The sequence below is a fragment of the Polypterus senegalus genome, chromosome 4 (genome assembly GCF_016835505.1).
Source record: "Polypterus senegalus isolate Bchr_013 chromosome 4, ASM1683550v1, whole genome shotgun sequence".
Classification (NCBI taxonomy): Eukaryota; Metazoa; Chordata; class Cladistia; order Polypteriformes; family Polypteridae; genus Polypterus; species Polypterus senegalus.
The window spans coordinates 252112448-252220915 of NC_053157.1; the positions used below are offsets into that span (position 1 = coordinate 252112448).

The 108468-nt window shown below is 41.2% G+C and overlaps 1 protein-coding gene across 1 annotated transcript; it reads left to right on the forward strand.

Moving 5' to 3' along the window:
• Positions 1–8905: 8905 nt before the first annotated feature.
• Positions 8906–80677, forward strand: LOC120529046 (tripartite motif-containing protein 16-like). The gene is made up of 8 exons (XM_039753107.1): positions 8906–9013; positions 22680–23265; positions 55944–56039; positions 59491–59724; positions 63779–64009; positions 65862–65941; positions 75634–75749; positions 80079–80677. Exons 2-8 carry the CDS (start codon positions 22684–22686, stop codon positions 80675–80677), a joined length of 1938 nt encoding a protein of 645 aa, XP_039609041.1. The 5' UTR covers positions 8906–9013; positions 22680–22683.
• Positions 80678–108468: the final 27791 nt, after the last annotated feature.

The following is a 108468-nucleotide window of genomic DNA, read 5'->3' on the forward strand; positions in this document are numbered from 1 at the left end:
CAAATGTTTTAAATAGTCCTAAGAATACTATCATGTCTTATTTCCAAAACAATAAGTGACATATTAGCGATTCCAGAAGTGCCGTCTAACGGTAAGAGGGAGGACTGCACTTGAATTCTGATGTCTGCTTATGGCGGACAGGCCTCTCCACGTAACATACAGTATATATACAGTAACACAGCACGCCACTGGGTCGTCTACTTGTCACTCTGTTGTCACTTTCAGCAGCTCCTCTATCAGGTTCTCTGCAGTACGTCTCTCAGTAAACTCACAACAGCCCAGAAGGCAGGATGTCATCTTAAAGTTTCCAGTAAAGTGACAAGTGACAGACATGTATGAGCAGGTTATTCTGGATGTCCAGCAGTCAGTTGTTAGGGAAACTGCTGAAGCTTTATTGGCCCTGCCTTGCCACAATGCACGCTCTCTGTGTTATGTAGTCATGAAATAATTGTTTGGGATGAGGTTTTTCTACTGAGGAGAACAAACATGGGGTTTAAGGCTTAGACAGAAGTTTTAAATCCTTTGTCCTTCACAATGAAAATGGCTCAAAGCCACGGGCTATCATTTTAGGCATCTCCTCATCGTCACTTATCTGTCTGGATGCGGTCAATTATTTTGGAATAAATGTGCTTACTTTGGTTTGAGTGGCAGAAGGCTGTGATATACCTGCAGTTTTAGGCACGACACTGGATGCTGCAGCGGCTCAAAACAGGACACTTTTACAGGGCCAGTGGATGGCAGCTCTTCCAGTGGTAATGACGGCTGTGCGCTTCTTCGATGTCTGTGCAGGTTTGTTGTTGACTCTGCTCTGTTCTGACAGATATTTTCATTTTACAAATTCTGCACTTAGCTTTGCAGTCTCCAATATCATTAAAATGCAGCCAGATGCTGCTTCTTTTTCGCTTTTCGCTCATTTCTTCATTTTTTCCAAACGCGCTTGCACTTCAATCCGACTTCCCTTCACTCTGACGCCGTATGTACCTGGCCTGTACCACTACACTCACTGTCTTCGGAGCATCTTCCCCCCTTCCTTCTTTCACATAATGGTATGATTCTAGTCTGTCTTTGCTTGTGATTGGCCGCATTGTGTGCCCATCAAAATAATGTCCCGCCCCTGCCTTCCTGGATCCTCTGCGGCTGAAGATTTTCGGCTCTGCCTGACGGGAGTCGGCTCTTCTTCTTCACTACAAAGAATCGGCTCTTAGAGGCGAATGACCCATCACGACACGCGATCATTGACACAAATACCACAGAGCCGATAGTCCACATACTCGGTGTGATTCTACTACCATAAACAGTTGTAACAAACGAGTGTGTTTTAATGAATAGCTTCTTCTTTGATTTCCATTTTTGTTTCGCGCCCCACAGGTTGAGTAACCCTGTCCTAGGCCATTATGCACGATTGCAATATAGCAAAAGAATCCTTAAATTAAGATTAAGATTGAAATACTTGGTTGGGTTGAACGACCTTTTCACAACAAAATTGCTCTACCACTGAATAATTATGTAATGAAAGAAATATATTACTTTTATTTTACATTATTCAAGGTCCATTTTAATAAAGCTTTGATTAGGCCATAGGTATTTTAGTGCATTCCCTTAAACTAATTAAAAATATAATAGAAAGCAACTGCACTTGTAAATGCTTTTAAAACCCAAGGCTATAAAGCTATTAAAATAATCACTATTTCACTAAGTGTAAACAGACAACCTCTAGATAAGATCATCATTCTGGATTCAACGAATAACTAGCTTTTATACCAAAAATCTTTTGATAACATCTGCTTTGACATATTTATTTTATACACACACACACACATATATATATATATACAGTATATATATACAGTATATGTATATTGTGGATGCTAGAGGCGCTGTTGCCCCATTAAACCCACCAGACAGACGTCCAAGAAACACGTGTAAAAGCACCAAGAAGAATCTTTTAATTATTTTCTTCAGATATAGTGCACAAAGCACTGCACACTTTACAATTCTCCAACAATAATCAATAATCACAACAATACAATAAACAATCTTCCTCTCCACCCAGCAGCTCCGTCGCCCTACCACCCAACTCTGGCTCAGCTTGCTGGGTTTCCCAAAGTCCTTTAAATAGTTCATGACCCGGAAGTCTCCATGTCAAATGCCACATCTTCAGTCCTCAAATAGCCCAGAAGTACTGCAGGCTTCCGTCCTTGTGACTTTGAAGTATTTTCGGGTTGTAGTAATAATATAAATCCCCATGTTCTTTGTGAGCTCCCCCTGGCGGCACCCATGACCCCCAACAGGGCTGAGGAAATGGACTCCATGTCCCATGATGCCTTGAGGGAATCCAAGGAACCTTTGCCGTCCAGGGGAGCTGCCACCTAGGGTCCATTTTTCTTGCTCTGGGATGTCACGACCGGATTGAACAGCCGGCCGTCCAGTCACTATATATATATATATATATATATATATATATATTGTGGAATATGGCCGACCAGTCATTCCAGCCAATACCCCCAGGCCGCCAGGTGGAGCCCTTCCTGCAGCATGGAGGTGCCCCGAATGCCAGCAGGGAATTATAGACAATGGAATTTTTATCCACAGCCCTGCTGGATGCCACGGGGGCCGCTAGAAGGCACTGCAGGGAGGAGCAGCGACTATTTGCCCTACACCCCGGAAGTACGTCCGAGTCACATGGACAAGAGGAATGACGTGCTTCCGGGTTGAAGAAAAGGAGTTTATATCTGACCAGGACTATAAAAGGACTGTGGGAGATCCCAGGTGTTGAGTCGGTGGAAGGGTGGCAATGCGTCCGGGAGTGGAGGATTGTGATTATTGATTGTATTGATTATTTAATGAGTATTGTGGAGAGGAGGGTGCTTTGTGTACTATGTATTAATAAAAATTCATATATTTAGACTTTTACCTGGTGTCTGGAGTATAGTCTGAGGGTTCAAGAGGACGATAGTGCCCTCTATGCACCTAAAATCTGGAATAGCCTGCCGATAGGAATTCGCCAGGCAAATACAGTGGAGCAATTTAAAACACTGCTGAAAACACATTACTTTAACATGGCCTTTTTATAACTTCACTTTAACATAATCCTGATACTCTGTATGTTCAATTCTTCATAATAACTATTCATGGTGGCTCTAAAATCCGTACTGACCCCTACTCTCTCTTCTGTTTCTTTTTCCGGTTTCTTTGTGGTGGCGGCCTGCGCCACCACCACCTACTCAAAGCATCATGATGCTCCAACAATGATGGACTGAAAGCCAGAAGTCTACGTGACCATCATCATCAGGTCCTTCCATGAAAATATGATGATTTATGTTAGGTAGAATGCCCAGAGGGGACTGGGCGGTCTCTTGGTCTGGAACCCCTACAGATTTTATTTTTTTCTCCAGCTTTTGGAGTTTTTTGTTTTTCTGTCCACCCTGGCCATCGGACCTTACTCTTATTCTATGTTAATTAATGTTGACTTATGTTTATTTTTTATTGTGTCTTCTATTTTTCTATTCATTTTGTAAAGCACTTTGAGCTACATTTTTTTGTATGAATATGTGCTATATAAATAAATGTTGATTGATTGATTGATTGATCTATCTGTCACAATATATATATATATATATATATATATATATATATATATATATGTGTAGCAAAATACCCGCGCTTCGCAGCGGCGAAGTACTGCATTAAAATTTTTATTAAGAAGAAAATTAAACCTTTTTAAACTATGGGAAAATATCCCAATAATTATTTGTTAAGGATCTCTTTGTATACCATGTTGTCAGTTTGGCCCTCCGGTTGTAATATGACCAAGCTGTGTGATGAGCTGACTCTTGAGCATGTAACTTACAGTTGGCCATGTGAACAGTAATCTTGTCTCAAATCTCACAGCTTGGATTGCTGCTGTCATAATCAGTTTGAGTTTCATGGTTTGTTTCAATTACGACAGTATTTGTAGGACTTGTGTTGAAGTGACATTCGGCATCTGTCAAGCGTTGTAAGCACACAACCGGTTTCAGTGATAACTTCACATCCAGCTTTTGAGAGTTTAAACATTCATAAACATCAAAGTGTCCACTACTGAAATCGTCACCTGTGAATCTAAGATGTTTAAGAGGCATTGGCGGTTGTCGAAAGGTGTAAAATATTTGGCCATTTCGGTACACTTGAAAGCGACAACTGAACAATTCAGCGGCAGCCATCAACTCACATTCAGAACCACAGGTGAAGGGCTTAAGCATTTCACACTTCTAGTGCTCCTGTGTAGTCTAATTATCTCCTGTACCGTCATCAGTCCACACCTTGAACCTGTCCAGTCATTCAATACATAAGACACAATGGATATCAAGAGTGAGCCTGATATGGCCGTGCAATATGTAACAAAGAGAATGGAAAAGGTAGGTGCTATCTCTGGGCATGGAAACCACTCGGTAAGTGACAGTTCTTTGATCGATAGTGATCATCTCGATAGACATGGTAATGGGGGTTGGAATGATAAAGGAAATGGGTACCTGAACAATGTAAAGTTAGTGTAAAATACCTACACAATAACTATGATCATAATAAATGAACAATAAAACAGCGGAGAAGCCGTGGATTAAAAAAAAAGGCTGTATTTATAAGTAGGGAGATGTGAATCCCGTGGCGAAGCAAGGAAGAGAATGTAGAGACCGGAGCGACGGACAGTCTTATATAAGCAGGCAGCCAACAACGTGGGAGGCGTTGGGATGGGGGACCCAACGCCACCTCACACGGTGACCGAGGTGCAGGCTATGGACGTATATATGTACGTAAGTAGGATTCAGTTAGCGTTGGGAACCCGTGTACCAAATTTCTTGAAGATAGGCCCATAAGTAACAACGACTGTTAAAAAGTTTATTATGGCGGCCAACAGTGGCATCATACCACCGAAATAAGTATGTACATAGGTTTCGGTTAGTGCAGGGAAGCCGCCTACCAAATTTTGAGAAGATGGGGCCATGAATAAGAAAGTTCAATATGGCGGACGTTGTTGACCGTTATAACCATTACACGTAGAATTTCTAAATGAAACCTGCTTAACTTTTGTAAGTAAGCTGTAAGGAATGAGCCTGCCAAATTTCAGCCTTCTACCTATACAGGAAGTTGGAGAATTAGTGATGTTGGAAAATTCAATATGGCGGCAGACAGTGGTGTCATACCACCGAAATAAGTACGTACATTGGTTTCGGTTAGCTCAGGGAAGCCGCCTACCAAATTTCGTGACGATGGGGCCATAAATAAGAAAGTTCAACATGGCGGACATTGTTGACCGTTATGACCGTTACGCGTAGAATTTCGAAATGAAACCTGCTTAATTGTTGTAAGTAAGCTGTAAGGAATGGGCCTGTCAAATTTCAGCCTTCTACCTACACGGGAAGTTGGAGAATTAGTGACGTTTGGAAAGTTCAATATGGCGGCCGACAGTGGCGTCATACCATCGAAATAAGTAAGTACATCGGTTTCGGTTAGCGCAGGGAAGCCGCCTACCAAATTTCATGAAGATGGGGCCATAAATAAGAAAGTTCAACATGGCGGACTTGTTGATCGTTATCAATCGTTATGACCGTTACGTGTAGAATTTCGAAATGAATCCTGCTTAACTTTTGTAAGTAAGCTGTAAGGAATGAGCCTGCCAAATTTCAGCCTTCTACCTACACGGGAAGTCGGAGAATTAAGTGATGAGTGAGTCATTGAGTGAGTGAGTGAGTGAGTGAGTGAGTCAGTGAGGGCTTTGCCTTTTATTAGTATAGATAATCAAACATTCACCACCCAGTTTGGTCAGATTATTTCTAATTTCTCTGCCCAAACTTGTTGTTAAACTATTTCTTTCAGCTTGTATAGGAATAAGCTCTGTTTTTCATCCATTGGTCACAGGGTTTGCTGAATCTGGAGAAAAAGAACATCTATAGTTTTGAAGTTACATATTCTTTATGCTTATAATACTTTTTTTGAAATTCAGATTTTTCAATTCTTAACTCTTTAACTGACCACACTACAGGGTGTCCTTCTGTATTCAGTTAAACTTACAAGTTCAATAGGTCATCTTTATTTAGCACTGCATCTGATTGTAGAATTCAAAGACATTCCAGGCTCACTGACTAGGCACAGGCTGCATTACAAATACCAATCAAGTTATTCTTATGATCACTTTTGATTTTACTTGCTATTGATGTTTTAGATATTCACATGTATTACTAATACAATTAAATTTGGATATGATCCCCTACTGCTATGCTATTATGTTATTATGTGGGACGTCTCCCATCTTTTAGGGTTTTACTTTACATTATTGATTTGTCAGCTGACAGACAAAGAAGCACAGACTGTTAATAGGCACAAACTTACAAATAATGACATATACTATGTGGTGGGCAGCCAGGTCCCATGCCCGGCAGGGACGCCCGTTCTGCATATGTTCTGGGTGAGCAGCCATGGGCTCCTCAGTAGCTCCCCCGGGACGCTTGGTGGCAGCCTCCCTGGGTGACATTGGTGCCTCAGTTTCCCGCAGGGCTCCATGGGAGATGGAGTTCTCCACAACCCTGTGGGGATCTGGGGTGGCCACCAGGGGGTGCTGCATGGATCCTGGCGCCTTTATGGACACCTTTACAGCCCGACTTAGAAGTTCAATTAGCCACAGGTGATCAAGCACCTGGAGCACTTCCGGGTGGGTTATAAAAAGGGCCAGCAACCACCACTCTGGAGCCAGAATTGGGAGGAAGAGGATGAGGTTGCCTGAGAGGAGTGGTGGTGCCGTCTGAGGAAGAATTGGTTTGGGCTGTGTTGTGTTGAAGTGTTTTGGGACTGTGTTGAGCCTGTGGAACACAGGGAAGACGTGCCCCATGGCTGAAGAGAAAAATAAAACTTTGTTTATTGAACACGTGCCTCAGTGTGAATCTGTGCCGGGTCGGGGGCTTATATAGTGCCTTATTGACAACTGTAAGAGCATCTGCTACCCCAGACTCTGAATAACAGTCTTTTAAGTAATTTACTTGGCTAAGGCAGAAGTTCTTTAAACACATTCAGCACACTGGAGAAAGCAACTGTTCACAAACAAGCAGCCTTCACTCTTTGCAGTCATTTCTACGCACTTAGCAATTGCTTCATTCATTGCTTCATGCATCTTATAAAACTTATAATCTCCTAGAATTCTCCATGTGCCCTACAGAAGCCCCCCAAGTCAGACTCTTTTTCTCTCTTCATCTTCTCCTTCCTAGTCACATAAATGGCCACCTTCTCCTGACCCAATAAAACTTTTGCTAACCTCCTAAATTCATTTTTGCGGCACCACAGACCCAAACCTGATCATTAACACAGACCCCCAAACTCTTCCAAACCCCACCAAGTTCAGCTCAAAGAGGTTGACACCTCACCAATCCAATAAACAGCGAAGCTCAGTTTCTCTCTGCTGTCACAAAGGACTCGTCTCTGAAACGTTGGGTTAATTAAAGAGCCCCACAAAGCCATGTCCAGTTCTCCTTTGCAGATGGCCAGTTCTGTTATTCAATGGTGGTCTGTACAGACTGTTCCAAGTGGGTTGGCCCCCCCAGTGTATCCCTCAAGGGTATCTTCATATTTCAGACTGGTATCAGACTTGGACTCACACTTTTTCTACTGGAGCTCCTTCCCTTCTGCAGACTCAAATGGCAGATGTTTAGTCTCTTGGTGTCCTGCAGTTATCATCCATCATTTTCTTGTGTACTCAGCAACAAGAACCTGCTACAGATTATTACTTTAAATCTTCCTCCATCTTTCTCCTGTTGTCAGTGTAATATTATTGCCTCCAGATATAACATCCCTCTTACTAATGGAGGTGGGCGCCCCTCTCTGACATAAAGCATTTACAATAGGACTCTGATTTAACACTCCCGTATTTTACACTTCCACACATTTAACCTTTTTAAATGCTGATGATGACATAAAGAAGCTCTTGAAGAAACACATTTCTGAACATAGAAACAAGAGGCCCAAAGAATACTGAGAGCGATGTGGACGGTTTGGGTATAAAACAGTCATTACAAGAACAGTAGAAATACTTTCCGACAAGGTTTTGATTTCATTATGCTTTTTGAAAATCATATTTCTCTAAAATTCAGATTGTTGTCACACATGAGTGATAAAATGGGAATGGAGCTGCAGTGTCAATGGGGTCTATTTCGTTTTCAAATGCCAAGTTGTGTGCAGTGGTTTATCAACGGTGGAGTTGTCCTCAACAACATGGAGGTGTTCATGAATCAGAAATAAAAAGTGACAATAATAATTAATCATAACAAATGGTACAAAGTAGAACACTTCACACTGCATAACTATTAATGATAAAATATAAAATGTATTGAACCCTAAACACACTGAACCCAGACCTGTACTAACAGAGGCCTAAGAAACTCTTGACAATTTGGGACTCACTGAAAATAATAAACTGCAATACGAAAGGAAACACAAAAAGAATTTGCTCCAAAATGAAAGGTCATCAAAGGTTTAGATGGGATGGAGTTTGAATAACGTGATGGAATTCTGGGAGAACACAACAAAAGCAAATGACTGACGAGGTGCCGATGTGAATTTCTACTTACTGTAGTTTGAACAAAGTATGGCACTCATCCTGCTTTTATATCGTGTGAGCTCAGAAGAAATGGATTACGTCCTAATGGGAGACAATGGAGCAGTGAGGGTAAAGGGGCCAGCAATCTGAGTGTGTCTGTAATCCAAAGAAAGGCAGGCGTGTCAGTATTGTAATTGTGTCTGTTAATATCTGTTAATAAGGAACAGCCGATGGTAAAGTGATGATGACTCACCAGACAGCATTCCTGTCGGTTACTTTATTCACAAACCTGCACTTCCTGGTTACGGTGTGTTTGTAATGTAGAAGAGCAGCCGGAGAGCTGACTGACACACCGAGTCCTGCTGCAGTCTTAGGTTTGGCCTCACAACGTCTGCCGTATTATATTGAATAAAGTCATGTTGTCACTTCACAGGACATCAGGGACATAAACAGGTAAGGAGAGCAGAACTAAAAAACTGTGCAGAGTAACGTGTGATATTCTAGTCAAGCAGGACCCTGGAGGGGCGGCAGGTGACTTTCAGAATCTCGTATTTGACTGTTGGTAACAAAGACGTTAAATTATACTGAGCTGATGGAGCAGGACGGAGTTACCTGGCCTGGAGATCTTAAACAACATCGAGCACAGTTTCACACCTACAGTATGTGTGTGCTTTACAAATAGCAACAGAAAAATAAAAGTTACTAGAGAGGTAAAATGTAAAAACCCTTGCTTTGTCTGTTTAGTCGTGTTTAGTGTAAGTGTATTGTCACACATACAGAGCAGAGTGAAGTTCTAATTGCAGGTTTAGTCGCTGCTCTCGGCTGCCATGCTCTCTCTTTCTCTTTTTATTGTTTCTTGACAGTCCTGATAGCAGTGCATTGAGACTAAAGGCTAACGAGTCACTGAAAATGGAATTCTAAATCTCTAACGTCTCCAACATGCTGTTGACATCTCCATCAACTTTCATCTCATGATTTTCACTTTTTTTTACTGCTGAGTTTTTGTTTTCTTCATGTTTCATTTGCAGCGATTTCTGCTCATGCATTCTGTGCTGCTGCTTGTTAGGATTTGATTTTATTTTGATTTTTTTCTGAACCATTTCTGTATCTTTTTCAGGCCTTTTTCTTGGTTATTAGTGAATACTAATTAGTGAATGTATTGCTGAATACACTTCTGCCCTTTTAACTATTTATTTGTAACTTATTTAAAGTTGCTCCTTTATAAGTATTCACCTCTTGGCAGTTCTCACATTTTCTTGTTATATAATAGAAGATTTCATTTAGTTTTTTAGCAACAATCAACTGTATCACTGTAAAGTGGTCTAAATTACTTACAAATATAAAGCACCAAGTAACAGAGGAGTATTCACTCCCCTTCAAGTCAGTGTTTAGTAGATGGCAGCCATGACAGCCTGGAGTCTGTGCTCACGTCTCTCTCTCTCTCTCAGCTCTGTCATTTGTCCCCATTCATTTTTTCTTGTCAAACTACTGAAATCCTCACAGGTGTCATGTTGATGGTGATTGATCAGCCATTTTCAAGGCCATCTACAACTTCTCCATTGGACTGAGATATGAACGCTAAGTCCTGGCTGTAATTTAAAGTTTGGAAATTAAAATAAATATTTTTCAATAAAACTCAAAAAAGGATTAAAAGTAAATGCTGGAAAGGCAGATGTTATCATGAGCCATAAAGGAGGGGATGAGAGAATCTGAGCCATAGACCAAAATGTCGAGCTCAAACAAGTCCACCAAGTAACATATCTGGCCTGTGTGTTTGACACGAGAGGTGCTTGACAAACAGCCATCATGGAACTGAAGCCGAGCTGAGAAATGGAAGAAAGGTACAAATGGTCAGAGACTGTCAAGAAAACGTAACTGTAAGTTGTATAAGACAGGAGTCCAAGCAGTGCTGATGTATGAGGATGCAATCCGGCCCATCAAAAAGATGTAGGAGCTGCTCATCAGGACAGAAAGAAAAATAAATAAGAATGTCAGCAAGATGGCAGGAGAATCATGGAAAATAGGATGACATGGTGCGGACCCTCAGTTAGAAATGCATGCTGTTGGTGGATGAAAAGACATTTGAAGGATGGCAGATGGTTGGGTAGAGAGATTTGGTAACAAGTGTTGGGTATGAGGGCAAAGGATGCTGCGGTGAGGATCAATGGAGATCAGGATCTACATGGCTGACTGTTAACATCTGAGGAAAGGTTTCAAGTACAACAAGAACACAGCATTGCATACTTCGATTAAGTAGCTGTGATAAAATGTGGACTACACAGTTAAAAAGACATCCTGAGTGGAGATGCCTGGCAATTTTATCTGAAAAGAAATCACAGAAGTCAGGGTCTGTAAAGTAGGATGCCGTTTGATGAACTGGTCATCTTTTAGAGGTGTTTGGTTTATCACATTCTCACAAATGCTTACTGTAAGACTGAGGCTCCATCCATTTCACTGTTTCTACTAAACTATTGATGACTTTGGAATTCTCAAATCCCCCATATGTATGGCACAGATGGACAGGGTGCCCGTTACTGAAGCTTCTGTTCTGAGTCCAAAGTGAACACCGTGTGGTTGTAGCCCACCTCACTATTTAGTCAAACTGCTGTTCATTTTGCTCATTTGCTGACTACAGCAGTGCTTGAAGGGCCTGATAGTCCAATTTGTTCATTCACTTAATCTCGACAGAATTCTGAGAAGTCAGACCCCATGTGTCTTTGATATGTGACAATGAAGCCCCTCCTGAACACATCTACAGTGTGTTTCTGTGTTTTAAAGAATTACAAACTGATAGTTTTGTCACAGATTCCCAAAGTGTCCCATAATAATCACAGTACAGTAATCCCTCCTCGATCGCGGGGGTTGCGTTACAGAACCCCCGGTGATAGGTGAAAATCCGCGAAGTAGAAACCATATGTTTGTATGGTTATTTTTATATATTTTAAGCCCTTAGAAACTCTCCCACACTGTTTATAAATATTCTCTGCACAGTTATACAGTAAACCCTCGTTTATCGCGGTTAATCCACTCCAGACAAATAAATGAATTTCCACGAAGTAGGATTCTTTATTTATAAAACTAATATTTTCGCAGTTAGAGCATTGAAAACCTGTTTACGACCTTCTACATACGTTTTTTAACATTATTAGAGCCCTCTAGACATGAAATAACACCCTTTAGTCAAAAGTTAAAACTGTGCTCCATGACAAGACAGAGATGGCAGTTCTTTCAATTAAAAGAATGCAAACATATCTTCCTCTTCAAAGGAGTGTCGTCAGGAGCAGAGAATGTCAGAGAGAGAGAGAGAAATAAATAAGCAAAAATCAATAGGGCTGCTGGGCTTTTAAGTAAATGAAGCACCGGCGATAAAGCGCCGCAATGAAGGGATCAATGTGAAGGTAGTCTTTCAAGAATTTTTAGAGAAGCGTCCGTATCTTCTAAGCAAACAGCCTCTGTGCAAACAGCCCCTCTGTCAGGAGCAGAGAATGTCAGAGAGAGTGAGAGAGACAGAGAAAAGCAAACAATCAAAAATCAATACAGGCTGTGAGGAGTTTTATTTAATACGTAATACGTGCTCTGATTGGGTAGCTTCTCACCCATCCGCCAATAGCGTCCCTTGTATGAAATCAACTGGGCAAACAAACTGAGGAAGCATGTACCATAAATTAAAAGACCCATTGTCTGCAGAAATCCGCGAACCAGTGAAAAATCCGTGATATATATTTAGATATGCTTATATTTAAAATCCGTGATGGAGTGGAGCGAGGGATCACTGTACCTAAGAAGTCCCTGCTTGTCAGTTGAGGTGCAGCCGTGTGTTTCCTGTAAATCCCGTTTTTCTGGTCTTACTTGAGTGCAGTTCTCACAGATCATGTGGTTTCACCTACACGGTGCTCGCAGGCCCTGCACCAGTTCATCGCTCCTTGTATCTCAAGGCAGGCAGGTTCTAGTTGTTATTGGTCTTGTTTGGCCTTTTCACAATTCCGCCAAACATGCTGTGTGGCTGAAAGTCAATATTAGTTTTGTTTCAGCTAATTTCATGTCACTTGTAAAACGATCCTTTTAGTTTAAAGTTGATGTTTCCCAGTTTTCTTCTTTGTGGGCCTCAAAAGGGCTTTAAGCTGATTGCTCTACATGAGGGTCAAGCGGCTCGATAAGCTGACGTCACCTGGAAATGACTCGGGTGAAGCTGGGATTGAACTCTAAGCTTAGTGTCCATCTGCCAGTGAAGTGAACAGTTAAACAAGCGAGTTTCTCCAAGTCTGCTCTTCACCTCTCCATTTGTAACACTGTGTCCTTTTGACAGAGAAATCTCAACAGTCCACCGGTTTCATAACCCACTTTGGCAGTTCTGTGTGAGTGATGTGAGGAGCCCCCATTGTGAGAGCGGACACAGACAGATGTCATTAGCAGGCATTCAATAAGATGGCCACAAGCATCGCCTGACTCAGGACCAGACAAGCTCTCTGACTGTTCCATGTTCTTTTGTACTAACGTCAAACCTGAAGCAGTCTTACGTAGTTAAAATAACTTATATAGTACAGGTCACTTCTCTTAAGATAAAAATAATAATAAAACTAAATGGTGGTAATAAAAATCCTTGGTGGTTCTGAGGCTACAGGGGTGCAATGGCTAACCCAGCACTTGGACCTCTAAAGGTCACGTGAAAGGACCCCTCAGGGATTAATACAAGGCACCAAATATCAAATGGGTCAGCCCTGCATATGTGGAGCCTCTGGTGAGGCGCTCTGCTCCTTCTCAGCCACTCAGGTCTGCCATGAACAGCGTCTGGTGATGGCGCCTCTGTGGGGTATCAGGTCTCAGTCCAGACTCTCTTCCTGTGGAGTTCCAAGTTGGTGGACTGAGGTGCAAACCTCCATCTGACCTGCTGACTCCCTCAATGCATTTAAGAAGACCCGTCTGTGATGTGAACAGATTAAAGGGCCAAAAACAAGGAGCATACAAAATAACTATGTTCTATCATCTATATATATATATAATTCACTAAGGTAAGACGACCATGGAAAGCACACCGAAAGGGGTGTGGATTCACTAAGCCACCGACAAGTGAGACACCTAGTACCATAGGGCACATATGAGTCTCCGAGGCTCGCTACAGCGACTCCTTGTGGTCCCCAAGGTATCCAGCAGGGCTGTGTATACAAACTACAAAGTCTATGAGGCCCTGCTGAAACTCGGGGCACGTCCATGCTGTCGGGACAGCTCCTCCTTGTGGCCTAGGGGTGAGTGCCGGCAACTCTTGCCGGACATCCATCACAATATATTTATATATATGTGTGTATATGTATATGTATGTATGTATATATGTACTAGCCAACCCGCGGCGTACCATACGCCGCATAATCAGGCCGGTTTTTTTTAATGAATTTTAAGCACAGGGAGAAAATTAACATTTGAAAAATCGGTAATGTAATAAATCGGCAAGAAAAGCAACATTGTAACAATGCACGGAACGAACCAACACACAATCGTCCGTGACGTGGGGGGGGTGGGGTGTGTACAAAGTGCAGGAGCATCCAAGAAGACGCATGTTTGTCGCGACGCAATCAGTGGGAGCGTCAGGGCCGATCCTGGGTAGACGGCCGCCTTTGTGCGAATGTGGTTTCGCCGCCCTACGTACCTATTTTCTATTATGATATGACGGATATTACTATTACATGTACTACTTCAAACAGGATTAAGACGGTGTTATGGTTAGAGTCGGGATGTATAAATAAAATTTAATTTCAAACGATTAATTTTATAGAAAAAAACAGCCTAGATTAGAAAGCCGGTTTATTTAATCGTTCTAAGCGACAGGCAGCTCTGCACACAGTGACAGTCAATTCAGAGATCGCCGCAGCCCCGCTGTCTTTTGCCGCTTGTCTTGACTCGCAATCCCGTTGAGGAACGTACGCATCTCACATGAAATCTATCGCCTTCGCGACGCAACTATGAAACATGCAAGTTGAACGTTGACTAAGGGACTATACACATTTAGAGAGCGTGTCGTAAACACATGGTAAGCAATGGAACCGTTCAGACAGAGCGTGCGATGAGCCGGCGACCATCAAAGGTTTTGCGCCGCTCGCGAGCAAATCGCTATGTGTGTGGAGTCCCTAATAGGCATCAACTACAATACACGCCACACGCAACTTCGTCAAACTTTGCACACTGCAAACGCCGCCGCTGCTATGGTCGTCGGCCGCCCTCAGACTTTAAAATTCAAAGGCGGACAGCCGCCGGTCGCTGCCCGTCTCCTCAACGGCCGCCTTTGAGTTTGGCCGCCCACGTGCGGGGCACGTTTTTGCCCGTCGCCAGGATCGGCCCTGGGGAGCGTATGAGTCGCACTTAGTGGGAATTCCACGGTTTGCAGCCCGAATGGGCTCAACGGCTTACCCACGCCGGGTAGACACACGGTCAATGTCATGCATAATTATTTATTGATGGTTGAACACTTCTGGAAAGACACAGTTATCTACAAAGGGAGGGTTTGAGGATACAACAGAAAGTGAATGAAAAGATGGAACTGTAGACTTTTCATTGCTCTGTGCGGTTTCGGCTGCCTTTCTATATATAATCCACCAAGACACCTGACCACGGTAGTGGGGGTGTGAACAAAGTGCAGGAGCATCTAAGAAGACGCATGTTTGTCGCGGATGCGAATTGCTTTATGTAGCGTGTAAAACAGTTTGCCATGGAGCACGTGGTGGAGCGTCGTAACCGAAAACTGCTCACTTCATTGTGTTTTAACCTCAGTTGTAAAGGATTGTTTTAAGGATCCCATGGGATACCCCTCGCAAACCGTTTGACACGCTGCACCATAGAGTCTGGACGTATTCATGTAATCAGCGTATTGTTGAGCAGACTGTATAACAATGCCTCTGTGACTAAGAACAACGGACACCACGTCACCGAAGTTATCCCAATGTTGGCAAACAAAGCCAAGAGCCATGTCACGAAGTTTGAGAGCAACAGTTTCGTCAATGACATTTCTCCAAAAAAAACCCGACTGACAGAAACAAACAGTTACCTGAAGCAGGAATTTCCATAACATTCAAAGAATTGTTGTTTCCATGAAATACATTTGAAGCGGCAGCCATGGAGGGCAAAAGAATAGTCAACGTGGACCACAGCACAGACCAAAGCGAGTGAGTATGTGTTTGATGAGCTGTTTGATTTGGCGGTCAGTGGTCTGAGGTACGTTCCTGAGCACGTGGGAGGAGGGGTAGAGTTTCTGGGCGGGGCTTCGTTGTTCCTTTCGCATGGTTTTTCATGGTGGACGCGGTCGGGTGTCGAAACCGAAAAGAATAATGAAAAGTCAACGTGGCTTAGACGTGCATGTGGACTCCTAGCACAGACGAAAGGGGCTAACTGGGTGGTCGGTGAGTTTTTGCGTCCGGGCACATGGGCAGGCAGTGTGAATGCCTAGAGAGCGAGGGTAGACGCGGGCCGGTGAAAAAGGAGTGTTGGTGGGTAGGAAAACGTCTTCTGTGTTCCTGCAGGAGCATCTAAGAAGACGCATGTTTGTCGCGGATGCGAATTGCTGTATGTAGTGTGTAAAACAGTTTGCTATGGTGCAAGCGGTCATGCGTTGTAACTGAAAACTCGGTTTTTTAAAGACTGCTTACTTCATTGTGTTTTAACCTCAGTTGTAAAGGATTGTTTTAAAGATCCCATGAGATACACCTCATATGCTGCATATGGCGATTCACCTCCGCGAGAAACATGCCTCTATGAACAGTCAACGTAGCTCGGAGGTGCATGACATTAACCTGCCTTGCACCGCATGTGGCCTCCACGACAGACGAATATAAATGACGACACTTTTTCTGTGTCCTCGCGTCCGACTTGGTGGGCGTGGCCCTGCGAGTTGTCGTATCCAATGGAGTTGGTGGGCGTGGCTCCTATCTTCGTGCGCCATAGGTGTCTCACTTGTCGGTGGCTTAGTGAATCCACGCCCCTTCCGGCGTGCTTTTCATGGTTGTCTTGCCTTAGTGAATTATATATATGTATATATATTTATGTGTGTATATGTTTATGTAAATATGTATGTATGTATATGTACAGTAGAGCCATTAGAGCACCGACAGGTGAACACAATAGGACATCCTCAAACAGCACATACAATTGATGGTTCAGCTCTGCCAGGAAAAGTCATCACCAGTGACATTCCTCATTTTTCTGGAGTGGTTGACTTCATTTCCACAGTTTACTTCTTGCCATCAGTTCTATCTAGCTGCTCCAAAACTCCACATAATGTTTTTTTCCACTCTTCCATCTCTGCTCCATTGTGCTTGTCTGTCAGCATTCTATGGGTTGTAATACAGTACAGTGTATGGCTGTTGTTTTCATGTCTGAACTTTTAATACCTGGAAATGTTCACTTCATATTTATTCATTTCTCCAGGCAGCACTCTGCTACTGTGAACATGAGGTGATATGCCACGGAGTTCACTCAGTGAGTCAGTCTGGCCCAAATCAACCAGCCAGGCTTATTTCAGCCAGTTTCAGTTCAACAAAAGAGCATTGGGGCAAGCTGTGCTTTTTAATCGAAAATAAGTGTCATCTCATAAGCTATTGTCTAAAGTTGCTGTATTGCTTTTCACAATTCATTTTTGCTTCTTCAATATTACCGATCAATATAACATCAGCATAACTGCTTTTGCCTCCTCAGTTCATCTCTCAATCTCACCATCCCTTTACCTCACTCATGGTATTTCAACTCCTCCGCTTGAGGCAGTAACTCACCTCTCGTTCGGAGAGAACAGTTCACCCTTTCCTACTGAGGACCATGGCCTCAGATTTGGAGGTGCTGATCTTCATCCCTCACCATTCATGCTCAGTCACAAACCTTCCAAATGCATGTTGGAGTTTACAGCCTGATGAAGACAACAGAACCACATTGTCTACAAAAAGCAGTAATGTAATTTTGAGGCCACTGAACTAGATCCCCAACCCAGGCTATGCCTTGATATCCAGTCCATGAAAATCACATACAGGATTAGGAGTCAAAGTACAGTCTTGGTGGAGTCCCACTCAGACTGGAAATGGTGCTGATGTTTGTCAGAGTATGCGGATACAGCTCTCACTGTGATTACACAAAGACTGGATTACCCTTATTAGGGGCTCTGGTACCTCATACTCCCTCCAGCACGCCAACAGATTTACTCAAGGAAACACGGTCATACACCTTATCTAGGTCCTTAAAACACATGTAGACAGATTGCCGTACTCTCATGCCCCCTCCAGAATCCTTGGGAGGGTAAAGAGCTGGTCCACTTCCTGCCTAGATGAATTCACATTGCTCCTCATGGATCTGAGGTTCCATGATTGGGTAGAATCTCCTTTCTAGTACCCTAGCATAAAATTTCACAGGAAGGCTGGGGATTGTTGTACCTCAGTAGTTGGAGCACACTTTCCGGTTTCCCTTTTTAAAAATGGAGACCACCACCCTGGTCTAACCACTCCAGAGGCACAGCTCCTGATTACCACACAACTTTGAAAAGGCTTGTCAGTCCCTCAATGTCCTGACAATTCTGCATTTCTGGGCAGATCCACCCCGGGGTGTTGCATCTTCAGAGTTGCATCTTATGGCTCTGCCTTCTCTACGGAGGATGTGCCCATTGGGATCAGGAACTCCTCAAAGTGTTCCTTCCACTGCCAGACAACATCCTCAGTCCAGGTAAGCACTTCTCCACCCTTACTGAGAACAGTCTGGGTGAATCCCTGCCTTCCTTTTTTTGAATTGCATGATGGTTTGCTAGAACCTCTTTCAGCCCAATTGATAGTCACTTTCCATGATCTCTTTGAACTCCTCCCACAGCCATTTTTTTCCTTCCCTGGCCACTAAGGCCACTGTCCTTTTGGCCTATCTGTACCTCTCTGCTACTTCGGGTGTCCCCTGTGCTAACCATTAAGAGATGGCATCCTTTTTCAGCCTTATGGCATTTCTCACCTCTGATGTCCACCTTTTGGGTCTTTAGGTTGCCACTTTGAGATGCACCTATGGCTTTCAGGTCACAGCTCTTTGCAGCTGCTTCCACAGTGGAGGCTATGAACAAGGCCCTTTTGGATTGTATGTCCCCAGCCTTCCCAGTATGTGGGAAAATCTCTTTTGGAGGTTGAAGTTGAAAATGTTCTGGACAGGGGCCTCAACCAGACATTGACAGTCAACACTCATTGTTTGTTTGGGCTTTCCAGGCTTGTCCAGGTGCCTCCCTCACCATCAGACCAAGTCACCACCAGGTGGTAATCAGTTGAGAGCTCTGTCCCTCACTTCACCCAAGTGTCCAGAATATATGGCTACAAATCTGATGACAAGATTATAAAATTGATCATAGATCTTTAGCCTGAGGTGCCCTGGTACCAAGTACACTTATGAGCCACTTTATGACGAACATGGTGTTCATTATACACAAACCATGCCTAGCACGGATGTCCACTAATAAAACACCACTCGGGTTTAGATCAGGGTGACCATTTGTCCCAATCATGCCTCTCCAGGTGTCTCCATCATTTTCTACAAAGGCGATGAACTCATCCAGCAGAACTTTGAATTCCCAGCTGGGACCATTTCCAGGATACCCTTCAGGCCCTCCAAGAAGGCCGGCTACTCCAAACTGACATTTAGTTCATTGGCATATATGGCAGTCAAAGACCTCCCATCTGTGAACATCAGCCACAAAGAAGCAGCCATCTCTTTCTCCAGGAGAAACTCCAATACAGCATCGACCAGGCAGAGACACAATAAGATGCCCACTTTCACCTGAAGCATTTCATCTCTGTCATCTCCAGAGTAAAGGAGAGTCCAGCCTCTATCAAGGTGTTTGGTTCTAGAACCGTGAGTGGGAGGACATGAGCCCACCAACTACTGTATATCTAGTTGATAGCTCTCCACCTGACCCTCCAACTCCAGTTCCTTTCTATCAAGAGTCAGTTTGAGTGTCTGTGTTCTGGTCCACCAAGGCCTCTGTCTTTGACTGCTGCCCACATCGTATTCCACTGAGACCCCTTTCCTCCTGTAGGTGGTGGGCCCACAGGAGTTATTAGTCAGTTAGTTACCTTGTCATTTAAATGAATCTAATATGTTGACTACAATATGGGTAATCATTATAAGTTATCTGTTGAGAACAGCAAGAATTTAAAGTATAAATCATTTAAATTATCTGTTTGATATCATGGTACATTCTTTTTTTTCTCAGTTTAGCATATCTAATGTTTCTGCTTTCTGAGATCTGTAATTGTTTAAATTATACTGCTACTGTATGTTTCTTACAAAAGACAAACATTAAAAGCTATCCTGTCCATTGAAATATCCAATGAATTAATATTATTTATCGAAATGATGTAATTATTTCTTTTGTTCTTTTTTGTCAACTAATGGCCAAAGGAAAATACATAGTAATAAAAAAATGCATTATAAAGGTGTGTTGGTGTGCTAGTTATATAATCATCAAGTTATTAAAAGTACCACAACACAAAAGTTGAAAGCACTTTAAAGGAATCCACAGTGGATAAGGAGGACCTTGGATGTATGTGGGCTGTTGACAAATGGAGGGCTTGCTTGTGGGGTTGAAATTTCCTGTCTACACCATCATCAGGCTTTGGCCACTCTGTTGTCCTCCAAAGTGTCTGTTTGCTTAGACATATGAATGGCACCCTGGGCATTGCGACTGTACTGTTTTAACTACACTGCGGCTTATCATGCAGGGTCACAGAATCACATTGCTAACTGCCTCTTTTGCTTGTCCTCCCTGCTACTGCTGAGACCATTTCTGACAATGAACCAGAGTTTGTGGTGATTTAGTCTCTGGCTCTAGCTGCCCTGTCACTGAGGGAGTTTGCTTCTGACTCTGCATTTTACAGTGAACGAGCTGCCCTGCAAACTCCGATTACCAATGGTTAGCCATCTTCTCTTAATGCTGTTGATACAGTTACACGTCTACACGTATATTTCTGATTATGAGATGAATTCAGTGTACAAGATGTGTTCTGTGGCGCTCGTCTTATTGCTCCTTTCAATCAGCATCACCCATTGGTTGCATTCACTCATCTAGGTCACCAACGAAATGTTTAAACTTGACACTATGTGTGTCAAATATATTGGTGGCCAGGGGCCTCATGTATAAACAGTGCGTATGTACAAAAATGTTGTGTACGGCCATTTCCACGCTCACATAGTGATGTACAAAAACTAAACTTGACATAAAGCCATGCGCATTCTCATGCCAGCTCAAACCATAGCGTACGCAAGTTTTCAGGTAGGTATTGCAAATAGGTAGCACCCAGCATCAAAGCAGTGCTACTGTTCTTGGGTGGCTTCCCCTTATTTTTTTGATTTGTATCCCTGACGCAGCTTTATCAAATACACTGACATTAACCACTTATCATTTTTTAGTTTAAGGCATCTGATTGTAATCAAGCTGTAACCATATAATTGTTCACAGAATGGCCAAACTATTCCAAATAGTATAGCTGCTTTAGCATTGTTACTCTCACTGCACCACTCAGTATTTTAACCCACCGTATATGAGTGTGGAATCACAGCTCTTCAGCAGCTGATCGGAAAGCTCTACGGCTGTCTGTGTCAAGAGCGGAGGGAAATATCAGGGTACAGCATCTAGCACACGCTGCCTCAGCCATGCACACATTCTGTTTGAACTTTTCCCATATGGCAAACGCTTCAGAACCTTTCCCACACGAACCTCGCTGTTCAGAAACAGTTTCATCCCAATCACTATAAACACACTCAATCAGTCCATCAAGTGCTCCTTGTAGAACTGTTTGTACTTATAAGTACAATTACCTCACTGTAAACTTGCATTTCAGTTGTAATATGGCACAACCTGAGCCACTTATGCTTTCATATTGTATATTTTTCATTGTTTTGTATCATATTATTATTAATATTATTATTATTGTTGTTGTTTTTGTTGTTGCTATTTTACCATTTTATAGGAAAATAAGTTTATGGAGGATTTGCATATTGAATGTAATTGTACCATACAGTAACAATAAAAGAATTCAATTCAATTCAATAGAAAAGAGAGTGTATTTACAAATAATGACGACTGGCTTCTAAGTTGATTTAGATGTCCAAACTCTATCTTCTTGGAGCTCTTGATATCATTTTTTAGATGAAATGCAGTAAAGAATATATATTACATTATACAGATACATTTTTAACTTCATTTAAATAATGTATATTGTGATCAAATGTGTCGACACGGTGGACAGCGTTAGCGATGAACTAGCACCCCATTCAGGGATTGTTCCTGCCTCATGCTGTATGCTTGCTGGGACTGGCAAGACCCTGGATGGATAGATGGCCCAATAATTAAACATATACTATGAAGATATTTCAGTGTTCCTTAAAAGTTTTGAAGAATCAGCGTTCTAAGCTTACAGATGGCTTGACATTTATTAAAGAGCTTATTGTGTGGCGATTGGGCACTTGGGGAAATAAAAGGAAGGACAGGAATCGGGGGTTAGTACATCTGAAAGAGACAGCACTGCTACAATAAATTATTTAATCGAGGGTCGCGCAAGGGGAAGCAAGCATCAATTGCTTCTCCTCCTAACATTCCTATAACTTTGATAAGTTAGAGAAAGAACTTACTATGGGATGGACAATTTGTTTAATAAAGAGCACCAGCATAACAAGAATGAATAATCAGTTTAACAGCTCGCTGTCTTGGTGTGCTGAGGGCTGTCTGGCTCTCACAATACAAATCTGTTTATGGTGATTTATGTGTTGTGTTTTATTTTCATTTTATTCCATTTGTAAATGTGCACTGAGCTCTGAGTCTGTCTAATGTAGATTGTAGTATGCAATAAATAAATAAGAAATGGTGACATGAATTTAATCCCCCGTGACAGGTCATTTTTTCTGTAATTGTATGTCTTATGGTCACTTTGTGGTCTTCACTCTCTGAGCTCCTGCCTCACATTAACTGTTCATCCTCAATGTCTCCTCAGATCTTCTCTCTGTGAGCTCTCAACTTTCTCTTTACATCTCCTCCTCCTCGTCACTGACCACAGACAAACTTTCACTTGCATGTCCTCACAGATCACTTCCTTGTTTGTCTGATTGTTTCTCTCTGCCTGCCTCTCCACAGACTGATGATGGCTAAAGCCCAGCTGCGTGGATTACTTGATGAGTTCACCTGCTCAATTTGTCTGGACACCCTGACTGACCCTGTCACCATCCCCTGTGGTCACAATTTCTGTCTGAAATGCATCACCGACTACTGGGATCACAGACAAGAGTTCTTCTGTCCGCATTGTAGACAGAACTTCTGGGCAAGGCCTGCACTGCAAAGAAATACTTTGCTGAATGAAGTCATCAAGAAATTAAAAAAGACAGGACTCAGTGATCCTCCACCTAAGAATTATGCTGGCACTGGAGACGTGGAGTGTGACTTCTGTGCTGGGAAGAAGTTCAGAGTGGTGAAGTCCTGTCTGACCTGCATGGCCTCCTACTGTCAGACTCACCTGCAGCCTCATTATGAAGTAGCGGCCCTGAAGTTCCACAAACTGGTTGATCCTGATGGAAATCTGAAGGAGAAACTCTGTGTGAAACATCAGAAAAGTCTGGAGATGTTTTGCAGAACTGACAAGATGTGCATCTGCATGATGTGTGGAATGACTGAACATGATGGTCATGAAAAGGTCGAGCTGAAGACGGAAAGAGCAGGAAAACAGGTGAGTGGAGTTTAGAGTTTAATGGAAGCTAAATAAACAAAAGAGTTAAGTGATACATAAATGTAGTTTTTCAGAGAAATCTATTCTTTCCTTTGTGGAGTTTGAATTTGCTTGTATAGGACAGCAGGAAGATGGAGCCTGTCCTGGTGAGATGGGGTGGAAGACATGAAACAGTCCAGGATGAGATACACAGTGTGATCCATGGACAGTCGAATGAGCTGAGTGCTCTCATTAAAATGAGCGGAGGTTCATTGTGTTCTGATCACTTGTGTCTGGAGTACCTCAGGCCTCTCTAAGAGACACGTTACACTCACATGTCAGTTATTATTGATGTTTGGGATTAGATCTAAAATTCTTACACTACACATAAAGTTTTAAGTGGCTTTATGGTATAGATGTTCTCACTTGATTAAAAAGTTTGGTAACTCTGCACCTATTTAGTGATCAGACATAATTTAATGTAGTCAGCTCCTTGATAATTACACCGTATGATTGTGAGATGAATTTTGAACTTTAACAGTTTGGAAAGAACCCACAAGTTTAGCAGTTCTGCAAATATTTGCTAAATGTGTGTATTTCCACATTTATATGAAGATTAAAACTCATCTTTTACACTACATGATCATCGTATAGTGAGGTCAAATGATAGGCCCGCACATTCAGTTGTGATTAGGAAATATGGCCCAGGGGGTCTTAAAATTATTAGTAGCATATAAGAAATTTGGTAAACAACTGGAAATCATCATTCCTGTTTGTCTTGATAATAACTATGCTCTCCCAAAATCTCCTCCAGAGAGAAGAATTCCGAGAGTCCCAAAACTCTTTATATAAAGAAGAGCTTCTTGACTTCAGTATTAAACACACTTCCACTTAATTTCCAGTCATGTCCTCAAGTGTGTGATTCACCCTTAAGCCTAAAGGATGTTGCTGGTCTGCTTTATTGATGCCTTTGAGGATTTTAAATACCGTGATGAGGTCCCCACGCTGTCTCCTCTGCTCACACAACCAGGTTTAACTCCCTGAGTCTTTCACAGTTGGCCTTGTCCTCAAGTCCTGGGATGCCCATGGCTCCTCTCCTCTGCTTCTGTTTCACTTGAATATCAACACCTCAGAAGGGTCAACCACATTTTTAGAAGTCCTGTGTAGCTCATCACATAAACTGCTCCAAGGCCTCTTAATTGACTGACATTTCTTTATTTATGAAATCAAAGGATTCTAGTTTTCCAGGCCAGGCTATTTGAACATTTAGCAAGCAACATTTTAAGCAGTAGTGGTATTTATGTGCTGTTTGTCTGTTTATTAAATTTATTTGAATCACATACCTAATTGATGGACCACGGTGGAGAATCTGATTTTCACTCCTGGTCTCTTTATGTCATCCATTTTTTAGCTGTTTGTTCATTTCGGTCAATTCCACAGATGCCTCAAAGGTAAAGATCTGGTTTTAAATTTTCAGCAGTTGTTTAATTTAATATATTCACCCTAAAGTGTTTGAGTTTCTAATGGTTCTGTTCTGTTTGGATGAGGAAGGAGCTTTTGACTGAGTTGAATGAAGATATTTATGTACTGAAGTGTGCAGATTTGGGTTTGGACTCTGTGGTTATACACAGATTAAGTTACTGTACTGTAGTTCACAAGTCTTGGTTTGTGTAAATAAGATCCATTGTGACTCTTCCAGTTTAGACTGTGAAACCAGACAGGGATGTCCATTATCACCAATGCTGTTTGTAGTTGCTATTGAACCATTAACTGTTCATTTCCAGAAGAAGTGAATGATATAAGACTTCATATGGACAAGTGTTGAAATAAAATGTCTTCATGCTCACATGGTGCACTTTATTGCAGATCCACACCTGACAGTGTTCATCCTCAGAACAGCTCTTTTAAAATTCTGTAATGTTTCCATGTTTGCTGACTTTTCCTGCCTTATATACCCTGTTTTTAAACCTAACACTCCGTTCCTGGAATGTCTATCAGTTGGTCTCTTTTAGACTTTGACACATTTGCTTCAATAGAATTGACCCTGTGGTGTAGCGAACCCACAGCTCAAGTCAAAAAGGCCAGTTTTTAAATAAATAGTTGCTGCATTCGCGGCTTAGTGAGGGGGCGTGGTAGTGTGGCGGGAACGGTTCCTGGGTGATGCATGATGCGGACAGTCCTCACTTAAGTGCACAGGTGAGGAGTCATCCCCATCCGTAATAGATGCCGGGAGCTGCTAATTGCCACACCAGATCCTCGTCCCCATAATAAGTAGAAGCTTGAGGTGACTAGGAAGAGAGAAGGAAAGAGGAGAAGAGAGGAAAGAGAGAGAACGGGAGGTTAACGGAGAAGAAGGCTGGAGAAGTGGGGAGCTGGTGCGAGCTGAGCAATTGGGAGCAGCTGGAGTGATTGGCAGTGGAGTTGTAGTGGGGCTACATAGTAGTAATAGTGTTGCCTGTGTTCTTACCACGTGCGTCTTGTTTCCATCGTCCCGTTTACTGTTTTGTGTGTGTCAGTGAAGATGACGGAAGGAGACCGCAGCCCCAAACCTGGAAAACACCGGTTTTCAATCAATCAATTACATTCGTTACAGGACTATAAAAATAATCAGGAGGGAAGGAAGAGGAAGAAGGGAGAGGAGAGAGAAGGAGACTTTCATTTCACGACCACGAACCACCTGTACCTGCTGTGTTCCACATCGCGCATTTCCATCCAGTTTGTTTTTCATTCTGCCGGAGTCACTCCGATACCCTCATCATGAGAGACCCCGGGGTCGGATCATCATCCACTACGTGCCGAGGATACACAGTGAGGCTGTTGTTCCGGGAATTACAAACACTCGACATATCGGTTAACCAGTCATCTGCATTCAGGACAATTGTTACTCGGACTCAAGTTCACGACCGTTCATTTCCGTGTCTCATTAATTTTTTTGGTATTTGTGTTGTTTGTTATATGTTACAAGGGCAAGGGAGGGTTTTTTATATTCATGTAGGTGTTTGTCACGGTGTTGCTTTGGTGGAATGATATTTTAACTTGTTTAGCTATTCTGTTTCATTTAATACAATTTATCAGTTTAAGTTTACATATCTGCTTTTCTTTTGTGCTTATTTACAGCGTCGATTGTGGGGAAAAGTTTAATTTGTTAAAGGTACGGCTTGATTAGATTCAACCTTCGTAATTAACTCAGGCCACAGGTCTTGGAGGTGTAGCTGCTGGCCGGGTTAGAGGTCGGGTGTTACATAAGTGGTGCCCTCTCTGAGGAATCTTTATATAAAAAAAACATAGCTGTCTGCCTTTTAACAAAAAAAAACAAATAAAATTTTCCCCTCAGAATAACATCATGTCTGTAGTGCGTGCCGAGCTGGACGACACCATTGTTTCGCTGCGGTGTGAGGAGGCGTATCGGGTTTCTCCACTGAAGAGGGATATTATTAAACAACATCTAGACAAAATGCTCGTCGAGGGAATAATTGAACCGTCATTCTCCTCCTGGGCGTCCCCTGTAGTCCTAGTGAAGAAAACAGATGACACCTTTCGTTTCTGCGTGTACTACAGGGATGTGAACGCAAAGACAAACCTGGACGCATATCCCATGCCCCTGGTTCACGAAATACTCGAGTCACTGCATGGAGTGGCTGTGTTTAGTACTTAGGACCTCCGCAGTGGCTATTGACAGGTGCCGATGGATGAGGGGAATAAAAAGAAAACTGCCTTAATCACCCCTGAGGGTTTGTTCCAATTTAAAACAATGCCATTTGGCCTAAAGAACGCTGGTGCCACTTTCCAACGGCTCATGGAACAAGTGCTGAGGGGGTTAATCAGGAAAATCTGCTTTGTGTACATTGATGATGTTATTATTTACTCCCCTTCAATTGAACAGCATCTCCAGGACTTGGATACCATCTTCCATTGTCTCCAGCAAGCACACCTCACCCTGAACACAAGAAAGTGTACCTTTATTCAGCCCCAAATCCATTTCCTCTGGCATGTCGTGTCTGCAGAGGGGGTTGCTGTAGACCCAGAAAAGTTTAAAGCCATCCGAGACTACCCCACACCCACAGACTTAAAATCTTTACAGCATTTCTTGGGATTGGTGGGGTGGTACCATAAATACATCCCTCGGTTGGACGATAGAGCGGCTCCCTTAAACCTATTAAGAAAGAAGGATGTCCCGTGGGAAAGGACTAAAGAATGCCAGGATGCCGTTGAGCAACTGAAAGAACATCTACAAAAGCCACCTGTCCTGGCCCAGCCTGATCCACGGCTCCCTTTTCAAATACATACGGACACCAGCAACCTGGGGCTCCGGGCCGTGCTCATCCAAAAAAAGAACCAGGAAGAGCACGTCATTGCATATGCTTCACGAGCGCTGCACGGCGCCGAGCTCAATTACTCAACAGCAGAAAAGGAGTGTGGGCCGTGGAAAAATGGAAACATTTTCTAGAAGGGGTTGATTTTGAAGTGTACACAGACCATCATGCTCTGATCTGGGTGTTTAATCACCCGAAGACATCTTCCCGACTGACCAGGTGGGTGCTGCGCCTCCAGAATTTCACCTTCAAGGTGACATACCGGAAAGGTTGTAGCAACATCGTGCCTGACGCTCTATCTAGGGCATCAGAGTCCTTGGGGATGGTGTGCTTGGCAGAAGCAAAGAAGGTATTTACATCACTACCTAGTACTCTCTATGATCTAGCACAAGCTTCCTGCCCTTTTTGCCAAAATATTCGAAAGGAGCTGGATAACCAGCGCACTGACCGGGTACACTTTGTGGACCTCCAGGGAGTTCTTTATAGATCTGTTCCATCATCCTTGGGGGGCCTGCAACAACAACTTGTGGTCCCGGAGGCGCTCATCCCCGAGTTTTTTTACTTTTTACATGACAGCCCTTTAGGAGGTCATCTTGGCCAGATGAAAACCCTCCTGAAGATTCTGGGGGTGACGTGGTGGCCATTGGTCCAGACAGATGTTTGCCGCCACGTGAAGAACTGCCACACGTGTCAACAGTTGAAGAACCCACCTGGTAAACCATCAGGGATGTTGCAATCGACTATCGCAGTTGGACCAGGAGAGACTTTGAGGGTCGATCTGATGGGGCCATTCCCGTTGACCAGTTCATGAAAGACTGTCCTGATGGTGATAGTGGATTATTTCTCTAAGTGGGTGAAGCTATTTGCACTGACAGATGCCTGTGCCAGCAAGGTGAGCTCCACCCTGACGAATGAGATATTCACCTGCTGGGGGGTCCCGAAGAACATCATCTTAGATAGGGGTCCCTAGTTCACGAGTTGAGTCCTTGATGATCTCTATACAGCCTGGAGAGTGAAGAAAAATCTTACTACAGCATACCATCCCCAGGCCAACATGACTGAACGAGTGAACCGGACCCTGAAGCACATGATTGCCTCATATGTGAGTGAAAGCCATCAGGACTGGGATAAATGGCTCCCCAAGCTCCGGTTTGCCCTGAACACCGTGGTGCACGAGGCCATAGGTGAAACGCCTGCTTTGGTAGCACTAGGCAGACAGCTGAAGGTCCCGTTCGACCGACTCTTACCCGGAGCCCCTATTTCACAAATCACCCTCCACAATAACACTTTAAAATTAGAAGAATTTCGGTGGAGAATCCAACAGAGGTTGGTGGAAGCAATGTCCAGACATGCCCAGTTATATAATGCCTGGCGGAAGGAAGCGCACTTCAAGCCGGGAGACTTGGTCTGGACTAGAGCTCACCACCTCTCGGATGCCAGCAAGCGGTTCTCCACCAAGCTAGGGCCTAAATGGTTAGGTCCAGCAGTGATCGTGAGTCAAACCGGTCCAGTTAATTTCCAAATTTAAAGGGGTATCGGCACTAACTCCAAGATTGACACTATTCATTTGGCCAATATCAAGCCGTACTTCGGCCCTGTCCAAGGTTGAATGTAGTGGGGCTACATAGTAGTAATAGTGTTGTCTGTGTTCGTACCACGTGTGTCTTGTTTCTATTGTCCTGTTTACTGTTTTGTGTGTGTCAGTGAATGCTGTCCCCGTAAAGGGGGATGGATGATGGAAGGAGACCGCAGCCCCAAACCTGGAAAACACTGGTTTTCAATCAATCAGTTACATTCATTACAGGACTATAAAAACGATCAAGAGGGAACGAAGAGGAAGAAGGGAGAGAAGAGAGAGAAGGAGACTTTCATTTCACGACTACGAACCACCTGTACCTGCTGTATTCCACATCGAGCATTTCCACCCAGTTTGTTTTTCATTCCGCCAGACTCACTCCAACACCCTCATCACGAGAGACCCCGGGGTCGGATCATCATCCACCACGCACCAAATGATACACAGTGAGGCTGTTCCATTTTGTTCTGGGAATTACAAATACTCCATATATCGGTTAACCAGTCATCTGCATTCAGGACAATTGTTACGACCGTTCATTTCCGTGTCTTATTCATTTTTTTTTGGTATTTGTGTTGTTTGTTATATGTTACAAGGGCAAGGGAGGGTTTGTTATATTCATATAGGTGTTTGTCACAGTGTTGCTTTGGTGGAGGGATATTTATAACTTGTTTAGCTATTCTGTTTCATTTAATACAATTTATCAGTTTAAGTTTACATATCTGCTTTTCTTTTGTGCTTATTTACGCCATTGATTGTGGGGAAAAGTTTAATTTGTTAAAGGTACGGCTTGATTAGATTAAACCTCAGTAATTAATCCAGGCCACAGGTCTTGGAGGTGTAGCTGCCGGCTGGGTAAGGAGTCGGCTGTTACAGAGTCAACTGGCCGTTGACGATAGCGGGAGTCATGGAGGCTTTGGGCGTGTTGTGCCCCAGCATGAGCTCCCTGGCCGCTGGTGAAGAAACCCAAGTCTCGGACCAGCATTGAAGGGGCTGCATATGCTGGTAGGGCGACTCATATATTGCGGGGTCCGGAAGGGAGAAACAGGGGAGTTGCCGGGTTAAAGAAGGATGTACCGGATTTTGTGTTTTAAAAGACTGCTTCCAGCCATTTTTTTAACCACGTTGTTTTAAAGGATTTATTCATTGTGTTTTAAAACCTCCACTAGTTCACTCGTTTTTATTGGATTATTTATTTAATGACTCATTTTTGATTTTGGACACTTTGAGTTTTTTGATTTTAAAACAAGCACTTTGCACTTTTACATCATCCTCTTGCTTCATTGTTGTACATCACTGTCCAGCTCATCGGTGACATTACCGACGGTGTCGGGTTCTAGAGCTCCCAGAAGCTGAATGGGAGTATGGAGTAGAACCCGCATCATCACAGACCCACTTTGGGGTTTCTGTACACCTTTCAGTCCACACCTTCTGATCTCTTGATCCTAATAGATGGATGACCGTTACCCCTGAATTCTGTCCTGATTATTACACAATAAAGACTCTGGACAGGCGGCTTCTTCTCTCTTTGGTGTTTAGACTTTCTGTGTTAATAAACAGTCAGGAATTACACTGATGAACTCGTCTCTGCTTCATGGGGTTTCCCAGTTAATATTTGGATAATAAAGTCCACCATTACTATTATATCCTCTGTAAATTTGCATTTTTTCAAATTGTTAAAAACTTGAAGATATTTTTTAAGTTTTCAGAATTTCTTGTATTGTTCTTCTCGCTGCAGGCTCAGTTCATTGGAGACAAGCTGACATTTAAAATACAATTACAAACTTTACAAATTACAACATGTACACACATAACAATAAAGATTAGTTTAAACATCCATTAAACAAAGCAGCTTCAACTGAGTAACATAAAAAGATCAAATAGGACACCTGAGGCCAGTTAACAAAAGAGGAGAGGAAATCAGAAACAACAACGGTCAGCAAATCTGGAGGAAATAAACATCTGGAAGTTCAGTAGCCATTATGACCAGATGGATGTCAGACACGTCTGAAGACCTCAGCTTACTGGCTCTCCACCTCCTGGTGGTCCTTCTACCGTACACGACTGTGCTGGGCAGGCTAATCAGTCCTTTAACTCTTCAATTCTGAGGCTCCAGATATCTCAGGTGTCTTAGTCATGGGCTGCTAAACATCTTGGCAGTGGAGAAGTGGAACAGCAGAATATTGGAACAAGAAGAGAAAGAGAAAAGTGGGTGATTGGTGGGTGAGTTCATCAAAATTATATTGCTTACACTTTCATACAAATGACTAACAAACAGAGACATAATAAACACAACTAACAGTCAGCACTACCAGCTATGCCAGGCTAAAGTGGTGACTCATCAGCCTGAGAGTGAAGTGGCATCTCTTATATGAGAAGGTCATAGATAAAAGTTCGACCTCCCTCTGTTGTTTTATTAATCCTTGGACTCTTCAGAAGACTGAAATCGTGAAATCTTAATGTGCGCTGGGTGTGAATGTGCAGATTAGTTCAGATACGTACAGTAAGTGGGGCCTCAGCCATTTAAAGCTGGATATGCCTATTTGGTGGTCTGTAGCCCACTCTTAATTTTAGGCCTGTACCCCTGATACTCATTAGTCAAACCCATGCACACTCACTATAGATTCAGATTTGAAACAGTTGGTTATTAATGAAATTCTACGCCACCAACACACACTGTTGTTTCTAATTTTTGTGTATCCATTTCTGTTCTTGGCCTCCCTTGGCCTTAGTCAGGTTTCATCTCCTGCAGTCACCTTTTTATGTGTTCCTCCATATACAGTCATATGAAAAAGTTTGGGAAGCCATCTTAATTCTTTGGATTTATGTTTCTCATTGGCTGAGCTTTCAAAGTAGCAACTTCCTTTCAATATCTGACATGCCTTATGGAAACAGTAGGATTTCAGCTGTGACATTAAGTTTATTGGATTAACAGAAAATATGCAAAATGCATCATAACAAAATTTGACAGGTGCATAAATGCGGGCACCCAACAGAGATATGACATCAACAGTTGAGCCTCCTTTTGCTCCTTTGAGCCTCCAGACGCCTCCTATAGCCTTTGACAGTGGCGGTTTTAGGCATGGGCGACGGGGCAGCCGCCCGGGGCTGCATTTTTTCATGACACGTGGGGCACACGAACTTGGAGGAAAAAAAAATCATCTGTGCCGCTAAGCGTTTTTCTATTATCTATGATACCTGCGCCGCCCCTGCTGCTGAAGGAGCCGCACAGAAGCTGAGCGAGCGGAGAGGAGAGGGATGAGGGGCGGTGGGGGTTGGGGGGGAGGAGGCGCAGAGTACAGTTCACCTCTCCCAAATGAAGCGGACAAGGAGGGGGGCTAAACTATGTCAGTGACACCTGACTTTCTTACAAATAACGCACATTTCATTCAAAATATTTTAAACACAGACCAATAATTGGCACATTTTTATTTATTTATTTAATTGTGTGAAATGGCTAATAAAAATAGGTAATAAAAAATGATTATGATGTGGAGGTGAATTGGTTTAGTCTTGACTTCTGGTCATGAGTGACAGCGTTGGGGGATGATGGGAAATCTGTTGATTGCCGAAGCTGTCAGGTGCCCAATTTAGGAAAAAAAGAAAAGATGATGAGGAGAAACGGGCAAAAGATAAAGGTATGCAACAATATTCTCTCTGTATGATTAAGGTATTCATGTCATTGTGTTAATTAGTGGTATAACGTTAACTCTTACTTTGTTAGCCTTCTTGCTTATGATGTATGCTATGCTTACCTTGCTAAAAAAAAAAAAACACAGTAAAAGCCTAATATACAAACCATCACAGAAATTCTAATGGTTTCTATTAAATACCATTGTGAACCATTCACTTTTTTCCAGTGAAACTATTACAAAATTCCTTATTGTAGTGTATTTGGGCACTTTTCCAATAGAATTTACCATCCCACCCACCAATAGAATCCATCATATACCAGCAGACACTGTTATACTTACCATTAAAACCAATACAATTCCCATTATAACCATTAAATCCATTACATTTTCTGTTATTTTTGGGCAGGGTTCTATTGTTTTTTCAGCAGTGTATACAACACGAGATCTAATTCAATTTAACCATAAAATTATGCTTTGCAACAAAACTGTTGCAAGTACAGTTATTATTTATTTCCATTACATTATTTCCATAGTGGTGAAAAGATGGCAAGAAGTTGGCTGATATATTCCATGAAGAACAACAGCCTCTTTGGCTTCTGCTGCAAATTGTTTTCCAAGAGGAACATTCATTTAACAATTTCAGGAATGGCAAATTGGAAACATGCGAGCACTCACCTCACATCACATGAAAACAGTCCAGAACATCTCAATTGCATGAAAGCATGAAAGGAACTGGCAGTGAGGTTAAAAAGTGGACAAACTATTGATAAGCAGGAGGAGGCACTACTTGAGGCTGAGAGGGTGAGATGGAGAGCAGTGCTGACGCGTCTCACTGCTATTGTACAGTCACTGGTGGTTCGAAATTTGGCTCTAAGGGGACACACAGAAACTGTTCACACCATCAAATGGGAATTTTCTCAAAGAGGTCGAACTTATGGCCAAGTTTGATCCCATTATGAAAGATCACCTTAACCGTGTCGAAAGAGGAACAGCAAGTCACAGCAGCTACCTAGGGCATCATGTGCAGAATGAGCTGATTGATTTGTTAAGCAGCAAAATCATATCTGATATAGTGGATGACATCAAGAAGGCAAAGTTTTTTTCAATAATTCTGGACTGCACTCCAGATATAAGCCACATAGAACAGTTGTCAGTGGTCATTAGAGTGGTGTCACTGATGGAGAAGCCCCATATCAGGGAACATTTTATGGGATTTTTAAAGGCAGAGGAGTCCACAGGGCAGCACTTGGCATCTATGATCCTGACAAGACTTGAGGAGTTGGGAATTCCTTTGACGACTGCAGAGGACAATCATATGACAACGGGCAAACATGAAGGGCAAAATAAGGGAGTTCAAGCCAGGCTCTTAGAAAAGAATCCCAGAGCTCTGTTTGTGCCATGTGGGGCGCATACATTAAATTTAGTTGTGTGTGATGCTGCTAAGGGATCTGTGGATGCTATGAGCTATTTTGGTGTGCTGCAAAAGCTTTACACATTATTTTCAGCCTCCTCTCAAAGATGGTCCATTCTGAAGAACCATGTGAGCATCACCTTAAAGATGTGGGCAGAAACAAGGTGGGAGAGGAAGGTCAAGAGAGTTGAGCCCACGAGGTACCACGGAGCTGCCGTGAGAGAGGCTTTAATTGAGGTGAGAGACAACACCAAAGACCCTGCTATAAAGGCTGAGGCCCAGTCTTTGTCTGAGGAGGTGGGGTCGTACCGCTTCAGCATCTGCACGGTTGTTTGGTATGACATGCTATCTGCAATACAGCATGTCAGCAAACTCATAGTCTCCAAATATGCATGTCGACCTAGCTGTGAATCTTTTGAAGAAGACTGAGCAAGGTCTCCAGAGCTACAGGGCAAGTGGCTTTGTGACTGCACAGATGGCGGCCAAAGACATTTGTGAAGAAATGAATGTGGAAGCTGTTTTGAAACAAAAAGGCTGAGGTCCACAAAGCGCCACTTCTCATATGAATCACATGATGAGCCTTTCAGTGATGCCCTTAGGAAGTTGGAGATTGGATTCTTCAATGTTGTTCTTGATACAGCCCTGTCAGCCATCGCGGAGAGATTTACCACATTGGAAAATGTGGAAAACAAATTTGGGGTTTTGACAAATTTCCCTAGTCTTGCAGATGAGGAGCTGGCAGAGCAGTGCAATGCACTAGGTACCACACTGCACTTCGAAGGGCATTCTGATTTGGACAGTAGAGAGCTTTTGCAGGAAATCAAGAACTCCCTCACCTGCCATCAAAAACCATGAGCCTCCTTGAGCTTATCACTTTCATGCACGATAAGGATCTATCTGAGATCTACCCCAACTTTTGGACTGCTCTCAGGATTGCACTTACCCTGCCAGTGACTGTGACTCAAGCAGAGAGGAGCTTTTCCAAACTGAAGTTAATCAAGACATACCTGAGGTCAACCATGTCTCGGGAACGGCTCACTGGCCTTGCTGTCATAAGCATTAATCATTCAGAAGGGGAGCATATCTCATATGATGCCATTATTGATGACTTTGCATCTAGAAAGGCCAGAAATGTCAGATTTTAGTTTCAGTTTGTGTTTTCTGTTCTGCAGTGAAATAATTTAATTTTCTTTAGTGTGATTTATTCTATATTTTATTTGTATATTATTCTTAATAATTTAAAATATTTTTTCTTAAATAATATTGGTTTGTACAGAGTATAATTAAGTTATGAGCAGTTTATTTATTTATTTATTTATTTATTTTTTGCAAAAATTGGTCTGTTACGGAATGACGGAATTACTACAATAAAACGTGTGGTGTGTACAAAATGTTAAGTTTTTTCATGTTATTTATTTATTTTTTTTTTTGTGCGGGGGGCGACGGGAGGGAGTCTCACCCGGGGAGCAATTTAATGTAGAACCGCCACTGGCCTTTGATGAATGTGTCTGGATTCTGGATGGAGGTATATTTGACTATTCTTCCATAAAACATCTCTCCAGTTCAGTTCAATTTAATGGACAGCCTGCTTCAAATCATCCCATAGATTGTCGATGATATTCAAGTCAGGGACTGTGACGGCCATTCCAGAACATTGTACTTCTCCCTCTGCATGAATGCCTTTGTAGATTTTGAACTGTGTTTTAGGTCATTGTCTTGTTGGAATATACAACCCCTGTGTAACTTCAACTTTGTGACTGATGCTTGAACATTATCCTGAAGAATTTGTTGATATCGGGTTGAATTCATCCGACCCTCGACTTTAAAAAGGGCCCCAGTCCCTGAACTAGCCACACAGCCCCACAGCATGATGGAAATCTCCATCAAATTTGACAGTAGGTAGCAGGTGGTTTTCTTGGAATGCGGTGTTCTTCTTCCACCATGCAAAGCGCTTTTTGTTATGACAAAATAACTCCATTTTTGTGCCATCAGTCCAAAGCACTTTGTTCCCAAATGAATCTGGCTTGTCTAAATAAACATTGGCATACAGCAATTGACTCTGTTTGTGGCGTGAGTGCAGAAAGGGCTTCTTTCTCAACACCCTGCCATACAGATGTTCTTTGAGCAAATTGTGCTGAATTGTAGAACGATGTCCAGATACACCATCTGCAGAGAGATGTTCTTGCAGGTCTTTGGAGGTGATCTGTGGGTTGTCTGTCACCATTCTCACAATCCTGCTCATATGCCGCTCCTGTATTTTTCTTGGCCTGCCAGACCTGAGTTGGTTTAACAGAAACTGTGCCTGTGGCCTTCCATTTCCTGATTCCATTCCTTACAGTTGAAACTGACAGTTTAAACCTCTGAGATGGCTTTTTGTAGCCTTCCCCTAAACTATGAGACTGAACAATCATTGTTTTCAGATCTTTTGAGAGTTTCTTTGAGGATCCCATGCTGTCTGTTGCTCTTCAGAGGAGAGTCAAAGGGAAGGAAGCACAACTTGCAATTGACCACCTTGAATACCTTTTACCACTCATGATTGGACACTCATGTCTATGAAGTTCAAGGCTTAACAAGCTCATCCAACCAATTTGGTGTTGCAAGTAATCAGCATTGAGCAGTGACAGGCATTCAAATCAGCAAAATGACAAGGGGACCCACATTTGTGCTCAGCCAGTTTTTTACATTTGGTATAATTTCATACAACTAAATACTGCGTCACTGTGACGATGCGGGTTCAGCTCCATGCTCCCATCTGCTGTTAGGGAGCCCTTGAACCCAACACCGTCGATAATGTCACTGAACTAGACAGTGAGCCAATAATAGCAAGGGGATGGTACAAAAATGTGCAAAGTGCTTTTATTACAAGACAATCAAAACAGTGTTCAAAGTAAAGTGCAGTGCATTCAAATGTCTTTGTTAAATAAATAATCTAATAAGAGAAATGTGGAGATTAAAAATACACAAAAAAAATCCTTTAAAACGAGGTTAAAACGTTCTTTAGGAGGCAGTCTTTAAAAACAAATGACAAGCCAGGTGCTTCTTTTCTGTTAGCGTTAGCGTCTCACCTGCTTCTCCCATGCTGACCCTGCAACAGACGAGACGCTCTCAATGCAGCTGACTTTCTGCCTACTCCTCCTACTGTCAGTCGCCTTTCCGATCGTTGGCTCCGGTCGGCTCCCCCTGACAGCGACTTGGGAATTCCTCTCACGTGGAGGACACCAAATCCTGACTCCCGCTGCCATCCGCGGCCCCATGCAGAGAATCACCCGTCTCCCGGTCACTCCCGTACTTCCTGCAACAAACTCTGCGGGAGCGACAACTAGTGATCGGCCGCTCGATACTCAGGTTTTGACACTTTGTCGAGAGATCGAAGCACCGCTTCGAGACTTGCTTCAAATGCGCCCGTCACGTGATTTTGAGCACGCTAGCGTAATGACGTCATTGATATCTGCGCACTCAGCAGTCGATTTGGTCAGTCGCTAGTCTGCTAAAGTGCTTTGATTCAAAGCGTAAAAGCGGTTGTCTGTGCTATTCTGTATTGATAAAATACGCTAACCCGAGTTCAAATCCTACTTGGGGCTCCCATATGTTAAAATAAGGATTTTGTATAAAACAGTTAAGTAGTACTTGTCTGAAAGTTAACAAATATATTTTGGAGACATTATGAACGATTTACATGGGGCACTTTTTTCCTCGGTGTTGAATCGTGTCCACCAAGAATCTGTAACAAATGGATGAGCATATTTTGCGTAAGGTAGCACGTTTTATAACAATCCAGAATCTATTCTACATGTCGATCATATCAGAGAGGCTAAGAAACGCTTCACTAAAGCTGACGAGGTCATTACACCAGTATATGCGCAAGACACTCCTCATTAAACGTTTTTACTATTCAGTGATTCCCAGATCTGTTGCTGATTTGTATTATTGATTTCCAAAAAGCAATGTGAGTAAAAGCGTGTCCTGCATAACTAATCACAACTGTCTTTAAAACAGAATCAGCGCCATCAACAGTGTCTTCTGCAATTTTAGGAAAGCCTCGGGATTTCTACGTTAATGAGACAAAAAGCTGTAAAGAAACTTTGCGAATTCATCCAGAGGTGAACATAAAGATCACTCAAGTACTGAGAAGAAGGAGCAGCTGGATAAGCACATCTGGAGCCAAACTTTCAAAAAACATCTGACTTTGTCATGAACATCCCTCTAGTTGTGAATTCATCTTATCAAAGGCTGCGCGGGGTAAATAAGTAATCTTCCGAACTGCAGCACAACAGAGTAAATAATTGACGTAAATAGAATTACATAAACACTAAGCTTTTGTCGTTTCTGTATTCTTAAACCATCTTCCAGTCCCACAATCCCCCGCAGTCAATGTCACATTCAATGTCCCCTGCTCCTTAACCTGTCTTGTTACCCAAAGCATCAACACTCAGTTTCATTCAAGGCTTTACAGTCCTTCCTTTCATAGACATAAAATAAAACACATTTCCTCTACATGTCCAATAATAATAGTAAACTTGCAGGAACGAGACAAAACACAAGATGGGAATATTCATGACAAGAGCCTCGGCATCAGGATGAGAATGTGCCTTGTCACCCATTACGTGAGCTCGTCTGCCATCCCTCGGTTACACTGGCACACGTTACACTCGGGGGAAAATGCAATGGAGAATACCGACAATGTACACCTTCAGAAGTGGAATAAATCGACTGTATAAGTAGAACGTTTCAGATAAACGATGAATGTTGTTAATCATAAACAATGCAACATAACTATTACATGTGTTGTTACTTTTTATTTATACTCACCAAACGTTACAGATCTACATGGGAAATGAATATGAGTAATATGTTCATAATCATTCTCACTAAAATACACTGTCAAAATATATTAATGAGCAAATTGAGACAGATTGGCCTTTAGGAAATATAAAAAAGCGTGTGCGCTGTCATTTAGGACACAATGCATTGTTAACGTGACACACTCTACTGACGCGATGTCACGAAAAAAAAAGAAACAGCGCAGTCCATGAAACTCAAATCCTCCTTGATGTTTGACCTTATGATTAATTGTCAATATCAAATCAATAAAGTCATTTTAAGAAGATGACAAGTCTGCTATAGTCAGTTTAATCAACGCTCCTTTTAAAAAGTTTCCTTATACAGAATATAAAAAAGAATCTCAATGAAGCGGGACTCGCGAGTAGTAACGAATAATATGTGACACTGAGGAATTATAATTCCTAATAGCGGGAACAAGTAAAAACTACGACTTCCTAAAACGGACACTGTAAGTGTAGGCATTTCAATAAATTATTTAGGAGACTTGTGTGTGCATTTCAATATCGATTTAAGAACAACGTAGGCCACCTGTTGTATTATAAACGGTAGCTCAAGCAGCACTTAACAGTAAATAGTCTAACAGGACAATGACTGACTGAAACGAAGATGCTGCGCCACAACAATTAAGGTTCACACTGTCGCTCTGCATGTTTAGAAGGCGCTGGTTGGCTGAAACTGTTTATAGCGAATTGTCCCAAGTTGGAAGTGCCGTATAGCGATCAGACACGAAAAGACACATTTAGGCATAATGGACAGTAGTTTGTTTTTCTACAATACAAATTCAGAACGACACCAGGGTCTCCAAACACACAAATATGAAGTTTATTACGTTTTACAGTGAAAGTCTTTACACACACAATATAATTAGGGGCGTGTGCCCCATGGCCGTCTACGGTGGCCCAACCTTCCCTCGATAGCTCGATTCGCTCGCTATCCGTCCAAGCTTGTTAAATGGAGGAATAGAAAAAAACTTTCACAAGACGAGGATCAGCGACACGAACTTGAGCGACAACACCACTGAGCCACCTAATCCGGATAATTAACGAGCTCTGCACAACTGAACTACTACTACTGTTCTTACTGCGGCGGATGAAATATGTTGTTTGACATATCCACGTTAAAATGGTTTAATTGATACGAGAGTATCATTGTTGTATTCTCCTAATGAAGACGAAAAAATTATATTTATAGATGTATACTATATGACGTACGGTTTTGAACAAAATTAAGTGTTACATAAAAAGGTTGCACGATTTACCTAATCTTTTCATATATATATATAAAGTTAATATATGACAATATATCTTTGACACTATGTATCAGACAAAGGAAATCACAGCAATCCACAAGAACAATAATTAATTCTCAGCAACTACCTGAATTGTAGTTTAAGCATATCAACTGAAATGTGTAATGTCAATACGAATTACAAAATATAACTAGAGAGTTAAGTGTCAGATAGACTCTCAAAATATAGAGGTCAATGCCTTTCAGTGTGCTGAGGCTTCACAAAGATTCAGTAACCAGTGACCATGTCTGCTCGAAGCCCTGTCATGATCCAATCTCATTTCTACGCATGTCTGAGGCTTCAGTAGCCGCGTCATCATCTCAGTAGTACGCATGTCTGAGGCTTCGGAGACCCATTCAAAGCCCGTCATGACGCAATCTCAGTACTCTGCGCAAAGCTTCGACTCATTATTTGTTCAACGAGCTCCCGTTTGAAGTACATATGGCATCAACAGAGTTAAAAAACTCAACAGAATTCCCATTGAAATGAAAGTTTGTAGATGATCAATACATGTTAAATGATTGTGCCTGATAATACGTTGTGGAAAAAAAAATAAATTATAAATTATACATCATACAAACGCCGACTTGTTGAATGCATAATGCTGTAAAGAAGAGCTTTAGCAATACGGGTGACGACACATCTCTCACTATAATACTCTCATAAATATCCATTCTTCACCTCATGTAACGTTTTCATGCAACACTGAAGGTATGTCATATAGTATACATCTATATAGAATTGTTTTTGTCTTCAGTACATACATACATGCATACATTAAAAAACATACATTATACCATCTTCCTGAAAATAGTAGTGGTGCAGCGGTAGCGTTACCGCTTCATAATAAAGCATACGTGGGTTCGGGTCCCACATCCACCCCCTGTGAATTATGACCCAAAAGAGTCTGATTTTATGTATGTATTTTTTTTTTTATTAAACAGCAAATTCCAGCGTGGACCGGAAGCGAGCAAGGCGAGAACACTAGTAATGATATATCAAATGGAAACGTGCATCTTGTTTTATGTCTTTAACAAAAAAAAAAATATTTGAGTAACGATTTCAACTGTTTTTGTAGTTGTTGATGGCGGGTTTAGCAGTTTAAATTTTTAAATATTAAATTAATAAGGTGGAATGTGTTCTTACTTTGAGTGTTAATGTGTTAGTAACTGGGATTGCGCCTCTATTACTGGAAGATTGCTTAGGAATGATACAGACTGGACAACTGTGTTTTAGGAAATGTTTTATTATTGCACTGTGCTGTGACTAAAAAACTTTTTACTGATCGCCTGTCCGGACCTTGAAGATGTGTTCACGAGGGAGGGATGCTGCTGTTAAAAGCAAATGTTTTTTCAACAGCAGGTCCAGATGTGTTTATCCCGCTGCTTTTTGTTGCCTCAGCACTCAATCTTTAATGCCGACCTTGATATGTGCACTGCTCACCTTGGAGTGTCCCGTGTGTGTCTGTGTGCCGGTGACTGATCTGCGCCGCGTCTCTCAGCCTCTCTAATGTGCTCCGGATTGACACCTTTGAATGTTTGGTGCAGCAGAGCAAATTCAACCTGATCTACCACAGTGGCTTTGTTATCACCTTATTCCAGCGTTTCTCAACCTTTAAGTATTTGCGACCCGAGTTTTCATAACAGTTTTAATCGCCCCCCCCCCTCCATTTTTTTTAAATGTATGCATATTTGATTATACCTACTTAACTTTTATCGACATTTATCTAACTCTATACAGTATTTATTGTTCTATTATCAGAATGTAGTTTAAGTTAATTTGTTTTGGTTCCAACAGATGTTTTCTTTTTTTCACATCTTCGCCCCTTTTTGTTACTTCGCGCCCCACAGGTTGAGAACCACTGCCTTATTCAATTGAGGGGTTCATGGACGTCAGATGCCAATGAATAGAAATGGATAGTAGTACATTAAGATAGTTAGTGTCAAAAGAGGTGTGAATTTGATTGACGACTTTAAGCCCCGCCCCCAAATATGATGGATGACATTAAGCCCCGTCCCAAATACGATTTATGAAAATATGAAAAATATGAAAATATGATTTATGAAAATATGAAATATGATTTATGAACATATGAAAATATGAGCTATGAAAATATAATTTATGTAAATATGAAACTATAAAAGTATGAAAATGTATTTATAAACTTAGGACACGTGAGTTTATTTTATAAACATTAGGTTCAAAATTAATACTGTGAAATTAAATATACACTTATCTTGCAGTCATAGCTATGCTTATGTGTAACTTTCTGAAAATATTCACAGACCCGCGCTAAGATATAAACTCACGGCCACATTTTATAAGCACTAGATTCAAAACTAATATTATAAAATTAAATATACACTTATCCCGCGTGCAAAGCCACGCATATGTACGACTACATAAAAACGCTATAAAATATTCACACAACCGCTCTAAGTTATAAACTAATTGTAAGAAAATATACTGTAATAACCCTTCCCAGACGGGCAAGTGGTAGTAAATTATCAAATAAAAGAACTAATCAATGGTTTTTATTCACTTTCCTTCTTACTTCAACAAGCTGACAACCACAACGTACACAGGACAAAGAAAAACGCGCACCACTAAAAACCCTACTCCCATACAAGAAAATAAAATTTTCTAAAATCGATTTTCACTCCACCTCCAAGTTATAAGTTCACGACAAGAGTCTTTCCTTCATAGCCAACTCAAACCAAACTAAGCTCACGGCACACCCGTAAATAAAAACGATTTTCACTCCACCTCCAAGTTTTGAATTCACGACACGCGTCTTTATCTTTCATTCACCCCATAACTGAAATGATCTTCACCCCCTCAAACCAGACTAACTAAAAACGAACGCATATGCATGACTACATAAAAACGCTATAAAATATTCACACAACCGCTCTAAGTTGTAAACTAATAGTAAGAAAATAAATATACAAATTTCTAAAAACGTTATAAGCTGCATTAGAATCAAAAGCACGAAAATAAATGGCCACTCCAAATGCCTGAACGCCTCATTGTAAATTTCACCGGTTCAAAAAACTTAAGCTAAAAGACTCGTTTTTCAATTACGTACCTCCCCCCATCGGAATGCACCAAACATGATCGATCACGGCCTGTCTCTTAATTTAATTACCAGGGCCTTTCTGATTACCGGCTGTTTTAGGCATCAGCCAGACGTTACAGCAATTAGGTCCCCAAAGGGAGTCGGCGCCCTTCATGTTATCAATTAACTAAAGTCTTAATCTATTTTTTATATCATAAAGTAAAATACTTATTCTCACCCCGAATCAATGCGATTAAGAATATTTACACTCCTTCTGATTTTTACTAAAATTCTTAACACGCTTTTCAGCACTGTCTCTGCGAACACCCCACTAAAATTAAATATACAATTTTCTAAAAACGATAGGGACTCTCTGCTCTAAGTTATAAGTTAACGACACGCGTCTTTATTTGATAAGCACTAGATTCAAAACTAATATTAAATATACAGTACACTTATCCTGCATGCAAAGCCACGCATATGTGTGACTTTCTAAAAAAATGTTCACTCCTAAAGTTCTAAGTTATAAACTCACCATACAAGGCCTCATTTTATAAACATTAAGAAATTAAATACAGTATATACACGTCTTGCCGTTATACTGTAGCTATGTGTAACCTTCTGAAAATATTCACAGACCCGCGCTAAGATATAAACTCACGACACAAGAACTAATTTTATAAACACTTTTCATGCTTTTTAGTCATGTATAGTTCTGCGTAGCTGTAACTGTCTTAAAAACTCTATAAAGTGAAATATTCAATTACCCGCAAGTGTGCCTCCTTTTATAAATCCGGGGAAATAAATTTTCTTTCACCGCCATGAGAACACATTTGGCCGTTAATTTTAAATGGAAACAAACTTTCTTTCACAGAACATGGGTACCTCTGGTATTAAACTTCAGTTGATCAATAGCGAGAACCACGAAGCCCCCTGCAAGGCGAACACATTTGACCGCCAATTTTAAACGCTTGGGAAACAAACTTTAGTGTTAAAATATTTATTGTAACAATTCATGCTTTTTATTTAATGAAATCGGAAAATCATACGATTATTAAACCAACCCCACACCATTCAAAAGGGGTTTGAGAATATAAGTTGCCTTTAAAATTCATAAGACCCTGGTCTTTGTTAACACGTTAATCGTTTAAATGTCGAAGCCTTTTTACATACCTATGGTCTAAGAACAATATTATTAGACGAACTACTTCCTACTAACGATTCTCTCTTATATACCAAAATGCACAATGAACTTTAAAAGCTCGCGAGAAAAGTTATTAAAAACCTCCGCGTTGATCACAGCGGTTTCTCGCTGTCTATGGTACTTGATAAAAAGTTATTTATATGCCGAGTACAAACACAGCTCTTTCTGATAATGTATTTCAGCCGCTTTAATCGTGTAAATATCAAAATTGATCTAGTTTCATATGGTTTGCATGTATACCCATTTACATCAACTTTAAAATACACGTGGCTACCTAAGAAACGATCTCTCGGTAAAACATAACGTTTACATGATTTAAGCCCTTTCCAATTGATATCATTCATATTCAACTTGGCCCTATAATGCTGAAGTCACAAAAAATCACTAGAGACATGAAGCGAAATGTTAAAACAAAAAATGTACAGAACGTGTGCACCCCAACTGTAAAGCCACGCCCTTTTCTACATTACCGTGACGTGTCTCTCTGTTGTTGTGGTCAGGCTTTAGTAAATAACAATTTAACCCTAAATGCATTGTCATTTAGATTCAAGCTATTATCACTCCATCCTTTTGCTGGATTGTATGTTATGGTCACATTTTGGTGCCTAAGCTTTAACACTTTATTTACATTTAACCTTTCTTTAACATAGCATTTTCTGTCTCTAAGAAGATATGTCCTAAATGTTATGTTTAAAGTACACTATATTTTTGGTAGTAATTGTCATCTTAACTTTTCCTGCATTATCCTGATAATATCCCTAATTAGCACAATTCTGGCAAACCACCGAATAGATCTGAGAGAATGCCATATTCAGGTCAACAAGGTATTACAAAGTATTACAAATTATGGCCACTACAGCTGTAGTAACACTTTCAAATGCTACAGGATCCTGGTTGTAATTTTTGCCATGCATTAAGGGAAGCCCACATTAAAAAGTGTGGAATGTTAAAGGGATTAAACGAAAATTTGCAAAATGGCCCAGATTAAAATATGCATAAAATAACAATTTACCAATACAGCGGCCATTCTGCATTGATAACATTTAGCCAAAAAACAGATGAGGGATTTATAAAATGCATCAGAGTCTCTCTTAAATCTTGTTGACTGTAAATATGTCAGTTTGGGCACTTTTACCATGTTGACTTTTACTTTCCCTTTTAGTCTTTTCAAAAAGGATGCCCCGATTTTAATTAAAATTTTTGGAATTTTCCCTTACTTTCCTCATATTGTTTAATATTTTTAAGCACAAGTTTGGTACGCGGGTAACGAAACCTTCGTAACAAGTTATTAAAATCGGGCATGTTTAACATCTCAACAGACGAAAATTTTTTTTGAAAAAAATTTGGGATGTGGGATTAACGTTTAACATGACCTTAATTCAAATCAAATGCCAAAAGCGGCCTTCTTCAATCGAAGGTTAACAGAGTTTTAATTTCAATTTCTAAATCGTTTCAAATTCCCCCTTTACATTGAGCCGGTTTTTCCAAAAGCAATGCCATCCCCATTATATTCTCCACCAACAAATTTCTAAATTTGCCAAACATATTTTTTAGGGGTTCTGTTAAAGGCCGACCTAGGCGACCCGTGGCCCCGGCCTGCCCCCGGCCTGCATCAGGGGCCATTTGGCCTAGGTCCCCACCCGGGGTTTTAAAGGAACCCCCATATTGATTTCCCCTTAACTGCAACAGCTACACTCGGAAAGTATCATCGTTAGTTTTGAATTTAAAAACTGCCACACTTTTACCTTTCATGTACCTTGGCCGCACGACCGCTCCTTTCCGGAATGGCCCGGGAAATTCCCTTGGTTAAAGGGAAAATTTTTCCCTTTCATTCCACACCAAAATATGTCCTGCGAAATCGCCACCGCTTAGGAAATTTTTGGGCTGCAGGCATCCTTACCCGATTTCCTAACCGCCTAAACGGGTTTCCCGAGGGCAAACCCCCGAAAAAAAAGGGAAAACCCCCTTTAACACCCAACTGTTCCTTCTCAAACCCCTTACCTCACAGGCCGACCCCACGTCCCTTGAATCTCCTGCGCATTTTTCTTTTCCCATATCTTTCCACAATTCTGTCAGTGTTAATAAACAAAGAAATAATTATGATTGTGTTCCCGAGTTTGCAAACTTGGCCTTGGCCCGGCAAAATTTTAAAACCAGCTTCGCGGTCCAGCCCAAAACCCCAGATTTCTGAAATAAGCATGAAGGGAAGTTTCTTTCCCCTTAAATAATGCTCCAAGCTCAAAGCACCTTGTTCTTTTCCCCTTATGTTCTGTGTTTCGGCCATATGACCATTTTCAACCTTGACGCACCCCCCGGTTTTCCCCCCTTTGACACCCCTTTCAAGGTATGAAAACCTGCATTTGGAAGAATTTTAAGGGGGGAATTTTTATAAGATCTTTAAAGAGTCCTTTGAAAGCGGGTTTCTGAAAAAATTTTATGCCAAAAAATAACTCCTTAATTCTTCCCTTGCGTTGCAATCACAATTTATTTTTTTCCGGCCTTCATATATCCTTACAAGAATTCCTTTTAAATTGTCTTCTCTTTTCTGGAAACAACTCCAACCTTGCCAGGTACCTCTCCTTCAAATTTTCCATTAACAATGGTCTGAAAATGCTCCATGAATAAAAGCTCTTTAAGGAGGAAATATAAAAGACTTTTAATGTTAATTCAAGTTAAAAAGGGGCCATATTTAAGATAGCAAATTCCATCTAATAACATTTCTTCCGCGCAGAACGTAGCTTCCTCGCACCCTCGGGTCTTCTGCCTCGTGCAATAACACTGTTCGCGGTCACGCAGGAAGGGCCGCTAGCACGTTATTGGGTGGAGAAGTAGAAACTGATGGACAGCATGCATAACGATAGAACCGCTTAAAATTGGCACTTTTGTGATAGTTTGGACATAAATAAATGTGCATCACACCGTGTCTGAATATGAATTGAATAACGGAAGTTCAGCGTTTTCTTTTTATACATATATTTTAATTTCACGAAGCTTACAAATAGTCAATGATACTCCTGCTCAATGCAATTCTGACGACAATTTTGTCAAAGACAATTTTTCTCACCCTTGCAAATCACATTCGAACTGTACTACCTGACAGTAACATCATTTTACCAAACATTCTGCGAGTATCTTTCCACCGCTGGTCTACATAGTCCCGTTCTAAATGTACAACCGTAGGTTTGTAAACCAAAAGGTGCATATTCTTGAGGTGTAGTGCCAGAGCGTAATCTTTAATCTGATACACAGACTGGGATGGTTTTGTACTCATTGACTATTTGTGAAATTAGCCATTAGGTTCTGAAAGAAATGCACTCAATATGTATAAAAGAAAACATGCTGAACTCCGTTATTCAATGTCGATTTCAGGCCTAGCTGCCGTGTGGTGGGGCTTTTAATTATTTATTTATGTCACCACAAATCTATCTAAAAGGCGCCAGAAATGTTTTTTAAGATTTAAGATTATTTTCCTACTCTGTTGTTATGCATGAAGTTGCTCCATCAAGTGTTCTCACTTCCACACCAACCAGATTGCTTTGCTAAGGGCCACTTCCTCTCATGCAGGCGATCAGAAACCGCTGGATAAGTGTGCACCTTACATTTGAACAGAGGACATGAAGTAACCATGCAGAGGTGGAGGGAGAAGGATTTTCTGTTTCAGTGGAACAGCAGGGGAGAGGCAAATTGTTCCATTAACAGGAATGTGCTACAGATTGCTTGGTGGATGTGAAAAAGCTATGATATTGGCCGAATGAAGAAGCACTAACTGACCGCTCTGCAGTCTGGCAACCTGTGCTAGGAGCAAGTTGGAAGGCCGCAGTGTATGTCAGGCGAGGACATCAGCAGCAATGCATTGTATATGACTGGGAAGCAGCACCGTCATCAAGGCTGCTACTCACTTATACAGAGCAAACGTGTCCCTGCTTCATCATCCTAATTCACGATACTTTCTAACCCCTCTCTCAGGATGAACATGGATGCTGTCAAAGCTCGGAGGAAAAGGAGGCCGCCGCTTCCTCGAGAATCGACCGACACCGCCGAGAGTCAGCGGCAATGCCGTGAGATCAAGCTTCTTCTCCTTGGCACCAACAATTCAGGAAAAAGCACTATAGTGAAGCATATGAAGATAATCCACAATGGTAGCTTTAACTTAGAGGCCTGCATGGAGTACAAGCCCTTGACTCCCTGACAAGAATCATAAGAGCCCTGGCAACCCTCAAATTTGAGATTCACAACCCCGACAGCTATGAGCTGTTTGCACTGACTAGTCCTGCTGGAGCAAAGGGGTTCATGAAGAGGCCCGGCTTGACCCAGGTTTCAAGAGTGCTTTGTTGCCCAATGAATGCCACTTGAGGATAACACGGCTTACTATCTTAATGAACGGATCGCATTTCGCGGTTGACTATATCCCTAACCATTAAAGACATTCTCCAGTCCTGAGACATGACAACTGGATCAGAAAACATGTTTCCTTTAAAGAGCTGACATTCAAAATGGTAGACGTGGTGGACGGTGCTCTGAACGAAAAAGGGGTTCACGTTTTAAGGGGCCAGTGGCTATCACCTTAGCTGTATGCCATAATCAAACGTAAGTACAATGGCTTTCATTTGTATATCCTGGTGTCCACCAACTTCCTCCTGACAAACTCAGACTGCCTAGAGCAAAATCTAATGCATATTTAAGGCCCATGAAAGTTTAGGAGGCCTCACAGTGACATAAGGGTTTAAGGGGGGGGAACAAGGGCTTTCTATTTTTTTTTCCTTTGGGCTTTAAAACCCACATGGGTATCACCCCCGGGAAAACTTGAAAAATTCCCCTGGGCCCGATTTACTTTTCAATTGCTGCAATTTTTAAAAAGGGTTCAGGCAAAACGCGGGATCCCTTTTGGGCCCCCATTTGAACAAAATTAAGGGGGGAAGAAAAGGGCCTTTTCGGAACGAAAAAAAAGGCCCCGGGGTGAAGGTTTTGGGGGGGGGGGGGGGAAGGTTTCCCTCCCTCCTGAGGTGGGGGGGGGCCCGTGTGATTGGCGGGGATCGCCAACATCATGACCCCCCTCAAAAAGGTGCATCTGCTTCCCCGCGTACTTAAATCTGTTTCCCCCTACGGGGCGAAGCTGGAAGGCCCCTTTCCCGGGGCCTGGGTTTTCGGGTGGGAAGAACGGGAGGTTCGCCCGGGGGGGCGAGGCTAGCATGGGGGCTGAAGATTGTCCCGGATGGCTTACGAAGGGCGCAGGCCCAGGGGGGGGTTCAGTGGCCCGGCTGATGGAAATCCTGCTGGGTGGGTGCTGCTGCTAGCCAATGCGCTAAAGCTTTGACATTTCAGGTACAAGCGTTCCGGGGAATGCGGCTATAAATAAACTTTTTCCTTGAACGGGCAAAAATGGCTGGCAAATGAGCCTTTTGGGGGCAGTGACTGCGCCTGGTGCCGGGTCAGCGAGTCCTTTCTGGTGCAAGGGGTTTCTGACAAATCTTCTACAGGTGTGTGCGTAAGGGTGGGCTAGGCTTTCGGAAAGGGTTCCTGATTCTGATCCTGGGCTCGTTTCCCAGTACCCGGCCATTGTGAGGAAAAACCTTAGCAGGGCTTTAGCAGGTTAACGGTTGTCCGGGGGAAAAAAGGCCCTGGCGATCCGGGGGAATGCGGTGTGGGGCACGGGGTCGGGACTTTGAATGGCCGCAACCCCGCTTTCGGAGTGTGCAGGACCTTCCTGCGGAATCGACGTGGCCGGCAAACCGGCTCTGGGTGAACGGTTAATTTGGGGCATCGGCGTCATGTTGGGGCTCGGCGGGTAATGTGCGGGGGACTGCAGGTTAGAAAGCAAGGGGGAACGTGAGCATATGGCAGGGGCGTCTCTGGCTTTCCCCCGGTGAACTAAAATTTTCTGGCGTAAAGGGGAGGTTGGACGGTAGTTGGAGAATCGGAAATTCCCTGTTTTTTTAAAAATCCCAAACCGGAATGTGTTACTTTCCAAGTAAACGGGGCCATTTCTGGAACCTTTTTTCCGGCAAAAAACCCCAATGGGGAAATTAACAAGCGCGGATTAGGCGTTAACTAACCGTAAATTTTCCAATGTAAGGGGCATAACCGATTGGCTTTCCAAGACCTGTTACCATCGGTTTACGAGATTCAGGCCAGTGTCGCAAAATTTTGGAACAAAAAATTTGGAAAATCCTTCAAAAGAGAAAATAACATTTTTTAATTTTGAAAAGGGTTGTAAAAAATGCCAATGGTATAAAAAGGGAAACGGATAAAAACGAATTAAGTGAAATGCTTAAGTGGGTTGTCTAAAGGCCTGCCCCGGCAACAGGACCTGCGAGGCCGGCGGTGAACGGGTCCTTTTTGGGGCCTGATTCGGCTGGGGTGTGTTTTGGGGAGGGCCAGTGAACGTGTCGTGGAAGGGCAAATGTGCGAATTTTTCGAGAATGGAGGAACCGGTTCAAAGTGAAAGGTATCGACGGTATTATGGAAAACGTAACGATGAAACAATGTCGGTTTGATGAGCCTAATTTTGGCAAGAAAGTGCTTTTTAACGAAACCCTTGCTTAACGGAAAAACTGGTCTTTTTCGTTTTAACCGATTTTCATAGAGAATGATAAATAATATTATGTTTTTCAGGGCCTAAAAGGGGCGTTCAAACGATGTGGCAGACCGGGGTCTTTAAAACGGCAATCATCGCACGAATATTTGGGGATTTAATAAGGATTGGGTTAAATGGTTACAATACAGTGTGGCGTAATCCGTTCCTTCCTGGAACTTTGGTTTTAATGTGTTATACGAAATACAATGAATTTTTCCTTTGAAATTGATAATGTTTCAAAAAAAAATCCCCGTTAAAATATTTAATATTTCATTATAATTTTAAAGTTACAATTTTCTTAAATATCTTCTTTTTAAAAATTTTAAAAATTTATGTCGTCTATATTTGGCGGTTTAAAAAAAATTAACCTTTAACAAATTATAAGAAATTATTTTAATTCAAGTTTTTTGGAATAATTTATAAAATAAATCAGTGCTGTTTATTTTTTTTTTATATTTTAAAAATTTTTTTTTTTTATTTTTTTTTTTAAACCCTTTTTTAAAAACCCCCCATTTTTGGGGGTTAAAATTAAAAAATTTTTAATTTTTAAAGGCTTGGCGCGGTTCTTTTCACTTTCATGTCTCTAGTGATTTTTTGTGAGTTCAGCATTATAGGGCCAAGTTGAATATGAATGATATCAATTGGAAAGGGCTTAAATCATGTAAACGTTATGTTTTACCGAGAGATCGTTTCTTAGGTAGCCACGTGTATTTTAAAGTTGATGTAAATGGGTATACATGCAAACCATATGAAACTAGATCAATTTTGATATTTACACGATTAAAGCGGCTGAAATACAGTATCGGAAAGAGCTGTGTTGGTACTCGGCATATAAATAACTTTTAATCAAGTGCCATAGACAGCGAGAAACCGCTGTGCTCAACGCGGAGGTTTTTAATAACTTTTCTCGTGAGCTTTTAAAGTTCATTGTGCATTTTGGTATATAAGAGAGAATCGTTAGTAGGAAGTAGTTCGTCTAATAATATTGTTCTTAGACCATAGGTATGTAAAAAGGCTTCGACATTTAAACGATTAACGTGTTAACAAAGACCAGGGTCTTATGAATTTTAAAGGCAACTTATATTCTCAAACCCCTTTGAATGGTGTGGGGTTGGTTTAATAATCGTATGATTTTCCGATTTCATTAAATAAAAAGCATGAATTGTTACAATAAATATTTTAACACTAAAGTTTGTTTCCCAAGCGTTTAAAATTGGCGGTCAAATGTGTTCGCCTTGCAGGGGGCTTCGTGGTTCTCGCTATTGATCAACTGAAGTTTAATACCAGAGGTACCCATGTTCTGTGAAAGAAAGTTTGTTTCCATTTAAAATTAACGGCCAAATGTGTTCTCATGGCGGTGAAAGAAAATTTATTTCCCCGGATTTATAAAAGGAGGCACACTTCGGGTAATTGAATATTTCACTTTATAGAGTTTTTAAGACAGTTACAGCTACGCAGAACTATACATGACTAAAAAGCATGAAAAGTGTTTATAAAATTAGTTCTTGTGTCGTGAGTTTATATCTTACCGCGGGTCTGTGAATATTTTCAGAAAGTTTGCACATAAGCATAGTTATGACTGCAAGATAAGTGTATATTTAATTTCACAGTATTAATTTTGAACCTAATGTTTATAAAATAAACTCACGTGTCCTAAGTTTATAAATACATTTTCATACTTTTATAGTTTCATATTTACATAAATTATATTTTCATAGTTCATATTTTCATATTTCCATACATCATATTTGGGGCGGGGATTAATGCCATCCATCATATTTGGGGGCGGGGCTTAAAGTCATCAATCAAATTCACACCTCTTTTGACACTAACTATCTTAATGTACTACTGTGGATTAATGTAAATACGTGAGCTGCCATCCGCAATTAGACATCGCATTTCGAATCAGATTTTGGTGATTCCCGAACAGATCTCTTGTGCGATCCTTCCACAGTATCTCTTAAAATTATTTAGTTCAAATTGGTTATACAGATTGAGCCAGTTGAGCCATTGATGGCGACATTTCTTTGTAGCTAATTCGTTACTTTCGTGCTCCACAAAATATTGTGAAGTATTAATAAATGAAATATTTCAATACTTGATCGAATAATAACAGCTGATTTAAGGATTTCACCTTTTCTTTCTCAAATGTGCTTACGTATATCAAGGCAAAGTACAGGGATAAACCTTTATTTTCCGTCTACTCCATTTTAATTAAGTCAAACCAAAGAAAACATTTAAGGCTATTAAATGTGATCTCAAGAAAAGATGAAGGTTAATTCTAATACTAATAACAGGAGCGATTATAATGATACAGTGCAAAAGTAAATACTAATTGAAAGAGCCGGGAATCCATGAGTGAGGCGTCTTATTTTGTTTAACTCTTACTATCGTATAGTGCATTCTGCTTGTCGGCGTTAGTTATATATCTATATTTATATTTTTTAGACATCAGATACTAGAAGTTGCTGATGAACCCTTCTCTTCATTGTCAGTCTGTAGAAGCGAAAAAATAAAAGCAATAAAAGTTACAACAGACGTCATTGAAGTGGATCATGAGTTTGTGTAATGTTAATGAAAATGGCCAGGAGGGGTCACTAGAGAGGTGAGTGTCAAATGCTTCGAAGCTTCGATACGATTTCCGACACAATTGCTTCAAACGTTTTGATGCTTCGTGAGGCTTCACTCCGCCCATCACTAACAACAACTACTACGCCCTGGGTGTCGGCCTAACACCCAGGCTGTCTGCTCAGCTGCAGCGAGCCTATTCTCGCTCGCTCGCTCGCTCACTCTCTTGTACCGGCACACGCTCTCTCTCTCTCTCTCTTGCTTGCTCCCGTAACCTCCGTCTTTCTTTCTTTCACCTCTTTCTCTTTTTCTTCCTCCTCCCTAAAGTTAATCTCACCTGTGCACTTAGGTGACAAACGGCCACACCGCAGATCGCCCTGAGACGCTACAGCCACCACGCCCCCTCGCTAAGCCGCGAGTACGGTGATTATTCATTTAAAACAAAGCGGCCTTTGCTGGAAGAGCTGTGGACCCATTTCACTACAGTCACTAAAAATCTTTGTTCGGAAAACACCTCAGTACTCAGATGTTCCTAGGAAATGAAAGACATATCGCTGTTATCTTTTTTCTTGAAAGGAGAGTCAATTATTATGCAGGCTGAGAGGGGTTCACAGACTTTTTCATATGACTGTAACTGCCATTCTTTTGTTTTCTTTTTGATGACCTCGCATATTCAGATCTCCTGTTTAAAATGCATTGCCAATTTGATTTTGACGTACCCCCTGTAGTCCAAACATTTCAAAGTTACCTTTTACACTTTTATTAACTCACAGCCTGTTCCGCTTCATGGACTTTTAAGCCTGGTCTTTCATAAACGCACTTACTGCTACAAACTCATATGATTTGTGTTCTCTTTCACTCTCATTTGAGGTTTTCACTCTTTTGTAACTTACTCTTATTATTATAATCTTTTAATTTATTAGTCTTATGTTTTTAGTTTCCAGTTCTCTAGTTTGATTCTATATTTGTTTTTTGTTTTAGTATATTTTTTTACTTTGTTGACTTTCCTATTAATATCCAGCCCATCTTATCCCTTAGTCTTATTAATATCACTGCCTGTTTCTGATTATGAGTTTGTAAACCTCAACTTCTTAAGCTCCTTGTTAAAAGTCCACGACTGACCTCCTTGTTTGCCCTCCAATGACATCAGTGGATCCCACGCCAGGGGTGCAGCTGCCATCTGATTTAAACATCACCCTGATGCCCCTTAGCCCTGTGCCCCTCCATCTTAAACCCAATTTGAGCCTCATGTTAAACTCTCTGATCTCTCCAGTCCTCCCAGTAGTGTCTTGTGTCACAGACAGCACTTCTGATAAGACCACCGGGTGTCTTCTACTCCTAATCTTAGCTCCTCCATTTTCACTCTTTTCTTACACAATTGCCAGCCTGCTCTTACTTTTGTCACTTACTGTGACGTTGACAATGACAACTGGATCTGCAACTCTCTGTAAAACAGCCAAGCCACATGCCCTCCAGCCATAAAGCAGCCCACTGTGTGCGACTCGTTTGCTGTTCTTCATGTTTGAACTCTGAGTTAGTTAACTTTCACTTGTGTTATTATTTATTTCTCTGACCTTCACTTAGAATGTTTTCTTTAAATATTTCTATTAGTGACTCCTTTGATTTCTTGTCAGATTTCTCTGAGCTCATTAAACTCCTCTTCAGATTTCACTTTTACTGAACTCCTCAGACTCACTCGTGTCTTCTCAGCCTCAGTTATCTCACTTGACTCCATAAAATGACCAAACACTTGACAAAGTTCTCACAAGTCTCAACTCCACAATGGCCTTGTTGGTCCTACAATTGCAGTCCTTAGCCATCAAAGGTCTCCTGGGTTTGCAGGTTTCTTCAGATTTTATGTGTGAATAAAAATCCTGGTTGTCGATGTGATGTCCTCTAAATCTCAAGGACTGACTCGTATACAAGTGAGCATTCAGACTGTCTCCTTTATTTGTTGATCTCTTCAAGCCCAAACTCCATTTTGAATTGAAGTGTTAAATTAAACCTTTATTTGAATGTTTTTGTGACATTCATATTTGTTTAATTAAATCTCTGAGTGTCACCTACTGTATCAATATGAAGACCAGTGTGACAGAAACAGTAAGTTGTGTCATGGAATGTGAAACAAATGTGTTGTATAAATTTAATCACTCAAAACGACACCACGAGCTGAGAAAGTGGAAGAAAATTCTGATAAGACCCCCATGTGTCCTCTTGTGTGTCCAAACAGAAACAGCTGGGGGCGACACTGAGTGAAATTAGGAGGAGACTTGAACAGAAAGAGAAGAAACTGAAGGAGACGAGGAGGACAGTGGAGGAGATGAAGGTGAGTGGAATTAAGATGACACTTCATATCAAAGAGAGGAGAAAAACTAAAAGGGTTGTGAGAGTTTGTGGTGATGACGTGTGAGGACAGGGAGATGGAGAAGGAGAGAAGATGGTTTATTGTGTCCTTCATGGCGTTTCACTGCTGACAGCATTTCATGTTTTAGTCATTAGGAATTCAGACCACAAGACCCTCATGTCCTCGGGTTCCTCATTCCTCCACTTAAAGGTGACTTCACTCCCCCTAACAATAACTCATAATGAAGGTTGACACTGATGTTCTGAGTTGGATCAGTCAACACAGCATTCCCTAATGGACTTTCTCTGTTCATTCTGATATGTCGCAGCTTTATTGTACTCCATAAGTGAAGGTGTTAGTCTTCTGGACTGAGTCCCAATAACGCGCCCCTCCACCTGTTTACATGCTGATCTGCTGAAACGGCCCGATTGCTGCCACTCACCTTCCTAAACTAATGTAAGGACAGGCCAATATCAGCCCATGAAGAGTCCTGCTGTACGTTCAACTATTGATCTCATCAGCTCTAATCAGTCAAATGAATATATACAGTATACGTCAAAAAGACAATTATAAGGAAATTTCAGAAAAGAAGGAAAAAATAAACAATTAAAAAAGAAAGACACAAAGATGAAAATGACAATGACATTCAACACACAATAACCGCCATACACGTGAATAAAAATATAGAGAGTGAAATACACACCTCGAGCCCTTCTGAAGTTCACACAATACTCCAGAGTTCAAGTTGTCTGATTATAATTTGTAAATGAACTGTAGAAGATGGCCAATGAAAGAATCTGAAAATTAAAAAAGAAAATGTTATCCCAGTCAGTCCTGAGACTTTATAATAAATGGACTGCAGTGAGCTCACCGAGTCTGCTAGTTGGGATTAAATTCAAGATTCACGTCCGTGGAGACAATCGCTGACCTTCACCTATTTAGACAGGTCTTCAAAGATGGAGTTCCTTTTTATAGATGCTGCTCTGTTGAGCAAGTGTTCCTGTCTTTTTCCTCCAATTGTTGGATTTGGCTATGTATATACAAAATAGACAAGAACAGGGAATTCAGCCCAACAAAGCTCGCCAGACCTATCCACTTAATTCTTCTAAAATAACATCAACTTATCACTACTTAGTAGCTTGTTCCAAGTGTCTATGGTTCTTTGCATGAAGAAAAACTTACTAATATTTGTGCGAAATTTACCCTTAACAAGTTATCAGCTGTGACTCGTGTTCTTGATGAACTCATTTTAAAGTCAGAGTCTCGATCCACTGGACTAATTCCCATCATAATTTTAAACACTTCAATCATGTCACCTCTTAATCTTCTTTTCCTTAAACTGTATGGCTCAGCTCTTTTAATCTTTCCTCATAACTCCTCCACTGTAGCCCTGAATCAGCCCAGTTGCCCTTCTCAGGACCTTTTCTTGTGCTGCTATGTCCTTTTTCAAGCCTGAAGATCAAAACTGCACACGGGACTCCAGATGATGCCTCACCAGTGCATTTTAAAACTTGAGCAGAAAATCCTGTGACTTGTACTTCACACATCAAGGCGCTATATAACCTGACAGTCTGTTAGCCTTCTTAATGGCCTCTGAACACTGTCTGGCAGTTGATAGCTTAGAGTCCACTATGACTCTTAAATCCTTCTCATAAGGTGGACTCTCGATTTTCAGACCCCCTTTGTGTATTCAGATCTCACATTTTTACTTCCTATGTATAATTCTTTACATTTACTGACAATGAATTTCATCTGCCACAAATCTTCCCAAGCCTGTCTGCTATCCAAGTACCTCTGTAATGATATAACGGATTCCAAATTATCAGCCAATCCTCCTGTCTTGGTATTATCTGCAAACTTAACCAGCTTGTTACTTATATTCCTATCTAAATCATTTATAGATATTAACAATAGCAATGGCCCTAGCACTGACCCCTGCTGGTCACCACTCTTAACATCGGCCAGTTCTGATGAGGTTCATCACACCATCACCCTCTGCTTCCTGTGTCTGAGCCAATTCTGCACCCATCTAATAACATCACCCTGAACTCCCACTTCTTTTAACTTGATGGCCAACCTCTCATGTGGCACCTCATCAAATGCTTTCTGAAAGTCCAGATAAATAATATCATAAGCTCCACTTTGATCCACTTTTGTTGCCTCCTCATAGAATACCAACATGTTAGTAAAACACGACCTCCCTCTTCTGACCCCACACTGACTGTTCAGTTAAACTCCTGTCCTTGTCATGTGTTGCTCAATCTTATGTTTAATAAGTTCTTCTATTAATTTTGGTGTGATTCAGCTTACTGGCCTATCGTTGCTTGTATTTGCCCTGTCACCCTTTTTAAATAATGAAATAATATTTGCCGTTTTCCAGTTCTTCATGATTTCCCCATTACTTTCACTGTCTGTATTTTTTAATTCCCATATACTATTCTTGATGCACTTCACCTCCTCCTTGACTGTTCTTTTACTACTAATATACTATAAGAATCTCTTAGGGTCATTTTTCACCTTATCTGTTATATTCCTCTCCAGCTGTCTTTTAGCCTCCCTGATATCCTTCTTACTGGTTGCCCTCATGTTCTCATACCCCTTTCAATTCACAATGGAGTTTTTAGTCTTATCCGACTGTTTTTTCCTTTGCAGCTTTTTTATTAAATCTTCATGAACCCACTGTGTAGATTTTTAAAATTTCCCATAAATTCCATATTTTGGTATGTGCCTGTCATGCATTACATGTAAAACATTTTTAAACCTGTTCCACTGCTCCTCGACTGTCTCCACACTTAAAAGCTTATCCCAGTCCATTGTCCTTAGACTTTGCTGCATCTGCTCAAAATGTTTCCTATCAAAGTTAAACTTGACAGTTTTAGTCTTTGCACAATAACACCATATATATTTTATTTTCACACAGTTACCTTATAACAGACCAGCTTTAACAACAATACCCTTTCTTCTTCTTCTTCTTCTTCTTCTTCTTCTTCTTCTTCTTCTTCTTCTTCTTCTTCTTCTTCTTCTTCTTCTTCTTCTTCACCACCCCCTCTCATTCTCCACTCCAGATTAACATTGTCCTGCTCCACTCTCAAACACAGGATGACCAGGAGAGGCTCTTTTTAATGACCACCCTGTGTAACACAACCAGGGTCCTCACAGGACAATAGTGCTGTCCCCTGGCAACTTGTGCCAATAGCTCCCATAGATCCTACAGAGCCGCTTATTAAGACTGCATATCCCATACAGACCAGCAAGTGCCTTAAGAAGATGTTGCTATCCAGAGTACCAGGGGAATACTAGGTAGGGAATACTCCTAACCACCCTTCTCCTAATTCAAACTCTCCTCTACATTGTTAAAATACTAACAAAAGTGTCTTGTGACTTTTATTTTTAAACAGGTGACTCAATTCAATATTTTTCTCCTTTCCAACAGCTTTCTGTGGAAAGAGTGATGAGGGAACATGAGAAGAGCTTCACTGATCTGATTCACTGCGTTGAGGAAACCCACAAGAAATTAAAAGAGAAGATCAAAGAACAAGAAAAGAGAGAAACGGAGAAAGCTGAAGGAGTCATGAAGCAAATAAAGAAGGAGATCAAGGAGCTGAAGAGGAGAGAAGCTGAACTGAAGGACCTTTCAGAGACCAAGGACCATCTCCACTTCCTGCAGGTTAGAGCAACACTTCACAGGGAGTCTGATCAGACTGGGGTGTGTGGGACCTGAGAGACTTCAAAATCAAGAGAGCTGAGGAGTTTTTACAAATGGCAAGAACAGACCACTCAGACCAATTTCATATTTACCTACTATTTCCACAATTTTTGCAAAGATCTGAAAGCTCAGCCTTCACCAGCATGATAGGGAGGTAAATCTACAGTTGATTGTTTGACGAAGCAAATTTATACGACATTTATTCCAAATAAGCCTCATTTTAAATGACACCACCTGAGAAAAGAAAACACCAACTCCTTCATATCTTTAAACACGTCATGTCATCTCCTCATGTCTCTGTCCTTTGATGACCTTCAAATCCTTCAGCATTTCCTCACAGCTGAAACCCCACAGTCCAGTCTGGTCTCTCTTCTTCTTCTTGACTTTCTTTTCTGCTTTTTTTGTCATTTCTCTAACACACAATATTCCTAATGTGGTCTCACAAGTGTGTTCTACAGAGCAGATTACAGAACTGTGATGAGCGCACAAAAGGCTCCCAAGTGTTTTTAGTTGTGGACCTTCTATTATAAAATTATATCGAATAGTGTGTGTAAGTCTTTGGATTAATTTAATTGCCAAATGTCCCTCTTTGGACAAAAATAGTATCTATCTATCTATCTATCTATCTATCTATCTATCTATCTATCTATCTATCTATCTATCTATCTATCTATCTATCTATCTATCTATCTATCTATCTATCTATCTATCTATCTAATTAACTTCATCTCAGTACATTAAAGAGCGCAATGCCTTGTTTTGTCTGTTAAGTCAGTTCTTCACCTGCCTGTCTGTTGCCCTCTCAGTCCACTTATCTACAGTCTGATGCCTCACCTCTTACAGACTTCTGCGCTGTTTGAAAGTCCAGGCAGATGACATTTTTTGGTGCTTTAAATTGAAACATCCATCCATCCATCCTCTTCCGCTTATCCGAGGTCGGGTCGCGGGGGTAGCAGCTTAAGCAGAGAGGCCCAGACTTCCCTCTCCCCGGCCACTTCTTCCAGCTCTTCCGGGAGAATCCCAAGGAGTTCCCAGGCCAGCCGGGAGACATAGTCCCTCCAGCGTGTCCTGGGTCTTCCCCGGGGCCTCCTCCCGGTTGGACGTGCCGGAACACCTCACCAGGGAGGCGTCAGGAGGCATCCTGATCAGATGCCCGAGCCACCTCATCTGACTCCTCTCTCTACTCTGAGCCCCTCCCGGATGACTGAGCTTCTCACCCTATCTTTAAGGGAAAGCCCAGACACCCTGCGGAGGAAACTCATTTCAGCCGCTTGTATTCGCGATCTCGTTCTTTCGGTCACTACCCATAGCTCATGACCATAGGTGAGGGTAGGAGCGTAGATCGACTGGTAAATTGAGAGCTTTGCCTTACGGCTCAGCTCCTTTTTCACCACGACAGACCGATGCAGAGCCCGCATCACTGCGGATGCCGCACCGATCCGCCTGTCGATCTCACGCTCCATTCTTCCCTCACTCGTGAACAAGACCCCGAGATACTTGAACTCCTCCACTTGGGGAAGGATCTCTCCCCAACCCTGAGAGGGCACTCCACCCTTTTCCGGCTGAGGACCATGCTCTCGGATTTGGAGGTGCTGATTCTCATCCCAGCCGCTTCACACTCAGCTGCGAACCGATCCAGAGAGCTGAAGATCACGGCCTGATGAAGCAAACAGGACAACATCATCTGCAAAAAGCAGTGACCCAATCCTGAGTCCACCAAACCGGACCCCTTCAACACCCTGGCTGCGCTTAGAAATTCTGTCCATAAAAGTTATGAACAGAATCGGTGACAAAGGGCAGCCCTGGCGGAGTCCAACTCTCACTGGAAACGGGCTCGACTTACTGCGCAATGCGGACCAAGCTCTGACACCGGTTGTACAGAGACCGAACAGCTCTTATCAGGGGTCCGTACCCCATACTCCCGAGCACCCCCACAGGATTCCCGAGGGACACGGTCGAATGCCTTTTCCAAGTCCACAAAACACATGTAGACTGGTCGGGCAAACTCCCATGCACCCTCCAGGACTCTGCTAAGGGTGAAGAGCTGGTCCACTGTTCCGCGACCAGGATTAAAACCACACTGTTCCTCCTGAATCTGAGGTTCGACTATCCGACGGACCCTCCTCTCCAGAACCCCGAATAGACTTTTCCAGGGAGGCTGAGGAGTGTGATCCCTCTATAGTTGGAACACACCCTCCGTCCCCTTTTAAAGAGGGGACCACCACCCCGGTCTGCCAATCCAGAGGCACTGTCCCGATGTCCATGCGATGTTGCAGAGACGTGTCAACCAAGACAGTCCTACAACATCCAGAGCCTTAAGGAACTCGGGCGATCTCATCCACCCCGGGGCCCTGCCACCAAGGAGTTTTTTGACCACCTCGGTGACTTCAGTCCCAGAGATGGGAGAGCCCACCTCAGAGTCCCCAGGCTCTGCTTCCTCATTGGAAGGCATGTTAGTGGGATTGAGGAGGTCTTTGAAGTACTCCTCCCACCGACCCACAACGTCCGAAGTCGAGGTCAGCAGCGCACCATCCCCACCATATACGGTGTTGACACTGCACTGCTTCCCTCCTGAGACGCCGGACGGTGGACCAGAATCTCCTCGAAGCCGTCCGAAGTCGTTCTCCATGGCCTCTCAAACTCCTCCCATGCCCGAGTTTTGCCTCAGCAACAACCGAAGCCGCGTTCTGCTTGGTCTGCCGGTACCTATCAGCTGCCTCCAGAGACCCACAGGACAAAAAAGTCCTATAGGACTCCTTCTTCAGCTTGACGGCATCCCTCACCGCGGTGTCCACCAACGGGTTCGGGATTGCCGCCACGACAGGCACCGACCACCTTGCGGCCACAGCTCCGGTCAGCCCTCAACAATAGAGGCACGGAACATGGCCCATTCGGACTCAATGTCCCCACCTCCCTCGGGGCGTGGTTGAAGTTCTGCCGAGGTGGGAGTTGAAGCTACTTCTGACAGGGGACTCTGCCAGCCGTTCCCAGCAGACCCTCACAACACGTTTGGGCCTACCAGGTCTGACCGGCATCTTCCCCCACCATCGAAGCCAACTCACCACCAGGTGGTGATCAGTTGACAGCTCCGCCCCTCTCTTCACCCGAGTGTCCAAGACATATGGCCGCAAGTCCGACGACACGACCACAAAGTCGATCATCGACCTGAGGCCTAGGGTGTCCTGGTGCCAAGTGCACATATGAACACCCTTATGCTTGAACATGGTGTTCGTTTTGGACAATCCATGACGAGCACAGAAGTCCAATAACAAAACACCGCCGGTTCAGATCGGGGGGGCCATTCATCCCAATCACGCCCTTCCAGGTCTCACTGTCATTGCCCACGTGAGCATTGAAGTCTCCCAGCAAAACGAGGGAATCCCCAGAAGGTATGCCCTCTAGCAACCCCTCCAGAGACTCCAAAAAGGGTGGATACTCCAAACTGCTGTTCGCGATACGCACAAACAACAGTCAGGACCCTTCCCCACCCGAAGGCGGGAGGCCACCCTCTCGCCCACGGGGTAAACCCCAATGCACAGGCTCCAGTGGGGGCAATAAGTATGCCCACACCTGCTCGGCGCCTCTCACCGGGGGCAACTCCAAAGTGGTAGAGAGTCCAGCCCCTCTCAAGAAGATTGGTTCCAGAGTCCAAGCTGTGCGTCGAGGTGAGTCCGACTATATCTAGCTCAGGCTCCTTCCCCTTCAGAGAGGTGACATTCCACGTCCCAAGAGCCAGTTTCTGTAGCCGAGGATCAGACCGCCAAGGTCCCCGCCATCGGCCACCACCCAACTCACACTGCACCCAACCTCCTTGGCCCCTCTCATAGGTGGTGAGCCCATGGGGAGGAGGAGAATTGAAACATTCTACCATAAATAACAAATGAATGAATGAAAAGTAATCTGTCTATGTAAACCCATGACGACCGTCCACCACACTGATGTTTAGTTCAGAGGAGGTCCTTCTTATTAATTTTACTTTTTATTTCTCCTTTTCCCCTCTTCTCTCCTGATGCAGACTTTCTCATCTTGCTGTGTCTTTCCTGCTAATAGAGACTCGATAAGCTTCACTGTCATGGCTGATTTTTCTTCTGAGGGCCTGAGAAAGGAGCTGTCAGGTCTGAAAAAGAGCCTGGAGAAGATCAGCCAGTGGGACATCCTGGCAAGAACTCCATCAGGTGTGGCATCTGCTTTTTGGTGTTCATTGTTAGAGTCTATTAGGAGGACCAAAGTGACAATCACAGGGACAGTGAGATGCATGAAGAAGGCCTGCTCTTTTACATTTATCTCTAAGTCTTTATTTTTTAGAATTTTTTATAAAGTCCCTTACAGTGACTAGCTGAATGATATCACACTCTCATAGTTCTTGAATGTTTAAAGTAAATGTTAGATTTCTTATTAGCATAGTGAAACACCAGTTTTTTAAACAGTGTCAATGGTACAATGGTACATCTATCTGTTTTGAATATGTTGTACATTTATGAACCTCAGTGCACCAGACATGCCAATCCTTACATTCCTCTTTCTCTGTGTGTCGTGTTTCTTCTGTTTCTTGGACATTGCTGCCCTCTGGTGAACACTAGATGACATTATGCCTTGGCACGACGTCAGACAGTTTACACTGAACAACATTTTTTTTTTTAAAGTCTTGCTTCCTGAAAGGTTTTTGCTGATTGTGACAGGTACCCACTGGTTATGCACAAATATAGTTTTGGTTTTACTACATCACATACTCTGACATGGGTAGGTGGCCTCTACAGTTCACAGTGGCTTCTCCGGACCAAAATAGTGTTTTTATGAAGTATTTGTTATTCTATTTTTTTCTGTTTTTTCAGTAGTACATGGACATCAGAACAACTAGTGTCCATGTATATCAGTGTGATACGCTTCTCTGCTACTGATATTCATATAAAAACATAAAGAATAATCTGTGGGACAAACTGTATGACCTGGGCCTGCTCCGAGAACCGGACCTTCAGCCCCTGGTGTCGCCTGATGGCAGTGGATGAGGGAGAGGCGCATGGAGGCGATGCACGAGGAGGTGGAAACACGGAAAGCGAGTGGGAGTCTGTGCTAGGCTAAAAGCTAACCCTAGCCGGCCGGTGCTCCTGTCCATATTACTTTCTAATGTCTGCTCCCTGGACAATATATTGGACTACATTCGACTCCAGTGAACTACCCAGCGTGAGTTTAAAGACTGTTGCGCCATTCAGTTAGATGGGCTAGCTGTGTTTTGAGTGTGACCCGACATTTGCGCGATAGACATATGCGCGCCGACAAAATAGCGCCGATTAAAACGCGCCGTCAAAATCGCGAAACTTTCATTAAATGTGAATTACTAGTTTAAAGCATATATAATAATGTTTATTTTAGAAGTCAATATTATGAGACGTGGCATGCCATCAGCACGGCACGCAGATAGTCCTTAAGATCACACCCTGCATATGTAGGAAGAATTGCAGCAAGTGCGTCCCACTCTCTTGGCCTCTCTCGCGATTTTGTCATGGCGATTTTGTCGATGTGCATTTGTCGAAAACCAGTTAGTTGGTTTGTCGGTACTCACTTGTCCGTCGCGGTTTTGTCGGGGCGCATATGTCTATCGCTCTTTTGTCGGTGAACCGTTTTGAGCCAACAGAAATGCTACTCTGTGCGGTAAGACACGCAGCGGTGAACTATCTGCTTATATCAACACGAAATGGTGCAGCAACTCTGTGCTTGTTTCTAGCTACTGCTCACCACTAGTGGAGTTTGTGATTGTTAAATGTAGACCTTTCGCCTCGGGAATTCATCACCATCCAAATAATTGGAGTTTACATACCTCCCAGTGCTAATGCTAAGGAAGCACTCTGGGAACTGTACAACGCCATCACAGACATACAGAACACACACCTGGATGGACTGGTTATTGTCACTGGAGATTTCAATCATGTGAATCTCAAGTCAGTGCTCCCTAAATTCCATCAGGCTGTGGACTTTGCAACAAGAGGGATGAACACACTGGATCTTATTTTTTCAAACATTCCTGCCGCGTACAGGGTGGAGCCCTGCTCCCACTTCAGAAACTCAGATCACATCTCTGTCATGTTAATTCCAACATACAGACTGCTCGTCAGTTGCACCAAACTGGTTCTGAAGCAGGTGAGAACCTGGCCAGCAGAAGCCATCTCCGCTCTTCAGGACTGTTTGGGTGCACTGACTGGGATATGTTTAGAGAGGCTGCAACCAACAGCGACTGTACACATCATCAGTGACCTGCTACATCTCTAAGTGCCTCGATGATATTACTGTCTCCAAGTACATCACTGCACGCTCCAACCAGAAACCATGGATTACAAAGAAAGTATGTGTACTACTCAGGACCCGGGACTCTACCTTCAAGGAAGGTGATGAAATCACTCTGAGAACAGTGAGGGCCAAACTATCCCGCACCATCAGAGCAGCAAAGCGCGCACACACCCATAGAATCCATGGACATTTCCTACATGACAAAGATGCACGGAGCCTGTGGAAAGGCATCCAGGTTATCACTAAACAGGACAACACCACCCACCTGTGATGCCTCCCTTCCAGATGTGCTGAATAAATTCTATGCATGGTTTGAAGCACAGAACAACATGATGATGACAAAAACTACCTCTCCTCCTAGTGACCAAGCATTAAATCTGACTGTGGCCAATGTGAGAAATACTCTACGAACAGTCATCCCATGGAAGGCTGCAGGACCAGACAATATTCCTGGCAGAGTACTAAGGAAATGTGCAGACCATCTAGCAGACATTTTTACTGACATCTTCAACATCTCCAACCTGCCTCAAAGCCACCACCATAGTTCTCGTGTCCAACCTCCATGACTACCGTTCTGTTGCACTCACTCCCGTTATCATGAAGTGCTTCGAGAAGCATGAGGCACATCAAAACCCTGCTGCCTCCCTCACTGGACCCCCTGCAGTCTGTTTACCGCCGGAACCGTTCAACAGATGATGCAATAGCCACCATTCTCCATCTGGCTCTTGCTCATCTGGACAATAAGGACACATACGTTCAAATGCTGTTTATCGACTTCAGCTCAGCATTCAACACAATCATTGCTCAGCAGCTGACGGATTAGCTGAGCCTGCTGGGACTGAACATCTACCTCTGTAACTGGATTTTGGACTTCCTGACTGAGAGACCTCAGTCAGTCAGGATTGGAAACAACATCTCCAGAACCACCATACTGAACACTGGAGCCCCTCAAGGCTGTGTGTTCAGTCCATTACTGTTCACACTGCTGACTCATGACTGTGCAGTAACGCACAGCTCTAATCACATCATAAAATTTGCCGATGACACAACTGTGGTGGGTCTCATCAGCAATGACATACAGAGGTGCAGTGGTTAATGGACTGGTGTAAAGCCAATAACCAATCTCTGAATGTAGACAAAACAAAGGAGATGATTGTTGACTTTAGGAAGAATAAGAGTGACCATCTGACACTGAACATTGACGGCTCAACTGTGGAGGTCGTCAACAGCACCAAATTCCTGGGTGTCTACCTGGCAGAGAACCTCACCTGGTCCCACAACACCAGCTCTTCAGCCAAGAAAGCCCAGCAGCGGCTCTACTTCCTGCGTAGGCTGAGGAAAACCCATCTTCCATCAGCTGTTCTAACAACATTCTACAGAGGAACCATAGAGAGCATCCTGAGCAGCTGCATCACTGTCTGGTTTGGAAATTGTGCAGTCAGGGATTGCAAAGCCCTACAACAGATAGTGAAGACAACTGAGAAGATCATCTGTGTCTCTCTTCCCTCCATCATGGACATTTAAACCACACACTGCATCCTCAAAGCCACCAGCATTGCGAATGACTAACACACCCTTCACATTCACTGTTTACGCTCCTGTCATTGAGACAAAGGTACCGAAGCATTCAGGCCCTCACCACCAAAATTTGTAACAGTTGCTTCCTCCAAGCAGTCAGACTCCTGAACACTCATGGACCGATCTGATATCTGATATAAGTGTTCTGTTCTGCAGTGTTGCACATGTTTGAATATTTGACTCACATGCACCTTGTTATATATGATGTGTCTTTATGTTATGTGGATTCTTCGTTGTCCTGTGTTTTATTTAGCACCATGGTCCTAGAGGAACATTGTTTCGTTTCACTGTATGCTGTACTACTGTATATGGATGAAATGACAATAAATACTCTTGAATCTTGAATCTTGAACATAGGACTTCTGAGAAATAGACATTTATATGTTTACTGACAATAACGTATTTAGTCACATTTATGTTTCGTATAAGCTATTTAATTCAACAGAATTAAAACTGTTTTGCTCCTGATTTTCTTTCGCATTCAATGTCTGGTGCATCACATTGCATTGACAGATTCCACCTGCCCTGATATCGTTTCTCCATCGTAGCAATGTCCTGGTGAAACTGTGTTCGTCACTGACAGCACCGAGATTTGCAGGGAAGAAGTCCAAGTGTGAGTGGAGGAAATGAATCTTGAGTGACATGTTGCACTTCATTGTCTTGTATGCTTTGAGAAGTTTCTCAACCAGCTGAATGTAGTTTGGGGCTCTGCAATTGTCCAGAAAAGTGTCAACAATGTCTCTGAAGACTTTCCTGGCAATTTTTTCTGGCCCAACTAACTGATCTTCAAACTGTTTGTCACTCATAACATGTCTGATCTGGGGGCCAACAAAAATGCCCTCTTTGATCTTGGCTTCAGTTATTCTTGGGAACATCTGTATTAAATAACGAAAACCTTTGCCTTCCTTGTTCAGTGCTTTCACAAAGTTCTTTATGAGTCCCAGGTTTATGTGAAGAGGAGGCAAAAATATCTTTGCTGGGTTGACAAGCGATTCATGTGTCACATTTTTCTGTCCTTGAACTAACTTTTTAGAGAGTGGCCAGTTCTGTTGAGAATAGTGCGACCTTTATGACACGGCTGTTGTCTCATTCACAGATGAGACAACAGTACTTTGTATAGCCAAGCTGCAGTCCTAGTAACAGAGCAATGACTTTAAGATCTCCACAGATATTCCAGTTGTACCTGCGATACTCAGCGTGCTTCAGCAACAGTTTCATATTTTCATACATTTCTTTCATTTATGCTCCATAGCCAACAGGTACTGAAGGATAAACTTTGACAATGTGTAGTAGAACAGCTTTCAGGATTAACATTGACGAATCAATGAAGAGATGCCACCCAACCCACAACCCAAGGCAGAGAACAATCCTTCGACTGTCGACTTGTGCAAAAAATACGGTAATATCATAATGTCAGCCTCGAAACACAGAAACTTTAATACCTGGTGACAGCAAACACCATTCCAGCTCGGCTTTTGCTTTTGACAGACCCAAATCTCTGACCAAATTGTTCAATTCGGACTATGAAATGTGAATCACCTGATGTGCATGGTTCAAAATCCGGGTCGATGTCATTGTCAGTTCCCTGCATTGCAGTTTCTTCATCTGGTTTGTCTAAGGTCCAGTCCTCTGGTAGTTTAAGAATTGGAAGACTGTCATCATGTGGTATGGGTCTCATAGGAAATTCAATGGACTTCTTGTTTTTGGCGGAGAAACCAGACACATTAGTCAAACAGAAGTAACACTCTGTCACATGGCCCTTCTATTCTCACCATATCATTGGAACAGCAAAGGCATCGTCTTTCGCGTGACTCTAAGCACAGCAAATGTGAGGCATCCATTCCTTGTCTTGATCACCAATTTTGCATCCGAAATACAGATGATAAGCTTTCTTCACAAGAGCAGTCATCCAACATCTCTGAAGCGCAAGTGTATATTCGCCACAGATATAGCAGAATGTATCGCGGCTGTTACAACATTGATGAGACACCAAAACGTCTATAGTATCAAGCTTACTTACTGTTCTATTGCTACAGATACCATACTAATACTATACATACACACTGACTATCTATATTAAACAAATGAGCAGGATCGGTGTATGTAAGCTTCTGATCATGATGTCAATCTAAAATGGCTATGTACACCACAAAGTTTAGTGCAAGCTGTAGTATTATACTGTTTATTAGCACTTCTGTCTATTTGTGTCTCAGTAAATCAGCACTGCCAAGCTTCTACCTGTGGACATGTTGCAAAATACAGCACATTGTGTTTTTATCAACTGCTATTTATTCCAATGGAACAAGAACAACAACAGTTTTCCTGGAGACATCCATCCTGATTTCCTGAATATTTTACTAGAATGCGGTCAACTCATGTGTGACGTCATTCCCAACCCCAACATCCTCATTCCGAGATAAATGGAGAGCAGCATTAATTTTACTTGAAAATAAATTCTGCAACAAGAACATAGGGGTACAGTTGGAATTTGGTGGGCGTAGATTTCATACAAATGTTGGAAAGTATTTCTTTATGCAAAGAGCCAGCCATAGACACATGGAATAAATTACAAGTATTATGGTGGAGAACAGGACTTTTGGGACATTTAAATCTTGACTTATTTTGGACAGTTGAGGTGAATAGGATGGATGAGCTTATTGGAATAAATGGTCTACTCTCACAATTGTTTTAATGTTTTCAACTAATTTCAAACTGAAGTTAAGCAAACATTTACAGCTCATATTGAAGAAGTTTAACAATGGACATCCACCACTGATAAAACCACTCTGGTGTATGCAAGCCTCCTTTATAGCATGCTGAGACAGTGTCAAGCTCATTCAGACTTGCCCAGGATGTCAACTTCCACAGAACAGCTTCCAACCCGGCCTGATTCCATACCTGGACATGCCCAGGCTGCATAAACCATTTCAATTATGGGAGCGAAAATGTAAATATAAGAAAAAATCATGACAAAACTCTGAAACAGTACATGATGGGTAGATGTTGATGTGATATTCATAATCAGCACCCAAAAATCTATAAGAAACACCCAACAGTGTTCAAGAAGCAAAAACTTTGTTGTGCAGTGATTGGTTATGTACATAGAGTTACTTTTTCTGTTTACTCCCTTAAAAGTTACTTCTTCATTTGACATTAGAATTCCTTGCATTTGCTCTGCATAACAACCAACATAAAATAAGGAACAGAAAGTTGTGTTAAACTGGCAGGGACTGCTCAACATACAAATGAAGTGTTGTGAAGCTGAAAGCAGTGAAGACATAAATGAAATTGAATTGGGATTAACTTCAGTGCTTTGTGATATCATGAAATCTGAATGAGCTTCGGTTGTCTTCTCTGTCCTTTACATTCTGTCAGATGTTCTCCTCATTAAAAGTTCACGTTAATCCATTTTCCGCCATGCTTCCACAGGCTCCTGTGTTTTCTAAGTGTGATGTTGTATACTCAGACTCATTACACCCACTGACAATAAAGAGAGTTTCACACAGCGAGAGCATTTCTTCATATATTTTGGTGGAAAAGATCAGCAAATTAGAGAAGTGCATTAGAACCCTGACCACTTCAGGACCACCCAAACACTCCACTGAGTGCACATAACAAATTCACAAGTGAAACACATTAACAGACTTTACAAATTATAAACTACTAGCAGAATACCCGCGCTTCGCAGCGGAGAAGTTATGAAAAAAAGGTAACATTTTAAAAATAATGTAACGTGACTGTCAATGTAATTGTTGTAGGCTTATTTTAGTATTGAGAATGATGAGTATGATTGTAAATGTTATGTATGAGAAATACACATTTGTAGGACGTAAGGATCTCTTTGTAAACAACGCTTGCAGTTCTGCCCTCAGGCTGTAAAATGCCTGCTGAGCTTACTCTTGAACATGCAACGTACAGTCGGCCGTGTGAGAAGCAATCTTGCATCAAGTCAATGCCGATCTTTTTTTGAGACTGGCCCTGTGACTCATTTATTGTCATAGCGAAGCAGACCCTTACTGGAAATTGGAGGCATTTGGATTGGAATGGGAGGCCAGAGGGTATGAGAGGGATGCGAGGAATAAATCCAGTCTTCTCTGAGCCTGTTTCAGTGAAGACAGTTGCCTCAATGAGGTTCTTGTGTAGAGATTCGATCTAAAGCCTGGTGCCATTACAAAGTTTTGGTGGTTGTAAGTTTTGTAGTAAAGTGGTGGAGTAAACGTAAAGGCAGGAGTCACCAGCAGGCAGATGTGAAGCAAGGCGAACAATAACAGGCTTGAAGCGGGTGGAAGACGAATGTTCTCTTCGTTCCCTTGTACTAATTCATGTCTGAGAAGTAAGCTTTACTAAACCATGCAAAAGCATGCTTTGTTTTAGCAAACAGAAAAATATTTGTGCAAAGGACTCAAGGTCTGAGCATTCCACAGATGAGTCTGCCTTATCACGTTTTCCCTTAGCTTACATCTGAACGCAGTAACAAAAGGAGCCAAGAAATCAAGTTGCACAAGGCGTGCTGAAGGGGCTCAAGGATTGTGTATAATAAATGTGTTGACTGTTACATTTTATAATGATATTAAATCACGCATTCTAGGGGTATAAAACTGGACCCCACCCAACAGACGGGGTTCAGTAAAGCCCTGACGCTGTCATGTATATTTGATTGTTTGCTTTTCTGAAACTCTTCTCACTGTGAATCTAAAAGAAATAAAGCTGCTTTATAACCACACCTGCTGTCGGGTTGAAAACTTCGTCCACAAGCCATAGAGTAATGAAGAAGGGAGCAGTGAGCACGACGAACAGCTGAGGACAGTAAGGAAGCGAGTGAGGAGGCACATGAGCACGGGATGTCATTAATGTATATAGGCAGGGAGCCAACCACGTGGTAGGTGTGTTGAAAAAGGAAGGGGGACTGGGGGTGGCCCTTGTGTGTGAAATAAATCTTCTTTTAATGGAAATAAGGAATGAAACCGACAAAAGGAGAGGTCAGTTGCTTAACTTCCTTATGGCGTAATGGTGAGAACCGCCAAAAAGAAGACGTTATTTTCAAAAGTTCATTACAGGACACAACACGAAATGAAACATACTTAACTTTTGTAAGTACAGTGTAAAGGATGAGCACGGGAAAATTGGAAGTAGCAGAAATAGTAAGGAGGGGTTTCCCCAATCTATATATACAGTTTAAGTGGTACACCCGTTTCCCTCCTTGGGTGTTGTAATAGGACATGAATCATACCTAACTTTTATAAGTACACTGCAAGGAATGAGCATGCAAAATTTCAGCTTCCCACATATATGGAAAGTGCGAGAATTAGTGATGAGTCAGTGAGGGCTTTGCCTTTTATATGTGTAGATAGCAAAATACCCGCGCTTCGCAGCAGAGAAGTAGTGTGTTAAAGAAGTTATGAAAAAGAAAAGGAAACATTTTAAAAATAATATAACCAGCGGGAAAGCAAGGATGACTCCGTAATAAGGACGGTTGGGTGCACATAGAAGGGGTGCCTGCTAACCTAAAAGGGATATTCAGAGCTGACGGCTTTACTTGTCTGTTGTGGAGCGAGCGTCGGCCATGAATGTTACGCTAACGCCGAGTCACCTGGGTGAGACAGACTTCATTCTTCAATAAAGGAACTGTCGCCGAGCCGGTGAGACCGCTTCTTTACATGTAAATTAAGTAAACGTGTCCGTGGCGCACATCAGGATTGGTCGCTGGATTCACTGCAGACTTCCCAGGCCATGTGATTATAAACTTTTAAAAGAAAGTTCAGATAAAGGACTGGGGAATGTATGGGGATTGTGTGTGTCTGGGTGTCTAATTTATATGTGTATATAGTTGTAATATAGGTTAAGTACATGTGAATTTATTTGCGCTGTTTATAAATAAGAGATTCTTTCCGTTTCTTTACCTTGCTTTCTTTCTTTCCTGCTTTCTTGAATTGTTTCGTTTTTGGCAGCGTCTCTATTAAGTTGTGGATTTGTCTGCGAGTATTTAGCGACAGTGTGACGAAGTTGTTTCCGTCTAGCTGCATCAGAAAATGTACCATGACGTCTGACACGCCTCCTTTTTACTGTTTCCTCACAGCTTGGAGTGCTGCTGACGGATGGCCTTATATGGGCAGGGGGTCAATTACGTGGGAGGCGTGGGTATGGGGGACACAACTCCGCCTCACACGGCGACCGAGCTGCAGGCTATGGACATATATATGCACATAAGTAGGATTCAGTTATGACCATTACTCGTAGAATTGCGAAATGAAACCTGCTTAACTTTTGTAAGTAACCTGTAAGGAATGAGCCTGCCAAATTTCAGCCTTCTACCTACACGGGAAATTTGATTATTTTGATGCAAGTGTTCTGGAGATGAAGATCAATAACGCAAGTGAGGTAGCTGATGTGCCAGTGGTAGCCAGCGGTTCACCTGGGAAGACCGCCACTTACGATGAGAAGAGTTACAAATCAGATTGCGTCGCACTGCCACGCGAAGACAGGCCAGGCAGCTGGCTTGCCACACATTCTTACCAGCCATCGAGCTGCTCCTACACAGCCACCAGAGATATTGAACAGACACCAACAACAGCCACAGCAACAGATGTTTTACATTGATTTTCATGTGAAATCTCATGTGAAATTGAGTTGCCTGCAAAAAATATTCAGCCCTCAAAGAGTTAAGTCGTTAATGTAACAATCGAAGAGACATCTATGATTCTTCTCAGCAGAAAATTTCATTTTAAAACTAACATTTCAGACATCTCTCTGGGTAAAATCAAAGTAGTACGCACACACAACAATGAAGAGCTGGCCATGTTAACATCTGCAGAGTTCAAAAAAACTGACCTGGCTGGAGAAACTACTGGAACTGTGCAGGTGAGTTATGAGCTTCCAGACGTCTCCTTGTGGATTGTTGTGTTGTTGTTTTAGTAATTGTTGAAGTGATGATAAAGTGTCTCGTTATTACGCTAACTTTGAACACAGAAAGGGCAGTTCTTTGTGTGTGAATTATTTGCAAGGAGATCAGATCATGAAATTTTTAATCCCTGAATTTTAATTGCTGCTTTTAGGGTTATTTTATATAAGTGATCACTTCTTCAAACCATATATTAAAAAGGCTGAGAAAGCTGTGGCACCTAATGCTGTAATGTAACAACAGTTGCCTTGATAACAAAGGGCCTTCATTTACTAGACATTCATTCTAGAGCTCCTGCAACTGTATGCATTCAAAATAAACACGACGAGTAATCACAGAGACAACTCTCAATGCTGTGCTAAGTAATTTTATTTATTTCATAAAATAGAAATTAACTATTGATAAATACAAACAAGCAAACTATTGGATTACAACCTGACAATAGAATTAGGATGTTGTGACTCAGGTGGTTTGTTATTTCATTTCAAAATCTGTCTTTGATGCTCTTGTTCGATGCTGCATTGTGCAGCTTCCTTTTATTTTCTTTTTCATGTTGTAGACAAAAAGAGATCTACTCTGGAATTTGAAAATGTGAACAAACTTGTGTGCCTTAGCAACTGTTTAAGAAGGTTAAAATACATATAAGAGTGGCCTTGACCAATGTTACAGACATGTCCAAAATACTGTCTGTTGTTTATCATCATTTTGACAATAAATGAAATTTCTGAAATACTCTAAGAATTATTTCCAGTATATAACGATACTGAGATTATTATAATTATTGCTGATCTGATGATACCGTTCATAGGATATAATAATAAAATGGAATCACTTCACATTAAGTGTTCATAATTATTAGTTTTGTATGTAAATTATAGAATGACAATTACAGTTAAGTGCTTAACCACAGCATTACACAGTAAGTACAGGTAATAACCAGTTACTCTGTAATTATACTGGTAAATTCAATGGTACGTACATCGATTTTATGGACACCTAATCTAAAGTGATACCAATAAACTTTCTGAAATAATCAATGTAATGTGAGATTAATCACGATTAATTTCATTATCAAACTTGGATTAAACACAATTAAAAAATTATTCTACTAGCAGCCCTAATCTTAACATTCTCCATTCTTCTCGTTTCTTTGTATTTTCTGGTCGTGAAGCTTCAATCTTCACCCTACAACTTCCTGAACCTCGGAGCAGAGACAAGTTTTTACAATGTGAGTCTGTCAATTCATTGAATTTATCATCATTTCACTTTTAATATCTCAGGCCCTGTGAAAGTGTAGTCAGCAGAAAGAATTATGTGAGTGTGGTGTGACTGATGGGCTCAAAGTGATGGGGGTTCTGTGACTGGTGCATTATGGGATATTAAGAATCAGGAAGGAGAAGCACCAAAGCAGTCTGTTAGACTTCAGTCTCTTACGTGTCAAGTGAACTCATTGGAAATAAAAATGAAATCCTGCTGACTACGCCATATCCACCTCTAATGATAGTCTGACCTCCAGTGCCCTTTGTCCTTTTTCTATTGTTTATTTTTTTTTCTTTGCACTTCCTGCTGTTATCTCTTTCTGTATTCCAGTGTATCCTTTCTGATGCTTTCTGCTTCAGTCATTCTCTTATAATATTGATAATAATAATCCATATATATGTCATATGGCATTAAATGGAAGCAGCTCAGTGTGTTTCACATAAGAACCCCAATGTCCTCCACCATTAACATATACATAAATAGTATATGGATATATAGACACAGCAACAAGCATTGGATTAAAAATGAATTACAAATTTAAAGTGGACAAAGGTACTCAGCATCTGCTATTTTTTTCTCCATAGAGCAGAAACTTTGTTATTTATTCATGACTTAACACATTGTAGGGAATAAACCAAAAGAAGATGGCATGGGAAATTTGTAGACAACATTACATTTTAAAAGACATAATTGAATAAGAATCAGTCCACTATGAGAATTGCAGGGATCTTCAGTCACTCAGCCCTCACAAAGCTTTGCTGAGTCATTGTGTGCATCACACTGGACATGGATAAGAGAAAAGGAGGAAAGGAATAAGGTCACAGCCTAGCATGGTCAAGATAAAGGCTACAAGGCCATCTCCACAGAGCTTCATGTTCCTTTGGCCTCAATAACTAACATTAAGAAGTTAAAAGTCCATTGGACTGTAGCTAAACTCACTGAATGCTGCTGCACATGGAAAATGGATCCATACTTGAACTGAAGGACAGCTTCAGTGGTGGAGAAAAAACCAAGGCAAACATAAGGACAGATTCAGGCTGACCTCCAAGATCAAAGTACATCCGCTTCAAGTAGCTCCATCAATCACTTACTGAATGAAAGTGGGCTCTGTGGTGGAATACCCCACTTCTGAAAGACTGAAAAATAAAACAAATAACTGACTGGAGTTTTCTAAAACACAAGTTGACAAGTCACAGTGCTGCAGAAGGTCCTTTGGACTGAAGAAACAAAGCGAGAGCTTTACAGTAAGTCCCAGCAGCTCTGTGTCCACAGAAAACAAAATGAGTGATCAAAGAAAAAACACAAAACATGGAGGAGGCTCATTAATGTTAGGGGGGTGCTGTGCTGAATCTGTGCAGGGCACAATAAAATGAGAAGATCATCAAGACATTCTGGAGCAAACGTCACAAAGCTCTGTCTGAAGTGCAGATCATGGATCCACCAGAACATACAAGTAAGACCACTCAAATTTGGTGGAAATCACATTAAAATGTTCTGAAGTGGTCTGCTAAGAGCCCTAAAATGAATCCAAGTCAACAACAATGAGAAGAGCTGGAAGTTACAGTTGGGAGAAGTCCATCGAAGCTCAAAAAGAGTGGGCCGATTGGGCAGTGAGAGGAGTAGAAGTCTCATCCAGAAGTTCGTAGATTACATCACTGGTTTGGAGAACAATCATGGAAACTCCCTGATTACAGTGATGGGTGACTTTAATAACACAAACCTCACCATCGACCTTCCCAGATACAAACAGCTTGTTGAATGGCCCACCAGGGATGGTAAGACTTTAGATGACTGCTACTGCGCCATGAAGAACACATACCGGGCTTTACTTCGCGTGCCACTGGGTAATTCGGACTACGTTATGCTACAATTACTTACCCACTTATAAAGAAAGGCTAAAACCAGCTAAACCAGTAAAGACATCAATTAGTTCATGGACTGACGAGTCAGGTGAAGCATTACAAGACTGTCTGGACTGGACAGATTGAGACATTTTAAAACATTCATGAGCTGACTGACACTGTGACATCTTATATCAGCTTCTGTGAAGAGGTCTGCATTCCCAGTGAATCTATTGCGATTTAGAACAATGGAAAGCTACGGCTCACCAAAGATCTAAGGAATCTCAGTCAGATGAAAGAAAAAGCCCCTAAAACTGGTGATAAGGACACCTAGAAACTGGCAGGAATCAGCTAAACACGCAGTCAGATACGCTGAATGGAAACACAGAAATAAACTGGAGCTTCAGTGTGGAGCAGACAGTCGCTCCTCTGTGTGGAGAAGCCTTCAGTCTGTTACAAATTCCTAAAAGTCATCTCCCAATGCTCACTCAGACTCCTCATCCCTCTATGACAAACTTCACAAGTTCTGTGGCAGATTTGACCAACAAGCTGCTGAGTTCTTTCATCCTCTCGGCTCCTTCAGCTCTGAGGTGGTTTTATCAGCAGCCACTTCTTCACAAAGCCTCTCCCCTCTTCTGCCTTTTCTATGAAGGAAAACAACAACGTCAGGAAGTTGTTCGCAACACAGATGTGTAAGAAGTCAGCTGGCCCTGACTCTGTCTCACCTGACACAATCAAACCTGTGCAGGCTGCTCGCTCCTCTCTTCACAGACATCTTTAACTCGACTCTTGCTCTGCTTTAAATCTTCTGTTGCTGCTCCTAAAAGTGATAAATTAAGCTGCCTCACTGATCACAGGCCTGTTGCTCTTACATCAGTTTTAATGTAAATATTTGGACAGTTTCTTCTAAGCCATCTGAAGTCTGTCACTGCTATTGATCTCGACCATCTTCAGTTGCATATCGAGCACACAGATCTGTGGACGACGCCATCAACATGGGCCTTCACTGTGTGCTCGAGCGCAAGGACTGTAAAGGAACTTCTGCCAGAATCCTGTTTGTAGACGTCAGCTCAGCTTCTAACGCCATTGGGCCTGCGCTGTTGATAACTAAACTTTTACGCTCTGAACTGAAACCTTCCATCTGTGAATGGATTTACAGTTTTCTGATTAACTTGAAACAATATGTTTGTGTGGACTCCCACCTCTCAGACTGTCTCTTTATCAGCACAGGTGCCCCTCAATGCTTGGACAGCCCCCCTACTTTACTCCTTCTACCCCAATGACTGCAGGTCCACTGATCTTCAGTTAAATCATTAAGTTCACTGATGACACCACTGTTATTGGTCTAATTACTAACGGCAATGAAACACCTTCTAGAAAAGAGAGATCTCGTCTTGTGTCTTGGTGACCATCAACACCCTGCTGCTCAAGACCCCCGAGACAGTGGAAATGGCCATTGACTTTCACAAACAGCAGTCACAACCTCTAACACTAGAAATGAAGGATACAGCAGTCAATATGGTGGACTCCTTCAAAGTTCTGAGCACAACAATGACAAACACTCTCAGCTGGGACATGAACACCACCACATCACTAAGAAGGCACAGCGGCGATTGGACTTCTTACGGCAGATAAAGAAATTAAGTATTTCACAGCCAATCCTCGTTCATTCTCACAAAGCCATAATCGAAAGTGTAATCACATTCTCCATTGGTGTCTGGTTTGGCTCAACAACTGCACACTCAAAAAAAAAATGAGAGTGTGTGGTGAGGTCTGCTGTGCTCTTCATCTGTGCAGACCTGTAGACATCTCGTGTCATTAACCGTGTCATAAGGACCACCACAGACTCATCTCAGCAGCTCATCACTTCTTCACACAAACTCCCAAACGCTTCAGTCAATTGAAACTCAAACTAACAGACACCTCCAGAGTTTCTTAGCCAGAGCGACAGCCTCACCCAGCAGTGACTTAGCCGTCTTCTGTGTGTATTCATGTGTTCTGTAAGAGACTGTGTGTGTGTGTACAGTGTGAGGACATGTGTGTGTGACACGGCAATACACTCTACACACTCACACTCTCACCAGCACATCACTATTCACACATCTCCTTTATAATTGGATTATTCTACAACTTGGTTTGAAGTTTGTCTTTTTCACTTCATCTCTTTCTGTTGTTTGTCTGTGATGTTGTGTTCTGTTATAAGGAGCTCCAAATCTACCAAGTCAGAGTCCTGCACATGAAGTACTGGAGAATAAAAGGGATTCTGATTTATTGTCATTCCAGAATTTTATTTTAATTCCCCACAGATTCTGTCCAATCAGATGAGCTCTTTATTATTAGTATCTCGTTAGTGCAGCTCCTGATTGGTTCTTGTTAATTGTCTGTGTTATGCTCCGCCCCCAGTCCCGTTACACACTCCCAGATTTCCTCACTCGTTTTCTTTTCTCTCCTTTCAGACTTCTGTCCCCTCACACTGGACATCAACACGGCACACAGAGACCTCCATCTGTCTGAAGGGAACAAGAAGGTGACATGGGAGGGGACACGGACTAGATATCCTGATCATTCTGACAGATTTGAATGCTGGGAACAAGTTCTGTGCAGAGAGGCTCTGACTGGGACTCGCTGTTACTGGGAGGTGGAGTGCAGTGGAGACCTCATGATGATTGGAGTCACATATAAAGGACTGAGAAGGAAAATAAAGGGCAAAGATAGCCTCATTGGATGCAATGACAAGTCCTGGTATTTGAAGTGGTCTTATTTCCAGTACTCTGTGCATCACAATGAGAAGTGGACTGAATTCAGCGCCCCCTACAGCCCCAGAATAGGTGTGTATCTGGACTGGCCTGCTGGCTCTCTGTCATTTTATAGCGTCTCACACAGAATGACCCTCCTGCACAGGTTCAACACCTCCTTCACTGAGCCCCTCTATCCAGGGTTTAGGCTTGGTCCTGACTCCAGTGTAACAATCAGCCATCTGACACCATGTGACAGACTACTGACCAGTACTCGCTACCGGTCACTTGATGTCCCCACAAGCGCAGGTCCTCTTTGAGTTTGTAGCTTAGGGTGAAATTAATTTTACAGGATGGGTGTGTTGGAGGGGGCAGCACCTCTGTGATTGAATTTGTGGATGAGAATGTGGATGTGGGGGGTCTCCACTATTATTGGGTTTGAGTAGCCAATCAGATATGTGTGTGTCATAGTGAGGGGTGGTGACACGTCAGACCTACAAATACCAGTCTGACCAGCAGGGGTCACTATTGATTCACAGCCACATGTCCTTCAGGCTGACACCCCAACAACTACTGAGGCCCCCAACTACTGAAGGGTGGGACTGAAGTGCAGTGGCGCCCTCTAGTGGACACCCGCCATATTACACACATGGGAAAAGTCAGCAGTGAAGGGGGGAGAAGAGAATACAGTGCAGTGTAAAAGAAATAAGAATAAAGTAAAAACACAAGAACTTTAAATATGATATCTAAAACTAATTAAGATTTAAATGAATTAAGAGTAAAATAAGGGTGACACGATCACACAGTCACATGACCTTCAGAGCTGACAGCTGAGCTGACTCTTCTGTAGCCAAACTGCCCCCTCTAGTGGCCACTCTCAATATTAAATGAATGGCAAGGCTGAGGGGGAGGAAAGATTTGGGTTTGATCAAATGGATATTTAGTGGAGATTTCTGAATATTGTCATTACCTTCAAGGACAGTGCAGCTTTGTTAGGTTATGTAAGATTCTCTATGGGAAACGAACATTTATTTTAGTTAATCTTTTTAATAAAACTTAACAATAAGTTTTGTATTTACAATTTAGAAATCTAATGACTGTTTACATTTTGTATAATAAACTCCCAATGGTGTTTGGTGAATAAACAATAAGGATGACTGACATTTGTCAAATCTGCTCCTCTGTGACCTTCTGACTTGTCAACACATCTGGTCACATCTCCTGTGTTGTCTGATCTGAAGATATAACACTCCGTATTGATGATCCATTTCTTAATAGCGCTTGAAAAGTCAGAATATGCTTTTTAATTCTCAAGGCAATGAGGTGAGTAACAAATAATGTTGATTTGGATTGAATATTTGATTTGTAAGTCTAGCAGTGAAATCGATCATTTAGACCTGAGCAGTGCTCTCCATTCTACATCTGAGTGTCTGCGCTCTGTCATGTGTCCCGTGTGCCCCTGTGTGTCAGCTCTGCCAGCCGTGCCCTCGTATTCCCATTCCAGCCTGACCCCGACACACTACTGAGATGTTCAGTTACTAATAAAGATGGACTTTAAATGGTGAATTTGACACTCATGGACACCGCAAGATATTGAAGTGCATTTAGGACACATCAGTACTGAGCAGCCCACCACTACTTGTGACCCCCTGGAATTGGGATACGGTCAGTAAAAAGTGAAAGACTCTGAGGTCTGTGAACATCGTTGGAAGAAATGACTTTCACTGTGGACAATGTAGACGTTGTAAACTAGAAGACAAATGTACAGTTTGTGAGTATAAAATCTGTGGAGGTGAAGTGAGTTTGAAAGAATTCACCCCAAGTGTGTGGAAACTTCTGACGCAAACTGTTTATAACCCCAAATTAGAAGAAGATGGGATGGGATGGAAAAGGCAAATAAAAAAACAGAAAAGCAGAGATTCTTAAATGTACTTTGACTTTGATTTAATGGCAGACAGTATGAAGCCAAGATATTTCATGTTCTGTCTGCTCAACTTCATTTCATTTCTTATTATATATCCATTCCTGCATTTCAGGCCTGCAACAGATTCCAAAAACAGTTGAGACAGGGTGGGGAAAATTAGGGCCAGTAATGAGGTCAAATAATTAAATAATGATGGGATTTCAAACAGGGGATTGTAATCGTGATTTGTACCCACAAAAGGCTGAGTCTCTGATGAGCTAAGATGGGCAGAGGATCTCCAGTTTGTCAGCACACAAGTGAGAAAATGATTGAGATGTTTAAAAACAATGTTCATCAAAGAAAGAGTGGAAGGGATTTGCAAATCTCTCCCTCTTTGGTGTGTAATATTAAATGGTTCAGCAATTGGAGGAATTTCAGTGTGTAAAGCGCAAGGGCAGACCACCCACGATCTCCGACATCTCAGACCACAGGCACTGCATCAAGGAGCATCACTCATCAGTATCTGTCAGAACCTCATGAGATGACGAGGGATTACTTTGGCAAACCTTCGTCAAGCACTACAATACGGAGTTCATCCACAAATACCACTTCAATCTTCACTGTACAATAAAGAAGCTTCATGTTCACCGTGTCCAGAACTGGCATTGACTGCACTGGGCTCAGAGAAGTCTGAGATGGACCATCGCACAGTGGAAGTGTGTATTATGGTCAGATGAATCAGGACTCCAGATCTTTATTAGAAGAAATGAATGCCGTGTGCTCCTGACCATCCAGACGGTTATCAGCAACAAGTCCAAAAGCCTGCAGGGCCTGTCATGGTGTGGTGTTGTGTCAGTGCCCAGTTATACTTCTAAACACCTTTTATCCCTTTCCCTGAAGCTGTGGAAAACATCCTGGGTGGTCCCAGTGCTAAAGAAAGGGCATTCCAGTGACCCCAAGGACTGCAGACCAGTTGCTCTTACTTCATACATCATGAAGACCTTTGAGCGGCTGGTCCTAAAACAGCAGCACATCTGGATGGTCTGCAGTGTACCAATCAGACACATATCAGTGTGGAGGATACTGTCGGCTGTCTGATCCACAGTCCTACTCTAACTTGGACAAAGCCGGCACCACAGTCATGATCATGTTCTTGGGTATCTCCATGGCCTTTATCACCATTCAGCCTTATCGAATATTGAAAAGGCTCAAAATTATGCATCATGAGGCCCCCCTCAGTCTCCTGGACTAAGTGAACAACAGACGAGAGTTTGTGAGGTTCAAGGGTTGTGTGTCAGAACTGGTGGTTGTGAAGATGCAGGTTCTACACGATGCTCCCATCTAGGCTTCTGGGGAGCTCTCGAACCCGACACTGTCGGTAATGTCACCGATGAGCTAAACAGTGAAGACATCAACAATGAAGCAAGGGGATGGTGCAAAAAGTACAAAGTGCTTTTATTAAAAACCAAACCAAAAACAGTGTCCAAATAAAAAAAAGCGCAGCGTATCAAATAGTTCTTAAATAAATAATCTGTTAAAACAGGTGAACTATTGAGTTAAAATCCAATAAAAACATGCTTTTAAAATGAGGTTAAAATGATAATGGCTGGAAGCAATCTTGTCTTAAAACTCCGGCGCTTTCTTCTTTCTACTGGCGGCTCCTTCTCCCTTAACCTCCATTCCTGGTCTTTCCTTTTTTCTGACCCCCCTGTCCACCTCACACTTCTACTGTATATTACAGAGACGTGGATCAGGTTTGGCAATTAGCAACTCCCGGCAACAATTACGGATGCGCCCGGGAACTGCTCTGGCAACACTACTATGCCCTCTCTAAGCCGCGAGTGCGGTGATTATCTATTTAGAAACTGGCCTGTATTATCTGAGCTGTGGACCCACAATACCACAGTGGTGTGTAATACTAGAGCACCTTTGGGAAATGTTCTGCCTCCCTTCTTGTTCACCCTCTACAGAACAGACTTCCAGTACAATCCCAGTACTTGCAACCTGCAGAAATACTCAGAAGACTCCTTCATCATTGGCTGCATTAATAATGGAAATGAGTCGAAGTACAGTAGGCTTGTGAATGACTATGGCTTGTGGTGCAGAGAGAACCACCTGCTGATCGAGTATCAGAATAAGAAAAGAGTTGGTGGTGGACTTCCAGCAGGCCAAAGAGCATCTAAGACCACCCTCTCTTCAGTTGGTGGACATGTACGTGGTGCAGAGCAAAAGTACCTTGAGGTCCATATGAACAGTAAACTGGACTGGTCTGACCACACAGTGGTGCTGTACAAGAAGGGCCGGAGCAGACTGGACTTCCTGAGCGGACACAGGTATTCTGATGTGTGCAGCAAGCTGCTGGAAATCTTCTAAACTTCTAAAAGTTAGGAACAGCCTGTGTGTTGTTCTACGCTGTGGTCTCCTTTAAATGAAGCACAAGGCCTGAAGAAACCAATCAGAAAAGCTGCTCCATCACAGGGCAAACCCTGGGCACACTGGGTACTGTTGTGGAAAGAGGATGGGGGTAAAACTGGAGGTCATCAGGAAAAACACCCACCAGATGGGGCGCACTTTTAGCCACAGGCTCATTCCACCACAGTGGGGGTCTTTGCTGCCCACTGCAAAGCTTCATCCTGACATCCTGAAATAAATGCTGATATTCTAAGTTCATTTTGCTGTTTATGCACAATTTACATTGATTGATTGATTAATTTGTCTTGTGAGTCTGCATCTTTGATTTTTTTTGTTTCTGCTGCTGTATGCGTCCAAAGTTCCCCTTGGGATTCATAAAGTTTATGTAAATTAATTTAGATTCCCTCTTAAGATTTCTTGCATGATGTCCCAGTCAGTGTGCCCTCACTTTGAAGGGCAGCTTTGGGTCAGCGAGGACCAAACTGTCAACTTTCTTGAGTATCTAAATGAGTTCAGTCTTGTAAAAGTGAGAAGTTTAAATGAGACCATTAATCAGGAGCTTCTCACACATAACAAGTCAACATGGCAAAGCAGGCCTGGGTGTTCAGTCACTTGTTAAGAGTCCTCATTTCTCTTGGCACACTCGTGCCATTTTAATGATGCCAAGGCTTTAAGGATGACGTCCAGTACTGTGTGGAGTTGCGTTTGTGCTCAGGGGTCAAGGGAAGACCCTCATTGGTAGTGGAGTGAACTCATTGTCTTTCCGACGTGCTCCTTCTTCAGGTCTTTGGTCTGACGTTGTCTTCCTCAGCTCACTCCTAGGCTCTTTGATTCTTTTTGGCACAGAAGTTTCGGCACTGAAGTCCCCAACCCAGGATAACGACACAGAGCTAATACAACCCCCTAGAGTGTCACAGAAGTTTCAGAATGTCCAATTCCAATACCTATAAGGAGGATACAGGCTACTTTGATTTTGAATAAAACAGCAGATCAGCAAAAGATGATGGGGTCGGCTTTGTGGCTTCTTATGTTGAATGGACGGTGTTGTTGTGTCATCCACTAATATCCAGAGATGATCTGCTGGATGGCAGCGTGAATAATGTCCATAATGAGTTTCAGTTAGAACTATCATCTGCCAAGAGGAAATGTGGCTAATCAGATGTTTGCATATCGAGAAACTGCAGCAAGACTCAATAGCTAAAGAATCAGAGCAGACATTGACAAAAACCAAAGAGCTTAACAGAGTCATAATGAAAATCACCAGCAGTCACTGACTAGAAGATATGCCTTAAATGGCAATGTTAAAACTGCAAACAAACTAAAAATGGTGTTTCTCTGACTTGATCATCAATCCTATGAATACCACAGTGAAGTCCTTGGAGGGTTGAATCCTCAGACTCAGGCCATTTGCTCAAAACAGTACAATAATTTAATGGAGTAACGCCACAAAAACCTACACTTAAAACTTTTAACGTAGACAAAGCGAGATTTGTCACGAGCCAATAATCAGATGACGTACCGTCTCCAAAATCTAGATATTGAGCTATTAACTAAGGTCAAAATGAGAATAAGCCACACTTACAATCTAGCAATAAAAACAGTTTATTGTCAATTCATTATTAACACCAAATGCTCATGTATTAATAATCTCTAATGTACACGGCCTCCAAGAACTCAAAGTAAAAAGCAGAAAAAATATTTAAAGCAAACCAAAATGTCAAGAACGTTCACATTGTAACAGGCCTGGCTCATCTTGGATTAACTCTGCTGGTTATCAGATGAAACACAGAAAGCAAGCTGATGAAATGTCGGCCAACAGGAGCGCCACAGAACAATCCCACCACTCAGGTGAGTCCTTCTGAATGAAGACAGACCAGGGAGGGCAGCTGGCTTTGTTCACGTCTTACAAGTCTGTCCTTCTCAGAGTGCCATCCACTTTGTGCTCCAGTCCCAAACTCCAAATGTGCTACGGGGTGCAGTGGTGTTGCCGATCTGGAAGTGTCACTCTATACAGGGCTGATGAATGGTGCCATAAAAATCAACAAAAGTGACTGATCACAAATACCACATTACGTGTTTGTATGATCTTTGTGATGACATTACAGTTTCAGAACATGCTAACTGATAAATAACAGACTTATTCAGTGCATGGTCACAGATTTGAAATCAAAAACACATGAAGTTTGAAGTCTGCATGCCACGGCTGTCCTCAACTGTCCACTCAGGAGTGACTGACAGTTCTTTCCACCAATCAGCTTTCTTCTTTAGTTTTCAGTTAGTACCTGCCTTTTCTGTGCTGTCATTCCTGATTTTGTCCTTGTCACCTCTGCCACTGAGTGTATTTCATTGATGTCACTTCCTAATTTTGTGGTTTCCACTTTTTATATTTTTCAGTCAAGCTATACTCACACATGTGAGAACATCAATGAAATGAAATGGCACCTCCAGGTAGTTGGCACTGCACTGTGCATTTGATTTGACTTCTCCATTTTTTAATTGTTATATTGAACTTTTTCAGTTGTGTTCTGTGGTTGAAGTTGTTATCACTGTACAGTACTGTTGCTACCTCATTCTGTTGTCTGGTGTTGGTATTGTTCACCATCTTATGTCACAGCACTGGTACGGAGATGATCAGTCCCTGTGTGGCTGACATCCAGGCAGTACAGTTTCTGAGTCCTTCATGAAATCTTACGTGTTGTTGATGATGGCTGATACAGGAGGACCACTTTCAACATTCAGAACAGCTAAGAGGCTTACGACAAGTAGGCCAGTCATTTATGAATATGAAGGCCACTGGTGTCTGAAAAGCGTTAACCACATTTAGGACAACAATGAAGTTTTTTTATTGCATCTGTAAGTTGTTAAGAAGATTCTTGCTGTTTGTGAAATACGTGTTGTATTCCAGTGTGTTCATTCTAGTGTGAATTCATATGTGGCTCTGAGGTTACCTTACATCTACAATCTGTTTGCCACTTTCAGTGTTTTCTACACTATTCTTATGTACATATTAACAAATTTTAGTGATTGGAAATAATGGATATAACTAGATTATTAGAAATAAACTTGATACATTAGGATTAAAAGTTAAGATGGAAGTAAGGAATTTAGCGGTAACTATTGACTGTGACCTCAATTTAAATCACATATTAATCAGATTACTAGGACAGCATTTTTCCACTTAAGAAACATAGCAAAAGTTAGACCCCTTATAACATTGCAAGATGCTGAGAAATTAATCCACATTTTTGTTTTCATTCGACTCAATTACTGTAACGCACTCCTCTCAGGACAACCCAAAAAAGACATAAATCGTTTGCAATGAGTGCAGGATGGAGCTGCTAGAATCCTAACTAGGAAAAGAAAATCCAACCACATCTCTCCAGCTTTGATGTCACTACATGGGTTACCTGTGTCATTTAGAATTGACTTTAAAATTCTGCTTATAGTTTACAAAGCCTTAAATAATCTTCTCCATCTTATATTTCGGAATGCCTGACACCTTACACTCCAACTCGTAACCTTAGATCTTCAAATGAGTGTCTCCTTAGAACTCCAAGAGCTAAACTTAAAAGAAGTGGTGAGGCGGGCGGCCTTCTGCTGTTATGAACCTAAAATCTGGAATAGCCTGCAAATAGGAATTCACCAGGCTAATACAGTGCAGCACTTTGAAACACTGCTGAAAACACATTACTTTAACATGGCTTTCTCATAGCTTCGTCTTACTTTAATCCTGATCCTTTGTATATTCAATTAATTATCATTATTATTCCTATTCAAAATCCATACTAATCCCTGCTTTCTCTTCTGTTCTTTTTCCGGTTTTCTGGGGTGGTGACCTCTGCCACCACCACCTGATCAAAGCACCGAGATGTTCCTACATTGATTGATTAATAAGCAGAAGTCAACATGAGCGTCATCATCAAGTTCTTCCATGAGAACCCTGAATATCATGAGGACTGATTGAGGTCATTTATGTTAGGTAGAATGCCCAGATGGGGCTGGAAGGTCTCATTGCCTCTGAACCCCTGCAGATTTTATTTTTTTCTCCAGCCGTCTGTTTTTTTTTTTGTCTTTTTTCTCTTTCTTCATCATGTAAGCACTTTGAGCTGCATTATTTGCATGAAAATGTGCTATATAAATAAATGTTGTTGTAATTTAAACTGGAGTCCTTTACCTCATTCAGAAGATTTTCTTTCTTTTTTTTTTTTGCCTGAGGAGCCAATACAAAGATCATTTCTGGGACAGGCTTTACTCCATTATGACTTTGTGTGCGTCTCCGAAAACTTCTTCTGGAAGAGTACCCTTTACCACATTCAGAACAGGTGTACTGCTTCTCTTCAGTGTGGATCCTTCTGTGGCTCTTACGCGTGTTTTGACATGAGCACCCTTTGCCACATTCTGGACAGCAATTGCGTTTCTCTCCACATTGAATTCTCATGAGGTCTTTAAGAGTCCTGCTCTCTGAGAAAAGCTTGCTACATTCAGAACAGCTTTCCTTCTTATGAGAATGAGTTAATTTATGATTGTGAAGACAACGGTTATATGAGAATCGCATTCCACATTCAGTACAACTGTAAGGCTTCTCTCCAGTATGACTTTTCCTAGTGATTATAAAGAGGATTAGGGATGAGAATTGTTTGCCACACTCCAAGAAACTGTGAAGTTTCTTTCCAGTGTGAATTCTGATGTGACTCGGTAGGGTGCTGTGTTGTGAAAACTGCTCATCACATTCAGGACAATAAGGTTTCTTGCCAGTGTGAGTTCAGATGTGGGACAAAAGTGAACATAAATATAAGAATCATTTCCCTCATTCAGAACAGCCATAAGATTTTTCTTCATTATGGATTTTGACATGTGAATGAAGAATGTTCTGTCTTTCAAAACATTTGCCATATTCATATTCAGAACATACATACTGCTTTTTATCCCCAGAGTGAGTTTGTGCATGCCTTTTCAAACCGCTAATGTTGAAAAACCTTTTTCCACATTGAGAACAGCAATATGGCTTCTCTCCAGTATGAATTTGTGTGTGCCTTTCAGAACTGTGTTTGTCAGAAAACTGTTTGCCACATTCTGTACAACAATGAGGTTTTTCTCCAATGTGGATTCTTCTGTGTCTTTGAAGACTGCTTCTTGTTAAGAACGACTTACCACATGCATGACAACAATATGGTTTTTCTCCTGTGTGAATCTTCATATGCTTATTAACATCACTTTTCTGTGTGAATTGTTTGCCACATTCCAAATATTTTTTCCAGTATGAATTTGGATTTCTTTCACCACCTGCTGTCGGTCAGTTTTGATGGCTCCTGTCTGTGTTACTCCAGTAGCAAGGAAAGAACTGCACTGCAAAAAGGCTGCTGTCAGGTTCTCTGATTCTCTTGCCGATTTCTTCATACCTTTCTCTTTGTATTGAAGAGAGGGTTGACCAAATGAAGATGGAGAGAAGCTGCCATTCTTCTGTAAATCTGAAATAACACAAACATTTTAACTATTATTATAATTATTATTTTCCTGAATGTTTATCCAAGGTGACTTACAACATATGAGACAGAATCGATTAGATTTCTTTTGTTCTTCCAACTGGAGCATAGGCAGGTCACGTGACTTTCTTGTAGTCACATGGTGTCAATAGCAGAATTTGAACCTGCTACTTCAGGGTTTGATGTCCAAATTCCTAACCACTACCCGCTTTTTAAGATAAATGACACAGTACAAGTAAAGTGGTAACACACTGGTTGGAGTTACTTCATCAAACTGAGGTGCCATTTATGGTCTGGTCACTCCGTGTGTGTTCTACTGCTGTCTGTTCAATTTCTCCACCTTTCTCTCAAATGTGAAAGACAGGCCTGATCTGATCAATCGATCACAAATCAAAATCAGCCAATTTTCACTCTAAATGACTTGAACAACGAACATCAAATTAGCTGATCTTAACATTTGTTTTTGAATGATAAAAAGCATGCAAGACAAAGTTCCAACATTACAAAAATACAGAAACAAGTCATTGGCAGTCTAACAGTTTTATTGCCTTCCAACAAGAGATAGCAAATTTGTGGTTTATAATATATGTGCAAAAAGAAGTCAGTCATGGAGGATTCTCTGCTAACACTTTCAACAATACAAACCTTATTCAGCATCTGAGAAGTCAGCACAAAAGGAACTGGTGTGAAGAACGAGCTGTTCAAAGGCTGAGGCGACCATCAAGCTTAGTCTTAGTCTTAGTCTGACTCGGCCTCCAAAAATGGCAGCACTTAGAAAACTCAGCCGACAGCAAGAACGCCGAAGACTTACTGTGACAGCAAAAACAGTGGAATTCGTAAGCCTGGACAACCAGCAACTTTCAGTTCTGGAAGATGTCACCTTGTAGATCATTTAGATCCACGATTCCATCTGCCAGTGAGTGTTTGCTGACTGATTTATTCAACAGACTGCAATACCTCACAGAACGCCCTCCATATCACAGAATGCTCATAGGTTCAGTCACGGAACGCCCTTCAGCGCACAACACACCACACCCCCATGTAATGACGCGATTATCGGAACGCCCTTTCTTTTTTTTTTTTTTTTATCCTTATATAAACATACACTTTAATGTAGGAGCTTTGAAATAAAAATTTGCAACATGCAACAATACAGTCATTTCAGTATATTTTTTTTTTTTTATTAATTTTATTACAATCAATACATAGCAATCACATTTTACAAAAAAAAAGAAAAAAGAATTATGCTAAGAACAGATCGATCCCCACCCTTGAGAGAGAGAGCAAGCCAAACGGTGTAAAATTTAAGGCTTCTAAAAAATACCTAAATCAACAAATTCTCTGTGCTTTATAAACTTATTTCAAAATATTACTGATTAGATCCTGCCATGTTTTGAAAAAAGTTTGTACAGATCCTCTAACTGAGTATTTGATTTTTTCCAATTTTAAATAATATAACACATCAGTTTCCCACTGACTTAAAAGAGGAGAGTTTGGGTTCTTCCAGTTTATCAGAATAAGTCTGCGTGCCAAAAGTGTAGTGAATGCAATCACAATTTGTTTGTCCTTCTCCACTTTAAGACCCTCTGGAAGAACCCCAAACACAGCTGTTAATGGGTTAGGAGGGATTGTGAGTCCAAGGCTGTCTGAAAGGTCATTAGAATAATCCAGAATAATGTTAATTTGGAGCAGGCCCAGAACATGTGACCTAGTGAGGCTGGAGCTAATTTGCAGCGTTCGCAGGTTGGATCATGCCCTGGAAACATTTTGGAGAGTTTTAGTCGAGACAGATGTGCTCGATATATAATTTTGAGCTGTATAATTGTATGCTTTGCACATATGGAGCTCGAGTGAATTCTCTGCATTGCTACTTTCCACTCCTTTTCTGATATATTAATTGAGAGATCATTTTCCCAGTGTCCTCTTGGATCTTTGAAAGGAAGGGATTGTAAAAGGATTTTATATATTGTAGGAACGCCCTTTCCCAGCGTCACTCGTATCACGCCCTCTGCGAGACAGTGTTGACGAGCTCATTGTACAGTACGCTGGAGATGCTGTAGTTGTACAAATTACAACAGTTTTCGATTTGGTCAAACATAAATGACTTCCAGTCTCATACTTATGCTATCAAATCATTCTAAGCTCTTTCATGATTCTAACACTTCGCCGATATAAAGTACAGTTTCTTTTTTACTATTTTGAATGGTTGTTCATTACGTTTTCCCCTGAAGTGTTACATTATAGTAAAAGTAACAAATCTTACTACTATCCAGTGTTTCAAACGGAATGTGCCTCATGAAACTCATACCTAGAGATTTTCAATCTATAAATGTATTTTATATTCCCACTAGCAAATTATACACATGTGAAACAATAATAAAGCTTCATTATTTTTAGAAGGTTTTCAAAAACAGCGCTACATATAAAATTAGTTTTAAAACTGACAAGGAAACATTTTAGGAAACAGTCATTTATGTATTTATTGATTTGATCCATCAACGTTTTCATTACTAAAAGCTGCATGTGTGAAATACTGGATGTCACGTCCATATCAATTGAGCGGCATGTGACAGCCAGTAGATTTTATATAATTTTACATTTTTTAACAACTTTTCAGTTTGAGACAATCGTGATTGTTCTTAAACCTTTTTCGTGCAACATTTAAGTTGATTGCAAAGACCCAACTTATACCAACATAGACTCAAACTATATGTATTGTAAAATTTTGATAAATATCAAAAACTGTTACAACTACTAATAATAATAAATAGTGGATCAGTTACAGTGTGCTTTCAGCAGGGAATTATCCTGAGGTGATCTCATCATTAAACATACAGTATTTATTGTCTTCTGCATACAGTACAGTACAATGATATTGTAATTTACTGTACATGCCTCTCCAGAACAGTAATAATATAATAAAACACAACAAATATATAGAATACAATTTACAGTAACAACAACAACATTTATTTATATAGCACATTTTCATACAAAAAAATGTAGCTCAAAGTGCTTTACATAATGAAGAATAGAAAAATAAGAGACACAGTAAGAAAATAAAATAAGTCAACATTAATTAACATAGAATAAGAGTAAGGTCCAACGGCCAGGGTGGACAGAAAAACCAAAAAAAAAACTCCAGACGTCCGGAGAAATATATATTCAGGTATTTTACAACTATTTATACCTAGTCTTTGTCTTATGTTTCTTATTATTATTATTATTATGATTGGCTGTTCAGTAACTCTTTAACTAAACACTTTCTTTCATGCCATACTTAGCGCCATTGGTTCTTTACTATTTGCCAGAAGGTAAGATTAAGAAAAACCACTTGTGCAGGATGGCCAAGTGTGTAATAATCTTAGCAGAATGTCTTCAGGACAGAAGGCAGCTGGGTGCCAGTAATAGTTTGTGGCTTTCACCACCCTCGCGTGTGTGCCCTACCAGGATGTGATGCCGCCAGTGAAGATGGACTGCAGACAGCACCTGTGAGACGTCTCAGGAAGGCATTGGTGAACTTGGCAATAGGCAAACCGTGCTGTTCCCTCCTCAATTCATCAGTGATTGTTACTGTACGAAATTGAAACAAGCTCGCCATTTCCACAGCACCCCACAAAAACAAACCACAGCTTAATCCATTCTCTGAAGACTATGACCTGCTCCTTGATTTTTGGTTTGGCCATGAAAGGTCAGATTGTCCTGGGACTACTGAGTCAGCAGATAGACTTCTTGTCTGCAAGCCATTTAATCATTGGTGGTGATCAGGCCTATGATGGTGATGTCAGCAGCATTTTTAATGATGAAGCTGGTGTGGTGTCTGGACACACACATTATCATTATATATATATATATATATATATATATATATATATATATATATATATATATATATATATTAATAATCCTGATTTGTAACATGACATTGTTTCATACAGTAGTTCCCATATTCAGTCCCAGGGGCTGTACATGTTTTCCCAACTAATTTTTGCTTTTAATTAGACTCCCTTCTTGAACTTGCAAGCCAACAGTCTAGGTTTTGAAAGTTAAAGTGATGTATCAAAACACACTGTTATAATTACCACATAGGGGAGTGTAACCTGTGGGGGGCATTTTAGCACCCAAACCCATCACACAGCCACACACACACATAAGATCCAGGTTCAAATATGAATTTATTTTAAAGAAATAAAGCACACAATCCCAGTTGGGACATCCATCTGTGTCCTCCATCCATTACATTGGACATTTCAGTAGACAATGAACTATTGAAGCAGGTCAGAAAGCCAGTCCATCCCCACTTTTCTTTACAGTGAATCACTGATCAGATCCACTGAACAAAATGACATCACAGTAGGCTTTCTGCCAGATGTAGTTCCTTGGAAATTTTGAAGGCTGAAAAATAAATAAAACAAAAATCTAATTTGTCGAACAGCAGCAACTGATGGGAATATTTTTTTACCCCATATCTCATCAAGGAAAACGTTCATGTCCTTCAGGCATTCAAAAGTAAATAACAAGGTGGACATGACTTGTTCAGTCTCTTCATCGTCTCCCCTTTGTTCTAATTTTCAATTGTGTATGTAACTTCATCCTCGTCCATTTCCAGAATTCTTGACCGGAGGACAGTCCCATCAAGTTGGTCTTTGTTGGCATCCAGGCGGTCACAAGCAGTTAGGATGTTTTGGATGAACGAAGACTTTTATATGAAAAAGAAAAAAAAACAAAAAACTGTCAAGTACTTTACTAGGAATATCAACATGCTGTATTAACTCCACTTTTACTCAAAGAACATTCAAATTGGCTTATGAAATAAACCCACCAGTATGACCACAGCATGTCGCAGGAATGCTCAGCTCGATTGTTTTCTCTGCTTTTTGTCTCTACTGCCTGTAGGCATGAGGTAGAGTGAAAAATAAAAAAAATAAACTCCAGGGTACAACCGTAGAAGTTCATCTTCAAGGGAACGTCATGTCTAGTTAGAAACCATTCAGAAAGTGCACAAATAATTCAAAAGGACTAAGTGCTCTGTAGTGAAAAAAGCATTCATTTTTATTTAGTAATACATTGCTGTAAGACAATCTGAACGTCTACAGGAATTGTACTGAAGTGAGTCCCTGAAAGACAAAGAGTCCAATTACCACAGCATTGTAACTTGTGAAGGCCACATTCATCATTTCAAATAATACGTACAGTAATTTAATTGTTCCCAGTTTAGTAAGCACGCTTTAAAAACTGCTGAAACAGTCACTCAAACATATTACAATAGAAATGCTACATCTAAAAAGTGATACATAATGGAAAGTGTTTACCTGAAGCAAGCGATCACTCCATTCTAGACTGGTTGATTTCTGAATGATATTGAAAAGGAAACAGAAAGTCATCACCTTTAAGGCATTTGCTGTGTGTGAGCCTTAAGAGTCATTTCACTACACACGGTGTGTGACAGGCCTGGCTGGCTGTGCCTTTGTGAGGACCACACTTTCCAAACTACTAGGCACTGCAATACAGATTATCAAGTATTATGCAGTTCTGCAAATCATTTATGTAGCATTTCAACAATTTAAATACAATACAATTTGCTAACAACTAAACGTAACCATAAATATGCTGACCTGCACATTCAGTTAATATCACCGAATGCCACAGATGAAATTGATCTTTAAAGAACAAGGAAAACAGTTAAAAAGTGACACTCCACAAAATCAACTCTATGAAGCCATTCATTGCCTAAATGTTACGAACAGTAAAGTAAATGTTATACTATGAATTGTACTGGCAGAAATAATTCAGTCAACATTTTCATATTCTTCAGTAATGGAGAAGAAGGGTGGGGGAGAAAAGTCCTTGCTCTTTCCTATCTTGTCTGGAATTGCTGGAAGTAGAAATAATTGTCATTTAATAAATCAGTTAGAGCACACAAAACACTCATGTTTAAGACCACCATTCTCTGCCCCCATAATGCCACTGACACACCACAGGGCTGAAGAAAGACAAGTCAGTGACGGCCTCACCGGAGACCTGCTGTGTGACCTGTTGATCAAAGACTTTTTGTGAAGTTCTAATATATAAAATTAGTGTCAGGAAACTTGTCAACTGATAATTACGAAGCACTGCCCGTGGGACACAGAATGTCCTTCTCGTGTGGAAAGTGAAGACCGAAGTCTTGGCTGGAAGATAAAAACGATTTTAGAAATACTGTAAGCTGACAAATTCTTATAACTGTTGTGAAACAAGGCAGCCCGGACACACACAGGCAGACACCGGTTTAGCCATCACCACACGTTTATTTACAAATTTATAACAAAGTCAAGTGCACCGCCACCAAAACCCCTAAAGTCTAGGCTCTCAATAGCCACTGTCTTGAAACACAACACACTCAGGCATCTCCTCGCCTCCTCTGCCACGACCTTGTCTTCCTCCTCACTCGACTCCAGCCTTGATTGCAGGGCGGTGGCTCCTTAAGTAGGTGGCTGATTGGTGACCACACCCAGCCACCTGCCACACTGTTCTTCCATTAAAAAAAGCTTGAAAAGTTACACACCTTTAATGTTGGCTTTGCAAAGTCAGAGATGACACCACCATCTTCTAATTTGTGGCATGTCTTCCTAAAAAATGTAAATCGGGAAATTACAATAAATTCTATGAATAAAAAAAATCACAATATTCAAACAAATCTTCCACTTGAACCACTGACCTGACTGAAATCAAATGCTCTTCCAGTGGCGATGTAGAGAGCATACTAAATAAAAAAGCAAGTTATTATTTGAAATCAACATTTACATCTGACTACTGGTGGAGTGTCCTCCACTTACCCTGAGCAGTCCAGGCTGTCAGTCTGTGTGTGTAGATTCGATCATATGAAGAGGTGATTAGTTAGTACAGGAGATATCTGTGTGTGTTTTTTGTCTTATACTAACAACACATATTTATATTCACTTTACCTTGTTCTGTGGTTCTTTCCAGCTACCTGGCATTATTTTAGAGGCAATTTTCCTACAGATAAAATTTGTTTTGTCAAAATTGATTTATATTATATTAATGTTTATTAAAAACACAGTTGATATGAGCTTTGCAGATGGAATATCATTGTAGAACTGGATTAATAATATTTAATTCTGAAAATGTGCCAATTAATAATTTTATCACACAGAAGCAAGAATTACTTAACCAAAATGTAGCTGGAGCCTTTCATCACTTTTTATGACAATGATATTCATTTCAGATTACAAGAGTAGAATTATTAGTAATAGAACAGGTAGAGAAATAGTGAACATCAGATCATATCATCTCCAGCAACTTTTAAATGAACAAATAATTTATAAAGGGAGTGACTTTGGCTTCCCACACGAGACCACAGCACAATATTACAGATATTTTAGAACCTTGAGGATGTTTTACTTCTGTGCCGTTATGAATTATTTACACAGCTCTTCCAAAATAGCTTAGTGAAAACTATTAGGATCAAATGTTTTAAAGAAGAACAGTTCTAATGGGCAGCAGCCATCATGAGGTGACAGAAATAACAGAGTAAATAAGGAGCAGTCCTGTTGAAATGCTGATTTGGGGAGATATGGGCTGAGGTTCAAACTGAGTGAACTGAACATATGAACAAAGATCAAGAACAAAGAACTTGAACTCAGATGGCAGACGCTGGGCAGTGACTGGTGCAGTGAGCATGGAGGGCAGAGACTGGGAGTCCACTGGTGCCATGGGCACAGAGGGCAGAGGGAGCCCTTTAGGACCTTTGCCACAATCTGACAAGTGCCTGAGGAACTGATCTTTACGAACTGCTGTTTTCTGACAATAACAGCAATAATAGTGGCCTGATCCCTGGTAGTTCAGTGAACACTTGTATATTTTACAAAGAAAAAGAAAGGTTAATATTCATAATTATTTTGCTAAACATTTAAAACTTAACAAAAGAAATTTAGATAATCCTTAAATTTAATAGAGTTAAAACATGCAAATCATGTCCTATTATTCTTTTAAACAGAACAAACTAATTAAAGATTCTGTCAATGTTGCTTTTAAAAATTTATGAAAATACACTATACAGTATGTTGCCTGTCAATTGTAGGCAATGTAATTCCACACTTACATTCTGAAAAATTAAAGTATTTGTAGTATGATCTTTGTCATATTCTACTAAATATTTTAAAAGAGAAAATTGTTAATACACAGTCATGAATTAATTAATCTAAAATTATTCAAAGCTAGCTTTTCAAGAGGTGAAAAAGTACACAGTATACTATTTTGTCAAATAAAATCATGTTGTTAAGGTGAATATCTAGCTGCATTAAAGTGTATTAAAAGTGTCAATGAATCCAATTTTACAAGATATCTTCTAGAGCACTTCACATCCCATAATGGACCACCACTGCCCTGCTGTGGCTCTGTAAGTGGCTGATGAGGCCTGCAGAATCTGATCTTTTATAGCAAAACAGACAAGTAAACTCCTGAGCACCAAACACAACTGGAGGTTCCTCTGTGGTCTTCAATATGTGTCTCTGGTGAATATAAAATAAATATAAAGTTCTTAAAACTGACAAACATGCACGAGGACAATCACTTCACTTTATTTCAATTGAAAAAAAACTTCAAAAGCAGTATTTTTGAAGAATGCAGGAGAGGTGGGAATGAAACATTGAATATTGTTTTAAGAGTTCAAACAAACTGGACTATCATTGAAAGAACTTTATAAAATAATAATAATAATAATAATAATAATAATAATAATAATAACAACAACAACATGATTCTATCCTGGCTGTTCTTTTCCTCATTATTGTCTACAATCTAATTTGAACTTTCTTGAACTGCAGGTAATTGAATATTGCATTCACACTTGCCCTTTGTTTGTAGCTACTTATTAAAATGTTCAGTTATGTACTGTAAATATATATACAGAACTATGAAAAAAGATCCTCTAAAGTGACCCAAGTATATTCAAACTTCAGACTACCAACATTACTATAATTGAAAAACCAGTATATCCACTATTAACTGTGTTTGTCTTAGAAAATGATGCAAACAAGAAGCTTTCTGTGGAACATCACCTTATAATGGCTCAATCTCTCTGTATTGTCTTTCTGAAATATATTTTGATATCTAAAATACCAGGTTACTGGTTTTGCTTCTGATTAACTTGCATATACGTGATATACAGGACAAATGGTGAATGATATTCTGGCAATTATAAGTACTTAATCACGGTCACTTATATTTGATTACAGTCCGTTACACTGCGCTATGGTTAATTAAACTCAACAACGGTCAATTACATATTATAACAATTGTTATAGAAACTTATTGACTGCTGAATCCGTCGATTTACTACTCAGAATCGAGTATTCCGATTAGCCCTGTAACAATTAGCTACACAAACCATTCTGTTTGTTGTTTAACTGTTAATACTTTCTTAGAGCTCTTAGTACTGCACGGAACCTGAAAGTTGATTCAACGTCTTTATTACACTGTGGTATAATTCGTAGCCTAGCAGTAAATTATTATATTATCTAATATTAGTAATACGTGCAACAAACTCACTGCCATCTTGATGTCTTACTCAAACTCTTTGTTCTTCTTTTCTTCAAAAAGCTTTCAAGAAAGATTTATTCAAAGTCCACCATTCCTTCGGACTCCGACAAAAACAATGATGATGTATCGAAACTGACATCAGAGGGCATTCCGTGACATGAAGGGCGTTCCGTGTCTAAATTCCTAGGTATTGCAGGCCGCAGCCAGACCCTTCTCACTTGCAGAGCCACAGCACTATACATCACCACAGTTCTAGACCCGCAGTTACAGACCTGGAAGTGGCGTCACCTTCGTTTCAGGACTGACTTCGTAAAGTTACTTTTGGAAGGTTTCGACAGGTCTCGGCAAAGCCCGCAAAGTAACGTCGGGTCAAGGACCCAATCAGAAATTAAGCGATAAAAATGAGAAGAGATAAACAGAACATCAAACCAAATAAAACACATCATTGTGAAGTTCAGAGGGTTTCTGCCATCACGTCGTGTCACACATCAAACTAAACAATACGGATCGTTTCTGTGAAATATTAATATTAACATTTACGTTGTGTTTGGGTCTGTGGGAACCATTTAACATGTCAACAAAATTAAAATCATCAAGATCTGTGTTAATTGAAAATAGTTTTTTAGTTTACATTCATGAAATGAAGTATACAATATAATTACAATGTTTACATCACGTTAGAGTTTAATATAATGTTAATAATAAAAGTGATTACATTTTCTAAAATGTACTATGCATGTGTGCAATATTGTTCTAATCCAATTTAGAATTAACATTTAAGCCAATCTAATATTTTTAAATATGCATGTGAAGAAAACGGCAATACATGTTCTACACTGAATTATGTTATATATTAATTGCCTTATATAGAACCTCTCTAGTTTTTGTCACTTATAAACGATGGGCCATCAAAAGAAAAAAAAAAGAAATACTAATAAGAACACAATTTATTTCTATAGCACCCTGCCCAGAATTCATAAAGAACAACAGGACCAATATAACATTGGCTACAAATAATATCTCACTAAATAGAGATAAATACAGGATATACAAAACATTCAAATAGAATTAAAGACAATAATGCTAAAATACAACATATAATACTAAAAAACAAATCTTGAGAAAATAGCATGAATTGTGATAAAAATTCAATCCCCGAGTACCTGGACAGGCAGAGGAGGTAAACTGAAAGAAGGGGCCGAATGTCAGGTCTGTTTAATGTCCTCCTAAACAAATGAATGGAGTCAGCTGATGTCATTAATTTCAGGAGGTCAGTCCACAGTCAGGGAGCTATATACAGCTGAAGGCCCTGCCGTCACCCACAGAGTGCCAGTTAGTGAGGGGCACAGAATGAGAGGACCTTAGTGTGCAGGTCAAGAACAGAATTTGATATTCAGTCCTGTAAGACACGGAGAGCAGTGAAGGTGCAGCAGGATGGCTGGGATGTTCTCGCTGTTGGTGGTCCGTGTCAGGACGCTTGCAGTTGAGTTTTGAATCCTCTGGAGCTGTGATCTAAGATTAGAAGTGTCACCTGCCAGTAGTGACTTACAATAATCAATGCTGGATGTGATAAAAGCAGCGACAGGATTCTCAGCATTAGAAAAGGAGAGGAATAGCAAACATAAGAAATGTGACACCGGTGGAAGTTTCTTAATGTGGCTTACATGGTGAAATAAGAAAAGGAGGAATCAAAGTGACACCAAGAAGGTCTGAGGAGATCATCATCCAGAACGGTGGAAAAGGAGTTTTCTTAAGTTACACTTTAGTGCCACTTTGCAGGAGTTCAGTTATGTTGCAATTTAATTTTAAAGAGTTTTGCTCTGTTCAGGTTTTAATTTTAATTTAATTTCACTGAGGTAAGTTGTGAGCTGAGAAGGCTGTGATGAAGTGTCACTTTTAACACTGAAACAGATCTAAGTATCATCTTCATATAAAGATAAGCCAGTCCAAAGCTATGAATAACTTGCTGGAAGGGGAAGCACAGAGATACAGAAGAGCAGAGGATGTCATTTTGTTAACAAGGGCAAGTCAGATGGAGGAACTCCTGTGAGAAATTAAGGCATGAGGCTTACCCTGGACATGACATAAGCTGCATGGCCACAACGCCATATGCAATAACTTTTACTTTTACACAAACTGGGACAGCAGCTCCTCAAGATGAAGGTAACAATGCTTAGCACAATAAGGACAAATAAGCCAGAGCTCCCATCTCAACTGCTGGCCACACAGAACTGGCCAGTGAAGACCTTCACGTTTGTCTAAACAAATGACACATCCTTGGTGCACAATGTGACCTGCACTGGGAGAGGAGATGTGATGGACTATAATGCTACAAAAAGAGGAGTGGAGAACTTGGACAAAACATTATGCTGGATGCTGGCCACAGGCAATTTTTTCAACATATTGAACATCTCAGAAAAATATACTTTTGTCATCTTGAACTGAGACTGGAACAGGGAGAAGGAGAGGAGCAGGTAAACAATTGGTGACACCTTACATGTCCACCACTGGTGCCCTGTGCTTTTCACAGATGAGAGCAGGTTCATCCTAAGCACATGTGACAGACATGAAATGGTCTGGAGAAGCCGCAGAGAGCATTATGCTGCCTGTAACATTGTTCAGCATGACCGGTTTGGTGGTGGGTCAGAGATGGTCAGACTGGGGAGGCATATCCATGGAGGGACAGAGGCACAGACCTCTACAGGCTAGACAACGGCACTGCAGGACTGCCATTACGTATCGGGATGAAATCCTTGGACCCACTTTCAGACCCTATGTAGCTTATGTTATGTCCAGGGCAACCCTCATGCCTTAATTTATAATATAATAATTAAGTTATTTTAATTTTATAATAATATAATCTATATATCACAGCTCCAGCTGATTCAAAAGTCAACTGCAAGAGTCCTGACACGGACCACCAACATCGAGCACATCACAGTCATCCTGCTGCACCCTCACTGCTCCCCGTGTCTTACAGGACTGAATACCAAATTCTGTTACTGACCTGCACACTAAGGTCCTCTAATTCTGTGCCCCTCACTAACCTGCACTCTGTGGGTGACAGCAGGGCCTTCAGCTGTTTATAGCGCCCTGACTGTGGACTGACCTCCTAGAATTAATAAGATCAGATGACTCCATTCATTTGTTTAGGAGGACATTAAACAGACCTGACATTCGGCCCCTTCTTTCAGTTTACCTCCTCTATCTGTTCAGGTACTCTGCGTTTGCATTTTTATCACAATTTATGCTATTTGTTCAAGATTTTTATGTTGTATTTTAGTCTGAATTATTCTCTTTAATTCTATTTGAATGTTTTGTATATCCTGTATTTATCTTTATTTTGTGAGATATTATTTGTAGCCAATGTTATATCGGTCTTGATGTTCTTTCTGAATTTTGGGCATAAGAAGGATGTATATAAAAAAAAATTGTGTTCTTATTAGTATTTTTTTTTTTTCTTTTGATGGCCCATCGTTTACAATAATAAGTGACAAAAACTAGAGAGGTTCTATATAATATAATTAATATATAATATAATTCAGTGTGGAATATGTATTGCCGTTTTCTTCATGTACAGTGCATCTAGAAAGTATTCACAGCTCATCACTTTTTTCACATTTTATTATGTTACAGCCTTATTCCAAAATGGATTAAATTCATTTTTTTCCTCAGAATTCTACACACAACACCCCTCAATGACAACGTGAAAAAAGTTTACTTGAGGTTTTTGCAAATTTACTAAAAATAAAAAAACTGAGAAATCCCATGTCCATAAGTATTCACAGCCTTTGCTCAATACTTTGTCGATGCACCTTTGGCAGCAATTCCAGCCTCAAGTCTTTTTGAATATGACGCCACAAGCTTGGCACACCTATCCTTGGCCAGTTTCGCCCATTCCTCTTTGCAGCACCTCTGAAGCTCCATCAGGTTGGATGGGAAGCGTCGGTGCACAGCCATTTTAAGATCTCTCCAGAGATGTTCAATCGGATTCAAGTCTGGCTCTGCTCTGGCTGGGCCACTCAAGGACATTCACAGAGTTGTCCTGAAGCCACTCCTTTGATATCTTGGCTGTGTGCTTAGGGTCGTTGTCCTGCTGAAAGATGAACCGTCGCCCCAGTCTGAGGTCAAGAGCGCTCTGGAGCAGGTTTTCATCCAGGATGTCTCTGTACATTGCTGCAGTCATCTTTCCCTTTATCCTGACTAGTCTCCCAGTTTCTGCCCCCCACAGCATGATGCTGCCTCCACCATGCTTCACTGTAGGGATGGTTCCTGGTTTCCTCCAAACGTGACGCCTGGCATTCACACCAAAGAGTTCAATCTTTGTCTCATCAGACCAGAGGATTTTGTTTCTCATGGTCTGAGAGACTTCAGGTGCCTTTTAGCAAACTCCAGGCTACTCTACCATACAGGCCTGATTGGTGGATTGCTGCAGAGATGGTCGTCCTTCTGGAAGGTTCTCCTCTCTCCACAGAGGACCTATGGAGCGTTCTTGAGGACCAGAACCAGAGGACCAAAGCGTTCTTGGTCACCTCCCTGACTAAGGCCCTTCTGCCCTGATCGCTCAGTTTAGATGGACGGCCAGCTCTAGGAAGAGTCCTGGTGGTTTCGAACTTCTTCTACTTACGGATGATGGAGGCCACTGTGCTCATTGGGACCTTCAAAGCAGCAGCTGTAACCTTTCCCAGATTTGTGCCTCAAGACAATTCTGTCTCGAAGGTCTACAGACAATTCCTTTTACTTCATGCTTGGTTTGTGCTCTGACATGAACTGTCAACTGTGGGACCTTCTATAGACAGGTGTGTGCCTTTCCAAATCATGTCACATCAACTGAATTTACCACAGGTGGACTCCAATTAAAAATCTCAAGGATGATCAGGGGAAACAGGATGAACCTGAGCTCAGTTTGGAGCTTCATGGTAAAGACTGTGAATATTAATGGACATGTGATTTCTCATTTTTTTTATTTTTAATAAATTTGCAAAAATCTCAAGTAAACGTTTTTCACGTTGTCATCATGGGGTGTTGTGTGTAGAATTCTGAGGAAAAAAAATTAATTCAATCCATTTTAGAATAAGGCTGTAATATAACAAAATGTGGAAAAAGTGATGTGCTGTGAGTACTTTCCGGATGCACTGTACATGTTTAAAAATATTAGATTGGCTTAAATGTTTATTCTAAATTGGTTTAGTACAATATTGCACACATGCCTAGTACATTTTAAAAAAACGTAATCACTTTTATAATAAATGTTTTACTAAACTCTAACATGGTGCAAACATTGTAATTATCTATACTAATAAAAGGCAAAGCCCTCACTCACTCACTCACTCACTCACTCACTGACTCATCACTAATTCTCCAACTTCCCATGTAGGTAGAAGGCTGAAATTTGGCAGGTTCATTCCTTACAGCTTACTTACAAAAGTTGGGCAGGTTTCATTTCGAAATTCTATGCCTAATGGTCATAACTGGAAGGTATTTTTCTCCATTAACTGTAATGGAGTTGAGCTGGAATGACGTGGGGGGGGGCGGAGTTTCGTGTGACATCATCCTGCCTCCCACGTAATCACGTGAACTGACTGTCAACGCAGTGCGTAGAAAACCAGGGAGACCTCCAAAAAGCGCTTAAGAAAACATGCATTATATAACTGAGAAGGCAGCGAAACAATAAGAAGCGAGCGAGTGACATATACTACCATATTCATGAGTGCTGCTACCTCGGAAAGAAAGCAAGGTGTAAACTTAAACTTTAAATTAAGTTCATAGACAGGCTACGCTGGCGTTTCACATGCCCACAGGTAATGCGGGATACAAGTTTAATGAGAGGACGCGGGATATAAACGAGTTTTGATCACTTTGTAACTAAGTTAAAATTGTAGGTGAAGGGGTGTGCTTATGCAAATTCCGAGAGACTGTGTTTGTGGGGGATTGACAGTTAAGGCGGGTGGGGGAGTCACGTCATCATCTCCCTCCCATTCATCTATTTCGCTCTGAGCTGAGCTCAGCTAACGCCGTCTTCCGAAGCAACTTCATCAGACTGCCACCAAATACTCACAGAAAAATCCACAAGTTAATACACACGCTGTCTCTAGAGTTTCTCCACACTGAATCCTCCAGGCACTACTTACAAAAGGTTACATTGACAATCGTGTTACGTTATTTTTAAAATCTTTCCTTTTCTTAGCACAAGCACAGCTGAGAAGCTTCGATGCATGTGCTCCATAACGCGTTAAAATTAATGCATTTAATCACACTTTGCATTACAAGCAAAGGGAGCTTTTGTCAATGCATGATTTCCTGGTACACCGATTACATTGATCAGCGCATCCCGATTCATTTTACCCTCGCACCACCTTAGTTTGAGAAGAAGTATGAAAAAATATGAGGTTAACACAGAAAAACAGATCACCAATTCAAGCTTTATGAATAATCGATTCGCCATCAATAATTGTTTTGGTAAAGCCATCCTCCTTCCATTTTATAATTTTTCCGCCACTAGCCATGATTAAATGAACGGTAAAAAGTAAGAGCGAAGCGAGGGTGACTTATTTAGGCAGGCATATATATGACAGCAACACTCATGACAATGTCAATCATGTTACGTTATTATTAAAATGTTTCCTTTTCTTTTTCATTACTTCTTTAACACACTACTTCTCTGCTGCAAGGCGCTGGTATTTTGCTATATATATAATATATGAATGACCTCCAAAGAGCGCTGAGACTTTTGATATCATGAACGTGTCTGCAAAAACTGGGGTCTCCTGCCCAGCAAAAGTCGAGCAGCCAGCGTGCGTGCATAGCTGTGCCGGCCTTTGAGACGCTGACTGCGCTTCTGCCTTAAGTCAAAGTGAGCACTTTTAATTTTTTTCATCCTCCCCTGCGCTATAGCCCAGACAAGTGCAAACACTGGACCCCTTTTCTACACCACGGCAAAATAATATTAAGGCGATTCACACTTTCTTTTGCACGTATACGATTATGGGGTCCTCAGCTCGGATTATGAAGACACACATATGAGTGGAGGACTGACAGTGCCATCACAGCCGATTAATGGCGGGGACGTCTCACCAGTCTACACAAGACCCACCGCGACTGTCCCCAAAAGGCGATCATAACGTCAGCGAACACATCTCTATACTATATAAAAGAAAAGGCAACTTTCCTTTCTTTACACCTTTTTCCTTTTATCCCAAACCAAAGCCTTTCTCTCTTAACACTGCAGAGGACACAAAACTAATTTTCTTTAAATGCCGGTAAGGCACATTACCAGAGGCACAAATTTGAACGTTCACATAGAAAATGTAATTTCAATGTACCTGTACTTCTTAAAACGTTAATGTTTTACTGTTTAATAACTTATAGACTATAATTTATTATTTTTCCCTTGCACTCAGTGACCAAACCTATACACACACACACACACACACACACACACATATATATAATTTGTGTGTGTGTATGTATGTATGTGTGTATATATGATGTAGATAGGTATGTATGTGTATATATATATATATATATATATATATATATATATGTGTGTGTGTATATGTAGATATGTATATAGATATGTAGATATGAAGATATGTATGTGTATATATATATGTATATATATATATGTATGTATGTATGTATGTATGTATGTGTGTGTGTGTGTATATATATGACAGCAGCAATCCAAGCTGTGAGAAAACACTAAAAAGGAGGCGTGTCAGACGTCGTGGTACATTTTCTGATGCAGCTACCGAAAACAACTTTGTGACGCTGCCCAAATACACAAAACAATTACTTTGACAATCATGTTACATTATTTTTAAAATGTTACCTTTTCTTTTTCATAACTTCTTTAACACATGACATCGCTGACTCTATATATATATCACAGCGACACTCATAACAGTGACAAAACAATTACATTGACAATCATGTTACGTTATTTTCGAAATGTTTCCTTTTCTTTCTCTTTCCTTCTTTAACACACTACTTCTCCACTGCCAAGCGGGTATATATATATATAGATAGATATGAGAACAACATATATATATATATATATATATATATATATATATATATATATATATATATATATATATATATATATATATATATATATATATATATATATATAGATATGAGAACAACACTCATATCAATGACAAAACAATTACATTAACAACCATGTTACGTTATTTTAAAAATTTTTCCTTTTCTTTTTGGTACCTTCTTTAACACACTACTTCTCGCCATGCGAAGCGCGGGTATTCTGCTATATTGTATATTTCGTTTCATGAATGTAAATGAAAAACTATTTTCAATTAACACAGATCTGGATGATTTTAGTTTTGTCGACATGTTAAATGGTTCCCACAGACCTGAACACAACGTAAATTTTAATATTAATATTTCACAGAAACGATCCGTATTGTTTAGTTTTATGAATGACATGACGTGATGGCAGAAACCCTCTGAACTTCACAATGATGCGTATTATTTGGTCTGATGTACTTTTTTTTCTTCTCGTTTTTATCACTTAATTTCTGAACGGGTCCTTGACCGACGTTACTTTGCGGGCTTTGCTGAGACCTGTCGAAACCTTCCAAAATTAATTTTACGAAGTCAGTCCTGAAACGACAGAGACATCATTTACGGTGTTCTGACGATTTGCCCTACTTTGTCGAAGTATCCTACCGTAGTTTATTGTAAGTCGTAACATTAAACTTATAACGTTATACCATGTCATCATTTAACATGTTGTATTTAGAAGTCA

Bases quoted from the DNA above. Each gene is read 5' to 3' on its own strand.
- LOC120529046 (XM_039753107.1), top strand. From the start codon at position 22,684: ATGATGGCTAAAGCCCAGCTGCGTGGATTACTTGATGAGTTCACCTGC. The intron at 59,725-63,778 runs GTTAGAGCAACA...CTCCTGATGCAG, and splicing joins ACCATCTCCACTTCCTGCAG to ACTTTCTCATCTTGCTGTGT. The intron at 65,942-75,633 runs GTTTGGGTGCAC...TTATTCTACTAG, and splicing joins CATCTCCGCTCTTCAGGACT to CAGCCCTAATCTTAACATTC.